This window comes from Rhopilema esculentum, chromosome 3, assembly GCF_057945365.1.
Source record: "Rhopilema esculentum isolate cy_ngs chromosome 3, ASM5794536v1, whole genome shotgun sequence".
NCBI classification, from domain to species: domain Eukaryota; kingdom Metazoa; phylum Cnidaria; class Scyphozoa; order Rhizostomeae; family Rhizostomatidae; genus Rhopilema; species Rhopilema esculentum.
The window spans coordinates 8,364,951-8,493,080 of NC_142817.1; the positions used below are offsets into that span (position 1 = coordinate 8,364,951).

Sequence of the window (128,130 nt, forward strand, 5' to 3'; positions counted from 1 at the left end):
ATACACATTTAGCTAAAAGTTTTTGTTACCGCAATATTTGAAGATGGCACGAAATAGCGGACACATAGCATCCTGAGGCATTTTTCGTCCGACACCCTTCAGGGTATGAACTTCTGATAATGACCGAAAGTAAGCAAAACTTTTATATCCAGGTGTGGATCGAAAACAAAATTGAATTTGGAATAAAGATTTGAGGAATTTGGATAAAAAAAAATTCGGATGGGCCACCCTGTTGCCCGCAAAAGACCAATAGAGGGCCTCGGTAGCCGCTATTAAAGCCTTAAATTATTTTTTCTTGCCCAGACCAATATGACCCTTCCTAGACCGATCTAAGTGACGAGACCGGTTTGATCTTATAATCATATCGGTCCAAAGGATCATACCGGTCAGGAACAAAAATATAACATTGATTTTGCGTGGATGGATGAATTAGAAAATTTGAGATTGTTATTTTCTAGATACCTTAACCTTGATCTGAGTGTTGCCATGTCCTGGCAAATTGAAAGTTAAAAAGTCGTAAAGTTAAGTATGTTGAAATAGTATAAGATTAGAGATGGTCTCAAATATGTATACGAATATCATAATATATGACTTTTCACACTGTTAGCTTAAAACTATAAAACTATTAGCAAAAATGTAAAACTGTTTAATATATATCATACAATCCAAAGCTTTATTTTTTTAATCTATATATCTGATAGAATTCAAAAGAAAGTTTCCATCTTCATTCGTATAACAAAGTGATTCTAAGGCGAGGAGCCTCGATCCTTTGCACTTTCTTCCGAGGCAAACATCAGCGAACCAATGCCAGGGAATCGTCTTGACTGTGGAGGAGCATCGTCAGACCAACATTTGAGCCAATTGCTAATATGGCGTGGGTATCCAGGTTTCACTTTGATCATTCTAAAACAAAGAGTTTAAATGAAAATAATATTACAGAAAGAAGGCCAGCTATTCCATAATGTAAATAAGAAATTACCTAACGATTAGCTCTTCTTTTCCTTAATCGAATTCATAAGATAAAAAGCTTCTTGTGTTCAAGATCTACATAGTAGGTCACAAAACTCCATAGATTGGTTTGAAGTAGAAAAATATTCCTAAACGTGAAAAATTCCTTGTGGAAATTATTTCTACATATTCAACAGAGGGCTTGCAACTTAAATTTCACAATAAACTGAAGTATCAGAGACGTGTATACAAGCTATGCAGAAACAAAAGCATTTAGATTTCAGCTTAATAACAGAATGGCACACATCAGAAGCGAATTCATACGAACAAACGTTACTAATTGTATTTGGTATTTGCATTTCTGCCACATGATGTTTAGTTCCCACAAATTTGCAGCCGCTCCCGGTAGTATTTTTATTAAGGAGTATCAAGTGCCACTTTTCGGCATTTCTGTCTGTGTGCTTTGCTTTTAAATTTGAGCGACGATGTAATATACGTACTCATCATTAAAAACGTAAACTGAATTTCCAGCAGCGAAGTGTGTGTCCCCACGGCCATTTACTTTAAACCAGGTCACGGCACCAGAAATTTTAGAAGGAAGGCCCCTCCACGCATTGCTGATCACTCGAGGATAAAATCTGCGAAATAAAGGGGTGTGACGCATTTTACTACCGTGTCTAATTTGATTAGTTACAAATGTCAGAGTTACAATTTCCGAATAGATTTTAAATTGCTTGATTTTTATATTAAATAATATTGAAAAAACAATTTTTTAAGTAGGCATATGCTACATCTACAGGTGGCCCTGTTCTATATTTCAATTAGTCCTCGGGCAAGCTATTCCAAATATGTCCAAGAGACCTGAAGCTGTTTGAAATTAAAGCTGATTGAAATGATGCTGTTTGGCTGGGTCTAATGCACTGCAACTCATTTGTTCGACGTGAAGGTCGATTTGAGGTTCTTATACAAGCCATAAGCAAATCTCAATGCAGAAATAATCTCAATGCCGATTGACATGCCTGGTGTAATTTTGAGAGTTTAAAAGCAAATCTTCATAAGATTCTAAAGATATTGACATAGTAAAGAAAACGTAGAGCTTCTTCTCTATCTTCAGCATAGATCTAGCGAGGGGAGCTCTATACAAGAGGGAAGAAATTCAAGTTTCAGAAAATAAAACTTTGGACTAGTACCTTTTCTCTGAATAACCTGATGAAAAATTCTAACCTTCTAAGCACATCTAGCTAATGTTTTTCTTGCAAAGTCCAGATGAGTTAGTGACTGATTTTTGTTATGAACTAGAGCTATACCAGGAAATTGTTATCAACGCTTAGAGCTATTCCAAAATTTTTATCAAAGCTTAGAGCTACAACGGGAAATTTTTATTAAAGCTTCAAAACTGATAGATATCCTATCTTTTTTCAAACAGAGCATGACCTATTTTTAAGGGTCGTTTTCCCTCCTTTCCAAAACATTTATCACTATGTCTTTAAATTAAGGTATTTTTAATCGAAAAATGAAGCACTTTTAAGCTGTGCACAAATTAAGGTCTCATAAAAAAACATATTTGGGAAATAACTAATAAAGATGTTGAACAATCATTCATTGCCATGGTTCCATGAAAAGTTGCCATGGCACTGTCAGCTGTAAAAAGGAATATTGTGCTTGCAGGTTGGGAAAAGTGTTCGATAAATAGCTAACATTTGCAATTTGTAATTATGAATTATTTCTATCATTCTTATGAATGCTTTTGAAACAGCAATGAATGGCATTTCTAATGCGAGCATGCATACCTGTCAATTTTCTTTTTGATTTCATTGTATCGGTAATACTTGGTTCCTGTAAAGAGGTACGTTCTCGTGCCTGCAGTCCATGTTACACGGCTGCTGCCTTGCCATTGAAGAGCGGCATCAACTTTTGTCCCATGGGGCAACCCGAAGTCTGTTACTGGTCGCTCACCTTGAACCAGTTGAAAATCTTTGTATATGTAATATCTAAAAGTCAAATAACACGATAAGAAAAATCTTCCCAGTCTACACAGCATGTGATTTACGATGCATGGGATTCAGACACGAGTTTAAAAGAAGGGGAGTTTAAGTAATTTAATTAAAAGTAATAGTACTGCCTCCAGCTTAAGTTAAAGGAGCGATCATTGAAAAGAAGAACAGGCCAAAGTCTTTTATTTATTGAACCATCGTTCTTCTTACACTACATATGCATGCGGAGTGTGGATATGCGCACACATTCGCTTATCCTCTACCTACCGAAATAAAAAATTCCCAAAAGGGGTAAAATACTCAATATACCAAACAATGAACAATATACTTATTCAATAAAAATGTCATTGAACTTCCATAAACCCTTAGCGAAATGTCGAGAGCGTGTTTAACATTTTGTTTGGTGATGTTCAGCGATGTTAAGCAAAGTTCAGCAACTGAACATCTCTGAACTGGGCTCTACAGATATTAAGCCATGTAATCACAGGTAGAAAGCGTTATAACCAGGCTTTACTTACTTATCTCCTGCGAACAGAACGAGTGAAAAATCGTTTTGCCGGATGTAAGCTGCTGTCACTGCCCCTTTCACGGCCCGGAAGTAACTATTTACCCCGATAGGTCCATAACGCAAACCTCTCTTGGAAGCTAAATAGAAGTTCTCCCCTGAAAATACAAAAACCCAGCCAGTCGTAGGATCGTGTACCGCTGCATCAATCTTTGACATACAGTCTTTCATACCGTGCGGCTTTCTTGGCTCTGGTGGTGATTGTGTGGTCGTTGGTGGCTCTGGTGGCGATTGTGTGGTCGTTGGTGGCTCTGGTGGCGATTGTGTGGTCGTTGGTGGATCTGGCACTTGTGTGGTTGTTGGTGGCGCTGGTGGCATTTGTGTAGTCGTTGGCATTTGAGTGGTCGTTGGTTCTTGAGTGGTCGTTGGCTCTTGAGTGGTCGTTGGCTCTTGAGTGGTCGTTGGAGGCTGCGTTGTCGTGGGTTCCTGTGTAGTGGTTGGTGGCGGTGTTGCAGGCGTTTCAGGTCTTTTTCCTGTTAGAATTAAATTATATCTTCACAAAGATTTATTTAAGCATCACCTTATGAAAATCATTTAACAAGTAGGTCAGAACTCCTGGTTCCTGGTACAAGAATGATGCTTGAAGACTTTTAATACATAAATTTAGACCTACTTCCCATCAAAAGTAAATTTAAATACATACCGTACAAATGTTGTATTCCTCTAATATCATCTGGAGTCAGATCAAAATCTCCTTTGTAACCTCCTTGGTACCAAGCGTACATAATGGCACTTTTTTCGTACGAATGTTCCAGTCCAAGGCTGTGACCGGCCTCATGCACAGTTACCCACATGATGTCAGAGCCATAGTTTTTTTTGTAGGTGAAAGTTTCATCGTTGTCGAAGTGCATGTCACCCCCGATGTCTAAGGTTAAACATAAGAGTAAACAAATGGAACTTTTCAAAACAGATTTTGTTGAATGTTAACTCGTTAAAGTTGGTTTCAAATATAAAACCGATGACTTGAAATTATATGAAAGAAACTAGGGATCAGGTTGGCCTCGAGCCTTCGTGGATTATAATGGCTCCCTTAAATTCCCTTCCTTGCTGGAACATTATTATTAATTTTGACTTGGAACTTTAAAAGACTCCTGAAATGGTCAAGGTGACAAAAGTAGACAATACGGCCGAAACAGAGGTTAGTGTCTAAAAAGGATGTTCTCATTCGTTTCATATGATGTACCGTAAGAATTCGAATAAACCACCACCCCTCTCAAATTAGCCTCCTCTCGAAATATTATTTCCTTTTAGCGTCGAGTTTCGAATAGGCTCCCTCTCGAACAGACCCAACCCTATAGGGCCTACTTGAGTTGTTACAATCTGAATATCTTGACATTTTCCACAGCAGAAAACAAAACCACACACCCTTGCATTTCCAATTCGTAGGTTGCATCTCAAAGACCCACCTACCTAAACAGTTATCAATAGGCAGACAAAATGGCGCTATGGAAAATACTCACCATAGCCCGCAAGTGGATAAAAAGCGTGTGCGAGGGTGCCACCAGGACCATCGAAGGGGTAATGATCTCCATGGTGCCCGGACCCGAAGCTGACGAAGATGTCAGCCTTGTCAGACCTTGGGGATTCTTTAAAGTTGATGTTCGCCACTTTCTGCCATTTGCTGAGAGCCTCGTGTACAACAAATCTCATTCTCTGGTAACCAATTGAGCTTCCACTGTTTTTCAAATACCATGTTAGTGTGCGCTGTTTGAGAAAAGAATTATATATGATGCGTAATTCTCCAATACTCGAGACTTGTTGCCAAATGTACATAAAAATGTGTATGGTGGTGGTGGTGGGGGGGGGTGTGGAGTGGGGAGGCATGTGGGGGTGGAGGGCTATTCTCAAAAGCTCAGATTGGGAATATCTGCAAAAACTCATAATTTTTGGCTCCATTGCAAAAATACAAATGAAAAGCTCTAAAAAAAGGGGGGTGTCGTGACAAGATCCGGGTGAGATAAATTTCAAAAAATTGATAGCAAGAGTCTACGTCTATCACTGTAAACAGAATTGTGATGGGGAACTTCAGATTTGATAAAGAGGCTTGTGAAATATAATATAAATATATCTTACGTCTGACCCTTCCGGAAACTCCCATTTTGCTCCCTGCAGATTGTACCGTCTTCTTCTTCCAACCTCAAAAGAGATTTTGGGATCCTTCATTCCACATCTTGGTTTTTGCATCTGGTTGACAGTTGCGTCGTCGAGCTGGCCTGAGAATCAAGATAATTGAAACGAAATACATTTCGCGTTGTCTCTCGCCTTGATAAATTGAAAGCAACTAAAACCCACTTTGTAGGGCCTCCGGGAAAGGGGGTGGGGTGTCGGGTGTTGTGGGGGCAAAATAATAGGACTTTTCCAAAGTCATTCGTTATTGGTGTTAAATTTTTCCTTCCCCCCCCCCACTTTTCAATCTGCGTCGGAGCTCATGCTTTGACTAAATATCAATTTTCAAGAGAGACTAGATAATCCAAAAGGGGTTTAGCTACAATTTCGAAACTTCTTAAAATTTTATAGCATTTTTTTAAAAGAACAATTTTATAAGAAACGATCCTCAAAATTGGTCAATAATTAAGAACAAACGAAGAACAAGCCGAGGCTGAGCTACGGTAACATTAAATTTTGAACAATGGTTTATCTCAAAAACGGGGACTTTTAGCCACGTGTGGGTGCTTTCTCAGTGAATACTCAAACTTGTCGGCAAATGAAGGTTGTCTCACTCACTTTGTTGGCAAATGATGCCTGAACACCTCCCTAGAGTGAAAAAGCTAGAACTCGCACTGCTTACACCCTATTTTATTAAGAGCAAATTATAAACAAACTTGAACTTACTGGTTCTTATAAAAAGAGTGTAATTGTTTAAATAAGGGACAGTATCTTTACAACGAGTTTGAATCAAGCCACGAAGAATGAAAAGCACCTGAGAGAACGGGGTCTCGAAAGGTTCATAGAAAGGACCCATGTCAAGCACATACCAGTTATTGGAATACCAGCATAATACTGAAAGCCTTTCAAGGATTTCTTCATATCTTGTTCGGTGTTAAAATCACCACTCAGATATCCAAAATACCGTAAGTATTTCTAAAATAAAGATAATATCAAATATAAATTATTTTGCACTGAAAATGAAATGTAGTGCTGGGAAAGTAAAATGCGTGTGCCATTTCGAGAGTTTGTGGATATATCTGCATTAGCTTAGGATGATTGCATAAAAGTGTAACTTAAATAGAAAATTAAGAACAATCCAGCCTCAGATTTTATCGAAAAGATACGAAGATTCAGCCTGAACTTAGATTTACTGGTTCTTATAAAAAAGAATGTATTTTATCTTGCTGTAATTTATACTATGCGAAAGATTGACATTATTTACATAAGACAGGAGCTACTTGGGACGATGAAGGGGTAAATATACATTTATCATTTATCTAAATAAACACTCTTCAAAAGAAACTGAGGTTCGTTTGCCAACAAAAACAACGAAACGCGAGGGAAAACACCTATTGCTATAACTGGCGCTACATGTATCTAAATAAACGCTCTTTACAAGAAAACTAGGGTTCGTTTTGCCAACAAAAACAACGAACCGCGTCAGAACATGCCCAACCCCGGTATCTTTTTGTGACTAAACAGCTGGAAATGGGTATTAGAAACAGGAACACTTGATCTCCTTAAGGACTGAAATTGTAGCCATTAATGGGAAGCTTATCAATACAAAACCACAAGTATCAAGTCTCTTCGATATCAAATTTTTGCTAACCAAACTGATTGAAAAGGTTGCCCGAAATCAGATTATATTTTGAGTGTCTTTCACCAGAGCACTTGATAGTAGAAATCGTATAATTTTTTCATTTCAAATTCCATTAAATCTAGCCTGCCGGCAGACTCGACTGGTTTTCCCAGAGATGAATCTAGTTGATTGGAAAATTTAGTTTATTGGAAATTTAGTAGATTGGAAAATTCAGTGTTTCTCTCCCAGTAGAAAATTCAGAGTAGGCTTCATTCGATCGGCCTCTTGCAGTACCCTGTCACCATGACAAAACATCCCCTCAGGGAAACAACAAATTGGTGCCATATTTGTGGAAATACAATAAAACTGCAAAAAGTCAACACAAAAACAGGCTGACAACACTTCAGGGCAAATGCAGAGTTTCATGGGCCTTATTCTATTCACTGAAATTTCAGATTGTTTGTGATTCAGTGGTTTTTCGCTCAGTAAACAGTAAACAGTGCCTCGGAATGGCTAACACAATTTTCTCGGAATGACGTAACATCATTAGAGGTAAGTGAATACAACAAGCTCTATTCATAAAATATGTAAACGGTATATTTCAGATATGCTGAAAAACTCACCTTGGCTTTGTCAGTTTTACCCTTATCTAACGCCTTTTTAACTTTATCTTCTAATTTCAGTAATTTCATTGCCATTATTTCTTGAATAATCAGCTGCGTACTGAGTACCAGTAGAAACTTGAAAATTACTAAATTCATCGTGAAAGTGTAGTTTCTCTGACTTGTGGTGATACTAGAAGCTTACTGACTGCAAACAAGTTTACTGCCGTTTTTATTGAGACACTGTTGACATCCCTTCCTGTGTCTACGTCAATTGCGGGCGGAACCAGAGAGCTGAGGTCACAGTTGGCGCAGTTTGATATCGCTTTTGTCTAGGTGTCGGACAACAAAGTTTCGACAGGAAATATGTTGTAAGATGTTCTTGGTCGTTTTATTATCTTATCAAACAGGAATAACTCAATAAAAATAATGATTGGTATGTTTTTCGTAGTCGGTGATTGTTTGAAAACACGCAGTCACTACTCAAAATAGAATGACGAAAAAACTCATTTAGATTTAATTGTTTAAATATATTTTCTGTCTACAATAATGTGTGAGAAACAATTTCAAGAGCCAATACAACTTGCGGCTGCAGAAAAATTAAGAGAAAAACTCCAAAGAAAACAGAACAGGGTTTGACTCCCCAGTGTATTGTAAATTAGCGCAATTCCTACATGAAGTGCCCTGGACACATTTGAAATTTTTGACGGTTTTAAGCATGGGCTCCGACAAAGGTTGGAAAGTAGATGGGCCAAGGGAAGACGTAACTATCATAGCAAGGATTTTGAAGAAAAAAGGAATATTATTTTGCAAAAAAGGGTGGGGGCATGGCTTTAGAAGCTTTGCTCTAACGCAACTTTTGAAAGTTAACTGTAACGGGTCTTAAGAAGTAATAGTTCTTCTGGATTGGGAAACGTTTCTGTTCATGAATCTAAATCTGAATCTAAGCAAGTATTTCTCCAGCGTTCTAAATGGCGCGGCCGCAAAAAATTTCGGTCACACCCTTCTCAACGCATCCATTTTAGTTAGACTGGTGCACGGTACCTGAACCTACTAAACATATTTGCTAATAACAAGCCGTAAATATTTGCTAATTGGTAGTTTTCGGTTCCGTTTGAAATAGTAGCTATGTGTTCAAATATCGTTTCTAGCTTAGAATAATTTTAAATTCATGTTCCTCATTCTCCCACAAGATTGCACTGACTGGTTTGTAGTACCAAGGAATTCAAAAGTGGTTAGTTTCGCATAAGCGATCTGCGGAATCGGAAAATCATAATATTTTATCTTTGATATAAATGACCAGCCTTCACACAATGAATACAATATTATTTTGATTTTATTTAATTTTCATTTATTCAAACACGGTAGCCCATTCAGCAATGCTGTTTTATACTATGTTACGGGTGAAATTAAATGTTGTTTAACTTTAAGTCTTTAAAATGGACGTAGAAAGCAGGAGGCAGCAGGGGATTGTCACATTTTTCTACTTCACGTTGCCCCTGTAAATTTGAATCCACCCTCCCCCGAATTGCCCCTGTAAAATTGAATCCTCCCTCCCCCCGAATCGTTGAAAGCAAGAGGAAAAAGTCTAAACTATAAATCTATAAAACATTGATGCCCCCAAATAACTGTCAACAAGCTATTTATTTCCTTTATAACAGTATACTTAATCACTGTGACTAAATGGTAAGCAATATGATGGGAACCTCCATCCCAATTTGAATTTCATTCCACCAAGAGACCCAGGAGACTATAGGCCAAATCCTGTCGATCCTTTCATGATGCACAGTAAAGCCCCATAAACAAGAACTCATTGTTGCCACATAAAAACCAGGAATTATGATCCCTATTTTTCCTTTAAAATGACACACACCTTTAACTCTGTACTCTGTTCATTAAGAAATTTCATTTCAAATCCTCTTGAGCTATCGAAAGAACAATTTAAGCTATCAAAAGTTTTTAAAAACGGGAATGGTTATTTTTAGAAAGCTCGTGTTCAAATTAGGGAGAAAGTAAATTGTATCGCAGGAGCAGCGTATCCAGAGTGGTAAGATTTGGGAGCAAAAGCGTGTTGAGCGAGGGAAAAATTGGGGTCCACGCCCTTTGGAAGATTGGGTGGCAAATCGTGTTGAGCGAGGGAAAAATTGGGGTCTACACACTTTTAGGGGGCATCCACCCCCTTTTGCCCCCCCTTCACTACGTAGCTGTACTGTTGTATAATCATCGGACGCTAATAACCGTGTATTCCTAATTTTGGGGGGCGCTTTGTAGCCTATTACTAGGATCAATATTTGAATAGGTAGGCGTTGTGTTATCTTGACCTTTCAAACTAAAACACAACTTTGCAAACACATTTTTTTGTTTTCCTTCCGTGGATGGCATTTGTGAGACATAATTTGTAAGAAAGAAGGATGTTATGAAATGTTGAATTGCCTTATTCTGTGACGTAAGCCCGACAACAGCTCGCCTGTGAATAACTTCGCTGTCCTGGATGAATACGGCTTATGAGGATATTTTATAGCTTTATCACGCTCGCGGTCAGAATCACTTTAGTGCTTTTGTTGTATCGCAGGTTTTAGGAAAGGGAAGTGCTGTTTTTGCCGCAACTATGAATCGAACAACGGAGTAAGCTGCAATTCATGACGTCATCTCATATGACGATCTGCTCTTGATAATTCCTTATTTGAAGTTTTTGGTACTTGTTAAGAAACGTTTTATTTCAGGTAGGGTTTTGGAAGTCACTCTTTTATTCACCTCTCTTAACCAAGAAACAAATCTTGTTGCACTGAGATGTAATCTATGTCATTCAATAAAAGGCAGAACATTGCAATCTGGCAAATGACGCGAAAGACTTGCCCACATGATATAAAGATTAGCAAAATATCCATGGTTGGCTAAATTCTCTTCGCTATTTATTTCTGTCCACTGTTCACTAAGTTTCTGGTTGAGTAATTTCTGGTTTCGAAGACACGCCCCACTAATTCTGTAAAAATACTTAGATCTTTCAGAATCCATCTCTGTATAGAAAATCGTTACTTTTGCTAAATATCATTCTTTAAAAATTTGTTTATAATCCTAACTTTGCAGCTCAAAATGGTCCTAACGGTTTTTTGTATAACATTTCCATGAAAAGTTATCTAGCGAAATATTAATTAAGACGGAGGTCTTACGATATATTTATTATCAGATCTACAGAGTTGTAGAGCTCTTAAATAAGATTCAGGAAATTTCCATTATCATTAACTCTCTCGAATACTGTAGTCAAGCCTCTTTTTGTTCTTTTTATTTTCTAAGGCAAGTGGTACTAGAAAGCCCTAAGACCCAAAAGCCAAAAAAGGAAAACTATTTCTGATTACTGTTTGCTGGAGTATGAACCCAAAGAGAATAGATTCCTTGTAATAATGCTTTATAGCGGAGCTCCATATCGCGGAACTTCATTATACCGTAAATCCTTGAATTAGCCCCCCCCCCCTGGGGAATTATTTATTTTTGATATTTTTGGATGGGGGCTTATTCGAGGAGGGGGGGTTTAAAATCATTGTAGACATTAAGAAGACATTATTAAAAGACCTCGTTTTTTAGTAGGAATTTATTTATGAGCATTTAACTAATTACCACCAAAAGTATGAATTTGTTGTTGTAATTCAATAAAACGCCACAGGCAGCCTCAGATGGCAAAAATCATCAAATGCAGAGATCCAATTCGAGAATTTAAAGAAGCAGTGGGGGCTTATTCGCGGGGGGAGCTTATTGACAATTTGTAGTTCTAGGATGGGGGCTTATTCGAGGGGTTTCGGGGTTTCAGGGGGTCCAATTCGAGGATTTACGGTTATTAAGAAAATAAGTTTGTATTTTGATTTTTGCAATAAGGGATAGTCGAGATTACTTGGAGAAGCTTGGTATATCTGATTAGGACTGTCGCAGGCTAGAAATGATTTGATATGAAAGCTCTTTCAGGAAAAGGCCTTTTTCAGATTCTCTCGACATTCATCCGAAAATTTTTGTTCAGTTGGAAAAAAGAAGAAATGAACGCATATTATTTATAAGATTTGCAGAAGACATGAACATTTTTACATGTTTTGGAAGTTTGCACGCACACCACCGAACAACCAATGAAAGGTCAAAATAGGACAAATTTGAATTTGCGACAAAGTTGCTGTCAGAACATTCGCATCTGGTCACGACTTCTGTCACCTGTAAGTCAATTTCTGACGTCATAAACTCTGAGAGTTGACTCCTTATTGCATCATAAAGAATTAATTTTGTAGAGATCGTTAAAAGTTCTGGGAATTCTTGTGCTAAATGTAACTTTGCTTCGGCTCTGTGATAAAGCAATAAACTTTGGTGCGTCAAAGGCGGTGATATCACAGTGGTAATATTGCAGCTCCGGTTTTATGAGTATGGGGAAATTAATATGCTCGTTTAGGGACTTTTTACAAATAAACACTATAAACAATCAAATTAGCTAGTTTGTTCACACTAATTTCTTTCAAATTTATTATCCAAGATCTTAACTCAATTCTCTACTTCTATTTGTCTTATAATAGGTCCTGTATTTAGTTACATGTTTGTGCAAGGACCGCAGGGCACTTTACAGATTAAGGATACTAAAATGTTTTGGAGGGAGGGGGTTAAGCATGCTGAAAATCAAGAGCAAGGTGATCTTTAGTGTGGTTTTAAGTACTTTTTAGAGGTTATTGAGAAGCTGAAGCCAATGTAGGCCCCCTCCCCCATTTCCGCGTTCCCTGTGTTTGCAAAGTGAGTAACTATATGATGTGGAGTGGAACACAAAATATCGATATATTCAGACTCTTGTTCAGAGTCAGGGGGGGGGGTCTTGCCCCCAAAAATTCTTATCTCATATAAATCACAATTTAAAAATTCTACATGCCTAGTGTATTGACGGCAGGGGTGTTAGGAAGGGGCCCTTGCTGTGGGTAGATTCTAGGAGCCACACTTATACCTCTGTATGTATGCAGTTTCTTATATGATTCTCTGTTGCATCTATAGAATCATTCATGGACAAATAGCAAAATAAATGGTTTATTTTCTTTGCTAAGTAAGGAATTCGCTCAACCAAACAAATACTGGCTAGCTGAGGGGAGGCTTATAAGTTAAAAAGAAAGTTAAAAACAAAGGAACGATAAATGTTAATAATGTAAGAGAAACACCGATTATTTCTATTGTGGAAGTTATGGGACATGTGAAAAAATGTATCTTGATGAAACGTGGGAGCTGGGGACTAAGGTGGCACATTCCCTCAAAAGCCATTCTCGAAGTCTGGGTACTAATACGTTGTTGCTATGGAAGCACCGTGGCCTAGAAACTAAACAGGTACTCTCGCAAGGCAGAAAAACATTTGAGTTAAGTGGAAAATACCGCCTTATAACAACGTCGTTCTTGCGTCTTTATATTGGAGTAAGATCATGGGGACTTCAATGAAATCAAAGGAACTTCGCCAGAAGCTTGTAAGTTGTTTTCTGCTAGATATTAAATGGCTTTCTCCGCATAGAAAATTAGGCCTTTACGCAAGTTTTTCCTTCAACACATTCGTAAAAATAAAAGTTAACTTCTGATGGAAAGATTAGGTCTTGTAATTCCTTTTGTTTTGGTGAATCCATTCCCGTGTAACATTGAAAGTACTTGCTCCATCATTATCCACATATGTTGTGAGGTTCATGTTTGATGTGTGATGATGTCATAATTTGGGTAGTCATATTTTCATAAAAAATAATTTACTTCCAGGATCGTGAATATCAAGAAACACTACCAGGAAAGGGAGCCAAGACATCAGACTTTTATAAAGTAAACAGTATCCCCTCAAGGTTTGACAATCCAGGTAGGAGCAACAATTTCAGTTGTTTGGTTTAGGCCTGAATCCTTTATGCGTGGTCTGAATTTAGAAGGATTTTATAAAATATTTCCCATAAAGTAAAAGTAGCTTGCAAGACCTATCAATACTCTCAGCATACAGATAAATGAGAACAGTCATTATAAAGGATGATGCTTATATTTCAGTTGATTTCAGTTTTGTTGAAAGCAATTTCTGCTTTAGGTTCACTTTTTATAACATCTTTCATTGTCATCCACAAAGTGTCCCTGTAGGTGAGGTTTACATGCAATGCAATTGGTGGATCAAGATAAATTTGTAGGAACTTGGTAGGGGCGAAAAATAGAGCTTTAAGTTTTGAAAGGATTACTAAGTTTCCTGAGTAATGCTATAACTAGTAAATCAACATTTTAAGGATGCAGGGTATTTATGCATTTAACAGACTTGGATGAAAAATCTCAGGATCAAACTCCTAATAACCTTGGAAATCCTGTCTTCACATGTCAGTTAAACTCTGTAGCACCAGTCTTGACTTCTAAAGGTCAGTTTTAACAAACCCTTCCAGTTTTTTTCTTAACTAATTTAGGCACAGTGTTTTCATGTGTTTTTCAAGGCTTTTTACTGTTATCACAGCAAACTATTTTATCTGGAATTCTAGATGAAATGAAATAATATTTTGAAATACTAAATAAACTACTTTGTAGTAGATTGAACATTGTACTGGCATTGTCTTTAATTTCAATTATTTTTTTTCTCAAATCAATTTACATGTTTACTGTAGCTTTGTGAGTGACAAAATGGTCATATACAAAACCCAAAAGTATAGACTTAGCCTTGGTCCTTAGCAAAAAAGTACTATTAATTGTTAGCATTTATAAAGAAAAATAACCAAGCAAGATTTGAGTAATTTTTCTGAACTTAGATAGATACAGCAGATTGAAATTTCTAATTGATTTTTAGATATGTTTGATGGATATAACAGAAAAGAGTCACATCCAATGTATAGAACAAGTGGCAGTGATTATGGGTAAGATCTCAACATTTAATGTGCTGCTATCTATTCCTATACTTATTTTTTCTTGCTTGACAGGTTTTTTATACAAAGTTTTATGTTTTTCCATTTGTGTGTGAAATAATTTTCTTGAAAATAGAGCATGGTATAAATTTCTCCATTTTGGCAGAGAAACTAATAGATTTTTGCTATAGATGATTTCTGTGAAACATGCTATGAATTCAACATCCAACCCATTTGTTTGTGAATTCTGATATTTTCAGTGTTGTTTACAGATGTTTTTCTTCCTGTATTTCAGCGCAGTGAGCCCAACGGTACATACAATGCCTTCATCCTTTCATGCCAAAAGCCAGACTTTCACAGAAAATTTAGGAAAATGTGGAATGTATAGAAACAATTCACTTAATACTGCTGTAGATAAAAGCAGAGCATCAAGTCATCATGATGGTTTATTTTAAATATTCCTTTGTGATGCTCGCATCAAATTTATTTAGATATTAAACTGACTAGTTTGTAATTTTCTTAACAGCTAAACAATTTTCCTATTCTATGTATTTTTCAGTTCATTTAGTCAAGGGTTAAAATATTTAATCATTTTCAAGACCCACAGACAATGTTTTCTCTTTTCTCTCTCTAATTTAATCACATGTTAAAAGTCTATGCACGAGTTAGTTATTCTAAAATTGAGAAGACCAATGAAAGGTGAAAATTAACCTTTTTATGTTAGCTCCATTTTTAATGATGTTATCTTTAATAATGTTTTTATGTAGTGGAATTTCAAATTAAAAACTGACCTGAAATCGTTGAACTGTTTTTAACAGTTGAGTATTTTTTGATATCGAGAGACAAGCAATATCCAAACACAATATGAAGCACAGACATTAATCTGCCTGGCCATTTGAGGAGAGTCATAACTCTTGCTTCCCTCTGTGCTCTCTTCAAATGCTGGAGGGGAGCTACAAATTGCTCTCTTAAATTGTTCTAGAAAGCCAATTGACTCTCCTTAAAATCAATTTTTCCTAATGTTTCTATTCTTATAGCTCAAAATTTCTTAGAATAATAACTATTTTAAATTATAATGAACAATGTTTATTGGTTAGGATTTAGCAGAGGTTTGTGCTGGGTCTCAGAAATTAAAATGCTGACAGTTGCAAAGAAATGTTAATGTTTATTTCAGTGTTTAGCATGTTGAAAGATCTTTTTAATTGACGGTACTTTAATTCCAGTCCAACTATTCAATTGAGCTGTGTAATATGCCAATAAAAAAGCCAAATTTATTGCAAGAGATGGACTTTAAATGATGAGACAGGTTATAGGTTTCTTAATAGATTTTTTAAAGAAGAAAATTGTGTGGCAAATTTAACATGTCTAGGGCCAGCACTGCTAGTTAAAGGGGGTACCAGGTATTTTGGCATGATTGCATGATCAGCCAAATATTTTCAATGCAAGAATTCAGGGAAAGCTTTTTGTTATGCGTGAATGTGTGAATAGACATTTGCGCATGATCTGTGAATTTGGCTTGTTCTGCTGCAAGCATATTCTCATTCCTTGAAAAAGGTTTTATATTTCAATTCTTGAAAGAGCTCTGTTGCTTTATTTATGTATTTGCATTCTAGAAGCTTAAATCCGAATTTCACTTTTCTGCGCATTCCGCTTGTTCTGCGTTTTCCCAGTTTTTGACCTGGCCACTGTTGATCAAAATTTAATTGCTCAAAAAGACAAATTTGGTGAATACTGTTGGTGCTAGAGCACTGGTGTCACGGAGGGGGCTTGATACCACCTGGTACCTCCTACGTTTGGGTATACCCCCTTTTTTATCATGACTCAATGCCTTTAAAAACTGAGAGGCATCATCGATTTCTAATTTGAAAACTAGGCAAATTTAAATCCTTTATATGGAAAAAGTGTGAGAGGTGGTGCTTTTAATTACATCGTTTAGATTGTAGAGCAAAGAAACACACTCTTTACATTTTCATATCTTGATTGATCTGAACGAGTTTAAAAAGATAACTGAACTACGATATATAGAACTTGAGATTATGTAGTGTCTACAATAGGTAATTACACGTGATTAAAATAGGTCATGTGACCTGGGAAGCGTCCTACTACAAAAGTGGGGGGGGGGCTGCTGGCAGACTGAACAAAGGCTATTCTGGGCATCATTATGAGCAGAAGTTCACCTCCACACTCATCAGCCCAAAACCATCAGTGAAATCTTCTCTTCAGAGTTCTCCGTGCGTCCACTATTTGCTTTTCCGTTGACAAGATATTGTGCATTACTCTCGCACTACTTTGTTTCATACCAATGTTCAAACCTGAGTCCTGAAGCGAGGCTCTGAGTCTCGTTCACGATTGATTTTGGCGGCAAAAAGTTGTGTGTGCTGTATTTGTATACCATTCTCTAGTCAAAGAGTAGAGGTAGGAAATGCTTATTAACCATTTAGTTGATGAATTGTTTTATATTTGCCTTAAGGGGACATACACCTAGGGTGGAGCCTTTTATTTTTGCATCTACTCAAGGGTTTAGCGACAACCTAATTAGGCTCAGGGCCTACGCGGGCCCTATCTAGTGTATGTCAGTTGCAACGGAAGTGTAGTTCCGAAATTACATTAGGATCCAGGCTATAAGACGAACTAGATGCTCATTCAGCAGTTCAAACTGTCAGCTACATAACGTAGGAAAAATAAAACTTGTTTTCCAACCTTGAAAGTGCCCCTTCAGTTTATTTCCAGTCAAAGCTCACCGATTTTTTAATCAACAGTGAATTAGAGTTTTGCTCATGATAAAATTTCCTCAAGCTCCCACTTTCCATGCAAATATGGCTAGTATAAAGGGGTATAATCGAAACTGAATGATCATTATCTAGAAAATCCATTATATGTATTGCCTAAGTGTGGATTTTTTTTCTAGTATCATAACAGATAGAAAAAAAGGCATCCTTGGAACTAAAGTGTGCATCCTTGGTTCACAATGTCTTCACAGAGTTCACAAGCAAGCAAAGCTATAGAAACTCTTGGCCCAGCTGAATTCCAGCGCAAAGTATGAATAACCCACGAGCTTTTTCTAAGCATATCAAAATAATATGGCATAATTTCTTATCATTTTGTGCTGCTCAGAACTACTGTTTATAATATTTTATGCAGTAGTAGACACCCGGGGACAGTGGACAATGTTTTCAAAGCCAATTGTCTTTGGTTTCTTAAATTATGGGGACATGTGACATCATTTTATGAAAACAATAGGCTTGCCCCTCATATTTGACCAAGTGTACATCCCTGATTATATGCCTGTTGCTGTTTCTGGCTTTTATGCTTCATTTTAATGAAAAGCCTATTAATGGAAAGGTAGAAGTATAAAAGTGGGGATTATTCTCAATATTTGAAAGATTATTTCTAATGAGAACAAGGAAACAATTTTGGAAGAGGATAAATTTGTAAATCCATCTCTATTTGTAGGTTTCAGAGCTAGTCAGATACATGCTTTGTCAGGACAAGAAAAAACTACCAATAAAAAGGCCAGGTAGATCCTGTTCATGTGTAATCATACTTGTATGCTGATATTTATCTGATAAATACGAAATTAGTTTTCCAGGATGATACATGCCAAAATAATTTTTTCACTTTATATTGACTAAGCATTTCACTTTAACTTTAGCAGTAAGCACTGCATGCACATATTTTGTTTCCATATTTACATCATAGCAAATCATAGCAAAACTGCTTTAATTTTGATTTTAAATTTTTATCAGAATTGTAAAAGTTCAGAGATTAAACATTGTTCAAGCATCTTGGGAATTACCATCATCATGACTCCAATAAATTCACTACACTTCAAATAACATTGGAAAAATCGGACTGGATTTGAAAACAAAGGTTGAGAATTTTGTCTAGGGAAGTTAGAAAAAGCTTATATATTTCTAAAGGGGAGGGTATTTGTGTTTTTGGTGATCTAGTTGGAGTAAACTAAATTAAATGGAATTTATACAAATGTTTTCTTTACTTACAGACATCAACAGGAATGTCCTGAAGGAGCATGTCAGGTGTTTTCAGCCCATATTTGAAAAAGCAAAGGAATTTTTACTTAATGTGAGATTCTTTACACAATTACTTTTAGCAAGATAAAATGCTTTTAAGAAAGATTTGCACAACCCTACAGATTGCCTAATTCTATCAATAAGTTCACTGTTTGTGCAAAGCTTCAGAGGCCTTTAGAGGCTGTGTTGAGTTTATGATACTAAAACCTTTGTATGCTAGCAGCTCTCAAAAACTGTCTATTCTTAAGATTGCTGAAAATTTATAGTTCCTATCTACAAAAACAAACTTTGTTTTCATTAGATAGGAAGCCCACTGAGGCTTTTTTCAAAATTTAAGTGAAAATGTTATCAAAATGAATTAGCTGTATTCATGGGTAAAGAAAGCCATACATTCTCTATTGGTACCTCTGACATAATTTCAAATGGATACCAAGGAAGGGTTGAATCATAATATGTTTAGTTTGCATTGTGCTATGTTTCAGCCTTTCAACAAATGAAGATTAACCTTTGTTCTCATTTTCAAAAAATATTCAAACAAAACTGTGGAATGAAACCTGTTTGATAATTTTCAGATTCTCTAAAAGTCTTCCAGCAGAGCCTGATTGATATCTATTACAAAAAGGGACACAATTGCACGAAAATAAAGATAAAAAACTTTTTATAGATATTTGGAATTGATGTTGTTGAAAGTGAAGTTGGAAAGACAAAATCTTATTTCTTGGTAAATGACCTTGACACAAGAAACGAAGACGTTATACCATGGTTTGTATCTCAAAAAGTAAAATTTCTGCTTAAATGGCTGCAAAGATTTACACTCTATTGCAATCTGTTCTCACCCTATAGTGTATCACACTCTGGTCTATATCTTTGCACTTTTTTGCATTACACACATTCACATATCATTGCACTCTGTCCCAAAACATGTCATACTCAAGCAAGTTTGGTCCAGGTCACCTCTGATCCTGTATAAACAAGAGACTAATTCTTTATAAAGATTAATCTGTGATGGAATTTTGCTGAAACCGCTGAGAGAAAGAAGCACTATTTTTAGGTCAAAAGAAGTGAAGCATTCTGGTTTGCTTATGATTATCATCAGTCTCATCTACATGTCAGATGGAGTTGTCAGTGATGGTGAAGTATCAATTGCTTGATTTCATCAAAAGACTATTACAAAGCCCTGTAATCCCACACTTAATATGACTAGATACTACAGAAAACTGCTAGAAACTCAAAAGTTCTATTCAATACTAGTCAATTTTACTAATATCTCATAAAAATATATTTTTCTGTATGCCACTACAACCCTACCAGAGCTTCCAGAAGCAGGGGGCTGGAGTCCCCCTCTAGAAATTGTCAGACTGTATAATATTTCCTTTATAAAGAAATGCCTTACAAAATACTGTCTACAAAATACTGCCTACAAACTACTGTCAATCATTGTTGAATATAATGTTTCAAGCAGTAATACTTAATTCTAGGACAATTGTATTGAAAAATTTAAATGGAAATTACTCTCTACCAAGTGAGATACTGTTGTACATCTATATAAAAAAATTGAGATACAAAAAGGGAGGTAAATGGAGGGGTTTTAGGTAGACTAGTTCTATCTTTTTCCTTGTATGTTTTATGGAAGCTGTAAACTTGTCCCAGAGAAAGCCCCGCGTTAACATCAACTGGCCTTGAAAGGTTTTGTGCTGAAAACTATACATAAAGTTTGAATTTCCCTTCCACAGATATCTTGAAACGAACTCTTAAACAACTGGGCATCCGTAAAGAGTAAGTATTCGTTTGCTGCGTAAGATCTATCATTTGATTTTCCGAAACTTCATGTTTTGTGGTTAGTGCTAGTTAACTATAAGCACTGAATGCTAGGGGGGGGGGGGCTATGCTACTCGTGGTCAATATTTTTGCAATGTCTGCTGGCCAGTCGTGCAAAATGTGTAATAATCTCGCGGAAATGGCGAAGAAAAATCAGTCTCCTTGTTCTCCAGTGTGTTAAAGCTAAAGGAACATGTGAATGGAGTTTTGAAGGAAGTTTCTTGCAGCCCCTGTGAAGTGGTGCTGTTTATCGATTTCAGTTTGGTTGCCTACTTACAAAACATATTATAGATACAGTATCATTTTTTCACTAAGGTAATTGATTATGTACTTCACATTACGAGGAACTGCAGTATCGTCGCTTCTATTCCGGTTTCCAACCCGTAGATTATCAGTGTTTGCTTTTTTTGCCGCAGCAATATGATGTCCATGTGCAGGTCATATTCCACGCAGCCGGAAGGATAACTTTGCAAATTAATTTACTCGCTGTTATCGCTAGACTTGGCTTTCTACGATTGTATTAACCTAAGATTCTATGTTAAGATTTCTTATCCACCGTGGTTATGGTTTGTGGTTACGAACAGAACATTGCGTAATTTGTCTGCGTCAACCTGCCATATCTCTATTCTGTGCTTTAGCATTTTAAGTTGCTTGTCTGAATGAACAAAGAAGACCACGTCACAATATCCAGTGCTCTTCAGGGCGTAGAAATGCTGAAAGTCAGCTTGAATTTGCTGTAAATAACTGAATTCTGTAAAACCATAGCATCAATCAATTGTATTTAAGAAATTTTTTTTTTATCAATGCTGGTTCATAATCATTTGCATCCATTCACAAATAAACAAGAAATAAAATATATATGAATTCAGCACTGTTTATATACCGACAGGCTGCCGGTTTACAAAATTAAATAAACACACAATTAAGTAACAAACATAATGTTTTTAATTAGTGATGCTAGATAGATTGTTTCTTGTGTAAATTGTTTATTGTATTTTAAAAAATTTTTTTTACGTCAGCGTGAATCATAAAGAGTTTGGAGATATTGAAAAGACGATACAGGAATTCGTGAAACAAACGTGAGTAATTGATATCTTCCAAACAAAAAAGTAAACGCCTTTTTTGTTTTTTGGTTACTTGCCGTCTATGAATATTTGAGCAACTACCAAATCAGGGTTAGGTCAAACGTAAGCGGGAAAACTTAATCGCGCCCGGATTCTAAAAGATTAGGAAATTGCCAGTCAGATGATCCCGAGGAAAAAGCTAGTTCGATAAAAGTGTGTATTTTAAAGTGGATCTTTGGCCAGATGAAGGACAACCATTTACTTCGTTATGGTCTTACCTTTATTTTTCGTTGCTAAATAACAGCCAGTGAAATTTGGATTGAATTTGCCCTTGAATGAATAAGAGCTTACATATTCAAATAAACAATCCTTGGATAGCTTCTCCTGTTACTTTTCTAATTTCTATGCCCCCTCCTGCTGCAATTAATTCCGCAAAGGAAATAAAATTTTTAAAGCACAAAAATCAGGAAACAAATTTTGCATGTCCTTTGCCCCAAAATCTCAATATTACACAGATTTCATAGTTTTTGTTTCTAACTGGTCATTTATTTTGTTAATGCTAAATATCCCTCCTAATAATTTTGCAATATTTTCCAAAAATGGTACCCATAATTCTGCATGTTTTTTTCAAATGGTACCCATAGTTCCGCACATATTTCAAAAACTGTTACCGATAATTCCACACTTTTCAGAAAAAAGGTAGCCCTAAATAGTGGCACGTCCCCCTATCTTCAAACATGTTAAGGAACCCCCCCCCCCCCTCGATCTTCATCTCTATTTATATTTTCTTCTTTGAACCAGAAAATTTAGTGTTGCTGTCAAGTTTGCAGAAAGATTCCATTTCAAATTCAAAATAAAAAATCTGCTTGAGGCTTCCCCATTTTATACTTATAATTCCACACCTCTCTCAGTACGCAAAGCCTTCACATATCCAATTCTTGGTCTTCCTCTTCCTTTCTTTCCTTCTATCTTTCCAGTAACCGCTAGGTGTTCCAAGCCTTCCCTTCTCATCACGTGCCCAAAAAACTCCATCTGCCATTTCCTGATTGATGTTAATAGTCCCCTTTTTTGTACCTGCTCTTCTCAAAACTTCCTCATTGCGTGTGTGTTCAGTCTATGAAATCCTTAACATCCTCCTCAGAAACCACATTTCCGCTGCCTGCATTCGTTCTACCATTGTTTTTGTGATGGTCCAGCATTCACAGCCATAGGCAAGCACAGGATAGATGCAGCATTTCAGAATCCTGATTTTAGTGGTCATTGGCATTTTTCGATCTTTGAGTATGCTTTGCATTTTGTGAAACGTTTCTTTGGCAATACCGATTCTTCTCTTAATCTCTGCATCACATTTACCGTTGTCTGTTATCAAACTTTCTAGGTTGTTTAAACTTCTCTACTTGCGTGATGTTGTTCCTCTCTACCTTTAGATTACATCCTGGGCGTATTTTCCTGATGACCATACTTTGCGTTTTTTGATGTTGATTGAAAGGCCCACTTTCCTACTCTCTTCCACTACCTTGTCCAGTAGTGCTTGTAGCTTCTCTTCTGATATTGCTATGATCGCCGTGTCGTCTGCCTATCTTATATTTGTACTGTTTCTTCCCCCAACAATAAGTCCTTCCAATTAGTGTAGCTCTCTCGTTATTGTTTCACTGTAGATGTTGAAAAGGTCTGGCGAAAAAAAAGCACCCTTGTCTACCTCACCCTTCTCTAATTCCACCTATTCATAAATTTTCACAATACTTTATGCAAAAAACACTAATTAGAAACTGAAAGGTAATTTGAAACAGGTTTTAATAGGATGGGATTTGACCATGTTTAACAAAGGCTGGGGGTTTTATGTCCCTAAAAACCCCCCTTTTCCAAAAAATATACCCCTAGCACATGCTGATATAGTTTGCTATCAAGATATATAAGGTTTTCGCCAATTTAGGAGATGAATATTCTTTGTGTACAAAATATCGGGTATTACTTTGCCTTCACAAGTTATGGATTGAATATAAGAGTCAAATAAAATGCTTTTATGCGCTCGTTCCAGTTATATCATCAAAGAGAAAGTGGTAACCCCAGATCTTGTTACCTTCAACTACAAAATGGGCCCAAGGACAATGGCTGAAACTTCAAAACGTAGAATTCTCGAGTTCATCTCTGAGGTTAGTAAAAGCCTGACCATAGCATTCGCATATCAGAACTTTCCTGCTTTTCCAACTCCAAAACGTGCACAGCTCTATTTATATGACATCCGTCACTATAAAACATACTAGTTAGGGGTGATTTTCATTGATGTCGAGGCTGTCTGTTCTTAATTTTTCGAAAATCTGAGGTTGAATTGTTTTTAGTTTGTTTTTAAGTTATTAGGGTGTAAGCCATTAATTATGTTGATTCTTTATTCCAGATTTATGGGGTTGATATTCAGCAGTGGAAGATGCAATACAAGGAGATTGTTCGCGAGGAAGGCCAACAGCAGTGACAGGGGAAGTTACAGTTTCAAACGCTGGAAGGCAACACTCCGCGTCTTTCTTCCAAATTGCTTAAATCATCATAAACCAGTGTAAATTTTCAATCTTAAACCCACTGGTTGCACATCGATGTCTCCCATAAACTATGTATCTGAAGGTGTGTGATGCTGCCTGTCCATATTGATTCTGAGTTTTCAGGTCACCCCTGAATGAACGATAGCCCTGCATGAAAACTTGTTTTTTAATTCGATGCTACAAACTGTCTTAGAAAAATCTAGTCTTAAAGAAGAGCGTTTGGAAAGGTCATAATCATAAATGAGGTTCAGGACATTGACAAACTGGGTCAGCCTCTACGCATCATTTGTCAGATCATTTAGCCGCCCAATATATTGAGCCATATCCTATATATATATAAACTCTGCTATATAATTCTCCAGTAACTGAAATTCGTGGGTTTGAATTTTTAGTTTGCCAAAAGTAAGGAACACTGTAATGTGCCATAAGCCCTCTGGCTCTATGAATAAGGAAGTTGGAAAGGCAAACTTATTTTTATCAGAATCAGAGATGAATTAATTTGATTAGCAAAAATGTTTTTCTTCTAATACTGGAATATATTTACATTTGTCTCTTTAATTGTTATGTTTGATTATGCGATGTGAACTTATTGGATAAAGATTTATACAAATAACATTGCATGAACAGTATCATAATTATCAGTTTTTTACGCCCAGTAGTTATGAGATTAACTCATTAAATGCACCTGTCAGAAGTTTTGTTTTTCACCAAGTCTCTGTTCAATCAAGAAGTGAGAGAATTAAATTATAACAGCATCTCGATCCCTGGGATATTTTAAAGAATTTTTAATGGTGGGGAAATTAACTTTTTCCTGTGACGTAACTGAGGCTATAAACGAGAAATGGAAATGTGTGTGAATCATTGATGTTAACTAATGTAGCAAATAACTTGAAACATACGCAATACAACAACAAAAATGCTGTGAACATATTTGTCGGTGACCATGGGGTAACTTGTGGGGAGGGAAACTCTAGAGCCTAGTGGATAATTCCAACATCTTTATCATATTTAAAATGATCATCTATTCTAATTGTTTTGTAATTTTTAGAAGTGACGACAAAAGGAATGACACTGTGATTTTGCTGTTTGTTGCAGTAGCTCGGGGGCTTGGGGGCTTGGGGGCTTGGGGGCTTGGGGTTCGGCTCCCCAATCGCGTTGGTTTTCAACGTCCGAGATTTTACAAATCTTTAACATGCCGAAAGCCCGTCAAATATGTTGTCTTGTCGGAAAATCGGAGCCTTAGCCCCCCAAAATGGCCTGAATTTCCGCCACTGGTACGTCGGGTTTTTAGAATTTTGCAATCAAATCTTTTTGTAAAATGGGAAATAGAGCAACACTTAAGTAAGTTATCTTCTTCATGTTGTGTTCCTTCGTTTTATGTGGATTCAGCCATTCTCTATGTGGAATAAATCAAAGCATACATTTGATAAGGAATCGGTTATACAATGATGTGCAAAGCTACCTTTTAACTTTGTAAACTGGCCACTTTTTAGACAGAGTTGTTCCGTTCTCTGGACGACTTAAACACATTCTACACACGGATTCTTTACCAAAGTTTTTAAAGAAGGCCCCGATTGGGGTAGTATGTTTAAAGAGCGACCCAGTTGTAGCATTTTCAAAGGATTAACTCGGATCAACCCATATTCATTAGCTATAGAGAAATTCAAGATGAAACATGCTTCAAAAGTCGAGAAGGAACCATTTACAACACGGAACATGATAGAGAAATTTCAACCACTGAATCATCAGCATTATCCTTTTGAATTAAGCTTTTCGTAATGAAATATATTCTCTTCCGATATCATCACCACAAAATGACACTAAATCTATTTCAGTAGAAAGCATCGATATTCGTATTTTCCTGTTTCCTTGGTTTAATTAGCTGTTTTGGATTTATACGAGAGCTAGATTCTGTAAAGATTCTGAAAAAAGAATATTGATGCAATCTTAGAAAGGGGGAGAAAAAGTTCACCGGGAACCACGTGACACGTGGGCGCCGACTTTGTTGAGGGGGGGGGGGCTTGAGCCCTCCCGGAAATTTTAGAAGGGGGTGTTCAGCCATCCCTTGAAGCTTCATGATGCAGAATAACTCGTCATTAAAAAGAACTGCATATTTTATTGATTTTAAAGACGACAAATATAAAATTTGCTTTTAAAAGTTAAGATTCTCAATTAACAGTACATTTCTTGTGCGTTTGATTGGCGATCGGAATCAGTGGTGGTGCCAAGGGGTGGTATGGGGGGGGGGGTAATTCACCATCCACTTTTCTGAGAATATGGTCTACATATTTCTTCTAAAAATGGATTAAAAAGTGCTGGGTAACTAAGGGTAGATCAAAATCCCTAAGGAAAGTTAACCTGGTACAAATCACCTTATCTTTTTCGAAAATCTGAAGCTGCATTGTTCTTAATTTGTTTTAAAAATGATAATGTAAGCAGTGCGATTGTTACCTTTTTCGCTTTGGGGAGGTGTTAAGGCCCCATTTTTCAACAAAGTGAGTGAGACAACAGTTTGAATATTCACCGAAATGGTACCCTCACATGGCTAAAAATCCTTGTTTTTGAGATAAAACGTTATTCAAAATTGCACTTTACAGTAGCTCAGCATCAGCTTGTTCTTAATTTGTTTTTAACTTTGACCAATTTTGAGGCTCATGTTCTTAAAAAATTGTTCTTTTAAAAAAAGAGCGTATAGCAGATAGATAACTAGTAAAAGTTTTCTAACCACGTGTAAAGAACTTCGCTTTGTTAATAACTTTCAATCGAACAAGTGAAGCAAATTTTCCATTTTTTCAAATTCATATCATCACAACATTTTTACACTTTATCGCATGTTTCAATCAATGATGTTTTAATCAAATATACAATGTTAAAAATTAATAGATATCAGCTGTTAAAAAAATATTCAAAATGTTCTCCAGGACATTGAGGGTTTTCCGAGTAATTTGTTTGATCGGCCTTTCCTCGAAGGAGGTGGTCGTATCGAGGCTCGGCAAAAATCTAGGTATTCTTTCACAGAAGTGTGATTAAAGAAAAATGACAGTAAAGATGCTGCGAGCTGCGAAGTAAAGATGGTAGTTTTTGTACAAACAAGCACAGAAGACTGAGCTCAGTTTTTATTATGTCTCGAAAAGAAAAGAATCAAAGTCTTTGCTTTTGGTTTTAGCAAAGTTATCTCATAGTTAAATTTTTCTCTTTGCATGATGCATGTGACTCCCTCGATCATTCATCTATTACTCAATCCAAAATCCCGAGACCAAATATGGGTCTGTTTGTCAGCTATAAAGCGGAAGTAACTCTCAACTTCGAATGTCCCGCCTCCACACTACACTCATTTCCTCTGGTCGAAGTGTTATGGTCGACAAGGAAACTGGACAGAGCAACACAACACCATGAAGAACTTTTTGGCTCTGTTTTTTATTCACTGCTTCGTAAACGCAGATATTTACATGCATAATCCGAGGTTAGCAAACGTGTTTCATGTAAAGCTTTTTTGTTAATTGCAAAAGATATCGATCTGAAGTAATAACCGATTGTAAGATAGGCCTAGGCTGACCCTACCAAGAGGCCTAAAGAATTATTTAAAGAAAAAAGAAGGAATATATCCAAATGTGATTGGCAAATTTACTTAAGAATAACAGTGAATGATATAATCTTTAATAAAAGTAATGGATGTGATGGAATGTTTAAATTTTGTGTTTGATATTGACATTGTGAAATCAGCACAAATGTGGTATGTTTAAAACATGGACCAGTATTTGTCTGACACTGATATTTAGTTTATGAAACTTTCTTACCTTTCTCTGTTATAAATATCATAAAAAAAATCAGTGTTAAATACTTTCCCCAAAATAAGTGGGAAAGCCCTATCTTAATTCAAATACAAACATTTTATTCAAAAGTTTTTTGGTGGTAGAAATTTCCAAAATGACTTTGAAAAAAGGCGAACATTTTTTAACATGCTTTAGGCTTTGCTGTCTGTTTAAAAGTTTAAGTATCCTTCAATATGTTTGCTTTCTCAAAACTTTTTGATATATCATTAGTAAGGCATTAATTAACTTATATTATAAAAATTAACTTCTTTAATGCCACTGAAATGAGTTCTACATCTATTGAGTTGATAATGATTTAACAGTCGTAAGTTTAACAGAAGACAGCTAATGGAGACATGGAAAAATCTCCTGAAAAGTATCACAGTCACAATTTGAACTCAAAACTCAAACTTTTTCAGCAACATAGTAATTAATTCGAATGTACAAATGAAGTGCCAATAATTGATATGCAACTAACTAGAATAACATTGATTAGTGATATAGTTATGCTAATGGACAAGTTTCGCATGAAACTTAGAGGTGCAACTTAGAATTGTCCAGGTTCTATACAACAAGTTGAATAGCTCTACCACTTCATAGACCAGCATATGACAGATGGGAAAACAGTAATACTCATATGTTCAAAAGTAGATGAATTATTGCATATTTTATCATTTATTTTAGAGGAAGTAATAACAGATTAGATGAAAGAGGAAGAGAAAGAAATAATGGCAATCGGTTTGTACTCATACAATACCTTTGTGTATCGTAAGGTAACATAGGTTCCATTATCGATGTCCGAAAACCAATTAATTGAACTTTAATCTACCTTAAAGCATTTCATTTCACATTCTTAACAAAGATTTGTGCTTTATTGGCCTGTATTTCTTACCCAAACTGTGCTGGTTACATTTATGTATCAACGATCAGTTTCTTATCTGCTGGTTTGAAGAAGGTGATGCCATTTACAAAATTGACAAAGCATTTGTTGTTGCCTAGCCTTTCTGTACTCTATATTATTTGGTGTGACATGATTGTGTGATTGTTATTTGATAGCACTTGGTTTTATTTTGATATAATACACTACTCTAGTTAACTTAATAAGCTACCTTTATAGGAAAATTGACAATTTAAAATGCCAGGAGCATTTTTTTCTGAGTTTCAGGCTTTTAGATTATCTGTCATTTTGTTTGGCTTTCCAGGTTGTTTGATTCACAAAACAACAACAGAGGCGGATATAATGTTGGGAATTTGTACTACTATGCTGGGTCTACATTGCCAATAGAGTGGACAAATCAGCATTCGTGTGATAACCCAAACAGTAATTGTGAGATTATCATTCAGTACATGTGTGGAAGCAGGGTTCGAGATGGAACAACTACAACGTAAGCAATTTTATTCAGTATTTAGGAAACATCTTTGTAGTGTTATTAAAACAGCTCAAATTCTGTTACTTTTTTTGTAAGCAGTAAAACTATGTAATAAGGCATGTGTAAAATTCTACCTTGATGTAACATATTTTTGTCTTACTAAAAATATTTTAAAAATAATTTCTTTTGCGATTACAGAACCATCCCAGAAAATCCAGTCCAATGTCGTGGATATGACTGCAACAATGATTTACGGTATGTAAATTCCATGGTGATTGTTATCTAGTCTATTACATGTTTTGGTACTTAGAATAGAATACAGTAGGAAGCAAGACATCAGTGAGAAATTATCAGCCTTCACATGAACATAAATTTTTTATGGAAAGTATATAAATCATTAAATATATAATTTTACAGATGTAGTAAATTTTGCAGATTTTAACAGGCTTTGATACATAGGCTCCTCACATCAATTGTTGAATCAAGTTGCAGATTCTCTGACCTGAGAGTCTGCCTTTTAACTTAGCAAAACAGATGCTTTAAAAAAGCAAATAAGAGATTCATGAGTTGAGACTGAAAGTTATTTCACCAATGAAATCAGTGTATCCCATTGGATCAATAAATTACATTTTTAACAGGCTTGCGGAGCTTGCAATAAGGGGAAACCCTTTGGTCCTTTTGCACCATCATCCTCATTTTATGCCCTTATTGTTTGGCATTTTTTAAATGTTTAAGCTTTTACCTAATTCTTAATGATGTGTTACATAGGTTTGGCATGCATGAAAATTACAACTATTACATGGATTGTAAATACAGACAGAGAAACCAAGGTCTTTTCACAGCTGATCAGGTAAGAAATTTAATGCTGATTCAGATACTGTCAATTTTGAAAACCAGTTCAAATTTAGGTGTCAGAATTGATGCTAGCTATTGTGCTAAAGGGAATGGGATTCCATATGTGACAATCTGATGAGTGGACTTGTAATAATTTTTTTTATTCACTTTATTTAATGTTGGTTAAAAAAATACTAGCTAATAAACAGCTAATTAACACTAACTTACTAAAAGCATACAACTTGCAAATTACTGACAGGTTGCAAGATTTCCCAAAAAGTACACTTCTAAAGCGATGGCACTGATGGGCATAGCCACAAGGGAGTGATGGGCCTATTGTTAGGATTCACAAATATCTGGCATTTACTTGCAAAGTTGTCTTTTGCTTGAAAACAATACTAGACAATACTAGCTTTTTCATGTTTATTCTGATGGATTCCAAAAGTGCTAGATGGAACAACGATCGAACTCTACCAATAATCTGAATTCCCAATAAACTGTCTTCATTATAATTTTTCACACAGTCTAGGTTTCCCGGTAAATTCCCCTTGATAGTGGAATCGCATGTTTTAGTTGTCTGTTTTGATCTGCAAGACCGAGAAAGCTGTTCTGTTTGAGGGGTAATTTTGTTCCCAATGCTGGAAGGGACCTGCTGTTTTATTCTATCCCCCAATCAACAATTTCTTTGACTTTCCTACCAAGAATATGCCTGTTTTCATAAGAATGAAAGGTTCTAAACTCTGCAAAAGTACCTTTCGCTTCACTATCCTTTTCCAAATAGATTTAAGTTCGTAACTATCATGACCAAAACTGCCCAACAAACAAAAAATTATCCGCAAAAGATGCAATGACGAAAGAAATTGCTGTTGCAAAAATAAACCAATGAACCCTTTTAATTGCTGTTGCAAAAAATAAACCAATGAACAGCAATTAACAGCTCGCCTCAGGTTGTGAGGGGAGCGCGAAGGCTATCGCTTGCCACGGCCAAGCCTGTAGCCTTGAAGATTCTGTAAACGGATCATGAAGCTCTCTCTACTCTTCTCCTAGCAATTGAAAGGAAAAACATCCAAGTACACCAGGCAGAACTCTGGAGGTACCAGAAGGGGCTATGAATGCCCAGAAGAACGAGACTATTATCCATATTGGCATCCCAACCCATGGAAGGTAAGGGTCCATTAAGCTGAAAGGTTTGACGTAAAAAATTATGGAACATTCTTCTTTAAGTTTTTAGTAAGAGTTTCATGGCTTTCAGCATCATCTCTTTGTAACTTTGAAACTTATTAGATCCTCAGTTTGAATTTGTGAGTAATTTTTTCATTTTATGCTCAGCAAGCAGTTTCAAGAGTTTTCATTCAACTTTCAAAAATTATCATTTTTCTTTGCTTCACGAAATATTCTTCTTCCTTCTAAACAGCAGAAGGTGATTATTCTATAACACCAGTCTGACTTAGAATGACTGATGAAATTGGACCTTTATAAAATTGTAAAATTTCATCAAATCTTTAGGATTTTCTCTAAGACCTCAAGGTTTTCAGAAAAATTTAGAAACATCCAACATTCTGCAGTTTAGAGCAAGTAGAAATTCTTGAAGCAGTAACTATTACTTTATATACTCCTTTAGGATATTGTTATCATGACCAATGACGTCACAAGATGCGACTACTACCAGAAGGAGAGCCAAAATGTGAAGGACAAATGGGCCTGTGTGCCACCCGCTGAATACACCAAATTCGCAAGAAGTCGGAGGCTGGCAATTCCCATTGACAAAGAAAATTGTGAGGTAGGGCTAATTTATATTGGTTTTCCGATCATCGATAAGCCTTTATGAACTCTAGTTGCTTAACTCTCCGTGATATTGCTTATTTTTCACTGCCTTTTGTTGACAGAAAATCGTTTGGCCTATTGGTAGTATCAACGGGACACGCGCTGTTTGGACCAAATTTCCATCTCACGGAATAAAGGCCCCAGAATGCAGGGAAACTGTATGGTCTCGGGACAATCACCTTGGTAATGGCAAAGGTGGATTTACAAACAAATATGATTGGATTTTGCCGAAAATCGAAGAGAATAATTGTGTGTTGCGTATAAGGTAGGTCTTCAAATACTTCTAAAAAGTATATCAATTTTCTGATGGTTTTCTTCAGGAACACTTTGTTAAATTTCAATACAAACGCTTTCTTGAAATGAAAACAGTAGTAGAGTATTTAGAAGGGACCCACTATACAGTGATGCCTTACAGTTCACTCTCACAAGTAACTTAGTCGCAAGCATCTAAGAATTTTACAAGAGAACATATAAGAATGTAAGAGATTTTTGCATTTGATAAAAAAAATTATTAGAAGTGATTCGTTCTAGGGTTGTTTTGTGTCTATCAGCAATGTAATAGCTGATGTCGAAAAGATTTGGAAAACAGTGAAACTCTTGGACAATTGTATTGATGCAAATGTTGTCCAATTTGTAAGTGCTTGAGGAGAGCAAAGCAGAATGGTTCTGATACAAAGATATATCTTTACTTTAATGAGAAATGTAATGAACACGAAGGATTTCAACCGGTCTGTCGCACTGATATCGTGTAAACAAGTGTCATTTTGTCACATTATGCTTTCAGTTCAGAAAAGCAATCTTAAACTGCACTGATTTTTACAAAGTTAAAATTTATTAGCTGTTTATTTATAATTCTGATTTTGTGACACAAAACAAAAATATCTTTGGCTGTGAACCGTTTTTCGTAATGCTTATATTTTGTATTTAATTTCGTCAATGAAGGTACAACATTTCAACCAATGATTATGATACTTGGAAGACCAATGCATCTAAAAATGGGAACAAACAAACTGATGTCAATATTGGCAGCATGATTGGACTGGCTTCAGACGAGGCTAAAACAAGAGGCTACGTCTTCAAAAACAACCCAGTTGTACAGCCGTTTGGGAGTTCAAACAAGTTCCAAGTTAGATTGGCAATCAACACAGCCCAGTACGGAAGAACATTTCAAGACAGGTTAGAAAGTTTTGAAATCGCATAACTGATATTTTTGAAATCTTTTTATTCGTAGAACCAACCAGAAGATTTGAGAAACTCTTTAGGGAAAGAAACTATGCAAAAGTTACACTGGTCAAAAGTTTTTTAGATTTTTACTGACAGGCAATGCTTAATGCAAATTCTTCCAAATAAGAAGCTTCATGCTTTCTTTCTATGTGAATGCTGAAAGTTCCTGCAACTTTGTCGCCCAAAAGTTATTTAATACAATGTGATTGACAGCAAATTTTCTTACATTTTTGTCAAGAATAAGAGTAAATGTTAACTATTTCAACAAGTTTTATCTCTTTAAATTTTTTTCGGAATTTTCATGTTATAAAAAGCATCGTAGATCACAATCCACATATTCTGAGCTTTCTTAAGTATTTAATATACATTTTCTGACTTTCAGATCACACCTTTTTGCAATTCGAAAGCGTCCGTCCAATCTTGAAAATGTCAAAATTGTTAATTTGAATGTCCGTGGAAAACGTGGCAATATTGTCCAAGTATACCCTGCCGTGGAATACGATTTTGTCCCAAACAGACTCCAGCTGGGTGAAGGAGATTACATACATTTCCAGTAAGTAGTTTAATTGAAAATTGTTTTTCGTCTTTCCAGCAAGTGCTGCTTGAGGCTGAATTATGACGACCTAATTTGTTCCTAAGGGGTCACGGTGGGCAACTTCCTATCCTGTTATACTCTTTCAGGTATTAGAGAATTTTTTCAGAAAATTTGGTCCTACCCTAAAACATTGGTCCAACTGCGCCCCTGTGCCTGACAACTCGTTCTTGAGCAAAGGCATGCAGCATTCATCTGCTTCTAAAATGTTTATTCATGGTTTTTGAATCGCTTTAGTCGTCGAGTTCTGTTCGTGGACAGAAGAAGCCTGCAATTTTAGCCAGTATATTTTAATGGAGGCACGAATATTTTCAACCATGTAGAATTATTTGTTACTCTAGATAGAAGAAATTTAGCAGTACTTTTTTCTGATTATCGAAATAGGCCATAGCATTAGACGGCATTTTGTAACCATCGTTTAAGAGCCTTCCAAGTCCTTCACCTACTCTTAGAGTATGAGATGCATTAAGAGTAAATCTCACAAAATTTCTTTTAAAAAGTTAGCTGCGGCTCACAAATACGTTCGGGACAAATTTTGTTCTAGAACCTCCAGCATGTTTTCTTATTATGATAACGTTGAACCCATAGGGGAATTCTGGGTATAATTTACTCGAATGGGTGCTCTGTGGCCTTAAGAACTTTCCCAATAATTCCAGCTTCTCTAACTCTCCGGTTATTTGTCAGGTGGACAGGTTCCAACACAAACCCTGGCAATAACGATGGTCAAGGATTGGCTGGCACGGATAGATCCAATGTGATTCTTCTTGAAAAACAGAAATACGCAGAAGGAAATTTCAGAGGTGCTGGCACAAAGTATGGTCATTTTGGAAACAATTATCCACAGAGAGTCGATAAAGTCACGTGGCTTGGGCTAAGCAGGCAGGACCTGAATTCTCTTGCACTTTTACTGCCAGGTAGGTTCACAAGTTTTAGCAAACCTATTCTATAAATTTACACTACTTGTAAACAGGCAAAGAAAAGAAAAACAAAGCAAAACAATTCTTCTTCTTTTCTTCATTTGACCAGAACTTTCATATCTACTCACACAGACTTACTACGTCTTTCAGTTTAACTTTTGTTTTACTTTATAGTGCTTTGAAAGATCTTTGTCGAAGGATAGCCCAAAAATAGTTTATTTCAAGTCAATAAAAATCAATTTGACCATACCTTAAGAATCCACTGTACAATTTAGCAATTTTTTGTGTGGCAACATCCAAAACTGTCGATATTTTCTCACCACATCACACCTTAACTAGAATTGTGGTCATAGTATCAAATCGACATGAAGAAGCAGCCCAGTTTTCTGCTTGATTCTAGATCCTCTTTATTCTTTATCAGCAATTCTTCATTTCTTCTACAGTTTTTGCCATCTTTCAATAGTGCCATTTGCTATCTATTGAATTAAAGTCTCTCTTTTAAAATACGTTTAGGCCAATATGGCGGCGAGATGTCCGAGCTGGATGACGCTGGCACGTACTTTGACCTTGGTCCACGGAAAGTGACTGGTATTGGTACATACTTTTACATGAGCACGCGAAACAACAACTTTTCAAATCGAAGTCAGAAAGGAAAAATCGTTGTTAATGGTAATGCGGTTGTACAGAGGCAGGTTGGATGGGGAGGAGGAAATATACTTTTGAAAGATGGGTGAGTTTTTACTTCAAACCATGCCCCAGTATCGTTCATGCACCAAATTGTGTCATGTTCCAAATTGTTCCATGTTGTGTATATGCAGCACCACATAAATTTTTATGTAAGTTTTTCATTAAGCTTTTTTATAACAAAAAACTATTTGATTTTCTTTCATTACAGTTGTATCTGCTATGTGAAAAATAAAGTAATGAAGATTTTGACAACAATCAATACGAAAATCATTTACCTTTATAGTACTAAGGATCTCAATGGAACTTCTGTAGAACTTGAAACAAAACTCTTGAAACAAAACTCGTTTAAGTGCTTAAGTGGTATTTTCATATGCATTCGTACTCCTAATTAGCATTGCTTAATATAATGAGTGCATTTTTCAAGACTTTACTTAATGTGTATTATGTCTGATTTGCTATTACTGTTAAATAGTTGCCGTCCTAAGGGAAAACGTTTTGAAAACCCACGGATCCGAGAGAATGGTGTTTGTTTGAAAAACATCTAAGATCAACAAAGACTATTTAACGGACTCATAGGTTTGAGAAAATTCTTATAGTTCATCCTTTAAAGAACCTTTTGCAAAGTTAAATTGTTCTGTGTTTGCAGATCGCAAGGTCTTTGGATTGAAAAGGATGTTTTAGATGGTTTGAAGTCCATTCAGTTAGAGGAATGGTCGCCCGACGCAGGCAGTGATCAATTGAAGAAAGGTGGGGGAAGCATAACGGTCGGTGATGACTTTAGCAGCAATTTCTTGGCTGTATATCCAATGCAAAGGCTAACGAAGGACGGGAAGACGTTTACTGTCAAGTTGAAGGTTGAGGAATCAGCAGGCCATAGCACCTATGTATACCATTCGTCTGATATGAAGACTTGGTCGAAAATTTCAGATGCGTCAATCTCTGATGGTACTGCTACATTCAAAGCTAGTGCAGGTAGGATTATTTTAAGGTCTATGGGGTCGTGGAATTTTTATACGCAGGCCTCATTTACATTGCCAATGCTTAATTAGTTGCCGATGCTAACAGAAAACAATGCAAATGGTGCCTAGATTATAATTTTAATGTCAGGCGCTTTTTATTACATTTGCTCACAACAACTAGAGGAGGAGTACGGTTTGTGAGGTTAATAACTGACTGACCCCAGACTAGTTCATTATTATCTTCATTTCCCGTCCAAACATTTTTGATCAAACTGTTGTAACACAATTCTTTTGACATCTGAACGAGTTCACTGGTGGCAACGGGCCCAGAGCATGTGTCCCCTTGCCGCCTTGCTCCTTTGCCCCTATGCCCCTGTCTTCAGTAAGTATGTCTGTTCGTCTCGTTTTTTCAATGCCATTATAGAGCAAATCGATACACAACTTTATTTTCAGCCTCTGAATTTCTCCTTTTTCCATAGGTGGCGTTTATGTGGCCAGAAAACACAGAGATGTTGGCATGATTGCTGGCGTTAGTTTGGCCTGCGCCTTTTTGTTCGTCCTCATCATTGGAACGGTGATTTACTGTAGAAAAAAGCCAGGGACCTGGGACCGAACTAGAGTTCGGTTTCGTAATATCACACGAAGTCTGAAGTCAGAGGTTTGAGGCGATGTCAACATTGCCTTTTGTCTGAATTTGATCTCCCATGATTATATTTAATTTGATTTCATTAGAATGAGGGTAAGGTGTGAGTTTTAGCCCAGTTGAAAGTAAGGTTGATGGGGTGCGTGCATTTTAGATGACCATTTACAGAATTTTTCATGCATGACCCTTCAGCCCAAAAAACCTTAAAGCTGAAACCCTATTTATAAATCATGTCTTGATCCTGTTTCATTTATCCTTAAAAACCCTTTGTTTTTAATTCATAACTGAGATTTTTGCCTTAGACCTATTTTGAACTTGGTTTTTTGATTTATTTTGGAAACTCCTCTCAATTTGAAAGCTGAATCGAATGCTGGCTATATCTAGTCATTAAATACTTCAAAAAGTGCTCATTAGTTTTATTAGCTTCCTGTTGCCATTTCTATCAGTGTGAGTTTTCAGTATCACGATTTGTAATGTTTTTCAGTTTTTGTAATCTCCGGTTGTTTGGAGGTTTTGTAAAATTTTGTTTGTGACGAGTTTCTTTTTTATTTCCAATTGCTAATTAGAACGTGAGGCTGGCCTCACTTTGATGTAATTGTACAGTCAGACTTGTATTGTAACGATTTATGTTAATGGTAAATTTTTCAATTCAAAAATCGATATACAAACACTGCTAACCAAATTGACTATATATCTTGAAGTAGGCAACATTTTCGATGTCAACATTGGTCTTCTTCACAAATTTCGCATTCGGATTATGTTAATTGCCATACCGTCGCTATAATAAACACAATCAAATTATACATTATCAATGACGTTGTATTATCACATGATATTTAACGATACAATTTTTACCCGGTGTTTCTCTGCATCATTATCATTCATATTTTAACACTTAAAAACCTTTTTCTATTACTTTTTTGCCTTCATCTGCAAATTTACTATTAAAACTGACCGACTTTCATCACTGACTTATCCTTACAGAAATTTCAGCACGTTTTCTTTTTGGCTCTTTGAAAAACGAATATATTAAGAAGGTCCTTTTTTTTACATAAGCATGACTAGGTTGGCTGGAGACAGCAGTTACGTTGAGCTGTGTCTTTCATAATACTTCGTGTTGACAACCCACACCAACGATCCACCTTGACAAACCCCAACAACAACAAATGATGATTATGTGCCGCGCCACCCTTCCTATTTTGGATGACCTTTTCGCAGATTTGGATGGGCAGGGCCCACGCCACCAAGGGGGCGGAGGGGCCATGGTCTCCCCCACTTTTTTGCGTAGCAAGCAGTTTCAAAGCTGCAGTAAAAGGGGAAAAGCCTTTGCCTCCTACTTTTGCTAGCCTTGCCCCCCTCCCCCCACTTCCAAATTCGTGGCGTAGGCCCTGATGGGAGACAAGTTAAGCATAGCTAAGCTATTGATTTTTCATTTTCATCAAGATTAATGCACTTGGCCCTTTCAGCTAAATTAAAAAAATTTAGTATTGCATTGAAATAAATTGTCTATTGAATAGAGACCAGATTATCTATGTTACAACCGAAATTTGAAATTTTATGGTGCTGCTCTACCAAGACATTGTGTTTGGGTTCCTTAGGTTTAAGCAAAAGGAATTTAGCAACTTAGTGATTTCATAGTTGTAATGGACTTGTTTTTTCTGTTACAAACTGTTGCTGTCACTTGCTTGGATATGTTTATTCTTTCATTGTAGGGCTAATTCCGACATTCTTGTTATTTGACAATAAAAAGAGCCTTTGCGTTATTAGATTTGAGAAATACATCATATTTCAGAATTTAAAAGAAAATTGTAAATCTTTATAATTTATTAGGTAATTTACTGAATTTGGTGTGTTATGGTCCGGAAGAACTGAATACGCCTAAGTTTGACCAAGAGGATTCAAAACTTTCTTTTCAGTCAATAAAATTCATGTTCCGAGGCTGCATATGATATCTGTAAGTATCAACCTGTAAGTCGCAATTTAAATAAAGCTGTAAGAATAATGAACTTCGACAAAAATACAGCAAGCTCTAAACCAAATTTTCATAAATTTGGAATATTAAACTTTGATGATAGTTATGCTTTGCAACGTACGTTATAAATGCAGGATCTCAAATGGCATATTTTTGTGATCTGTTCCAAAAAACTACCTCAAGACATAATAACTATAATACGAGACAGGCTGCAAATAAAAAGTTTGCCGACCCCTAAGCCAAAACAAACCTCAAAAAGCGATCCATCATGTTCAACGGAGTTAAAATATGGAATGAGATTCCACTAGAACTTCGCACGATGTCAAACAAAACTACATTTCAAAAGCATCTTCGCAACTGGTTTCTACAAAAATATTCTCAAATATAAACATAAGGTCAATAGTTATTCATCTTCCCTTACTCTTTGATTCCTTCTTTACAAATCAAACGAGACTTATGTGTCTCCCCCTCCCACCTACTTTCTCTCTTCACCCAATTTTGCCCTTTCTTTTCTTTTGTTTATCTTAATTCATATTGTGATTGTTCTGTTCCTGTTCTTAAACTCGGAATTTGATTCATATCATTTTCAATAGTTTTCACTGTCATAAAATTTGATTTTCATTGTTACCATTTTTATATTTTCAGCTCAGTATTTAGGTTGTTGGGCTCGAAAACCGTCCCAGCATCCTAGGGAACCATATTGTTAAATTTTTTATGCTATTGTAATTTGCTAATTATACTTTAATATTAATCGCTTTATTGACATCTAATTTTGTCATTTGTTGCTGAATATGAAATGAATTTGAATTTGAATTTCAATATATCTACTGTATTTCCACGTGTTGGAGGAAGGATCCTCAAACAAAAAAAATGTGGGCGGAGCGGAGTAGTGCCCATTCCTTGTACTTAAAAGGAAGCGCGTTGTATTGTGACGTAACGAATTTGTCCGTGCCGTGTGGACGTGTTGGCGAACAACATGGAGGGGAGGAAGGTGCACAAGAGAATATTTTAACGGAAAAATCTTTGAACGTGGTTAGATCTTTGTTCAAAATTTGCAATGAATAACCTTGGATGGAACTGATAATCTTTGCATGATCAATCCAGTTTAAAAATGGCTCACACAATTGCACGTAAGTCTTCTATTTTAGTGCTTATGACAGTCTATTGATAACTTTCATGCCGAAATTACCTTGAATTCCTGGCACCTAGGACATTTTACAAATTACAAGGTACATTTTCTGTAAGAGTTTCCAGAGCAAAATGTATCTGCTAGTCATGCTTGGGCTTGTTTTGAATGGTTTAAGGCTTTCTCCGATTCAAATAAACCTTGATTAGCATTCGGGTAGGCCTTGATTTGTTAGGCCTATTATGCCGATCTTTTGTTGTTATTACGGTAACTACGGCTGTTGTCGTATCGCATTCATTTCAACCCAAAAGCGTCCATTCTCAATCGTGAATGATAGCTAAAAAGCAGGCAGGTTTTTTATAATACGCGTAAAGTAATTTAAAATTCAGTTACAATCCAATTCAGAGATAAGCGAATGGACTGACTTTGTTGTTGGTCAAAACCAAGGTCGCAGACAACCAATGACATTTCTTGATTTTTTTAATTTTTCCGAGTAAAATCCCGTGCCCGGGTGTGCGCATGTGAGGTGAATGTCAGATGGTCAAAATACACTGTTAAAGTTTCTAGATAATTTCCTCCAACTTTTTGCTGATGAGATCAGATTTAGTTGAGAGCAGTTATAAAGCAAGCCTGCCGCTGATAAACAGGTTGACAAGTCAAGTTTGCCGAAATAGACGCTTCAAACTTAACAGGTTATCGAATCGAACATCCAGCTAGGAAACCGGATGCCTAGGCAAACACGTTCTTGATTAGATCAGAGAGAGACTTTTAAGATCCAAAGGGCCTCGTAATTTCATAAACTCTACGCATTACTTGTTGACATTAGGCCCGTTCTCAATGTGTGATTTTATTGAACCTATACCAGACCGGAATTTATATCCTTCTACTATTCCTAACTTAGCAAATGTCCCAACATGTTTCGTGATGGTTGGATTGCCTGCCAGAGGCAAGACTTATATTTCAAAGAAGTTAACAAGATACTTGAACTGGATTGGAGTTACAACCAAAGGTATTATTTTCTTTCATTTCTATGTTCTAAATAACGTTATTATGTAGGTATATATTTTTGTTTAGTTTTTGGACATGGGCTCAGTTTGCCTAATAACTTTTAAAAATTTGTGTGATTCCATTGTTTGAATACTTCTAAAAATTTCCTACTTCTGCCAAATACCATAAACAAACCTACTAAAAGGGGGGTTAGAGGGGCAATTGTCCACTATAGTGCTCCTCAATTCTCCTAAGTGCCATGAAATGAATATTAGGCAGGTGAACATTTGACTGCCAAATACTGGCAGGTATTAATAACAATAGATGAAAACTGCTAGCCTAAACTATCTTTACAATCCTTGCCACCATGTACAAATTCATAATTCATCATTTACATTAAAGTTTGCAGTTAAATGTTGTATCCATTTTGTTGGGCATTTTGTTAACAGAAATTAGACCATTTTCTAAGGTCTAATTTCTGTTAAACATTGTTTGTATTTTTAGTTTTTAATGTTGGTGAATTCAGAAGGAAGTTGTATGGAACTGTCAACTGTAAACATGACTTTTTTGATTCAAGAAATGAAAGTGGACAAAAAGCACGAGAGTGAGTGCTCAGACCAATTTATTTATTTGTTCAGTTTTTGCCATGTTTCTATCTGTTTTTTTGTGTAACAAGTTTCCGCATGTATAAAAACCCTTTGCTTATAAGAAGATTATCCTATGGCTACATTAATTGTTAGAATTTTTATACAAATATGTCATGCACATCAAAATATAAATTAGAATTGTAAGCTAAGATTTCTATGGATATAGAGATGAGTTCAATCAATTGACAAATATTTAGTTCAAAATTTGTTAGCTTTGTATTGTAGGGATGTCTTTGGCTTTTTAGATGGATGCTCAGATATGAAAATGAAAAGATGAGAGTTTGGTCAGAAAGATTTTTAAAACTTCATACTAAGGCATAAATTTAGAATGAATGATATCTCACTCTTAGAAAGTTAAAGGTTATTTGTTGCAGATTTTTGCAGCATAAGGAATGCTAGGGTATATGACCTTGAGGGTTTTCAACTTCTTTAGAGTATATTTATGTTGTTTTTTTTGCAGCAAATGTGCACAGTTAGCCCTTGATGAAGTGATCAGGTATCTAAAAGAGGAAGGACAAGTATCTGTGAGTGAAGATCATTTACCATGTGTATTTTCATGAAAAGTCAACTGTTTCTTTCACATGTTGGTTGTTCTTTTCTGTGAATGTTTATAGGTAATAGAGCAACAGCTGAAATGGAACAGCACTTGAGAAAAAAGCAAAATTTTATAAAATAATAAGGAAATATTTGGTCAATCTTTATAAAATGAATAGACTGGCCTCAATTGCCATCAACATTACTTCAGTGATATTAATGTTGACTATAATTCATGAGCTTTTTTAATCCTAAAATGGTTTTAACTTGAGATTGCTGCAAAGATACATGTCAGCTAAAACAACAAGTAAATTTAAATCCATGGTTAGCAGCTTCTTGTTTTAGATGTTAAGAGATGAATAATTTAGAGGATGTTTGATATTTTCAAGACTCTTCAAGTTTTACTTAGTTTTTCTAATATTAAGAGGTGACATAGCAGATTCAGACTGCAAAAACTGGATCATTAATTATTTGTCTCTCTAATTCCATTATTGCATTTTCTAAATTGAGAATAATGTTATTCAATCTGTTGTTTAGCAATATGGTTTGTGTCATTGTGTCATTTTCCTTTAGTTGCTATTCAAAATAATGATTTACCTCTGCCTAAAAATATTTTGTTTATGTTAAGAAGAATCAGGTGGACCTTATTTCGGCATGTACATAGTACCAAAGTTTACAGGCAGGCTACAACTTTCCATCTAGTAGTGTATTGATACAGGCTCTTCCTATGGTGTCAATTTTTGAATCGAACCAATGGGCTAGGCCAAAGGGCCTAAGCCCCAAATAGATAGCACATAAGAGATACTCCTTTGTTGATGTTATCTCTATTGTCAAAACAGTAAGACTAAATTATTCTAACTTGGATTACATGATATTAAAACATAAACAAGGCAACACTGTGAAACATCACAGAACGAGATGATAATGACGCACATTTCCTGGAAAATGAGTTACTAACACAAAAGTGCGACAAACATGTGACATGAACACGCAACAGAATGAAAGAATCTAGATGAACATAATAATAATAATTACTAAAGTAAATATATCCTAAAACGTTACAGTAGGACTTTATGTGTAATGTCATGTCTTAAATTATTTTTTTATTTCAATGACATACTCCTCTGTGATTGACTGAAAACCTTTGTTTCCTCCCATTAAATGGTTAAGCATTAGATGATGTTTGTGCAGTTAAAACCTTATATCATTTTCCCTAAGGCTCCTTGTCTAAAGCCCTTTATGTTAACAAACAAATTACTTTGTGTGTAGATTCATTCTTTCATTACAACCAAATTTTGAAGAACACCACTAGTAGTATTTGAGGAAGTTTCTTAATCTTGATTTCAAATTCAGATATTTGACGCAACGAATACAACCAGAGAAAGAAGAGAGTATGTTTATTCAGAGTGTAAAAAGAATGGAATTAAGGTTTGTTATTTGAATGTGTTTTCCAGTTTTGATGTTTTTTCATCTTTTTTGCTGTTGAGGTGCTATCTTGACAAAATAATGTCTGTTTTTCATATGGTAGTTGCATTTAGCGACGACAGAGCTTCATCTTAAAATATTGTTAAATAAAATAATTAATAATGTTAACATGTGTAACCCAAAACTTGTGTGATCAAAATGAGGAATGCAATTGAAATTTATTTGATAACATAAGATGATGAAATTTTTTAACTGAAACACTGAGCAATATAGAAAGGTTTCAGTGACTTTAGACTATTGGCCGGGTTGAATTCAGTTTAACTTAGTAAGAGAAAGAACAGGCAGAAACAGCTTTAGCAAATGGAACGAACCAACATCCTGGGTGACCAACAAATAGCAAAAGAGAACTAAACATGTATCCCTGCATTGAAAATCAATGTCACAGTTTCTTCCAATAGGAAAATGAATTTCTCAAGTGGATTGGGCTATTTAAGGAATGAATAATGAAAATTATCAGCAAATTGCTAGCCTGAAGATGAATTTGAATTGAACTTATTGAGTTTGGAGAGTTACATTAACATTTTCTCTGTTTGTTTTAGACCTTTTTTATTGAATCAATTTGTGATGATCCTGAAGTTGTTCAACAGAACATTGTAGTAAGTAAATAGCTGCTTGTATGAATATCCATTATGTCTATTGTTGTTTCTATCTTGTCAACCACTTGGAGGTGACCAGTGGCAGAACTACAGGAGACAGAAGGATATTTTCGACAGAAGGATACTTTTATCATATTTTCCAACTCATTGTGTTTTCTTTGGTATGAGCATCATCTGCCAGAATGCAGACTTAACTGTGTGCTTTATCATGCAAAAAATATTAAATTTTTAATGATCAAGAATCAGTAGCATTGGAAATGGTCACAGAAAAAAATGATTTTTCAGATCCATATCACCATGCATTTTTTTGCTGTTTTGCTGGGGAAGATTATCAGAATGTTGGGTTATTGGTCTAAGAAATGTTATAGCCTTTTCTGGACTGTGCTGGTGACTCTTCAAAGCAGACTTTCTGATTACAATGCATTTGCAATGCTAGGCCTCTCAAGACCAATACTGGCAATGAAAACAAGTCCAAAACCTTTTGGTCATGTGTCTTTCCCACTAATATAAAATGAAGCTTTCTTGTTTTCTCCAAATGAAGTCTGTTTCTAAGCAGTAATATCAAAGCTGTTTTCTAGATAGTAAACTGTTTTCTGTCACAGTTCTACCAATTGGTTAATGTCACTCATATCATATAGTTGAATTAACTTTCATCTTCCTTTGTTTTCATAGGAAGTGAAAATCAGTAGTCCAGATTATAAAGATATACCTTCTGAAGAAGCTTATCAGGATTTCAATGCTCGTATCAAGCATTATCAAGATTTTTATGTTGCAATTAATTTGGAAAATGAATGGTAATTCTGTTTAAATTTATTGATTTTGTTTATTTTAAAATCTTCTCTATTCTATTCCATCAATGCTTTATTGAAATATTTTACCATCACTTCAATCCAGCAACTCCTTGATAATATTAGCATCTATTTTTCTTTCAGTGAACTTTCTTTTATCAAGATAATTAATGTTGGCCAGAAATTTCTTGTAAATCGTATAGAAGGTGAGGAATTCTAGAAACATTTGTTTCTATAATTATCATTTGGAGCATCCAAAATATATATTAAGCTGCTGAAGCTTAAACAAGGAAGAAACAAGGAAGACTTTTGCTAACACAAATCAGCAATGGAATAGTGAGATTTTTTTCACTAAACTATCACCCTTATGAATTTAGCTTTTGTGGCAGGATTGGTCAAGCTGTCTTCCTTGTTTCTTAAATTGAACCGATTTTGATGACATTATTTAACAAGAGCAGTTCAAAGTATAACTCATTTGTTTGGAATTTGGGTGGTCACTGTAATTAATGGGAAATTAAAAGCAATGAATCTCTTTGAAAGCAAATAATACTGCTGGAGTTCCACTCTGACATGTTACTCAGATACTTAAGTAATCTTGAAACTGTAACATTGTTAGAATGTTCAGATTGATATTAAACTGCAAATTCTTCAATGTGAATAATTCATGTTATTGTGTTTTATGGTTTTATAACTGTCCTTTTTGTATAAATTTGATAACCACAATCCTTATCTTTCCCAGGCTATTTGCAAAGTAGAGCTGTGTATTTTCTCATGAATATTCATATCACACCAAGAGCTATTTATTTAACCAGAGTAAGTAAATTTTAGTTGCAAATTGCTTAACTTTGCTCTGCTTCCCTATATGAATAACTCATGCCATTTAGTTAGTTTCTGTTTCTAACTATCATTACTTACTTTATTCTTGAAATGATGTTGTGAATAATATATGTTATATCACTTCCTACAAAGACAAGTATTTGTTATTTTTGCATTTAAAAGCTGTAATGGACTGGAATCATTCAAATTTTATAAGCTTGTTTTTACATGAGAATCCTAAAAAATGTTTAAGAAAGTAAAAGAGTTTTTAAAGCCTGACTGTGCTGCTTTCTCTGTTCAATTCTTGTCAGTCTTTAATCCTAAATTTGTCACAAGTAAGGTTGTCACTTTATTTAATTGTGACTACAACTTTGTTTCAGCATGGTGAGAGTTTGTTCAATTTAAAAGGACGCATTGGAGGTGATGCAGATCTTTCACCTAGGGGGAGAAATGTAAGTCATCATTTAACTTTTTTCATACAAGATGTATATATTTCATAAAGCAAAATAATCATGGCTCAATCGATATCTTTCCTATTGAAATTTTATATGCTATATATCAAACAATACTTTTATCACTTGCTTCTTTGAAGCAACGTTTGTCTTTGCCATCTGCTTCTCTGAATTCCTTTACAAGTGACTAGCGAACACTACTGCTCAATAAAGTTGTCCATCTTTTAGGGGGTGTACCACCCCAACTAACTCCACTACAAATTTTGTTATTATCATTTCCAGTCCGTCTTGTCTTGATATTTTATCACTCCCATTAGTCAGATGACAAAATACAAATTCAGTTTGGCCAATGCTTTTCATGAAATACATTAATGATTTTTTTAAGAAATTGTTGATAATTTGTTTCTTAAGACTTAGTTATATACAACAAATCATGTTTACAAACTATTTACTTTAATATATACTCCTGCACTTCAGGAATATGATATTCATGCATCTTTTTTCTTTTTTTCTAGTACAGTAAAAAATTAGCAGAGTTCATCTCTAATCAAAATATCAAAGACTTGAGGGTATGGCTTGTTTCTGTTTATTTCTTTTGCTTTTAATACACATTTCGTTTGTCATTGTTCTGTCAACATGGAGTTTGGAAGGCATTAAGACTTTAAAAAAGCTCATCCAAGTTACTTTTGTCAATGGAATCATCCATAGAAGTAATTTTGTTGCAGGTTTGGAATAATGTATGGAAGTAATTTTGTTGCAGGTTTGGACTAGTCAACTGAAGAGAACCATACAGACAGCACAGAATATTGATGCTGTGTCTCTGGAGCAATGGAAGGCTTTGGATGAACTGGATGCTGTGAGTTTACTGATGTTCATTGAGTTCTTCTTTTGATTTGAACCCAGAATCATGTGGTCGATCAATTTAGGATTTAGGGCCGACCAACAAATGATTTTGTCTCCAATGGCATCTGAAAGAATTTTAGTTCAAAATTCGTTTTAATGCGTAGGAAATGAACAATGAGCAAATTTTGTATTATGTGGATTTCATGCATATGTATTGATGTATAGAACAGGACGTCTCAAAGTTGCTATTTCACGCCGAACACATTCATTAGGCAACTATCAAAAACAGAATATTTTCGAGCTGTTAGGAGCACTCTATAGCACTTAGGTATAACAGTTATTATAGTTATATTCCATTCTGTCTGTTTTTTCTTTTTATTTACTAATTTAAAGGTTGAAGACGTTTGTATGTGCTGGGTTTTATTCAGTTTTATGATTGTTTTTTAGGGTGTCTGTGATGGAATGATGTATGAGGAAATAGAAGAAAAATGTGCTGGGTTTTATTCAGTTTTATGATTGTTTTTTAGGGTGTCTGTGATGGAATGATGTATGAGGAAATAGAAGAAAAATGTGCTGGGTTTTATTCAGTTTTACGATTGTTTTTTAGGGTGTCTGTGATGGAATGATGTATGAGGAAATAGAAGAAAAATGTGCTGGGTTTTATTCAGTTTTACGATTGTTTTTTAGGGTGTCTGTGATGGAATGATGTATGAGGAAATAGAAGAAAAATGTGCTGGGTTTTATTCAGTTTTACGATTGTTTTTTAGGGTGTCTGTGATGGAATGATGTATGAGGAAATAGAAGAAAAATGTGCTGGGTTTTATTCAGTTTTATGATTGTTTTTTAGGGTGTCTGTGATGGAATGATGTATGAGGAAATAGAAGAAAAATGTGCTGGGTTTTATTCAGTTTTACGATTGTTTTTTAGGGTGTCTGTGATGGAATGATGTATGAGGAAATAGAAGAAAAGTTCCCAGAAGACTTTGCAAGACGTGACCAAGACAAGTACCATTATAGATACCCAAGGGGCGAGGTACGGTCACCACCTCTGTCATTGTTCTCTCAATATTGGTTCTTGAATGATCTTCATCATTCTTATTCAGTTACAATTCCTATTAAAACTGATTTTCTTTTTCACCTTCGCTGTTCCTCAAAACCCGTATCTATTTTCACAATTTATCTCCACATTGCGATTATAATATATTGATTTTACAATGATCAATTTCAGAAGTCGTGTCCACCATTTTTTTCCTGCCTGTTGGGCGATTCTCCTTTTGAAATTGTTTTCCAAGTATGTTTCAATTTCTGAGCCCATATTTTGACCGTTGCCATCTAATTTTTCAGAGTTTCAGCCCCTGCAAAATCTCTTTGGCGTGAAATTTTCTAGACTCACTTTTCTTATAAAGACGCCTTATTTGCTTTCAGTCGTACGAAGATCTGGTTGCTCGTCTAGAGCCAGTCATAATGGAACTGGAACGTCAGCAGAATATTTTGGTCATTTGTCATCAGGTAACCTTCTATCTTCTTGTCGTCTATGCTAGGTTCGAAGGAAATTCTTCTTATTTGATCAAAACTGCCAAAGTCGTACTAGAAGCTATTGCTAGTTGAACAAATTGTGACTACATTTGCATTCATTTGTGGATCGAGACAGGACAGTACGATTGATACCAATTCGGCTTGTGTTGCTACAAAATGCATCAGAATCATCAAAGCTGATTAAAAAACCTCCACCCTTCTTTGATGTAAACATCTGTTAGTCCATGCATTCTGTATGCTTGGATTTTTTGAGCTTATATAAAAGCAACAAGGATACCTTGTCATGAAGCTAAGAAAAAATGGTTCGGAACATACTTCAACTGATAGCACTAAGCGTCTATTTGTAGTTTTAAGTTATGGTCATGGTCAGGTTAAGCGCCACCCAATATATAATTCGCAATTGAATAGTTTACAATTAAGAATGTATCCTTTACTGAATCGTCAGGTGATTACCCGAAGGCAGGATATTTGAAGCTTGCGATCAGTGTACACTCGTATACCTAGTTATCCACTCGGTCCTTACCTCATGATGATCAATTTGGGAAAGGAACATTTTTTTATTTGCTTCAGACATCGTATGATTTAAGAAAGCTGTTATGAGGCGCTATTCTTCAAAGTATTTTACTTGTCTCACTTGAGAAGCCCATCAAAGTTTACACCAAGTTATAAGGGTTGGTCCTACATGCACGCCTGATTTTGTCCTGTAACTTAATCTTATTGTCTGTTCCTACAAGTCATCATTATGTTTTTTCAAATTTTTTGCACAGGCGGTCATGCGATGTCTCCTTGCCTATTTCTTGGATCACAATTCTGGTCATCTGCCCTACTTAAAAGTCCCGCTGCATTCCGTTTATAAACTAACCCCGATTGCATATGGTAAGTATTTGATGGACAATATATGTTTAAAACTATTTGCTTATGGGGAGGCTTGATAGCCTAACAGAAGTACCGTACTGCATGTTTTCAATTATCCTAAAATACCGATTCCACCACCTTCTTAGACTGGTATCTGATAAGACTTCCCGTTTCCCTCTGTAATTTACCACTTTCGGGACCTGATCGTAACACATTTTTCATGCATGAGGCTACGTGAAAGAAGCTCAGATCTCAAGATTTTACATTGGTTGGCTTGAGGCTCGTGATTTTTATTCTTTCTGTTGTAGCCTGGTTCATTTTCGTCTTTAATCTTTTTTTGTTTTCAGTATGACCAGGTTTTTGCCTAATACTGATGTCTGCCCGAATCAATTGATTTAAGCAAGGCTCTATCCAGGTGCCATTTCGTGATTTTGTCAATCTGTTTTGCAGGCTGCAGGGTGGAAACTTTCGAATTAGATGTGCCATCTGTGGACACCTATCGAAAGCAGCCAGAGGTACGGTCATCTAGGCAGTTTAAGAAATTCTGTGATTTTATGTGTGAAAAATTTTCATTAGTTCGACAAGAATTCTATGATTTTATGTGTGAAAAATTTTCAATAGTTTGTAAAGAGGTTATCGCTCATGGTCAACGGGGGGGTCAAAAATATTACAGAAACCATTGGTCGTTTAATTAATTTGAAAGAAAGAATTTTTTATGTGTACCCCCAGCGTTTGCAGTTAGAGGAGTCAATTCTAAATTGGTCAAATCTGACAAGATTTACCTTAGTTAGTAATTCTTAGTTGTAATTCCTATCCGTACACATTCGGGGTATAAACCCAAAGATGACTCCTTGATGTCGGTACATTATAAAGAAACCTTTGATACGTATCTGATCTACCACGTCACCTATGTCTGGTGTTGATAAATTGTACTGTAATGACGGTAGGTACCTTGTATAGAGATATGTGTTCCTCTCGATCCAAATGCGATGATTTATCTTCAAGCATGTTCAGGTTCCTGTTTCATTTCTGCTTATAGAGCAATCCATCATTTTAAGCTGATGTCATGAGAGTCATCAGGGGCGAAGCCAGAAATATTTTTTGGAGGGGTAAAGAAGTAATTTTTGTCGACAAAAAGGGCGTGTCTCACTCTATAAAGGGTGTGGTCAAAAGATAAATACTCTTATATGCTGCTTTCATGCGTTTCTGTTTCAAATTTCATACTTTAGTGCCACACTTTGAAAGTTTAACTACTACAGAAATGTTTATACGTTGCAAAAAGGTTACAGGAAGAGTACAAAAATTGCTTCTTTTGCCCGGCAAAAATCCTTAATGTGCCGACGCACAAAGTGTTGGGGGGTACCACGCCCTTCCAAACCCCTTCTTTGGTGATGGCCCTGAGAGTCATACATGTCCTTCCAAGAGATACTATTTGCTGGCTTCTATAAGCGGCGTTTAGAACGATCCTGTTTTACCTTTGTGTCGCAAATCCCTTTTTCTTCGAACCATTTTGTTCTTTTAAGGAACTTTTAAAGAAGTGAGCTAATGATTGCTGCATGTTCCTCTTTGTGTCGTTCAAGTTGTTTCAAATCAATAAAAATTGGAGGCTTAGCGCTCAGTATCACTTGAGATTTGAGAAATTTCGCAGTAATGGCCCACAAGCCATGTCTCTCCCTGTTTTTAGGCATTAGAGCATATTTTCAGTTTCTAGGCAAGGACAGTGCCAAAACGGATATCTAAGCTCTACGTTCAGAGTGCGAGGATGGCCCTGACTAAAGCCGTCTGCGGTCCTAAACAAGAATTTCGCTACACGGTGCTAGCAAAGAGCGCACCTTTTTTACCTATGCACATTTTTATGAGAACTTCTAAATGCTGAAAAGTTTATAAAGATTGAAAGATCGTAGTTTCCCAAATTTTTACAGGTTTGCTAAGGCGGAAATTTGGAATAGTGCAGCATGACTTTACTGAATTATGTGTACTGTAATGTTACTGTATAGCGACGGCCTAAAAATGGCAGGCATCAAGAAAACTGCATCATTCCCCTCCTTGAAACAGAAAGAGCTTCTAAACGATTCTTTCCTTTTTTCAGTCTACCCTTATATTTTTGCTCTGCAGTATAAGTACTTAGTTTCTTATAGAATGTTCTTTGCCAAATATCGTGTTTATGTTTTACTAAAACAAACATCAGCCCTCTCTCCGAGACTAGCCTGCATCTGTACGACTATATTTTCACTGCAAGGCTATCCTCGCTCTTACCTTAAACGTGTATTCGAAGACTGGACTGGTTTAGGGTTTAAGCTGGCTCGAATATAAACAAGAGCCAGAGTTAAAGAACAGTTTTTGAAGTGAAGAGACTTTTCTTACTCTATATTTGATGAGAAAAAGCTACTAAAGCTAAGTGTACTTTGTTGCCAAGCGGCTAATCATGGCTAAATTGCTTTCAAATGGAAAAGAGAAAATTTCAAAGTTTTGGAGGAAGAAAACTGTTGAGCCTTAGGTAAATGGCGGGTTTCTTTTTGGCTCCAATTCGATTTGTTGTCTGTGTTTCAGTTTCAGTTGTTACAATAAGCCATTTTGTCGAAGGATTTGAAATTTTAAATCCTCTCCTTGACATGTTTGCTCATAATACCCTGAGTTTTGTCTCGAATTAAGAACAGCTTGACATAGAATTAATACAAAAAACAACATAGTGCAATGCTTTTGTTTTTTCGTCCATTCATTAAATACGATTGCACGGTAACATATCCAATAACACGCACACGCACACACGCACGCACGCACTAACGCCTCTAAAGGGTTTTTGATGGTACCAGAGTTGTTTTCTTTAACTTTAGCTGGAGCAAATGCAATGATGTGGAAAATAGAAGAAAAGAATAAAATATAAAGTTAGTGAAATGTATTATTATAAGAGGCTTAAAAAGATTGAAATTTCCCAAATGCAAATAGGGTCTAACTTATAAAACGATAAATCTCTAAATAGGAGATGGGGATACTGACTCATGCATCATTGTCAAATTTTTTCTTGTCTCGCAATAAAGCATTCCAGGATAAGGAAAAATTATTCTTCCTAATGAAGGTCCAAATTGCCAATAGGTTCAGATGTGGATCAAAATGCTTAATTTTACTGCACTTTTTCTACATCTCTGCACCAAACTTTTTCTGTACGTAACTTTATGAACCTGTATTGCTCTCAACCATTTATAATAACAAATAATAATCCTGCACAGTTTAAAGGATCAAACGTCTTGAAAGATAGAAGCTAGAGTTTTAAACTGCGTGAGTTTAGTGTGTTGTTCCCATACAGTTTGGTTGATCAGGTTTTCTGCGTAATTCAGTGAGATAAAGAATTTTCATAGACACGCTGATGACATTCCTGTTTCATACTCGACTGCTAAAATTGGTCAGATGGTTTCTGTGTTACATTCAAAATATTATTTATGCGGTTTTTAGAGTGCTCGTCCCATGCAGTTAGTTTTTTGTGTGGCCCTGTGACTTCGCTTTTCCTTATAAACACAGAAAGTCGTATTCTTCTTCAATAAGCCAAGGTATTGAAAATATGATCAGCTTAAGATATGCGATTTTAAGTTTGTTCCCAGGGAGATTTCTGATATTATTGAGCAGCAGTTGAAAAGTGTTATTTGGATTGTGAAATGCAGAACGTGTCGTCTTCAGTATTGGGCATTCAGTATGTGTATAGGGATGTGCTGCACGAAGAAGGGTTGTTACGCAGTACCAAGAAATCGGAAACCAATTTACTTAAGAAATCAGTGCTCATTTGGTGCATTAGTTGGCCACCCAAATCTCGATCTAATTTCAGATGGTCCACAAGGGGTCCGTCCACACAACCTTTACCGGAAACAATATGTACATTGGTTGGCTTTTCTCGAGTTTTCAGGCATACAGACATCAGTTTTTTGTTGATCTTTTTTGTATAACAAAATATCCAGTATTTGAGGAATGGTAAAGACATTAATGATTGTCTGATTAAATTAAATGTGTATAGATTTGTATAATATGACAGCAAATGTCATTTTGCTACGGTATCCTTCAAATTTTAATTTCCGTGTTCAATTATCTCAGTAAAGAATCTGAATTGCACTTTCAGGTAGTCAATGTAGGACGATCAAGAAGCGAGGCTTTAGGAACAGTTCCCGTGCACGAACCATGAGAGCCATGACATATGGACGCTGTAGATCCATTTTTTGATCTCTGGACCGTGGTTTATTTGAATGCTTTAGAATTTTTTTCCAATTATGGGAATGGGCCTTTCCCCTTTAAACAACTGATTGACTGTTGGTGGGGGTATTTTAGTTAGTGTTTACAGGGGAGTCAGTCCAACGTATTTTGAAATGGAACAAGGGCCATTTTGAAGTTTACTGTTGATCGGTAAGACGAGCCATTCGTTTATAACACCAATATTATGTGACTCCAATATAATGTGACTCCAATATTTTGTGACTAAAATGTTTACAATAGATACAGGAACATGAGTTATTACAAAATAAGGATCAGTTTAAAAAAGAGCCTACGCAGTATGCCGAGGCGTGGTTTTAAAAGTTTGCACGGAATTCAAATTTTCTAGGCTTTTTGCTTGATGAGTAACACTCTTAACGTTATTCAAAAGCATTTTTCGTTAGGGTCATGTTGGTTAGTATATACTGAAGCATGATATTGTCAAATTTTATATTGTTAAATTATTTGACTCTTTTTAACATATAATTACATATTAATCATACTTTTCCTGTAAATACCTTAGATGGTAAATGCTTAAATTTCTTTTGTGAACGAAAGCACGTAATATAACAGATGTAATTTCCCTTATGGCTTGATTCTGGACAGCTACTTACCTTAAAGAGTTTTTCGTAATTTTTATCAATGATTTTGGATTAAAAACTATTTAAGATGTGTTACTCAGTAATAACTTGTAATTTCAGTTCTGCGTTAGATGGCAATATTTAATTGTCACAAACTCTGTCTCTCGCCTCCATCTTCTTGTTTACAAGCAGCTGTTGTTATGTCACTACTGGCTTTGAGACAAATATGAAATAGTCTCCTAATACATTGCACATTGCTATCTTTGTTAGCTAGCTAGATCAGTGTTTTTCAAATGTTGTTAATGACAATGATTAGTTGTAACATAGTTGTAACATAGTTTCAAACGTTTAAAAGGTTTGTAATGATTATGTTGATGAGAACTTAATGAAATACTTGTGTAGTCGAAAATGGCAAATTTAATTTCCCCAAAACTAGTTGAAATTGAATGGATAGTATTTAAATTTCTATTGCCAGTAATCTGCAACAAATTCGTATCTTGATGATCAGTATTTTGTAAAGCATAAATCTTCAGGTTGCGAATAGATAAAGCACCACCTTTATTTCCACGTTTATTGAACACTAATAATTTAAGAATAATACATTTCTCTACAATAAATAGCAACGGCCTTTTAAACATTTCTCCTATATTACAAAATATGCTACATAAAATTTACAACAAATTGAAAATTTTACAATAAGCTAGTAAAAGTCATGCAGTTTGTCATTCATTCCGTAAACGGCATTGCAAGTCCTGTCTCCAACTGCATGGTCTCAACAACTTTACTCAGGGCTTTTACAAAGCTTACGGTTCTCACGGTTTTCATTTGGTTCTCGGTGACATGCAGCTGTGGGAAATTGTTTGCCTGCAATGGTAAAATACAATTCGGTTATTTAGGCATATACTGTGTTATGAAAAGCAGGCTGAAGGCTTGGCTTAAATTGCATGTTCCCTGATCGCTAATAGAAAGCAGTGGCGTAGCGGTAGTGGAAATACGGGGCCTGTTTCCCAAAAAACATTCGAAAATATTCCAAAAAAACATTCGAAAATAGGTACTTTCCAAGAAACTTTGAACTTTCCAAGAAATTGGGTAATTTTTCTCGAGCCTGTCCCATTGTATTGAGACAGCACCACAAGTAGATTACACTGCACATGCCCAGAGCTTTTTAAGAAGACCAAATAAGTTTCTTCTGTGACGGAGAGAATTCCGCAAGCTCTTACTGCATGTTAATACAAATTACCAACACAACAAAAAGGAAATTCGTAGCCACAACCCAATTTTATTCTATTTTCCTTGAAAGGCCTACTTTTAAATGTAATTTCCACTAGATAATAGACAATTTTGCCAATCAAAAGTAGAAAAGCAATGTTTGGTTGACCAAAGAATCGTTAATCACTATATGTTTATGCAACTTCGAACTTTGATTAACTACCCTTTGTTTCTGCAAAGTTTGTGTTTCGTTGTGACTTGTCCCAGTGACCTTTGTGTGACAAAATTTGGCCTTGGCATTAAAGGATTTTACTGGTAATTTGGTTTTACTTACCAAGTAGGATCTTGTGGCAGTTTCCAGTTGCAAGACTGACGGAGATAATGAGCTCTTAACTTCATCAGCCTCAAAGCTTTCCAACTGAAACGTAACTTTTGCAGTTAGAACCAAGTTTTGAACCAACAAACATAATTGTTATAAGCTCGTGTACTTTTTTGCAATCGAAGAAAAACTAAGAGATGTATGGCTCCAATTTCTAACAGGGGCCTAAAGAAGGTTTTCCATCAAGAGGGAAGTTCGTTTAGGTCTGCTTCAACACTGGATTTGGACTAGATTGTAAATGTTTACTACTTTTTTAGTGAAGCAGTTCGTAGATTGCTCGTCGATTGTAGGATTCTCGTGTAAATGATGTAGGAGGCATAAATGATTATTATTATTACCATTTTGATTTGATATACGTTGAGCCAAATCAATGAGTTGCTCAGTTTTAAAAGCATTCTTCGTTGTGTTGGGCTCCATTGAGCTTCCTTCATCATGGTGTTTAACGGGTTTGTGAACTGGATCAAGGCATGCCTGTATGTTCGCATACGGTCAACGATCTGTCGAAAAAGCAACACGATAAATATTCTGATTAAAAATTTTATAACCCTTGTTTATAAAACTTTCTTCTTCTACAAAACTTTCTTTATATTCGTGAAAACGTTCTAGATCACAAATTATTTTCACACATTCAATAAAAATATAGCAATTAAAAAAAATAAATGTTGTTATCCTTGAAGCAAATATTAAATACAGTACATATTCTCGTTGAGTTTGAAATATTCAACAATTGATTTTTACTACGAAATAGTCCTTATAATGCTATGAACTGTTAAAGATGGCCTCACCTGAAATGGTTGGCATGAAATTGAATCAAGCTTGAGCTGGTTGAATGGTGCTGATGCTGTTTCCAAGTTTTGTGGAAGGCTTGACGCCTGCAGTCAGAAAAGGTAGCAATCAGTAATTTTAGGTATGTAATCATTTCGATATAATTGACAATTTATGTTATTTTCAACCTTCGATGATATCCATGCTTTTATAACTCTGCATTTCTTACTTCTATTTGTTTATTTACAAGACTCAAAAGATCGCAGAACCCGCTGCCACATCAATCGGTTTCAAAGATAAAATTTTTGTGATTATTGCTTTTTTGCATCTACCAAGTGACAAAATTGGGATCTTAGAAAACGCTACTGTAGAAAAACCAATCATATTTAGCAGCGGAGATAATTTTGAAGCATTCAATAAAAAGCGTTAAACTTCGGCATCAAATTTAGAACAAAGTAGACTTACGAAATTTTGCTCCACTATTAGGCAGTCTTTTATTAGATTGAATATGCTGTCCCTCATTGATTTAGCAATTTCATTGATTGTCATGCTATGAAAACTCTGCCTAATACTTTCTACTGTTTGAGTGGCGTTGGCTTGATGGTTTGTCGTATTGTTAGGATGACCAACTGGAAAAGCATCTGAATTGGCCATTATTGTTGCAAGAAGCACCAAGAAGATACCTTGAAAAGAAAGAACGTGCAAATATAGATAAAAATGACTGCAGTATACAAGGAATGCGAATACAAGAGAATTTGTAAATATTGAGAACAGTTTTATGGCGGTACAAAACTTGAAAATGGCTTTGAAAAAAGCAAACATTTTATAACATATTGGCTATCGTGTTAAGGCACTCATTCTTACCTTTATGTGAATCCATATTCGCCTGTACAATAACTGTTTGTGTAGTCTGCTTTGCCAACTTTTCAATTGCTTCTTTTCTAATGTTCTGAGGGCCATTCTGGCAATTATTTATAGTCCCTGGATGCTGCTCGATATGGGTGCACCCCTTACCTCATTCTTCGTTCATGCGGATCTGATGGTTGGCTCATGAAAGTACCGGCAAGGTGAGTTGCTCCCTCTCAGATCAGAACACCCCGCTCTCTTTTCAGCTCGAAGCGGTTGGAGCTGCTAATGTTCGGCAGCATGATGTCATATGCATTGTAAAATTTACTTTCGTGTTAAAAAACACGATTCCAAGAAAAACGCTTTCGTTCGAATTCCAGAGTATGAAATTTCCAGGAAACTTTGAATTCCAGAGTATGAAACCAACATTTTCAATCCCATAATTAGGTGCAATGCGAAAGAGGGAAAGCAGAGATCCGCCAAGCAGTAATTTACTTTGACGGAAAATAACACAAATCACTAGGCAATTCATCTTTAGAAAAATGTTTCGATATCATCTATATCAAGTTTACATTCGTAATCTTTCAAGAATATGAGCTTTGAAGCACGCGGGGCAGTTTCAAGGCCCGCGGGCCACTTCCGGTTCATGATTTGTGAAATAATTATGTGTTGTGTGTTAGCCCCCTCAGTGTACTAAGCTTACACTACTTATATTACGAATGCCTATCTTATTAGTTATTATGTACTCAGTTCGTTATTTCTTCCAAATCTTGCTGTCAGATTCAGTTGAGTGCCAGTTATCAGGCTGTTCAAATTGAAATTATGTTCGTAAATGCAGGGCCCACATCACGAATTTCAAGATGGAAGGGCCAAGTTTCGTTTCATACATAGAACATGAATTTAGTGCTTCAAAGCAGGGCCTCTATGGAAATATTTTGCTTACCAAAAAAGTGGTGGTGCCATGGTCCCTACAGTAAATTTACCCGGTTGAAAAATTTTGGCCTGAAATTCTTTAGTTGCTGTCACAAACCTCTGCAATGCATTTTGTTAATCTAACGCTGTATATAATTCGCAACTTTCATTTTAATTTGATAATAACGGAATTTTCCTAATAGTTTTGTCAAATCTCTAAATCGGAACGGGCAAAGGATATAGTTACTACCCGAGGCGGCACCATGGTTGCCGCCGAAGGAGCAGGAAATTTTCGAATTTTGATGCTTTTAGTTCTCTGGAAAATGCACTCTTTCAAGCACATTTCACTAAAGAAATCCTCCTAATCCTATTGAAAATAATTTTTTTTGCAAACAAATTGAACAGCAGATAAAAACAACTGGTACAATTTCGCCGTGGTCTTGAGAAATACCATGTTGTCAGTTACTTCTGAAGATAGGTAACAAGCAGCGCTGGTTGTCAATTTCGATCCCTCTTTCCATCTAAGCATACCTTTTCAATGTTAAACAAATTTTGAGCTCATAGTGAATTACATACAGTTGACGCTTCTACCGAGAAACTTAAAGGCAAATGGACACAGGACACAATTTTACCTAAAGAGGGCCTGGATTTTTCGATTTAGTGCCAACAAGAAATCTTCAAATATTCGAATCGTTAGTTTGTTTACTTTCATTCATATCAAGGAACATCATATTTAACCAACAGAGCAACTACCTTTGCTTGATCCTTTATTGATTTTATGACATGAAGGTCTTTAAAATAACTAAAGCGTTTCTTCCACCCAGCGGATTTTACCTGAAAAGGTGTGACACCCCCCTCCCCCACACCCCCGGTCGCGACGCCCCTGCTGGCGACCATGACTGGCTTACTTACAATTTCATAATCATCTTCTATGTGAATTATTTTAATTTGGATCACATAGCCCGAATGAAAATCATGAAATACCTCTCAAGTTGGGAAATAAGTAAAATGTGTTATGTGTTACAAATTGACTGTTATACGGCCACATGAGTCTAGGCTCTTTCTCGTCCAATCATATAATTTTGTCTTGGCCCTTTGATCTATAAACCAGACCATAAAGCAGTTCAGCAGCAAAACTCTTATTAACCATTTCAACCGTTCATTCTTTCTAATTTTGGAAGATAGCTAATAAAGATAGCTCTTTATGACGTCACGTTATAAGTGCTATTACATTTTATTCAACATCCCTGGTCTTGAAAATGCTACCTCAGGGTTCGATAACAAAATGGCGTGAATTTCTAAAAATGAAGTAAGTTCTAACAAAACAACCTTGCTATACGCGTGACTGACGACACCTGGGTGATGAAGGCTCTTGTACACGCACTGCTGCAGCAAGCGGCGCTGAATGGCTTTTTCGCTGACCATTTTGTCATCTAGATACAATGTGTTAGCCAACTATTCATAAAATCGTGTCGAAAATGGAAAACATAGCAGTCAAATAGACCTGGCTTTATTGCCCTTTCTCGTGCAATTTTTAGGTAAAAACCGGGTTGTTCTTTTCTGAGGATTTTTTTCACATGGTCGTGTCTTCATCAGTGAAAACACAGATCTTTAAAATCCTTTTCCCACCAATTTTAGCTCTCATGAAGTCCTGTGATGGAAGTCATGAAGTCTTGAAATTTGTAAAGCTAAACGAAAAAATTTAACTACAAAATTCTACAGTAAGTGACAATAATTTTGTCCATGGTCGGCGTTGTATAAAAGAGTTCACGTGATCTTAGAGAGGGTCTCACGAGAGCATTCTGATCACATGACAGAGCCCTGCATTTGAGGAGGCCTACTGCAAAGTGCCAAGATGTTGGTGGGTGTATCCTTGGTACTGTTTCCGCTCGTTTTACAAGCTGTCTTTGGCTTTCAATGTGGAAAAGATGAAGGGAAATTGCAAGTTCACCTAGTTCCTCACACACATGATGATGTTGGTTGGCTGAAAACAGTAGATGAATACTATTATGGCGCCAACAACTCGATACAACATGCAGGAGTGCAATACATCTTGGACTCTGTTGTCGCTTCGCTGTTGCAGAACAAGGAAAGGACATTTATATACGTCGAAATGGCTTTCTTCACGAGATGGTGGAATCAGCAAAACGACCATATGAAGCAAATTGTAAAGGGTTTAGTCAAAAGTAGACAACTGGAGTTCATTAATGGGGGCTGGTGTATGAACGACGAGGCTGCAACTCATTATAACGCCATAATTGATCAAATGTCTCTTGGACTAAGGTTCATTAACGAAACATTTGGTGCAGAGGCTAGGCCCACAGTTGCCTGGCATATTGACCCGTTTGGGCACTCAGCAGAACAGGCTTCTTTGTTTTCAATGATGTCGTTTGATGGATTCTTTTTTGGCAGGATAGATGAAGAAGACAAGCAGACAAGACTAAAGGAACAAAGAATGGAGTTGGTCTGGAGAGGTAGTAGAACATTTGAAAAATTAACACAAATATTTACTGGTGAGCTATATAATGGATATGGTCCACCTGGAGGATTTTGTTTTGATGAGTTTTGTGGAGATCCCCCAATAATGGATGACAAGAGGATGTTTGATTTCAATGTAAAAGAAAGGGTTGATACTTTTGTGAAAGAAGTGTGTGACCAAGCAATACATTACAAAACAAATAATGTCATATTGACAATGGGAGAAGATTTTATGTATGAAAATGCAAATCTATGGTACAAGAACTTGGACAAATTGATAAAGTATGTGAATGAGGTAAGTTAGTCTGCAAGTGATTCTCAAATGCTACAAAATGGTAGCAAGCTCTTGCTGATTTGTAATTGTGCTACTATTTTGATTTTTGCTTTCCCAGCCCTTTGCATTGACCTAGCAAGGAAGAAATGTAAGTGTATGCAGCACCAGGGTACAAGGATGGGAAACATATATATATAAATATATATAATAAAATAGAATATAGACTAGAAACGAGACATGTTCTCTGTTACTCCGAGTTTCGTGCTTGCGCACTCATCAGACAGACAGACTATAATCTATGTATATATAATATAATATATATATTTGATTTTGCCTATGTGTAGTTGCATGCAACACCACCATACCAGCTGCAACTTGGGAGCAACATCATTTGGGCTGTGAGCAACACTGCTTATATATACACCTCTAAGTATTATATCATAGATTGAAGAAAGTAAAACTACATGGTTTATCTCTACAAGCCTGTTTCATGAGTAACTCACTCTTCAGGAGATGTTGATATACTGGAATATTCCTCGAATAAATAGATAATACGGTACAGAAGGTGTTACATAATGTGTGAGGTTATACAAAAGGTAAATTAGGGGCGGTACATAAAGGGATTTAGGTGTTACATAATAGTGTTTTGTTTCTATGGTGGCAAGAAGATACGAGTTCGTTTCGTTTGTTGAGTGTTGATAATTCGGGGTGGCAGATAATGAGGGTCTTTTCTTTAAGACAGAGGCTGCATCTTTTGTTTGAGCTGCTGTAGGATGGCTTTTTTGAGAGGATGTGCCAGGAAATGGAGTGGTCGATGTTATTGTCTCTAAGTATTATATATATGTCTTGATTGATATTTTCGTATATCTGCAAGTGCAAGAAAACCTGTGTATCTACCACATGCAAGTTTTCTAGTCTGGTCAGGGTGGGATCATTGTTTCTTCTAAGCTGAAGACCTGCCAGTAGATTAGAGATTTTACACCAGGGTTTTTTTAGTTTTTTTTTGAGTGTCAGAAAAACATGTAGATTTTCTTCAGGGGCCACTGAGTTTTTAACATATATATTGAAGCATAAATCAGTGATCTCGAAACACAACCCTTTTATCCAACCACAATCATAATTCATACTCAAGCACACAAAAGCAAGAACAACAACATAACACCCCCCCCCCCCGGAATAAGAGAGTACAGTAGTGTCAAAAATTTGTTTCAGTTAATGTCAACTATCTAGTCCCTCAAATATCGAGGAGATCATTGAGCTCTTTTTGATCGTTGTTTTTTCACATAGTTTGTCTGTGTCTTCACTTGCAATGTCCTTATCTTCTTCTAATCTGTCATCCGGAAACCACGGTATTGATATTGATTCATTCTTTTTACTGTGCCCTTTTCCAAAATATGGCAAAATATGCCATTTTATCCCTTTCTTGTTCCCATGTTAGATGTTGGATCATAACCCTCAGTCATCTTGAAACACAAATCTTTTTATCCAACCACGATCATAACTCATACTCAAGCACACAACAGCAACATAACAATATCTTGTGTCAAAAAGCTGCTCAAAATGAAGATAAGCTTTCAGGCTCACCAGGCTAAAGTAGAGATTAGAAAGACCGGCCTATTGCTTCAAATTTTGGAAAGGTGGATGATATGAAAGGGGGAGACCAATGATGACATGGAAAGATATGATACTGGGTGAATGCTGGAAGGATTCCTCAACGTGCAATATTTGTCATGTCAATATTTGTCATGTCAACTAGATGCACTTGAAGTAAAATACAGTGTCAACAGAACTTATTTTAGAGAGGGACAAACATGTAATTATTGTGTTTATGTTAAATCAAGGGTGCCACCATGGAGGGCCAGAAACTGCATCTAAAATAAATTTAACAGGTGAAAATCCAAGGCAATATTCTTTAAGGGTCTCTTCAGCCAAAATTTGCAATAGCTTCATTTTATTTACATTTTGATAATTGAATTTCTGAGCAAGAAATTTTTGGTTTGGTGACACTGTGGCGCTATTTTGATGTCACAATGTGTTTCAGATAGTCTCGCCTCAAACTGCCATCAACATAGCATGGACACAGTCATCAAAATAATTAAGACTTGGAATCATGGTATGTATTTAATATATTTCGATTTTAAAAAGCTCCTGCTGGAGATTTAGATGCAGTTATTTCTTCTAAGTCTCCAAACATGCTAGTAAATAAACATTATACCTTTTATCCACCTGTGACAAAGATCCTTGCCTCTCCTGCTGGATGATTTAGAAAGAAATTGTATTTGGGGTTTTTAGTTATGTCATCCTCTTCATTATGAGATATTTTGTGGCTGATTTCATTTGAAATGTAGAAATGCTTGAGTATTGGATCAAACATATATTTTACAGCCATTACAGCCATATATTTCAAAATTTCCATGACATATCTAAAGTATTACATGATAAGAAGTAATATGTTCAGCCTGCCCCCTACCCCTATGCCCTTTAACAAGCATCTCAATGTATCACACCTTAAATAGGACTCATAGATTCTAAGATATATTTTTCTAGTATGCTTTTTCACTTGTTATAAAGCTTCTGAAAATGTTATTAAGAGTAAATGAAAAGGTAAAAAGCTAAAAATGGAGATATTTTACAAATTACACAAGGAAATATTTTATTTCACATTTGATTTTGGAGAAGAGAGTTGGGGCTTATTTCAAAATTGGTAACTCAATAGAGTTTAACACTAATATGCTTGTTTTATTGCAAAATGGAGCCAAACAGAGAAACAATCAAATTAACTCAAGAAGTCAAATTTTCTTTTCTGTTGGATAAAAGTTAGTTTATTGTCAGAGTTAATTCATGCATGAAGCATAATCCCACCTGACGATTTTGAACAAAAATTTCATACTTTTGACTTGTTTTTTATTTTATGATTTCAGGTTCACGTATGGAAATTGTCAGACAATATCCATTGTACAACAACATGTATGCTGTAATGAAGATCCAGCAGTAAATGCCAAAACAGGGGAGATTGACAAGATGAGACAGCCTACCTTTCTCTTGCAGGCGATACATGCTTTTGCCATGGCGATCAATAGCCCGCATTAATAATTTGACGAGAGTGGGGGTGAGGGCCATTGCCCGCGTGAAACGAAGAGGCCTGGCTATGCAATGTGCATTTGGAAGTTCTTCTTTGCATTTGGAAGACTCAAGTACTATTGGTGTCACTGGTGTCACAGAATTTTCTTGAGTGCTGTATAATCTCTAGAAAATAAAGTAATTATTCAATTTGTTCAGTAGAATTGGCAGAACTTTTTCCTGGGATACACAAAACCCCCGATGGTGACGAAATCCAACATGTTCATGCTTTTGCATTAAAGCTGAAACCATCGATTTCAAGGGATTTGATGGCAAGAGATTTCAGATTTTCCTCCTTGACCGCCCTGATTGAAGCAGCAAAACGATTTGAGACCTCGATGAGCGAATCCTGTGACAGAGCTGCCCATGTTTCCCTCTATGCCGATGATGCGCGAAAACGATTTGATTTGCCAGCAGTCCAAGAATGCACCAAGCATACAGACAATTTCGCACCATAAAACCAAATCTGCACCGCAGGCAACGCCATTTCTACGATATGGCTTCGTGCGATTTACACGTGCCAGATGACAAAATCGTTTACATGCACAAGGACTCCGCTTCATGCAAAAGTAGTCAAAAACTCAAATTCTGCGCAATTTTGATGGCCCCATCCTCGTCACAGGCCAGTCACACTCACACTCTGCATGGTCGACAAGATCTTCTAAATTGGCGCCATGCTATCTCGGAACATGACTGGCCGCACCCTGTCAACATAGAAAAGATATTTGTACTTCCAGAGCCCGACCCATCTGACATCTCTAAGTTAGACAAAACACATTCTTAAATCGAGTCCGATGAGAACCCTAGCGTATCTCCTATGCACTTGTATGCCTCTAACAAGGATGTCCCTCAAAAAGAACAGCCTCCTCGATCTTGTAGGTCTAGAAACACTGTTAAAATAAGTGATTCTGCCATCGGTCAACATCTTTTAGACAACCCAGATTGTGCAAAACTCTATAATGACGACATGTTTCGGATATTTGGTAGAGCCCAGTCGTCCTTCCATCTAGCATTTTTGGAGTCGATCTACATACAAACGAAAAAGCCGCCATTGTGTAGACAGAAGGAGTTCGTTTTCTCTCTTGGACTCCAGTGGTAATTTTTGTTCAGGCTCGCGGCACTGATTGGTCAACTATACCGGTCTTTTGCTTGCGTTTTTCTGATCCACAACTGGGAATATATTTTTTATCGTGTTCTTTCGGACCATTATTCTGACGTTTTATGCTCTGAGGAGTGTCAGACGAAAAAGCTTTTAGTATGTTGTATAACGTTTACTTTTTCAAAGGCAGGTTTCTATATGAGTCGTACCCTCCAAGCAGAGAAATCATAGCTCGACATGGTAGACTCCGCGGTATAGTTTAATCGCGCACTTTCCTCCATATGGAACGTGGTTTGCGATTGCGATTACAATACATACCTTGAACGAGAATATTGCAGTCAAATGCCTGGCGTAGTCTTTAACGAGCATCTGTCGCGGGATGACCACATAGTCAAAGTAATGTCCTCATGCTTCTATAACATGTCCATACTACGAAAATTCAAAAATCTTATGCCATATAAATTGAAGCGACAAGTTGGCGAGCTCCTCGTTTTATCAAAGATGGACTATGCAGACGCTGTTATTCGTCCTCTTCCGTTACGACTTTTAAAACGATTGCAAAAGGTTGGAAACGCTGCTGCAAGTTTTGTATTAGGCCACTACGCCAAGGAGACAGATGTGATGACACTTGGTTGGCTACCAAAGAAAGAGAGCCGAGATTGGCATCTATTAAATCTTTCTCATAAGTACGTTCATGATGACAGGAAGCTAAAATATATTGACACATCATTGGAGGAAAATGCCAGAAACTTAAGATCTAGTTCTGTGCCTTTTATTGCGTCATCACGTGCTTCCAACACATTCAGGAACGATGCAGCAGATCTCTTAAATAGACTGCCAGCAGAAATCAAGACAGCTAAGACTACAAGCAAATTTCCGAAGAAAACGCGCAATATTTTATATTTAGATGCAAGGAAAAGACAACTAGTACAACCTTAGTTTGAAATGAATTTTTTTATTCGTTTTCTTAATTAATTACCTTTTATATTGTAAATAATTCTAATTTTTAAAACAAATAATGTAGTTTTAGCGACCAGGTGAAGAACTACTCTGTGGAGAAACTGGCCTTGATTTCATTATTATTATTATTATTTATTATTATTATTATTTATTATTTCTATTGTTTGCGCGATGGAATTTATGCTCTGTCTTTAGACATTTTTTCACGTTTACGTTGTTAATTATGTTCATAAATCATTTTATAGCCAATTTACATTATAACGAACATTCATAATTCGCACATGACATTAATATATTCATTATACATCGCTATATAAACATATGGAAGGGGAGGATGTAACAGGTTCACTCTCCTGTCACATGTCACGCATGCGCCGTTAATTAATAGTAACATGACATTTAACTATATATATTGTAAATAGAAATTTAATCGCGTGTTGAGTAGCCTGTGCTCCAGACCCCTAACTTGAAAGTAAGAGGTCTGGGACACAGGCTAGTGTTGAGTTGATTCGATTCATGAAAGATGATTACGGTAGAGTGCGTTGTTATTTGCCTCTCGCACTACCATTCTGTGTTATGAAACGCCTCTGTGTTGGCAACACTTTATCATATTATAGATTCCTCATGAATGAGCAATTTCTTATCAGTCATCGAAAAGTTTGAATGATTTTTATACCCAACAGAGAGTCTTTAACACAAATTCAAGTATATTGGGTGTGGTCATGGGTTTTGCCTCTTGAATTTGCCTACCGCACAGCCCCCTTTTCTAACATTTAGGACGGCGCCCCTGCATAGGCCCCTACAGTAGCCCAGAGGTATTCCATTGCTGCTCTAATTAAAGCTTCATCAGCTTCATCCTCCATCTCGTTTGGTAGAAAAGCACTGCTGCCAATGTTGCCTGACACCACGGCCAGCAGAAACATTCCAAACAAAGCTGAATTTATAATTTGTTGAAAAAGAATACAGCGAGCCAAGGCATGGCAGACAAACACCGGATTTTCGGGAGCTGAGTACTTATAACCAACAAAGCTGTCCTTCACGCTACGTTGGAAGATACGTTTAAGAAATTCACGGCGAACAGGAGCAGCACATTGTGACGTCAGAAAATCACCAAATTGATTAAGCTTTTCTCGTTCATCTTCTGATGCAACTTCTAAATGTCTTATAACTTTTAAACTAATTTAACTTTTGCATAAACAATTACCTTGCCATATTGCATGCACCAAATACTATGTTTTTGATCAATAATTTTTTTTGACTGGAGAGACCTTTTAAGCAGAAACGGCGCCACGGGGGGGGGGGGGGGGGGGCACGTACCCGCCAAGTTCTCGGCAGGATCGATTTCGTACTTCGACTAAATTCGATGAGAAAATGTTGAGGGAGGGGTAATATTTTGGCAACGTACTTTTTGTGATGTAATCTTATGATTTTCAAACTGCCTTTACATAGCCGAAAGTGAGTGATGGGCGTTCCCTTCAGGTAAAAATTGCGTTCCTTGTTAGTAAAAGGGGGTTTTCTGGTGCTAAAAGGGGCGTGGTCCAAAATATTGTGTTTTGTCCCCCCCCCCCCCCCAGAGCGTAGTGGCTGGCGTTATATAATAGAGTTCACGTGATCTTAGAGAGGGTCTCACGAGAGCACTCTGATCACATGACAGAGCCCTGCATTTGAGCAGGCCTACTGTACAGTGCAAAGATGTTGGTGGGGGTATCGTTGGTAGTGTTTCCGCTCGTTTTACAAGCTGTCTTTGGCTTTCAATGTGGAAAAGATGAAGGGAAATTGCAAGTTCACCTAGTTCCCCACACACATGATGATGTTGGTTGGCTGAAAACAGTGGATGAATACTATTATGGCGCCAACAACTCGATACAACATGCAGGAGTGCAATACATCTTGGACTCTGTTGTCGCTTCGCTGTTGCAGAACAAGGAAAGGACATTTATATACGTCGAAATGGCTTTCTTCACGAGATGGTGGAATCAGCAAAACGACCAGATGAAGCAAATTGTAAAGGGTTTAGTCAAAAGTAGACAACTGGAGTTCATTAATGGGGGCTGGTGTATGAACGACGAGGCTGCAACTCATTATAACGCCATAATTGATCAAATGTCTCTTGGACTAAGGTTCATAAACGAAACATTTGGTGCAGAGGCTAGGCCCACAGTTGCCTGGCATATTGACCCGTTTGGGCACTCAGCAGAGCAGGCTTCTTTGTTTTCAATGATGTCGTTTGATGGATTCTTTTTTGGCAGGATAGATGAAGAAGACAAGCAGACAAGACTAAAGGAACAAAGAATGGAGCTAGTCTGGAGAGGGAGTAGAACATTTGAAAAATTAACACAAATATTTACTGGTGAGCTATATAATGGATATAACCCACCTGGAGGATTTTGTTTTGATGAGTTTTGTGGAGATCCCCCAATAATGGATGACAAGAGGATGTTTGATTTCAATGTAAAAGAAAGGGTTGATACTTTTGTGAAAGAAGTGTGTGACCAAGCGACACATTACAAAACAAATAATGTCATATTGACAATGGGATCAGATTTTATGTATGAAAATGCAAATCTGTGGTATAAGAACTTGGACAAATTGATAAAGTATGTGAATGAGGTAAGTTTGTCGGCAAGTGATTCTCAAATGCTAGAAAAGAGTAGCATGCTTTTGCTGATTTGTAATTGTGTAATGCTGCTATTTTGGATTTTTGATTTCCCAGCCCTGGCATTGTTTTTGTATGAAGATAGGTAGGTGCATGTGTGCAAGGCTGGAAACATGTATGATTCTGAATGCCTGTAGCTGCATGCAAAAGCACCCGATCACCCTATCAGCTGAAACTTTAAAGCAAAATCACTTAACATGAAAGCAACAGCACTCAACTGACTAAAGTACATAATATAAATGACTTGATTGATATTTGGGGTCAGGTGGGGACACAAGAAATCCAGTGTATCTGCTAGCATGGTAAGTTTTCCAGCCTGGCCAGGGAGGAATTAGCATTTCTTCTAAGCCAGGGGCTTTCCAGTGGATAAGAGATTCTACACCATAAAAATAAAGATGTTATATATATTTATAGTTGCGAAAGATAAACATGTTATTATGGGAAAGAAACAAAAAAGGCTTAGGTTCATGCCAGAATTCCATCCATGAGGATACATCAACATCAGAAATCTCTGACAGAGAGAACAGACAGAAGATTCCACCCCTGGTGCATGTTTGGAGTTGGTATAGTGCTGCATGCCAAAGTTTGGAATTTCAATCCAAATTTGCAATTGCTCTATTATGGAAAACTTATGTATGCATGCCATACATAAAGAATGTTTGCATGCATAAAACATCCCTAAAACACCTTTGCCTGCCAGAATTCTTTTCAAAAATTGCCATACTCTGCAGACAGGGCTTAATCTTTCTCCCTTTTCTTCAAACCATTTTCAAAGGAAAAACTATTTTTGGAAAATTTAGAGCATCCTTGTTTAAGGGAAGTTAAATTGCTGAATGCCAAGGGGACAGAACTGGGTAAAATTTTGCAAGGCTGCTGCCTTCAAAAGATTTAAATGGAGCATAAAAAGCTAGGCCTTTCAAGAATTAACTCACAAATTATGATGATAGTTGCCTTACCAAATAGGCAATTTTAATGTAGTTACATTGCAGAGTTAAAATCCACTGCAGTTACAGACCTGATTTCTAATGGTTATAGTTCAAATTATGAGAACCTTTTCGAGAAAGTAGTTTTATTGGAAAGTCAAGTTAATTACTCACAACATACAGGTCTTCATAGTAAAAATAAAAAGTTTTTTGTTTGAGCCATCATCTTTCCATGCATCCGTGTCTGTGGGTCTGGCGACAGAATAGGAATTAGGCAGAAGGGGAACTCCTGCCTATCAGGTGAAGCCTGAAAAACCTGCGCATGCGTTAACTTATATGAGGCTTAGCTGTCGGGGAAATTTAAAAGAGAATGAAAGTAGACAACTTTATTTGAGACGAAATACCCCATGATAGTAAACAAATTCAATTATGTATCATAATTCTTTTATATCTGATTAATGAATGATAATTTGTCATGGCTAAGTTCCTCTAATGAAATCGAGGTTAAAGGGGAATTAAGGAATTCTATTGTTGACTCAGGCTTCAAAAACAACAAAGGAACCGACAAGAGTTACCCTTCTGCCTATTTCCTATTCTGTGGGTCTGGCTGTAGTAACTTGTCTCCATGATCACAAAGTCAATTCCAATATTTATCAAAACAGCAAAAAAGGAACAAGCAGATGATTTGTTCTTTGTCAAAAATTTACCAACATAATTTCAATTGTTGTACGTAATTTAAATCTTAATTGCAATTCATCCAAAAATTGGAAATGCTAATTGACAGAGCTCCTTTGTTATTCCAAAATTACTCACAGGCTATTGCTTGATAAATCTATTATTTGTGCTTTTGATGAGAAGTAAGATACTAAGATACTTTCATCTCAGAATAAACTCGAATTCCTTGTTACTAAAGGTCCAAAACCTCACACAAAAGTCAGAAATCTGTCAGTGTCTATGTTTATTATTTGAGGGCTCAAAACATTTTTGTGGAAAGCTGTGATTAACATGCATTAATTTGAAAAGGAATCACCAAGAAATATCGTTGATGAAACTTTGACCAATAGAGCATTTTTCTTGTGCAAACCTTCTTTTCTATTCATATGGCATGCAAAAAAAAAGTTTTTAATAGTGCTATAATAGTAAGCTCAGTGTTTAGTCTCAAATTTCAGCATGCAGCACTACGCTCACATGGCACATGCATCTGCTGTATTCTTCTCACTGGTTTCTACGAATTTCCTTCCTCTTCAAAAGGATGCTCAAATAACCTTTTTCTTTGCATACTTCATTTCTAGATGACATTTTATTCCAATCTTAAATGCTGCATTACTTCCTTTTTGTGTATGAAGAATGAGTCCGCATAGGAGTGTTGAGAGAGGCTGTAGGCAAGTAACTGTTTTCTGTGGAAGTAACACTGTCCTGTAGTTTGCCTCTGGCTTTCCATTGCTTACCACAACAAAATGATGTTGACTCAACGTCATCAGCAAGATAATTTTTGCAAATTTCTATTCTGGATGTGGCATATATTCAAAGGAAGTCGTAGCAACAACAATTAAGCAATTGTGTCCTTTGACAATGGAATAAATGGCTATTGTGGTAACTTTTTTCACATCATTGGTTGAATTGCAGTTAGCTGTTTTGTCAATGGAACAGTAGCTAGATGGATGTTCAAAACCCACCAATTTTTATAAAATCCCCGGGGACAAGCCCCAGACTCCACATTTCCTCTCCTTTTAGCAAACACTTGTCTCTCTTTCAAAAGTGTCATCAGAAAAATAAAGTCTGTTTTTACAAAATACTCACCCAAAAAGAATGAACAGGGACCTTTATAAACACCTTTCTTGGCTTTTTATTTCAGGATGGCAGAGTTAATGTCTTCTATTCAAGTCCTTCACGTTATTTGAAAGCTTTGCATAATGCCGGAAAAACCTGGGGTGTCAAGACTGATGATTTCTTTCCATATGCGCATTGTCCTCATTGCTATTGGACTGGATACTTTACAAGCCGCCCAGCTCTTAAAGGCTACATTAGAAAGAACAACAACTTGTTACAGGTGAGACTTAACTTATGTTAGTATGTTATCAACAGGAGACAGTATTAGCATATTGCTGTTGCCAGTCTAGGAAAAATAGGGCAGCTATAAATAGGTAGATGGTTCTGATGAAGCCCCATATGCCGGGGAGGAATATTAGCCTTTACTGCTTTACGTGTATTTATTGTTGTTTATTCTCAGCGTATTGCCGTGTTTCATATTTGCTATATCAGACGGTAGGACAATAGTGTTTGGCTGGTTGGCACTACACCTGTTGTTTAGATTAATCATAGAAGGGGCAGCATTGATATGGGTAGAGGGTAGGGGACAAATGACTACCCTTGAATCATTCTGTTGAAATTTTGCATTTTGTTTGTTTAATACCAGACGATACTCTGGTTTTTTTAAATGTCTATTTCCAAAATGTCAAAAAGTAGATTTCACTGCTGCTTCAATGCTATAACACAATCTTATGACAAATATGTAGATTTTTAAACATTAAATAGGACTTTATTATTGTCTTTTCTGAAACTTAGGTGAGCTGCACCTGAATAGGGAACAGTTCTTTCTCATGAAACCATAACTGAATTTGCTTTCTCTCCAAAAATGGAGCCCCAACACCATTCCATTATATAGCATTGACACCTTGATTTGAGTGACTCAACTTTCCTGTGCTGAGTAGCTTTTAGGAATTACCAAACTTCTTTATGGTTATTTGGATAACTGCTATGAAACCCTACACCCCCATTTGATATTTGCCATGTCTCCTGCATGAGTCTTTACTATTTAAGAATAAAGAAAAAATGAAAAATAATAGAAAAAAGGAATCATCAAGATTACAATAACAAGTCTTGTTTTTTAGGTATGTAAGCAAATGGAAACAATCAAGGGTCCAACAGGAGAATATCCAAGCTCAGAGAGCCTGAGAAAGGCAATGGCAGTGAACCAGCATCATGATGCCGTGACCGGGACAGAAAAGCAGCACGTAACCTTTGACTATGCCAAAAGGTTGTCCATCGGTGAAGAAGAATGCCATGTTAGTATTATTTCTGCTCTATTTATTTTTTAAGGTATTCAAGGCAAAGTAAGTTGGAACTTCAACGTCTATCCAAGTTATTGCTACGATTCAATTTAATCAAGCAAAATTCAAAAATTGATAAAGAAAGTTCCTAGCAATATAAGTATTTGTTCTAGAAAGTTCTTAGGGCATGACTGAGTATAGAAAATAGGTCTAACGTCTGGCAAGAGTTTACTTCAAACATTTCTGCTACTTGGATTTAGGATCAAGTTAGATGTGACACACACGCAGCAATGTTCGAAGTCCTTTAGGAGAGATCCACGAAAAACAAGGCCGGTTTGATCTCGGCTTCACAACTGTATCGCTAATTCGGTTACAACGAGATATAAATGTTTCTTATCGGTCTAAGAAAACCTTAACTTATCTCTTGTTTTCTCCCCACTCCTTTTTACAATAATTCACTCCTCTCTCTCGCATATCTCTGGGTCTAGCCCCTTTATTGTCCTGTCTTCCTATAAAAATTTACCGGCGGTAAACCAGGTTGTGCCCAGAGCCCTCACATAGAGTCCAGTTATCTTTAATGGAAACATCCCCTTTTTAAGGTTTGTGTTTTATTTTCAAATTCCTCGATCATGGAATAAGCTTAAAAATTCTTATTGTTATTCAGAAAATTCCAAAAACATTATTGAGATTGGTGAGGTACAGTAGACATACTTGATATGGCAAAATAATGAGCCACTTTTATTATCGTCTGTTGATGCGTTGCAGAGAAAAAGGGGCGATTTGTGCTCCTCTTCGTTTTCTGTACAATTGTCTAGAAGTGGTTTCGTGTGAAACCAAAGAATGCAATCTAGATAATCTGAGTCCAATTTTGGCATCCTTTTTTCAGCTTTTGGTTTCAAACTTTATTGGTGAGAAGTCGGCACACGAAGAAGAAAAGACAGAAGCGCCGAGGTTTACGTTTTGCAATTTTCTTAATATAAGCATGTGTGCTGTTACTGAAAAGAGCTCATCTCTTGCTGTCAATATGTTCAATGGCATTGCAAGGCCAGTTAGTAGATATATAAGGTTCCCTGTATCAGAAATGAATCTCGCTGTTTATGGAGAGAACGGGGGACTGTTAGACTCGCAGGTTTTACCTGTTTCTAAAGAAACCGCAGCAATTCGCGGGAGCCGAGGTTCTGCGCCGTATGAAATCGTTTATCAGAGCAGTGCGCAAGGGCTTGGTTTTAACACTACCTTTGTGCAAAAGCACAATTCTGTTAAGTCGTTTTTCTCACAGCTCACTCCAGTCATAGACTTCAAAGAAGCTGGAGGAAGTATAGAAAACGATAAATTGCAGTTAGACTTTGATCCTGGTACTGGAAGGCTGGTCAGAATTTCAAGGAAAGACATAAGTCTATCAATTGATGTTGATCAGCAGTTTTTCTGGTACAATGGCAGCTCTGGGAATGCAGAAAGCCGGCAAACGTCAGGAGCCTACATTTTTAGGCCCAACAAGACCGAGCCGTATACTATTTGTGAAGGCAACATTGCAAAAACAGTGTTTGTAAAAGGCAAGCTTGTCCAGGAAGCTAGGCAGAACTTTGGGCCTATTGTGAGTCAGGTTATCAGGCTGTACGAGGGCGAACCCTATGCTGAGTTTGAATATACGGTTGGGCCTATACCAGTGAACGATGGACTTGGGAAGGAGATCATTTCGAGATTTGACAGCAAGATTAAGTCAAATAAGCTGTTTTACACAGATGCAAACGGAAGAGAGATTAAAGAACGAAAGAGAGACTACCGGGCAACATGGGATTACAAAGTAACAGAGCCGGTTTCTGGGAATTACTACCCGGTAAACAGCCGAATCTACATCAATGATTCAGCAGCACAGCTGACAGTTATGACTGACAGGTCACATGGGGGATCGAGCATTAAAGACGGTTCTCTGGAGATAATGCTCCACCGCAGACTGTTGCATGATGACTTCTTGGGTGTTGGTGAAGCCTTGAATGAGCCTGGTCTGGATGGTAATGGTTTGATTGTGAGGGGAATACACAGGGTTTTACTTACGAGACCGGAAGAAGGATCAAGCGCGCATCGAGATCTTGGCGAAAAAATTATGATTAGTCCGTTAGTCAGGTAGGCTAATTTATTTTCTATTATTTTCGTTTTGTTGATTATTAACCTGGAAACATTTTGTTTTCTATCTTTTGACGCGCCCACTGTACATTAACATTCATAGAATTTTAAGTAAGAAAGTGTTTGAAGGCTGGCTTTCAGGTATTGTTTTTCGTCGTATCTCGTCCCATATGAAAACGATAGAAAATGGTTTTGTGTTTCCAGTGATTAGCCGATGAAAGGGGATGAAATGCAATGATATACGACGCCCACTTTTATCAAGAGCTTGGTGGTATTCATAATTTTGACACTGTCAAAGACCTAGAAAAGCGATGGAATGTAACTAAATAGGAAAAAACACGGCATATAACCAGTTTAAGTTACTACAAGAACTTTCTGTTGATTCAGGCGTTAGCGTGGCTCTGTTTTTATTTACCCAGTTCTTCAGACAAGGCCTTTTGATATAGACAGGAAAAACCAAAATAATGGGAACAAACCAGGTCCATTGATATCCAGCTTGGGCCCGGAAGTGATTCACAAAACTAGGTACCACCTAAAATATTTTCTGCGACCATGGCCTTCAGTCTCTTGGAGAACAAGGGAAACACCCTCTTTAGGTAAATTTGTTAAAAACTTTTAAGGATTTTTAACAAGATTGTGCAAAAACATTGTGTTCATGAATCATATGGACGTGGTTTTTCTCTTTGATAAAAGTAACTGAAGTGATATGTTTTCTATCTTGTAAATAGATCTTGTAACGTAAAATGCAAGATTATTACGGGCCCCAACGGAGCACGGACCCCGGTACTTATGCCCCTTCCTAACCCCCCTCTTTCGACGCTTCGGGAGTAAAATGCCTAGCCTTAGCTCTCATTCTTAACTTAGGTACTTCAAATTTTGCTGAGCATTTCAAACTTTGGATGCACTTTTTAAAGCAATAGAAATCACGAGATTGCCCCTTTTTGCCTATATGTGCACCTAACTTTTGAACTGCTTCCTACGTGTGATCTGGATAGTATTTGTTAGATTGTTTATGGATGACGTAGGGTAGAAAGAAAGGTGGTATGCATAAGATATGTTAGTCTGAGTGGCACTGTATTGTATTTAAGTCCCAGTATCACTTATTTGCTTGCAAGATGAAGTATCAAACATTTGGGCGAGTAGTGTTGTTGTACATTGTGCAATGTAGATTTTCAATACATTTTTGAAATTTAGAAGCAAAAGTTTCAGTGTAACAGTTCCCAAATCTTTTCTCCTTAGTTTTGCAGCAAGGGATCAATCAATACCGGATTGGTTGAAGACTCACAAACCAACATATTCTGCTCTGCAAAAGTCTCTTCCTGAAAACATTCACTTGTTGACACTTGAAGCAACGAGCCCAAACAAAGCGATTATAAGATTTGAAAACATTTATGCGAAAGGAGAGGACCCGAGGTTTGCTAAAGTTACTTCATTTGCACTGGACGGGCTCTTTTCCGAGTTTGATGTTGTTAATTCGGTGGAGCTGAACTTAGCAGCCAATCAATTTGCTTCTGACAAGAAGCAGCTGAACTGGAAAACAGAGTCGGGCACAGGGGCACAAGATGCACAAGGTTGCCTCGGAGAACAAGGGGGTAAAAAGATAATCACGGTTGGGCCAATGGAAATCTGTACCATTGAATGTGAAATCAAAAGGAAGTAACCCCCGGTGAAAGAAAACTCACTTTCATTGCTGATGATTTGCTTTTGAATTATGCTTAATATTGACTTATTAATCGATACAGGGAATGAGTATCGAAAATTTTGTATGAAAATAATATGCAGATAGATCTATAAGATGAATGCTTGTAGTTAATTTCAGTGCTTTATGTGAGTAAATATTGAGATTTAAAATACGGTCACTGCTCAGTAATCATTCAGAATGGATTAAAAGCTCGATCAGAATTAAGTGTTTCTGATGTCTCGTGTAAATTTTGGTAATTTATCGATGCATTTTTGAAGAATAGAAGAATAAATATTCAATGCATGGTTTCTTTTCAGTGATTTCTGTAGATGGAATTTTTAGATTTTTTCTTGTACTGTACTGTAATGTACGCTAACTATGCTGGTGACATTTCCGTGTTGTCAATAAAACTTGCTTTTGAAAAAATATGGTGCAGAAGTCCATAGATAAAAAAGTTTTGAAAGGGTTGTGAAAACTACAAGTAGACAACAAAACTGTTTCCATACATAACTTCTCTCTGCTGTGAGCTGTGTTTTTAAATACTGTGTAACCAATTGTTTAAAGGTGCTGCTTAAGCGTAAACTCGGCTCCATAAAGTCTCCGAGGTAGATGGGCCCCCAAAAACCTCTTAACCGACAACTTCCTTCAAAATTTTAAAGCTTCAATGTTTGTATCCTCAAAACCGCTTCCTAGTCGCGATGTCAAAGCGTCTTTGTTCTAGCAGAGTCGAAGGAATTTATTCGATACTCCTATATTCGATACTCCGTGATTATCCTATATTCATGTTGCCAGGCAGCCACTAATTCGAGTAATGCGCAGGCTCACTTCTTCTCTTTCTTTTCCGCCAAAAGCATGTTTTTCACTGGTATGCAAATGAGCATGAGAATGAGCACTGCCCAAATTATAACGCCCATCAGCATCATTTTCTCGGTCAGTGAAGATACAGCGTCCTTTACGATTCCTGGTTTTGTGTAATAACCATAGTTCAACACCATCCAACCTGGGGTCATCATCAGCATTGTAAATATGCTGGCAAAGAACACCCCAGTACAGCATCGCAGACATTTACAGTAACATTCGCACTCCATCGGATTACTCCAGACGTAATAAGTGTAAAATCCTTTGTAGAAAGTGAGAAATACAACAGAGGGGTACAAAATGGTAATCGCCAGCTGACTAGGGTTTAGAAGTTTGTCAAAAGCTGCCTTGTTTTTGCAAGTCTCTGTTATTTGGCACTCCCAGCATCCAATACCTGTTTTGCCCCTTAATTGTCCATATATAGCAACTGCTATAGCAATTGCTGGTAAGTCCCCAAGCAGGGTTGATGCCCGGTAGCACAGATCCTTTAACTTCACCCATTTGCTTATCACTGTGTTCCCCTTTTTATCCACCATTGGAGCTATCGGAAACAAAATCAAACGAATAAAAACGACATTTTTTATTAGGAAGAATACAGCAACTGCACCCATGAAACCCATTAGCATCATCAAGTTGAACTTGTGTGTCCCGAACAGGAGCTCAAGGTCCTTTGTGCCCCATTTCTTGTTAAAATCACAATACAGGTCTTTGCTATTTGTCTTTTTCGTTACATTTCCAAATGCACCAGCTTTATATTTCTTGAAATGATCAGGATAGACCATGAACGCCGAAGTAAAAGCGTCCATAAACATAAGGTAGTAGCCGAAAACAGATAGGCCTCTCAAAATAAACAGCCGGATGAAATGCTTGCAAAGGTCTTTGTCTATTTCAATATCAAAGGCCATTTTGTATTTGTCGTCTTATATTGTAGATAGCATTCCACATCTATACTCTTTTTGCAGTTAACATCTACTTTGAGTTTCAGGCCAGCAAATGATTTGCAGAAATGCCGTCAGTTTTGCAAGCTGACAAGTAGTTGCCTTGCTTCGATGTTCTATCAAGTTTGTTCCGACAGTCTGTTAGGACACCAGTAGCGTCTGAATTTAGCGATTTCATTGCCAAAAGAGTCATTCAAAATCATTTTGATATTGCTGGTACCAAACTGAATTGAATGAATAGACTGCAATCATTTATTCTGCAAAGATAAGGCTTCCAAAACCAATTATGCAAGGCATGATCATGCCAAATCCCCCCCCCCCCCAGAGTGGGTCATGCTGTAGTTTTATGTAGTTTTTTGACGTCACACTTTAGAATTCTATATCAGTTAAAAGAAGAGACAGCACTTCATGAAAATCATGTGCACCTTTGACAAAAATCATTTTGTTTTCGAGAAAAATCTTCGAGAAATCCTATTGTTCTAGAAAGTCTCGTACGCTATTTGGAAAGAATGATGCGTCCCTCGGGTTAAACAGGTATAAGAAGACAGCTTTACCTTTAATTTATTTTGAAATTCGATTTGACAACATTGGGGATTCTCGTCGTCGTTTTGCTCTGTTCATCCTTATTAGCCTTTAGCGAAAGACAGTCTTCTGCGAGGCGATCAGAAGTCTTTTGGAAGGATGTAAGGTCGGAGGAGCCTTAATGACCTACACGCGCGCGTGGAGGGATGGCGTATTCAATTGTAATCGGAATCAGTCTACTTGAAAAGAGGCATGGAATGCCTATCGTAATTTATACACACGCGACTGATGCGCTATTCATTTTGAGCTTCTGCATCAATAAACCACATATTACGATATCTAATTCCAGATTTGCTAGAATTAAATGAAAGTCGGTAATTTGAAAAGAGGTCACGTTCCAACTCAGTGGGGTCTCTTACCTGGTCCACGAAGAATCTCGAAGTCGGCTAACACCCGCAGCAGATGTGGTGCTAGCGGCAGCAGCGTTCCATATCCGCCCTCTATTAGAATGGTGAAGGTCTTTGTGCCTTGGCTCAAACCCTTTTATGGCGGTTCAAAGAGTTAACTAAAACTGACAGAGAGTATCTAGAACTATGTTCTAGAACAAAGAGGCTTTCATTCTCTCAACATAAATTTTTCACGTCACTTTAGTAATATCACGCATGTTATTTCACTCCAGGACGGAGGGTTACCTCACTCATTTGAAACCTTATCTTGTTTGCCGCCCCGAAAAAGTCACGAAACTTCATAATGCAAAGAAATTGCCTGGTAGACAAAGGAGTCCTCAGCGAGATCCAGTGGAGTTGAGTTGCTCGCTAAGCTCAAGATCAGTTTGGTTTGCGTAAGAGTCTATTGACATCTTGTTATAGATTGTAGACTGGTCATGAAATATTAAATGGAAAATTGTGCTTGAATCAAATAAAATTACAAAGGAGTAAGCTACAACGGATAAAATACAGCTTTTTCAAATGCCAAGACATCTGGGGATGAGACCTTAAAATGTAATGCGTAGAGACCAAGGCAACCCAGGTTAATATTGAATAAACGGTTCAACAGCCTCAATTTGTGCATCTTGATAAAAATGACAATGTCGCAAAATATATTTGAAGAAAATTTTTTTATAACATTTTCAGAAAGAGCATCAAAAAATGTCTATTGTTATGCAGAATCAGTTAAATTGGTTCGAAATTGGCCGAGATATGGTCATAAATGCACAGGTTCCTTCCCTGTCAAATGTCTGTAATTTGGTCTCTGTTCATAATTTGTGAGCCAGGCCAAGGTAACAGTAATCCGTTAGCAAATTTCCAATCTTTTATTCATCATAACTCGCCAATTTTGTACATATTTTGCTTGTTTTCCATATTTGAATATATTTCATGGTGTTGCTTCAGGAAATGTGGTCTGAAAAAAAGATGTTCTGTGACGTCACGCTTGAAAACCTGACTGGGAATTGGAATCCTTTCTTAGACCCCGTTTACACTGTGCCGGATAAAATTTATCCGCATAAAACTTGTTCGGATTGATTTGCGTTTACACTGTACCGCACAAATTTTATCCACTTTGCCCTCCCGTTTACACTGTGCCGGATAACTGCAGTCACGACCTAAATCATGCACAGAACGCCCAAAATGAAGTCTTCTCTGGGCAACAAAATAATAACAAAATTCCCGCAGACGTAAAAAGACTTCATTCTCTCTTCAGAATCATATGCTTCCCTTTTAGACCAAATCCAAAGATATTGTCAATACAAATTAGGCCTAGTTTGTTTTAATGGTTTGTTCTTGAAATAAAATGACACTGAACTAGCAACGAAAGTAGGGAAGGCTGACAAGGATGCCAATTTTACGTGGACTGGCAAGATACTGCACTTTTAACACGAGTATTTATCGACAACAAGGCAGCTAAGATGGCGAAAGGTCTTGATTGGGAGACAGTGAAATCTAAATTAGATGAAATAGCCAATCGCTTTCGAACAGGATACGATGTGGATAAAATTTATCCGGATAAAAGCGTTTACACTGTACCACATAGCTATCCGAACTAATTTAATCCACTTTTCTAGGTGAACTAATTTTGTTCGGATAGCCGCTCTCAAATTCGTGCGGATAGCGTGGGTCTAGTGTAAACGCGACGCCTATCTGAACTAATTTTGATGCGGATAAAATTTATCCGGCACAGCGTAAACGGAGTCTTAAAGGCTCTTGTGCGACCGGCATGCTTTGCGACCATAATTTAAAAGACCGACCTAAAAATCGTACTGCATGAAAATGCAAAACAGTCAATTTCTCATGACATCTGCCGCTAAGCATGCCGGTTGCGCAAGAGCTTTTATTACGTCCCAAAGGCCATACCGTTATCTTGTGCCTTATCGTTATCTTGTGTACAAACCATGGGCGAATATTTGATCAGGTTTGACGGGACTTTGGCCCTCAGCTGTTGCTTTTGTCACCCTCATTTACATCAATCTCGTATTGTGTATCTTTGTATATCCCTCCCAGTCATCCTGGTTGCTCCTGTCGATGTTTTTAGCTTACTGTTAACCAAAATCTTCACATCAACATTCCATGCATTAATTATAGTTTCGCAAGAGAGATGGGATTCACATAATGAATAGGCCCTAATTGAATGCTGTCTCCACTTTTAACTTACGGCCTCGTTTTGGAAATTTTCCCTAATTTCATTTTACGACTTTTTTAAGCGCAGATTTTGTTTTATCGCCATGATTTTAAGCAGGATGCAATAAAGTTTGCATTTTTATATGGTTTGTGCTTGTATTTTAGATTTTGCGGAGAAATGAAGTTTGGAAACTGGTAAGAGATTTGACCGCAAAAATCGTTCTGGGTGAAACTTTATCCCCTTAGTCGCCAATCACAGTAAATTCACTTATTTTTATCTCTATGTCTTCATAAAATCAATATCGTGAGCAATACCATAAAGAAAACTTTCCAAGTAGACAAAATTTTGACCTCAATCCGTATCTGAGGTCTAAAATTTTGTATAAAAGAATTTGAAAAATTTTTCAAAATAAGTGGCTGTGAGTTGTAATCGCGCCATTTACACAGTTTTCTTTCTCCTCATCCTGGAACCCCCCTCTCTTTCTCTCCAATATGGGATTACCTTGTAGGGGTTTGAAAAGTTTTTGGATCGTCCAGGCCCGCATCGTGCACGGCACTCTAGAAGAAGTAGAATTCCAATGGTAGATTTATCAACAAGGATAAAAATTGATAGTGGCAAACACCATTGTTTCTAACACAAGGGTCGCCTGCCTCTGTTTGACGACAAGCCACAGTACACCAGCTGGCATACAGCCACCATAATACTCTTCCATCGTGAAGCAGTGTCCGCAGTTTCATTTGAGAACAAGCGAGTAAGGGTCGTATTTCAAAAACCAAATGTATATACTCTTGTCAAACTTCGGGTTAATCCGCACAGCATCCATTATAGAAGTTGTTTGCTTTCGCTAAATTGGCTTGTAATATTTTGAGCTATCTTCTGTGATACACATGATTCTAAAGTTTCACTGGCCTATCATAGCATTTGTTCCCATGGGTTGTTTGCACTTTGAGGTGTTGAGTTTTCCAAACGTGTCCTCCACAATACCTCCTCCCCCAAAATCTTGTGGTTCGTCAAAGCTTCGCGATTACGTAGTTTGGATCTATCTGTCACAGTTCTGTGTTTTGAATCTTTCTTTGTTTACACTATTCGTTCCTTTCTTTACAAATATTGTTCTTAAGATGTTTTGAGTTTTATTACCATATTCCTTTCTTCTTATTCAGTGGCCACGCGAGAAATGTTTATATACCATAGCAAGATAAAATAAGTTCCTTATTTTATCTTGACCATAGTAAACCACTGCTATGTTTGTGACTACGGACGGTAAACTTGGATGATATTTCTACCCTCTTCTTCATCATCAAATTCATCCTTGTCATGGTTGACTCTTGCACTTTTTTGCTGGAAGCTCTCCCCAAAGTTCCAGAACAATTTTGCCTGTCTCCTATCGATTTCTATGGTTAAAAAGACTTCGAAATATTAATTCGAAATCCGCTGAAAAAGAGTTTATTTCATCTCATTGTTCCTTTGCACTAGCATAGTCCGTCTCTATTTTTGACGTTTCCCATGTCTGAGGACCTTGGAAAGCCAAGATAAAATTCTGTACCCTGGGCATGAGAATACCGGCTGACAGAAAATACCGGCTGACAGAGAATACCGGCTGACAGACAATACCGGCTGACAGAAAATACCGGCTGACTGAGAATACCGGCTGACTGAAAATACCAGCTGACAGAAAATACCGGCTGACAGAGAATACCGGCTGACAGAGAGTAACCGGCTGACTGAGAATACCGGCTGACTGAAAATACCGGCTGAGTTTCTGCAACTCGGTATGTAAGCTAAAAGTACTTGTCCATTTTCACATTCCTCGCACCTCAGCCCACTCATTCGTTAGCGGTCCGCCCCGCACCCTCTGCCTGTTACTATATTTAGATAGTAAGTCACTGAAACAACTGATATCAATGTCTAGAGCTAGAAATAAGATCGGTTAGATGAATCAGCAGGACAGAGTTTTTATCAATGGCTTAGAATCAAATTTCAAAGCGATTGATATTTGTTTTGTGTGAAGTTTTTACACTCAATATTTTCCTGAAAGCAGAGAGTTCAAACACAGGTGAGAATCGTTTAGATTTCTGCGGTTCACTCCCATGCCCGGTTCAAATTTTTTCCTTTGAATAACAATTAGTTTTTCAGTGATACTGACCATCCCCGAAACTGACGATAAGTGATCGTTCGAAAGCGTGGGTCCGGAAAAACAACGCCTTTCTCGGTTGCTCGTCTCCGCTCTCTTATAAATGCAACCGCTTTCTGATATTAAAACCCATGATGTCACTCAAGAGGATCCATCGTTAGGAAAGGGTGAGTCGTGACATTCAATGTTTTCTTATTATATTTACATATTCGTGTTTTTTAAATGAATGCAGTGTCAATAGAAAGATGGCTCTCTGGAGTTTCGGTATTAGCAAGTTTATGAGGGACATTGTAGTGGTTTTTACCGGGAGTTTAGTGCTCGGGGGGCTCAGGAAGGCTGTGCCCCCTTGTTAGTGCTGAAAAGTAGCCAATTTCTACATTTGCTGAGAATACCGGCTGATTGTTTTTGTAATATTTTGTGCCCCCTTGTTATTTTGATAGCACTGCGCCTTTAGATTTTCTGTGCTCTCAAATCATGACGGATCTGCCTTGACAATTTTTTTATGCTCAATTTTTTATATTATCGCGTTTATATCTTTTATTGGTCTAGTTTTTCACATGTCGTGTCATATTTGAATTTGCATGTTTGAACTTGCAAATATTTACTCATAACTGCAATTGTAAAAGGAATAAATGACCAACGCATTGGGTGACGTTAAACATATATATGTATATATATATGTGTGTGTTTATTCAGTGTACATGAAAACTAAAGTTCTTTCGAGAAGGATATTAATTAGAAAAACTTGCTTTGAAGCGAAAACGATGTTAACGATTTTGATATAGAGAAAGATGTTGGTTTACACAGTGTTGCTATTGGCAACAACATCTGTTTTAAATATATTTATTTAGATATATATGTTGTCCACATTTAGGGATACACTCATTTTTTTTAATAAACAAAGGTCGATTTTGAGAACTCCAGTTTCTTAATGTTCTTGAAATTTGAATACTCGTTGTTTTTTAAGAGTTTCTTAATTATGATGTCATGAGTGATGTTATGAAATGTTCGCGACCTTTTTTATGACATCAAGAGATTCGCTTCCGTTCTGATGCTATATTAAGATGTGGGAAGTATGTTTTTATCCCTTGTGTCTTTAGTTATAGGCCAACAGGGTAAGCATGTTTTTGGATTTTGCAAAATTTCGTTGTTATCAGTTTTATCACGATGTAATAGTTTTTTAATTTTTTTGCTTCGATTACTGAAGTCTCTTAATTTTTTCTGACTGTCCAGTGCTCGTTTTTTATAGCCAGTCTCTTACAAGAAAATGAGTGTATATCCGGAAAACAGGCTTGACAATACCCTGGGTACCAGACTCACTATATAATATAGTGAGTCTGGTACCCAGGGTAGCTTGACAAGTGCATTTCCTCAGGGGCCATGGGAGCGATAGCTTAGGGGGTTACCCCCAAAGTAATCGCCAAATGTATACTTAAACTTAACCGTGGATCATAATGCTCTTGAATTTTACATACTGTGCCTCGTAGAATTTTTTGCCCCCGATTCGTGATATGCCCCCTTCACAGATAGGATTTGTTTTAAGATTCAGGTTTCAGCTGGGTATTGTTAAGGGGTTTAGGTTGCAAGGCTGCTTAAGTGTAAGAAGGTGGCAGAACTGGCATGAATAATGGTTTCTTGCTTCGGGGATGCAAGGCTGCATAAAAAGCTGTTTGTTTCTTGTTTAGGGACGTACTTACATTGGTCCAAGAGGCAAGGAAGTAAATACCAAAGAGAACTTGGGGCTGACCACGTTGGCCGCCCTACTGCTCTTGGTCATACAGCGTTACAGCCCTTGAAAAACACCTTCTTACTCAAATTTGGCTGTTTTAGCAGTTGCTTGTCTTGTCGTCATTTTTGGTTGGTATAAATTAGCATGGTGTATTGATGACTTGTGAGATACGATGTCTTTTCGAAGAATGGGGTTGTGGCCCAAAAACTAATTTCCATCTCAGTAAAGATTGGCGCTGGCTTCCATTATAACAAAGGAAACCACAAAATTTAATCAATTTTCCAGACTGTTTCATACTCATTGGGGCAAAGTATCCAACAAACACAAACAGATATCTGGACGGTGGTATTCTCGTTACAATCTGCACGATTAAGACTCCTGGATCGCCCAAGGGCAGTGGATTGACCTCAATGGAAAGGTGCCATGCAGCTTGTTACTCAGTCTATGAATCATTTGGTTTGGTGTTACGCAAGCTACTTTCAAAGACAAGACAACATTTGTGATTAAAGACAATTACAACATAATTACAAATGTTCCAGTTTTGTGGAAAGCTCTTTACCCCCTCTTGTCATCTTACTTAGCCATCCACATTATGGTACTCTGTACCATTTGTCTCAGTCTATGATATAGTAATAAGAGACTATTCTGTGACAAAGTACAGTCCAATGAAATAGACAGTTAATATGGTGGTTTCTCTTACTAGAGTTCCCTAATATTACGTATGACAACCAAGATAACTACTGACAGTATTCGGAATGATTCATAATCCCGGGGGTTAATGTAATATCCTTACTGGGGAATTTCCAAAGGAAGTTTTTACAGTCAAGGCAACTATATCTCCACTGGTAACTGCTGAACTGGAAATCATAAAAAAATTCAAAAAATGAATACATGCGGGGTGGGGTAAGTGCGCAATGGCCTTTCAGAGATTTTGCAGGCCGGTTTATTGAACTGTTTTATAATCTGCATGTAAACTGTAGGGGCCGTGCACCAGATGTAATTACAACAAACGGATTTTTGAAACCACGTTTTTCGTCACGTGATACTGTGAGCATGCGCAATCTTACCGTGTAAAAACTTGAAAAAATTGATATGGACATTTTCATGTTATAACAACCGACATAGTACTCTAACCTCACAAAAGAAGAGAGGAATGTTCTGCACGATTTAAAAGCATCTATCAAGCAATGTGAAATTCGCAAATGGCTTTGCCAGAAACCTTATACAGTATACAACCCCTAACACTTCCACTTGTTGTATGCAAGGAATTGCAAGAACAGAGAGAACAACCACGCCCTCCTGCTAAACAAATATATATAAAAATGGTCAATACAAGGTTACAAGCATTAAAACCTTGAAATAGCTGTTCGCCTTTGGATCCTTCATTCAAAGAGAAGGTTGCATTAAAGAGGAGGGTTGTATTAAAGAGAAGGATTGTGAAAAATTGCTTCCAATTTGCATTTTCCAGCAAACTGGAGGCATCCAAATTTGACAATTTTCCCACCCTTTCGCGGCAACCTGGGGTAGTAAGAAAATCCAGACGTTTTGTTTAGATTAAAGAAACAGTCTTATCTATAAATCAATTGAGCAATAAAGTCTATTTTTCATATAAATAGATATGCAATATTTTCCACTCATTAACCAATGTTTTTGCAGCTTTAAAAGAAAAGGTTTCAGCATTCAAGCTATTATTCAATTCTTTATGAAGCTGCGTTTATCTCAGTTTCTGCAAGAAAAATGTTCAGACTTTCCCATCTACGTTTGGGCCCCGGGGCCCGGAAAATGTAAGTGCCGCTCTGTTTAAGGCCTGTTTCCCTCAACCTTTTTCGCATTATTAAAAATATTTCTAATCTATTCTAATAATTTCTTAAAGAGTTGATGGAATAAGGCCTTGATGACTTGACAAATGGAAGCGGGTAACACGAGTATTACACCCACGTATTGCCAAGATTTAATTTTCTCTGACAGAACATGATTATCGTAATGTGAATAGATTAACTTGCAGTAAAGGCGTCTATAAGTATGTGTAAGAAGAGGGAGGAGTTTGTAAAAGCATCTTATGTACGTGAAAGAGTTGGGGATGGATGATTTTGCCCTACAGATACCCACGTGCATAGCGGCGTTGTCGGAACGAGGTTCAGTTTGTGTGTGTGTGTGGGGGGGGGGGGGAGATATTGGCTGCCAATTCGACTGCTAAATTCGGCAATTACCGGGGGCCGTAACCCTCCTCCTGCCCTGCTTCTGATGACCCTGGAATGCAGAAGCTTGTCAGTGACACCCTTGTTTTCTTTTAAGTAAAACTTTATAAAGGAAACTTGTTTATAGCGAGGGGTGTATTGCTCCAAAAATCCTCGAACACCCTGCCAAAGATCCGCAGAAATTCACTAAAATCCTTTCAAAAATCCAGAGATCCACAAAGAAAACAAAATTCCGAAAATCCAATCAGACTCAGAAATGTGCAAGAAATGTCCGGTACCAAGTCAAAGAAATAAGGCCAACTCTGGCAACATCAGCGTTGAATCACATAACGGACTTACATTTTGGACGAAAATCCTTTGGATCAATCAAAAACATCATCGAAAGATACGGTGGATGATCTGGACGATGATCTGGATGATTTGGAACAGTGAATACAGATACTTCCCGTTGTTGTTGCTGTTACCGTTCTCGTCATAGTTCCTCGCTGGCTGACAGTCATCTTTGGTAACACGAGTTCTTGTTCCAGTCGCCCCATTATTTTTGTGCACCAACAATCCCTTCCTTGACAAAAAGAAACGTGTAAAAGCCACCAACCCTTGATTTCGCAAAACCTATCTTGCAGATGCGCAACGTAACGAGAACGTAACAATGGAAACCCTGGAGACTAGTGCCTCTTTAGGAGAGAAGATGATCCTTCCAAGTCATTGTTAGGGAGAATACTATCATTTTCGTGCTTAAAGGGCCATAAAAGGCCAAGAGCTACCTTGGAAAATGTAGCCAAACCATAGTTGAAAATTTTCCAGCATGATGAAATGACAAAACGATATATGCTCTAAGAACTTTAACGCAACTCAATCGAGCCATTGTATAAAAAGATGACTCGATCAAGACTAAGCTGAATAGTCTATTAAGTAATACATGATTTAATGAAAGTGCCAAAACTTGATATCGTTGGAATGAAGATAGAATGTATTTTAAAATGGTATGCGTCAAATGAATTCAAATGTCATCATTTTTGAAGAATTTTGAGGTGGGCGGAGTGTTTCTGATACCCTGTCCACCCTGCATTATCGTTATGCTTTTGCTTGAGTTGCTTCGTTGAGTTATGTTTTAAGTTAAAAGGACATGGCTTAATAACTTGTTTTGATAATGTTTTGATCTTTTCACAGTTCTTTTCACAGAACTGCATGAATAAATAAAATGTGCCAACTAACATTTCGCGATAATCGATATTGTCAAGCAAAGAGGCATAATGAAGCTAAATGACTTTTCTTTAAGATTTTCGGAGGAAAAATCCGAAAAATTTGCTCAAAATCTGAAAAAATCCGCAAATCCGGACCGGAAATTGACGGGTTTTTAAATCCAAAAAATCTCGTACGCCTTTTTATGGAGTGATACATCTCTCGGTTTATAGCATACCATTAAAAGCATTCGTTAGGGATATGGAGGTAGGGGGTGCTTATCTAATCTTAAGAAAGGAAATTTGAAGTAACATTTTTTGCCAACTAAATATCATTCCACTTAAAGTATTGCATGAACGGAATACATTTATTTACATTGAATAAAACAAGGGTTATGGGCCTTTCGTTCAAGTAAAATTGGCGTTCCTTCCGGTTGAAAGGACGTTTTCTGATGGTAAAAGGGCGTTGCCTAAAAAGTTTCGCTTTGTCCACCCCCCCCCCCAAAAAAAAAGCCTATTGACTGGCGCCGCCATTGTTCGAACGGTTCACCTATTTGGCTCAACCCACAACAACAACCACCGTTTCCAGCAACTTGGCTCTCGCGCCAGCGCTTGTGGTCACTGGAGTTCCAGCAGTTTTAGAAACATTTAAGTTGCTACCCATGATTTAAAGCTATTTAATATAGATTTTCAAGGTTTCCGCTGTTTGTCATGTCTGGAAGGTCTATGTTTTAGACAGATACTTCATATGACGGGGCAGTCTTGGATGTCTGCCTTCCCTAGCCTCCGCTTTGAAATACTGGCCAAGTGGCCGCACGGGTTGCCGGAGGCCCCACATGTATTTTCTGATCGTTTATTAACGACTCTCTTGGGGGAAAGTCTGGATGTGCTTTTTCAGTTGCTGCATCTTTACTTGCTTTTGTTTCCTTTGAAACAAATGAGCAACGGTATTCTGATGTTCCTTTTAAAAACTGGAACTCTGCAACGTTCTTTGAGTTACTGAGTTGTTTTACGATAACTTGGATCGTCTTCCTCATTTTAGCAGTGGCCCCTCCTTGAAGTAGCTGTTACCAAGGTTATGATGCTTTTTATTGGGGGTCTGACGTACCCCCTATTTTGTGATTTAAGCGCCTTCTTTTTTAGTGATGTTTGTCGGTTCTTAAAGCCAAACGATAGTTTATTCAAAATAAACCGAAACTAAGGTACTCAGTTTCTTAAAATAGTATCCACTTATTCCTTTAATAAATCCAAATGTGCAACTTCCTATCACTGTTTGGGTTTGTCATTGTAAAATGGTTCAACTCTTAAAAACTGCCTTCAAAAAGCCAAACCGCTCTTGCGGCCGGCGGCTGCAGTAGTGAGGGCCTGATTTGAATGGCCAAGTATTTCAACGGTTCTAAGAGTCCACACCTGTACTGACATGAGCAAACAAAGGAAAAAATAATGCCCTATTGTTTTGTGAATGATAATATGGAATTGGAGATAATGGACCTCGTGTTTTATTGTTCAAGGCTACCTGAGTTTTGATCAAACCACGGCTCTTGGTGTTAGAGAGGCAGCGATTTGACAAGAGAAAGACATATGAACTCATCAAAAAACATGTCTGAAGAGAACAAATTAGAGAAGAGGGCTTACCGTGGAAATCTAAGATTGGTAAGTCATTACAAATTTTGTCAAGTTTACACTTATATTTGTTCATCCGCTGACCCATGTTTTAGCTGTCATTATAAATGGTAAGATGCAGTTTTTCAATTTGTTTTTGGCGGGAAGCCTTTTAATGATGCCTGAATTTACGAGTGTGGTCAGCGGAAAAAAACAGTTTAGTGCACTTAGCTAGGGCATTTACTGTTCTGGGTAAAAAGGTCTTTGATCGTGACTCTTTGCCACAATTTCCTGTTCCGATTTCCTTTTTATTAGATTCAAAAGTTTGAATTTCTCTTCTTTTAATTCTTTTGGTAGAGAACTCTCCCCAAGCAGGTCTTTTACGCATATTTGAGTAAAACTCTCAACGAAGCGCAGACCTGTGCAGAAGGCAGAATGAAGCCGCCTTTGTCCGGTCAGCTTTTTAGGGTAATTGTGTCAGAAAAAGGCAACCCTCGGAAAAGTTGTTGGAATTTTCTAATGCGTCTTGGATCTTTTTACCAGTAGTGGATGCAAAACAAGTAGTTTTATGTTCTGCTCACAAATAAGATTCTAAAATGGTATCATATTCCAGTCCACAGGAGTTTTTCCTAAATCTTTCTTGTCCTTTCACACACAAGATTTGCTGCAGATAAAACAGTAAGATTTAGCAGAGTTTACGCTAGCTCGAATGCGCTTGTTTCTTGAATCAGCCTTGGTTTTCAACGTAACAATTGTACAAACACTCGATCCCTTTTTCACGCAGAAGAGAGACGTGATCTTGTCAATATGGATTGAAACTCATGACCTCTTGTGTGTTCTTAAGCCTTTCTTCAACTGAAATCCAAAACCGAATCCTACTGATTCTGAAGGCTACCAAATATTTAAATGGTTGCTATGTGCTGCGATATGCTTATGTAAAGTAGAGATCGAAAGGATAAGTGCAAGAATTTGACCATCCTGTCTCAACACAGTCGGCCCGTTGACGAATTCTTGCCGCATTCTTTCAAGGCATTCTCACGTTTTGTAGTAGTGTAGGTTTCATTGAGAGGGTACTCAGGTAAAGTATACAACCTTACATGTCGTTTCCGTGATTGCCATTTGCGCGTTTCATTGGCACCAATGCCGGTGCCTGTATAGACCTTTTCTATAAGCATGGCCAATACCTTGGGGGACTGAGGTAGGAGGAACAAAATTAGCTTTTTCTGAAGCTCTATTAGCGTTGGGGAACTAACTGGGTTACACGAAACCAAGATGATTTCATTCATACTCTGGCTGGTTTGTTATTGCATGCTACTCACAATAAACGTGAGTACGTTTGCTTTCGTGCACACTAAGCTAAGTAGAACGCTCACGATAATTCTGTCATTACAAAGCGAAAAGAAAAGAACACAAACGCGCGTTGCATATCATTGAATGCGCCCCGTGTCAGAGCGAGTCGTTCCTTTTGCCAGGATTTGAGTATTATTGTTGAAATTGTTCTTGTGTATGACTCCTGATTTCCTGCACAAGAGCTATAATTACCCCCCTTTAGAACTCACAGGACCTCTCGTTGCTTGTTCTTATAAACTTTGTGTTCAAGAGAAAACACCGAAGAAGTCATTTGAACTTTCCCATGGCATCTATCAATATATTAGCTAGGTTCACTAAACCACCCCCACGTAATTATTGTAAACCAAATAGTTCAAAATGAACTGTCAGAGACGAGGCTGCATTCTATTTGCGCCAACTGGCTCCAGCTACAATGTAATTATTACAATAGAGGCCCGAATTAGAAAAAATGTAAGCTGAAAAGCCGAGTCAGTAAGTCAAAAGATGCTGTTAATCCCTAAATTGCGTTTTTCCAATATTTTAATTCGACAACGCAGATAAAAGCGTACGTGAAGACCTGGACATGCCTCTCCATTTCAACTGCTTGAAAATGAAGGAATGCGTCACCTTTAGCAGTTATTTACAGTTATTTAGTATCTGAACGATTCTTGCGTTTTCAGAAACCAGAACATGGGCAGTAAGATGATTTTTTCTCAAAACAGAACATGAAAATGAAAAATTGCTTCTTAGAAGGCTCTATTCTCTATTACTTGTAGCTTCGTATTTATATACTTGAACTGATGCCAGTACGCTTCAATTGTCGTCTCATGTCGTCTATTATGTCGTCTCAAAAACTGATTCAAATAGCACCAAGTCTTTGTTAGAAGTAACGAATAGGTCATGTAGTTAGTTCTTTTTGGAAATTAGAAGTCTCGGGTAGAAATAAGAGAAACTGCACTTTCTCTCCCAGAAACAGTGTTGGTTATACAGTGAACTATCACAACTATCTGGAAGGGCTGTGTAAAAATTGCTGGTAGGCCTATGTGCAGTGAGGTCCAGCCGGTCGGCCGAGCTAACGGGCCATAAATTTCTGCTATTTGAGAGTATTTGATATGATCTGATTAAACACGGGGATGAAGTCAATCTAGCTCGTGCTGTCGTTGTTTGCCCGTCTATAGCTCACCTGGCTACACCCACTCATTCATGGACTGGTTGGTCGCGTGTCCTCAATGGCACCACTAATGATCACACTTCTAGACACAACTAGTACTTTCCATTTTTGTCACCAAATCATATCCGAACACAAATGTTGTCTCATAGCTTTCGACTTAGGGTTGACTTGCGCTAATGGGCATGGCACGTGCTGTGGTATTGTGAGATAAGTCAGTTAAAGGAACACGTAATATATCTATGAAGGACTCATCTTGTTCGTTTTCAGGGGCAGAAAATATAGGAATTAATAGGCAATTTTTCTTTAGAGGAAGAATTCCAAAATGTAGTGCAAGTGAGTGAAAGAATAATTATCGTAATTTGCCTAATGATATTGTGTAACCACATCTGTTAAACGATTTTCCAGGCCTTGAAAAGACGGCGTTTGTTTTCTTGTTCGTGTATTTGTGTTTGGCTCGAACAGCATCACAAATTGTACTGAGTTTAGTGTCTACCAGAACACTCGACAATGATATAGTTTTCCGATCCCAATTTTTCATGAATTGCAATGCCATAAAACGGTGATCAGTGTTTCCTTCAATGTTTGCGGAACGAGAAATTAAACTCCATTCCGAACAAAACGTTCGTTTTCGGACCGAATTTAAGCGAAATAGCACTTGATACAAGCTCTCCTAACGATTCTGCAATCTACTTGGAGTCAACTTGGGTGGTTGTTGCAGAGTAGAAATTTCGAAACCGTTTTCCTATTGCTAAGGCAATTTGAGCCACTTTATTAGAGTAGCCACTTTATTGGAGTAGCCTTCTCTATGCAGGAGGTTAAATGATGTTGCCAAAATGGGGTTGTCAAAAATGAGTTCTTACCATTTATTCACTTTTTAGTAAACATATATGGGTCAACATTGCTTATTATTCTAACAATTAATAGTTATTCATAGTATAGAATATATAATATCAATAACAAGGAAAATTTAAATCTAAAGGCAGGGAAACAGCTGAAATAAGCAGATAAGAGACGAGCTGCCACACGGTAAATATTGAGCTCCGATTACGTTGCATATTCCTCAAATTGCAATATGGTCCGCATTTTCAGTCTGTTTTGTATTTGTGACGCACAAAAGTTGACACAAAATCGGCTGATTGAAAAATCATTCACTGAACGGACAAATAAAGCTTTGCCGCAGCAAACATGCGTCTTCCTGAAACCTAACGTCCCACGTACCCATTTTTTAAAGACCTCTAATTGCAATGAAAAGAGCCCGGATATAGCTCTTGCCTATCTGATGCCGAAATTTTCTCGCTGTCATATTGGTGTAAGTACACCTGAAGATGTAAAATGTTGGTATTTTGGCAGCTTATTATGGAACAGTACCAGCAAGATAAAATACCATATCTGCTGAATTGTTGTGCAGCTCATTTGTTAATGTGATCTGTATCGTACCTTTTGCATACTCTTGGCCGCTTCCCCGTTAATACTACCTCTGTGAGTCAGTTTAAGATACTTGCAAAATTCATGTTAAAGGCAAAGAAGGAACAGAAACCCTAATCGAAACTAGTCAGAAGACAGACCCCGACAACCACAGTCTATTTCGACGTAAATCTATTTTACTTTATAAATATTGTCTTGATTTCGCCTGCAGTTTGCCCTCCCATCCACGTGTCTCACAATTCATCTGTTGTTATAAGGGATTATAGCTCTCTTGTTTCGAAAGATTAAATTTTCTATTACAGATTGTGGATTCCCAACGACACGAGCCTCCAATTATTTAATTTCAGTGAATGTTCAAATAATCCTTAAGCATGTTACTACACCATTCAACCATTCAGTCGTGAGACTTCAAAACAACCAAGGAATTGGTCGCCTTTCACCCATCATCGCTTTTTCCTTAGTTTTTTGTCCAAACAAATCGCTGTCTTTAACATCTTTTCTACTATGTTTTCCGTTTGAGCTTCGCCAGAAAATCGTCCTACACAAACCATCCTGCTCTCTCTCGACAAACAGTCGTGGGTGGTGCAAATGGCCTTTTCAACCCATAAAGGAAAAATAGTTCTAGAATCTAGATGAAATAACGACAATAATCATGCAGGCTGCACAATGGTTGTGGTGCGTTGCTGATATCGTATCAAGTGAAATCGAGGACAAAGTGAAATCGAGGACAAATTACCACCTTCCACAAATCCAGACGATTTACCTTCAGGGGAAAAAACTTTGTACTATATGATTCATCTACACGATAAACAAAGAGAAGTAAATTGGATTGAGCTTTTTAAATGCTCAAATACATTTGAGCCAGCCCCTTCTTAGCCAAGGAGCACTTCAATGTTTTAGCTGCACGAGTTGCAGTGAGGTGCCTCCACAAGCCTCCACAATTATTGAATCGCATCCAAAACTTAAAACAAGGCCGCTAAGCCACAATGCACCCAGACTGGGGCGATTCCTTTGTCTCGACACCTGGCCCACAAATCTTTGCTTTGTGCCACCTTAAACCTTTTGTTCCCATTCAGATCCTTTTGAACGACACTCGTCTTCTGTCTCTTATTCGTTTTGTTACGAGATTAATTAGAAACAAAGCGTAAGCAAATCTTTTTATCTTTGATAAATTTCCAAATGTTTACTAAACTGTCTTTATTGTTATTCCACCTCTTGTTTACAGTTTTATCCTCTTCCTTTGATTTGTTTATCTTCCAACGTCTGCTACAGCTGCTAATTTTACAACTGACAACCAATTTAGCGTAGATTCTGGCACATTTGATCTAGATTACTACGTCAAACGACAGCCGGCCTCGTATTATTCCATACTTCCACCAGCCTCGTAACGAAGCTGACTTTTTCTACAGGGCATGTGACCAAATGTCGTCATAATCATTATAATCACACACCATTGTCATTATTAATCACACACCTTATCTGCATCACAGACATAATCATAATCATTTTTATCGATCATTAACTATCATCAATATCGTAACCATCGTTATAATTTCAATCGCTTCAATCACCAATCACCATTATAATCTTCGTGGGTTACAATGAGTCATCTTCACCCTCTTTGTCACTATCAATAGTTTTTTTTCTTGTCAAGTTTTTTTCAATAATTAAGAAATTTTTATGTTTTAGTCGAGAAAGCAAAAAACAGAGCGAGTGCGGCGTGAAAGAATCAATTCTGCTCTAGATGAGCTCAAAGGCATGGTTTGTAAAGATGAGGAAAGGGTAAGTTTCAGAATCTATTATTTTTGTTCTTAATTTTTGATGAGCATGCTTCGGGAGACCTTCGCCATATTGCTCATGCTTCAGAGTGAAAGCAAAACAGAATGAAAGAAAGAGTTAGTGCATGCCATCCACGGTGAAGGCGATCGACTTTCGTTTTCATTCTGGTAGCGTGGTCTTTAGTAGCCTTTAGTAGCTCGCGCAAGTCATACTGAAAAGCGATTTTACACAGCTTCCAGTTCTTCATAACACTGAAAGTTTGGAAGGTTTTCTCGCTACCCGCCTACTTTGCGACTAAATCTACTTTTACTACCCATCAAACCTATTTAATTTTCAAGATTTCTGCAAACGTTGTATAAGAAAATAGTTCTAATGTAGAGCTGAGTTTCTGCCAACCTGACTGAAAGGGTATTATCAAGAAATTTTATATTTCTCACAGTTTATTCATTGTCGTTGTAATTTACGACAAATCATGGCTCTAAATCAGTAAAACAGCATGCAAATTTTGACTATACTTTCTTTCAATCAGTTTTTTGTATCACTACTTTTTTTATTAATCGAACAGAGAATAAAACTTTGCATTAATGATAATATGCATCAAAAGATGATTTCTTGTAAATGTGTATCCCAGAAATTTTAGCAATTCAAACAGTTGAAAAAGCTTAAGAATATCTGTTTGATGTGCAGTACTTTTTACCAAATAATTTGTACTGCAGCTGCCAATAGTAGCCTAAAAATATGTCCCTTACGAGCAAGATAAATTTCAAAACAAATTTATTTCAAATTCTGGTTATGGGCTGACAGCTGTTTTTTGTAGTTAGGGAAACTTTGCCCAGCCAAATTAGAATATACGCTTTAAAATTTCTTGATTTTAAATTCAATTTAGCTGACGCGATGTTTAAATAAAGAAAATCCAATGTTAAAACCGTGACTCGATTCGTTATAGATCTATAACCAACGAGATGTAGAATTTCAAAGGGATTTATTGTTTGGAAGGTCAAACGTTATGTAAATAAGGACTGAGAAAAGTGAGACTAGTCACACGATAAAGACAAGCATTATTTTCCTTGTTGTTATTATTCATCAAGCTTTATAACGAACATACGGATAGCCAAGTTAGTTTTCTTCTGAAATGCTTAAATATGCTAAATATATTTAATTATTCTGCGCACTGCCTTCCTTAGGCCATCTTCATTATCATAACGTGGTTTAGCCCTGGCTCACACTTAAATGCACTGTTCGCGTATCTGTGTTTGTTTCTACTATTACTATAACCGTTATCCAGCTTAATTTTTCATCGCTAATGCTGTTTTGCTGAACTTATTTATAACAACCAACATTTCTAACAGCAAGCGTTGTTTCATAGAGTGACAAGGTCGACAAAGCAGACATACTCGAAGCGACCGTCAGCTATGTTCGTCAGTCAAGAACGAAAGGTAATATATTTTAATTTACCTAACTGGACAGGAATACCCTAAGAAATGATTATGGATGAATTAAGTAAGTGTGAAGTATATAATGTATTTATTTGAACTTTAATGAGACTTTTTCAATTTTTACCCATGAATAAGAAATTAGAAGAAATTCAGGCCGCCTACTTTCTTATGAAAGAGAAGCTATTCTCCATGCTGGCAGGCTGCAGTTTCTCTTTTGTCAAATTCTTTTAAGCGGGAACTTGCAGTATACCAGCATACAGTCATGGGCTTGTTTCTTTTAGTTACATCTATTCAAATTTTTTGATTCAGGTATCAAAAGGGTTCACTTAGTAATTTTTACTGTGAGTTTAACAGTAACGTTTTTTTGTAGAATATCAACAAAATCCCAATTACCGATCTGGTTACAATCAATGTGTGAGCGAATTCGTCCAGTTCCTCATTACGCTGGACAGCATTCAAGCTGAAGACAAAGCTAAGTTGCTGGCTGGCATGGCAACAATTTTATGTGGTGTCAAAAAACAGGACGAGAACACTACAGAAGAGCTAACGACACCTCAACTAGAACAACAGCAACAACACGTTCAGAATGTTTATAGTGGGCCGCCATGTGGGAAGATGCCACTTCCAAAACTTCACAGGCAGCCTTTGCAGCAAGTTAATATGAATTCCATGACCCTAGGGACTTCTGCCCAAAGTCCCAGCCCCAACAACAGATCCTCCTTGTCAGTTCGAGTCTCTCTTTCAAGTGTAGGCTCTGTGACAAGCCCTTCCAGCACTTGCTCAGAAAGCAGCAGTTTTGGTGTTTCAATGCAGCCTCTTTCTGACTCAAGCTTCGACATGCTTGATTCAGTATTCTGCGAGACAAGTGGCCTCGAAACGGGTTTTGGAAAAGCAGTCAGTGCAAGCATTAATCTAGAAGTTAACGAGCTTTCCTCAAGGGACAACGAAGAGATTGAGGAAATGGCCGGCACCTTACCACCCATGTGCTCATTTTTAGATATCTAATTCCAAACGAATGAAGAAGCAGCGAAAAAGAACTTTGGCAAGATTTTTCCCATAGCAGTTTGCTTTATGTTTCAGAAGGGTCTTTATATTTAGGACTTTGTTTGTATCGCAGAAGAAGCTCATTCGAGAGGCCTAGTTCTTATGCCAGTTTAGTATGTGAATATTTTTAGTTAGTTAAAATTTTTAGATGTAGAATATGATTTGACAATAATGGGAAGCTTTATGCTTTGGTATGCTTTTATCATCCTTGTAGATAAAAGCAATCTTTTATGATGAACGACACCTTAAATGACGAGGACTACCTTAAATAATAAGCACAACCTTAAACGAATGGCTCTTCCAGTAATTGATAAACTTAACTTAACTAGTTGCCGTACAAACTATTTTAAGCCCCCTGTCTATTAAACCTCCTTCTCTATTAAGCCCTCCTCTCTATTAAACCCTTTTACCAAGTCAAAATTTGAAATAAGCCATTGATATCAATTAAAGATGATATTCACGTTGACTGGGTCTCTTAACGGGCGCGATGATGATATTATCATATGCATCGCATTTTTATAATTTGTTTTATTTTGAATAATTAATAAGCCCCACTCTCTTCTATAAACCCCTCTCTCTTTTCAAACCTCCCTCTAGGACTGAAAAAAAACTAAATAAGCCACCCCCCCCCCCTCCATGGCTTAATAGAGCCTTTACGGCGAGTAACTGCCATCATATTACTAGAAATTCAGTCAACTTCCACACTTTCGTAAAACACCATGATAGATTTTTGGTAAAATTCTTTATTTAGGAAGTTTATCAATTATGTAGCCACTCACTCTGATATAACTATTCGTCTGTTGTTTCATCGCTAAGCGAAAATGATACTAAGCTTTCCAGTTTTATGTAAAGTTGTTGTCTTCTTAAGCCATTCAGCATCTGATGTAGAATACCGTTTTTGGTATATGTAATGCTAAACCAGTTCAAAATTGTAAATAGAACATTTGATGTATGGAAAAAGAAAGTCACAGAAACACAAGCCTAGCTGCATCCTTTGCTTCTAATCTTTCAAAACCAACGAGGTGATTGTTCAGAATAGGTCACTACTTCCCAGTCTCTTTCGCAAACCGGTATTTGATGATCCCACGATGGTGGGGGGGGGGGGGGGGGGGTTTGAAGAGCAAGGAAAGTTCGTTGTTAAAGCATCTGTGTAGTTTTTTGTTTCCTTGTTGCATATCAACACATCATAATTTTATAGCTGTATACTATGCTGTAGAATTTCATTACTGATTTCATCTGGATTTTATGACGAACCTATTTTTAAAAGCAGATCGTCCACCTTTCTTTTTAACTCAACAATTACGAAACCCGAAAACCTCTACTGAACCAACAGATCTGAATACCGCAGTTAATTTTCTTGTGATCGTACTTTTTTGAGTTTGATCGTACTTCTTAATCTTTCTTCTGGGGAAAACTTGTATCACCCTGATTTGCTACAGAGGGTTGCAGTATTTTGTGAAGAAGAAAGAAAGTTGCTTGATTGCCCCCATTTGATGGTTGTACAATCCTTATAGGTATATTGACAGGGGCAGAAATGCTGTGGCTTTCTAATGTTGATTAACATCAACAAAGAAAATTCTTTCGCCTGAATCATCCTTGAATCTCTTCTTTGCTTTGGTCAACATGAAACGTTCTGACGGGCTCAACATGGGGTTTGACGCAGGGTTGACGCGGGGTTTGACGCGGGGTTTGACGCGGGGTTTGACGTGGGGTTTGACGCGCGTTTACTGCCGTGGTCTCTTGTATCAAATACGTATCAATTGAAGCATTAGTCCCTTTCAAAACAGTGCCCAAGTTTCATAGAGCTTCCAAAAAAGATTGCAATTGTATTAAAAAATTGTTATGTTGCTCATTTCTGTGGTTAGACTTGTCGTTGAATTGTCCATCAAATCTTGCTCTGGTTAGTTTCATTGCAAGTTTTTTTGGGGACGTTTACCAGATGTCATGGAACAAAAATGGAGAAGTTTGTGTGCATTTTGTTCCAAGGCTTCGAAAGGTTAAGGTGTGAGGTCTAATGATTACCCCCTGATTTGACTACTCTTGGTTCCATCGCATTGTCAACATGGAACCAGAGAGTGCCATTCTTTGTACTTTGTACCATTCTGCCATTCACGACAAAGAGAAGTTAGTTCGGTAGAAAGAAAACGCTCTTTAAACCGTTTATGGTCGCAATTTTTGCCACATGCAAGGTTCCTCAAGAATACCTTATGGGCACTATACTATTCAAAATGCTTTCTAATTTCTAATGTTTCTGGAAATCCCACAGTGGTATCCTGTCACTTTCGTTTATCTTCTATCTAAGAAGACCTCTCCACTTTTGCTACTGTTGAATCTAGCCTTTTTGCTTTTCGTATTGATGTAAAATAGCAACATGTGAATGAGTATAAAATCATTAAAAATACTATCTGTCCAAAAGCGTCACCATAGCGCAAGCGCAGTAAGGAAAAGCCCGCCAAAATTGATTTGTTTTGCTTTGCTCAGGAAGCAGTGATAACGAAAGATGGAAACTGAACACAAAGAGAAAAGCCGCCTTTGTGAATGAGCCAGCTTGCGTCAGACGAAGACAAAAAATGAAAATTGTTTTTATCTCGTTCTATGATACTCACAATGTGATGGAGGGGAATTTGACGACAATAAAAAAGGGGGCCCCAATAAGTAAAAGAGAAACCCGCAGGGCAGATATCAAAGGATCCAAAGAGAAAAAAATTCACTTTGACGATACTTATCAACCACTGATAAGAAATTAAGCTGGGGATATGAAGTTTCAAATAGACCTAAAAACATTATTGCTCCTGCTTGTCACTTTTAGTTGACCGATTCGCCATGTTCAGTTTCCTGCAGAGGCCTAAACGAATGAAATTGAAGTTAGGCCCTGTGGTTGTTGCTGCTGATCCCCTATATCCAGAAATATCCCATAATGCCCAACAAGACGTCCAACAATGTTGGGATTTGTTGAACGAAATATTGTTCTGGGTTTGCCGAGGTTTTACTTCTATTAAGACTAACTAACATTCAGCAACACCAGAGATTGCATAAAGATTGATGCAGAATGGAGGTGGCAGTTGTTTGCAAAATGCCAAGTCGTTAGGATCGCCGACTACAGATCCAAGATTATGTGCTTCGAACGCCCTACCCTGGGTACCAGACTCACTAAGGGTACGAGCGCCCCGGACTTTAACAATTTTTCTCTCAGGGTTAGGAGATTCACCAAATCTCTGTATTTCTAAGCGTAGGAATCATGACGTGTGGTCACGTCGAGAGGAACGATGCTTGATAAGCACAGCTTTTCAGTGTCCTAAAACTACCTTAGGATGCTATGTAGCAAATAAAAATACAATTCTTAATCAAATTTGGACTGTTTTATGTTTTGGGTTGTTTTCATTTCAGGGGAATGGGAACTCAAAATTTTGGCACATCGGAAGCTTAGTAATTTGGCCCTCAACATCTTGATTTGGGTCATACAACATATAACCTGCTATCGAAAAAGAACCTGCCAAAAAAATGAAGTTATTGCAGTTTTGACTTTGATGTCTTATTTATCATTATGCAATGTAATGTCATGAAAAATAGTAAAATTTTATTGCGTTAGAAATTTTGAAATGGGGCCTTTGCTAGAATGCTGAATCTATTGCCTGGCAATGTCTAGTAGAAGCTATCTCAATTTTGTATCAATGGGAGCAGAAGGGGGGAAGATGGAGAGAAGTATGGACTATGGACTCGTTAAAAGTTTTGGCTGTTGCTGATTTTATTCACTTGATACCTAAGTAGGTACAGTGAATTGGATTTTGTGATCTCCTTGTACCCTAGAGGAAGTTTATGCCCTGCGCCCCCTACCACCGGTTGTAAGCACATTCCGATATTAGAGTAAAATGCAGCTTGTTAGGGTAGGTGCATTTTGGGAGAAGCTTTTACTGAGAAATAGTTTGTGCATCCTCAGATTTAGTTTGAAAAAGGAGTGTTATCATAAAATCAGGAACTTGTCATGGTGGTTATTTCGATATTTCTGCTTTGCCTTGTGACACACTCATACGTGTCTATGCATGATTTCCTTGACAACGAAGTGTTAAGCTGCCTGGGCATAGGTTTCCAAACATTTTTTCAGTCCAAAGCTGCTAAAATTGATAATCATTTTAATGATCAGTTAAAGATGTCCAATGATTGTCAGCTTTCAGAGATAAAGGGGGTGTAATATTAAAATGAATTTCAGGGAGATGGGGTTAATTTCAGTCCTTTGGTTGAGCACCCGCCAGGCATCTTTTACCCTGGGTACCAGAACCTCATTAAAAGAGTGGATCGGCGAAAGAGTCTCAAATCCCTCTAAAAAGATACTCGTTGCCTCTTCAAATTATTCAAATTTGATCAGATCATTAATTTGCCATAGCTACTGGCTTTGGCAACAGTTTGCAGTACAGTAGATATACAAAGAGATACAGGAATGTGTTTAAAGATAATGCTAGAACATGTTTAACAATGATATGATGCTAATTCTTCTAAACTTTTATCAGCATCAAATAACAGAACTAATAATTGTTATATTATTTTATCTTGCGTTTATTCAATTCCTTTTTGAAATTACTTTGACTAATTTCAAACCCCCAGCTATCCCCCTCCCCCGGCTCCACCTTGCCTTCATTTAGCAAAAGCGACTGGAGCAACCACTCGTCATTGGACAGCATCAATGACATTGAGTGTCTTATTATGTTCCAAGGTACAAACCTGGCACACGTCACGCACAGTGGCGGAAATTATGGGGTTGGGGGGGTTTGGGGGGTTTGGGGGGTTTGGGGGGCTCGGGCCGCCCAATCAGCGATGTGGTCGGAAAATTTGGGTTTTCGTCGGATAATTGACAACCGTTAAACGTGTCGAAATTACTCCAAGAAATCGTTCTGAAAAGGAATTTTAAGCTAATCTAAGGGGCGTAATTGCCAAATTTTCTGCTCGCTTCGCTTGCAGGTGATCCACGTTTCAATTTTTACCCCAGGGGCCTTTATAACCTCTCTGTGCCCTTTTCGCAAAATTTGAACATAGCATAGCTGATAAAATATTAGCCACTACTAAATAATCAACCAAACAATATATGACCAAAATCAAAACTGCTTGTGAATTGTGTATTTAATTTCAATTCCGTAAAGATCACCCAAAATTTCTATCGGATTCTTCTGAACAAAAGTTATTTTCAAACGTATTTCTCACTGACGAAAATAAGATAAAGTGCATAAAATGAACGTACGACTTGTCAAAAGTGCTAACGGTCTACCTCTTGTATTTTCAATTGTCTTAGATGAGATATGAATCTTGATATCAAAAATCATAAATGGATTGTTCTTCTTGCTACTTAATTATGGAGTAGTCAGCAAAGATTTCTAAAAAGTCCCGTCAAAAAATCAACTATTTTTATCAAAATGTGTAGTTTCTTTGAAATTATACATGGTCCGTGATGTTATCTTGTCGGAAAATCGTAGGCCTGGGCCCCCCAAAATGAAAGCTTGAATTTCCGCCACTGGCACGCACAAGTAAGGAACGAGAGGTGATTTCCGGTGACCAGTTTATGATTCTTAGTAGCTTTAGAAAAAATTTTAGGTTCTGATGAAAAATATGTGAACGAAAGCAAGTAGTGCTTTGTTAATTGCAAGCGATCATTCTAAATCCAAAGGACTTTTTTCTGATTCCTTGCAGTTTTTAAAGATCTGCCCCAAAATCAATATTGCTGAAATATGAATGAAAGGCCTAATGTTATGATATTTTCACACCAGCTAGCATAAGAATTGTTTTTGGCCTCTTTGTCCCCTGCTAAAGTTTTTGTTTAGTTACATATTTGATGCTTTGATGTGAATTGTAAACTCACAAGATTCTTTGGCTATCATGACTTTAACTGACGTTACTACTGACGTTAAATGATCACATACCACTCAGTGTTCCATACATGTGAAGTCCCAGAAAATGTTTTAATTGCCAGGAAAAAATTTTAATTACGAATTTTCTTTCATTTAGATTTTAATTTAATAGTCTGAACCTCCATCAGGGCAGTGGCATGCTCCGACAGGACATGAGTGGGGAACTAAAGCGTCCCTTCCCTCCACTAGCTAATAGGTCCAGTATGACCCGACTGGTACCACCTGGCAGGGTTCCCTAGCTCAGGGCTACGAGCGATGGCCAACGGCTAACTAGGTTACCAGAAATACGCCAAAAATTGTCCCAGAAAAACCGCACCCCAAAAACCTCTCGCTCGGTGGTAATACACCTCATTTACTTTCTGGGCTAAAAAATATATTCAGGCCTAGATTGAAAATTTCTGAAGAATATTGAGGCTGGACAAAATTTATAGCGCTCTTTAAGAAAAGGATATATCATCTCTCTAGATGCCTATTACAGCAGATGAGACATCAAAGAGCATTTTGGTCCAGAATTTCAATTCAAGGAGCTTGTATCGAGCGAGTGACCTAATTTCAATACTGAATGAGTGCAATGAGGTTAGATTCTAAAATATGCTGAGCTTTGCTTGTCTTTCCTTGTTGAATTTGAATTTTTAGGAGTTGGTGCATAAATTGAATTAATTAAACTTTTGGTAAAAGAGTATTATTCTATCTGTGTCTCGTGGTTGTTCATCTCGTGTTCTATCAGTGACAGTATTTAGGGACAAATTTCTGAGGATGACATTATTTTAAGGGTAATAGATTTGCCTCCATGTTATTGTTTAATTTCAAGAAAATGTTTTTCCTAAACACAATAGCATAACATACTGCTTCGATTCCCTGTTTGCAAGCAGGTATTTGACATGCAGTCTTAGCAGAAAGTGAAAGCTCAAATATGTATATCAGTTTACAAAGGACAATGAATCTGAACCCCCACTCCCTGTTAGCGCTGGGGTTGAAGTCGTGCGTGACAACACACGAATCTCTATTTAGCAAAAGTGACTGGAGCTACTACTCGTCATGCGACAGCCTTAACAAATGACATTGTGTGTCTTATTATGTTCCAAGGTACAAACCTGGCACACGTCACGCACAAGCAAGAAACGAGAAGTGATTTCCGGTGTCCGTCATTTCCAGCATTTTTTTTCATGGAATATTTGACAGTTCCCTGGTTTAGAACTTTTGCATCATTTTTACAAAAGAAGCAAAATAACTTAGAAAGTGTGCTTGCTACATCTACACTTAATGTACCTGCTACAAAAATTCCCAATTTTGAGCGTTTCTGCAAGATCTTACCCTTATCTTTGTTACCTTAAATGCTAAGTTCTTTACCCTTGAATCAAAGGTGGGCCCCAAACCCCCATGGTACCTGTACATGTCTTCCTTTGAAGACATATCTTTGTATTTAAAGTCTTCAGCTTGGTCATTCTAAGCCTTTCAAGCAAGTGCCATCCTCTTAGCTTATGTTGCAAAGGCTCTCGGTCAAAACACCATTATGGAAGATTCTGGTGACGTTTCTGGTTTCTGCAACGTTTCATGCCTGGTCATGTCATGTCGTACTGTCATGCCTTTTTTGCGACAGCAAATTACAGACTTGTTTAACTTAACAAGTTTGCCCGCTGGCAAAGCAACAATATGTGGAATGTTTCTGCTACTGGTGTTTCTTAAGATCAAAATTTGACATGACTGTGTTGCAGTGCCGTTTTAAAACCGAACATGAAGGAAAGAGCAAATAGACAGACAATGAAAGAGCACTGGTTGATCTTTGTATTTCCCGTATCAAAGGTGCCAGGGACTTTGACAAATTTCTAAGAATTCAAACACATGCCGGTCTCTGCCTTTGTGACTATTCTTGCAAGCTGCGAACTGATTTCGGTGGATTTTCTGATAAGGAAAACGAAACTGGCATGTCTTCTTGAGCCATCTATTTCTGTGACATGAAGGGATTTATTTCCCAGTGGGTCAAAGTACGTCTTGTCCTTCATTATATAAGAGGTTATACCTGAACAAAAAGTCAAAATCATCGAGAGAACACAGGCTCAACATAAAAGTCTCAACTCATCAAACCTGAACCAACAATGGGTAAGTCTGCAGCTTCATTTCTGATCAACAACAAATTTTTATTGGAGAAGCTTTGGAGATCTTTTCTCGTTTAGATTATACAAGTTTATTTGCAAGGTATGAACAAATGGCTTATGTACCTTTAACAGGAATTCAAATTTCAAAGGTTTTGATTAAACAAATTACTGTGTATAGGGACGATCCTAATGATGGGTTCAAATATAGGAAATACCTTTAACCAAGTCAGTTTTCATACTGACAACTCCTCTTTTTATCGATTAAAAGCAAAATGTAAGCAGTTAGCTATAAAAGGTATTCACCGATCTTTACTTGATAAAATGTATCAGTTCTTCAGCTATTAACATGTCTCTCGTTTGAATTACAGCTATACATTAGTACAATCCTCAGACTCCCCTAATGTTGCATACAAAAAGTCTTTTGCGTGCATGCCTGTACCCAGAAATTTTCATTTCATTCGCATGTCATAGAATCAGCTCTGCATCTCCGTGTCTTCTAGGTTACTTGAGCTTCATTTCACTGTCACTCGTGATTGCAATGGCTACAGTACAAGGGTCGGATGGACAACAGTCTAAAGCTCTGAGTTACACGTTGTTGAAGCTGCACACGTTCAAAACAGAAACGGAACTCTGTAAAAAGAAGTTCAAGGTAACCCGCCAGCATCAGAGTACATCGTATTTGTAACGTGTGTGCTTCGTTTTTGCCTATTTTTGTCCTAGGTCCTGAAATTTTCAATATGAAATCGTGTTTTCGGTATTTTTTCAGTCTGAATTTGTTTCAGCACGTCGTTTTGTAAAATATAGAATTCAAACCGACTAAATTAGCCACTTGGAGCGACATACAGAGAGCGTAATAAGTGTTCACACACGAACAATGCTTAAACTCGCTGAAGCAAGTGGAGGGCTTGTTATTCATTTCAACCGATATCAGTCTCTCTTTCTGTGCAGTTTCAATTTATCTCGTACAATTCTGACGGAAAAATGTGACACTCCATTTTTGGAGGTGATGCCCTTAAGAACCAGGGTGTACTAGACTTTCTTAGGCGTCGTATGGACAGTAAGTTGAAATAGAAAGAATATGTAACTATGTTTTTTGCCAATCAGATGTATGGTTTTTTGTAGGATGCTGGCAGATATCCTCAAAGACAAAATGCCTCATTGAGTTTTGGATTAGTTCCTAACTGCTCAAACTGTGAAAAACTTACAGTAAGTACAACTCTTTTTTTATGAAACTCCAAAGTTTTTGCTAAAACTCATATTGACGACAAACAATGCAGTAAAATTAATAGTTTAATTTATAAAGATTTCTATGATTTTGGGTGGAAGATCTTGTGCGTTTGGAAATGCTTTTCCCCAAATCAGTAAGCCCCAACGATTGTCTAGTCTGGACATTACAGAAGAAACACCGTCCAGTACCCTCCTGTGGCTAGTTATAGAAGCTTAGCTTATATGCTGAGAAAGATAGGAACTATCTTTAGAAAACAAAGAATTTGTGGGTGATGGCAAAAGTGATGAGAGTAATCTAGACTACAAATGCTCGATTGTAGCTGGTAAAAAAACAAAATATTGAAACTGAAGCTCAGTACTTTGATGTATTTGTGCAAATTTATTATTTATTCTTACCCTGCATACCTGATCATAAGAGGGGGCCCTTTAATAAGTAAAATGGATGGGCAGGCACCGCGGAGCAGGGGGGCTGGGGAGGGCTTCAGCCCCCCCACTTTTTGCAAAAAATGCCAAATATTAAGTATCAAACTACCAGAAAAGCCTCTTTTTATACGGTTTTGGCCCCCCCCCACTTTTTTAGACCCCCACTTTTCTCAACGCTCCACGGTGCCTGATGGGGAAATTCTTAAGAATTCAGAATTCATCCCTGCTTCCTTTAACTATACACTGGAAAGTAACAAAATGGCTAAGCTAGAGATTTAGAATTCCTTTATAATTCTAAGTTCTTACAGAAAATCTTTCACTGTAAACGTGCTATGAGAATGCCGGAGAAAGAATAGCATTTGAAAAGGTGGCAATCTAATTGAAAGACTACAGTTTTAGACTACAAAAGAATAGCATTGAAACACCAGGCCCGTCGGAACCGGGGGGCTGAGGGGGGGGGGGCTCCAGCCAAAATGTAGTCTGTTTCCTTGATGAAAGTGCACTGAATGAGAAGGAAAACAATGGGCAGCCCCCCCTCCCCCCAATATGAACTTCGTTCCTACGGCACTGAACATAACAATCTAAGTCATTTATAATCAAAACTAACTAGTTCTCGTGGAAGGTACGTGCCATAATTCTTGATAAAAAAATTTCCCTTTAGTCCTTTGCAAGACCGGTGAACTGAACTTAGAGATTTTTCGATACCAAACTATGCAATCATAACTAGAAAAGTATAATACTTCATTACTACTGTTAGGAAATTAGATTTCTTGTTCATGAGAGAGCTACAACTGCAGCAACGATGAATCAATCTTTCAATATCCACGTGTTTATTTTCAGGTACAGCAGCATTTGATACGTATTCATAAGGTAGCCAAGAGGTTTGCTAAGCCGCTGGGTTTTATCTATGCCTTTGAGATCAAGAGGCAAGAAACCGAAATAACGAACTGTGTGGAAAGCGTTCAACTAGAGCTACTAACACTTATCGGAGTGACAGAAATGCAGGTAACCTGTACCCTTTTGATGTAAAGATATCTAATTGATGCAAGAAAATAGCCATGTACAATGTTTATCATGCGTTTGTTGTGAAATTTTAGCATCAGGAACATTATATACCAAGCTTTGCCTTCATTTCATCAAAACGTGTCTCTTGTACGCAGAGCAGGGGGAGGCTGAGGGGCTATAGCCCCCCACATTTTGCAAAAAATGCCCAATATTTAGTACTAAACTACGAGTAAAGCTTCTTTTTATAAGATTTTAGCCCCCCCACTTTTTCTAGACCCCCCTCCATTTTTCCCAACGCTCCGCGGTGCCTGCCTTATTGGCAAAATCATGTCACAACACCGCATCACATCTTTCGTCCTATTGCAATGATTCAGAGACTTGATTAGCGTAGCTTTGATAATACTTTGTTCGTTTGATAAAAAAGATCAGATTGAGTATTTAAGTTTACGAAATAGTGACCAAATATGTTATAGTGGCCTAATTTATGAACAAGTTAACAGCATCGAAGTTTCTTTTAAGCTTCATCATTTTTTTGAAATACACAAGTCATCAACACCATTCGTCCTCAGATTCTTTACATAAATATAATTTTCCAGAGAATAAATGACAAGTAAAATGCTGGCTTTCGTTTCATCGTGACACATTTATAACATGGTGCACAATAACTATCCTAAATTATCCTAATTTATGCAACCAAAAAATTGCATGAATTCAGCAATTCACTATGGGACAAATCTCAAAATTGGAGACAAATCTCAAAATTGGAGACAAATCTCTCTTTCGTTATTATTCGATGAAAAGCGAAGAAATATTTTTTCCCTTTTTTGAAAATACGAAAAAAGACCGTACTTGCTGGTCCTTTTTAATGATAATTTTTTATATACTTTTTGTAATTGAATCGTCCCTGAAAAAACGCTGGGGATGGAGGGAACCTTACATAAAAGTAATTTTTTTTAAATTAGATTATTTGTTTTGTTCAATTAGATTCCAAGAGACAGTATAAGTCAGCATTCATCTGCCTCTATGGAAGCACTAAAAGTGAAAGCCAGGAAATATTTGGTAAGTTCCCTCTCTCGTCATAGTTTACGCCTTTCAGCATCTATTTGTGATGTCATTTGCGTAGGATGACTTGCAAGTTTAGAGGTTACCAATATATATCAGTATTTAGAATTGATTGGTAAATACTTTTCAATTAAACCTTTGCCTATCATGCACCGTATTACCTGGAGTTTAACTAGCCTCAGTTAATTTATTTGGCAACCTTAAATACCCTAAAAATACATCGTTTATTAGTTGGCTAATTACTTAACGCCATGATGTTTCACAACTCAAACAGGGCTCCTTGTAGTGTATTAAAGAAGTGTTTCTCTTTTCTGAAATGCGCCCTCCTAAATCAAGCCTTCTACGTGAAAAATTTTATAGGAAATCCAAAAATGATCTTGCCTTTCAATGTATACGTTTGTTGATTCACGGGTCCTTCAACCTGGTATATGCTATTCTTTAAGCAAATACCAGCCCTTAGGCATTCACTCAAAACTTGGATCTAACATATTTTTTCACAAAATAACTTTCCATTTCAAAGGAAAAGCTTGCAGGGAACTCAGGAACTCAAGTACTCGAGGAAGATGTCATGAAAACAGTAGGAGCAACTTTGATGAAAGAAATGTTTCTTGCTGCTGTTGTCATGCAGAAAAGTAGATTGGAAATTCAGAATATGGTCACTTCAAACAATGTGTTTTGAAAATGCTGGCAAATAGACAGCATGCAGATAGCTTGGGATTTGTTCAGCAAATATAATAACTAGATATTAGCAAATTACTTGTTTTGTCAAATAAATGTACTTTATTATTATTTAAACAAATATTTATTACTTTCAAAGAAAAACAAGGTTAGAATTATAGCATTTTCTCTTCATTAAAGATCGACAGCGTCCTTTTTTACACTTTTGAAAAAGCAAGTTCACAAGAGCGTTATCAAATATTTTCGCTGATATAGAGATTAAATTAATCAAGTTCGATGAGTTCCAGTTTGAAATGACCCAGCAAAGGCTTTGAAGTTGGTATTCAGCAATAAACTCCATATTAAAGGTTGTAAAATTTTACAGAAAATTTGGTACATTCCCAGCTTAAGATCGTAAGTCGTGGAGAAATCCCTTCCGAGCACAACTGCCAGATTCTACAGGTAGAAAAGAACCTTGATCCCGGTACCCCCTGATGCCGCTTTTAGTATATCCAGTACATTTTGAAGTTGCTCGACAAGAAGAGTGTATTTTATCAACCATGAAGATCTAATAAAGATTTTGTACCTGCTTTTCTTTAAGGAAAAATTGATAAATTATTATTCAACATAAGAAAATTCATAGTTAACAGAGATAAACACAAGACAAGCAGATGTAAAGTGAAATTTTTTTCCGAAAATGAGTTTTCAACTTCGAGGTCCGCAGGCCACATCTGGTCACAAGGTCTGCGCTATAATTACATATATCTATTCCAAATAGCCCTCTCTTGGCCTATTGTGCCACTGGTTTTACAAAATCAATTTTATCTAAAAGTCTACTGCTCTCTAATTTTGTTCTCTTTTGACTTTTACACTTGTCTGTCTACAACAAAATCGGTAAAGACAAAGCACATTCTAGTTGGCTTATGACTCGAACCTTGCTTCACGTCGCTTACCCTTTTTGCATTTGAGAGCTACCCCCTTTTCAGAATCATCCCTGTTATTTAGGCCAGTTTTTTGAATGTTTATGCCTGACATTATACAAACATTTTCCAAAGCACATACTGGTAGCTGAACTAAAATTAAGAAGCATTATTCAAAAACCTTACAAAAATGTGAAGGTCGCTGGTATTACAAAAGCTACAAAGACTCTTTATTGCTCTACAATTCTATTCATTACCCACCAAAAGGATGGATCATAAAAATGGTCTACCCTGATTTTCAAAAATTGTTAGTGGGCTGATGCAAGCGTCAAAATTGCAATAATAGAGCACAATTTCTATTCTTTTACAATTAGTAAACAGGCCGAGATTTTTCTTAGTTTCCTCTTTCAATTTTATTAACATAAGACAGCTACAGAATAAATATAAGTAGATAATATCGAACTGGTGATATTAAAGAAATATATAACTGTCCTCTAAGTACATAGGATAACACGTTGTGTGGTAACAATAAAAAGCAGAATTGATAAGAGATTTTAAACGCTAACATTTGCATTAATAAAGAAACAGCTCTTTCCCTTTTACGCTTATAACATATTTTCTGTAATAAATACCAGTTAAGATGAACAAAATCGTACGCGCCTGCCAAGGAAACGTCTTAAGTATTATGTCACAGAAAGACGCTCGATCCAGATCCCGTGTACTGGAACCAAATGCGCTAAGGTCAAATCTTGATGACGGAAATATGCTAACCCAGAGCAATTTTTATCAGTGACATCCAATCAGCTAGATTTCGAGAGAATATTTTTTCATTTACATTACTTTTGGGATGCTTTCAGTTGGGAAAATTGTCTTCAACAAAATGCAGCAATGCGCTCTTTTCTCCCGCTTTTAAGTTCCATATCATCAAGAAATGGAAACCATCTTCGACATGAACTTTGGAGTTCGATTTACAAAAGCCACATATTCTATCTTCTTTGGCTTTTGGATATTTTCGATATCTCCCTGCTTCAATATATAGGTTGTGTAAGGCCATCAAACTGTACAATGTGTTTGGATTTCTAGTATACGACACCCAGTTCAAAGCTCCCAGAATCTGTTACACAGGACAACATGAAAAAACTCTATTAGAATAACGTTACCCTGGGTGCCAGATTCAGTCTCAGATATAGTTCAAATCTAGTCACAGTCTGTTGTAAAGTCTAGGTCGGAGCATAGAGAAATCCATTTGTGAGATTATGTACGTGATTTTTCGTAACAAAATTGTGCTAACTACACACTCAGCCACAATAGCCAACTAACTAACCTTGAGGTCATGTGCCGAAGCGATTTATCACGAAAGACATGTCAACGCAGTGGTCGACGGGAAAAAGACTGGGCACCACCCTATTCCCAGGACTCGATCGCTCCAACACAGTCACTTCCGCATCCATTCATTCTTTGCCATTGCTTCGGTCTACAATACCTTATCCTCTGTTTCTTGAGGCCCTGGTACACAACGTTCGGAATCTAATCTACTCAGATGCTCATTAATTTTGTTAAGCTAATATGTCTCTAATAGAGTTCTTGAATGATGACGTCACAAAGATATATTTTTTAGAATTTTTGAATTTGTTGTGACTTGGGCGGGACATAGGTGTGTACCACAGAGAGACACATGTTTTCTAACAAGAAGATGTATATTTATATACGATGATTATACGTAATTATTTATACTCAAGAGAGAGAACCTCTCTCCATGCCTCGTGCATCAACTCTAATCAACACTGACCATGAGCGGGCGTAATGCAAAGAGATGCCGGAAATGCCAAATATGGTAAGACCTTCTCACCATGTGTCCCGAAGCCCTAGACCCAAATGGAATAGAATTTGGATCTTATAACGCAGAGATTCCTGAAGCACCTCTGTTACATTTGTGTTAAATGTGATATTTATACAATTAAGTGATTTCAGCATTTTACCTTAAGCATTTAACACACGTGCACGACTAACAATGTTTTGTACAAACAATCATTCAAATTTTGTTAATGTTCTCTTCTATCTAAAATTTGCAAGCCAACGCCTGTAAACTTTCAGCAGAGTTAAAAGTGATAACAAAATAATTGACATGAATATTTTGAGCAGTAAAGTTACAAGGAACACATACAAAATGAATTTAGAATCACTAGCAAACAAGAATTGCTGTCTTTCATGGATCTTTGTGCTTTGTGTCAAATGCCTGTTAAAAGCAAAAGCTTTTGTATCTGTCGATTAGATCTTCTTGCATCAGGATGATATTTTTCCGGGTCAGCCTTTTTCGATCTCATTCAGGACGCCTTAACGCCTACGTTCACGATTTCACTTTCACGATTTCACGGTTTTCACGTTCAATGAGAAGCACATACTTTTATGCACACTTTGTTTTCTATCCGAATGACAGATCCATTGGCTTGATTCTTTAACCTCTAGGGAAACCTTCTGTAAGTAGCCTCTTGTCTTGTCAGAAGAGCTGTTTGCTGGCGTAACGCAGGATTTAGGCCTGTTTTCTGTCACGCAAATCAAGCAATTTTAATATACCCAAGCATTTTGCACCAGAAGAAGGAGAAGCAATCACTTAGATGCATTGAGGTTGTTGTCAGTTGTCAGGCGAACGATCCTTGTAAGTAATAAGTTGAATGCATTTAGCTTTTTAAAGATTATAATTGTGCTGCTGTCTCTTTAACTGCAACGAACTTCAAGATGGCCGGAATAGCATCAATTTGATAGCTTTGTGTAAGAGAACCGTGACTAGTCGGTTTTTAGGTGACTGTTTTCCAACTGCCAGTGTCGACAGCTCTAAAAACCCTCAGGGTTGCATGCTCTTAGGCCTTATATAACATCTGTAGTTTTTTACAATTTCGACAACCCAGAACCGATTTTCAGATACCATTTCTACCTGTCAAGACTTTCATCATATCTACCATATCTACATGCGAGAAAATTGACAAATTTAATGGAAATTTAGCGAGATACCGCCAAAGAATTTGACTGAGCATTAGGAAAATCACTGTAAATTGGACTTGGTTCCAAACTGCAGGTTCCTGATCAGATGAAACAAAAGTAAAGGATTTAGTAAAGGTTTACTAGGAAAAGTAAAGGTTTAAGAAAAAATGGGAAGAATGTTGAGTGTGAAAATGTTTTACCAAGATGTTTAACTGAACTTTAAAGGTAAACGGAATTTAGTAACGTGAGCGTTTTTTAGACTGTGCCAAATTGCTTGTTTGACACTATCAGCTTTTAATTGGCTGCCATAAATTTAGCAATAATTTTTACGTAAATCCAGTAAATTTTGTCTACAGGCCAAAGATGAAATAATCCATATGTTTTGGTCCCATCATAAATTGATAATCGTTTAACTCGTAAAATGTTGGGAGCTTTTCAGGATCAAAATATTCCAACAACCAATGGGAAAAAATATTCCATGACTTATTAGGAGCTTTTTAACAAGCATATCTTCCTAATAATTTACAGACTGGTAAACTAAGCTTCATATTTATTATTTAAATAGAAAAACATTCGAGTAGGAGTACTTGCGGAAGAAAAATTCCATTTCAAGCAGAAAATCTTTCATTTGTTCAGTGGAGTAATACTTCCAGCAGACAACATTTTTTTCATTATCAGAGTATGGACTTTGCTGCCAATATTCCAAAGTACTTAAAATTTCCCAAAAGTTTGAAAACAGGAGCTGGCCAGCATGAAAAAATCCTGCCGATATTTATAAGAATTCAAAATCTGTTTAATCTCATTATAAATCAATTTAGGCCCATAAAAAGACACCCAGGAGAAAGTTTTACCTGGAACTTGATATTTATGATTTAATTATGCCCTTTTTTAATAAAAAGTTTGAAAAATTCAATAGCAGCATTTCAGGAAGAATTATTCCATTTCAAAAGCAAAATCTTTCATATATTAAGCGGAGCAGTTCTTCCAGTAGCGCTCATTCCTAAATAGATGTGAATCGAAATACATGTTTATTCGTTTGACTTAATGAGCCCCCATGGAGGAAATAATCCAACTGTTTTTCATTCATAATTTGGAGTGATGTTTAGGTGTCTAAGAATGAGGCGAAATATTTATTGATATCTGAATATTTGTAAATGTTGCTATTGGTATATATTCCCCATGATTTAATTAAAGATTTTAAAAATGTCACTAAAAGCACCTTTGGAAGACTTATTCCGACTTCAAAATCTACAAGAAGCCATTGCATTGCAAAACCAGAATGAAGAAGATCAGGTTCTTAACCCGAAATTGACACGTGCTCGCCATGCGTTAGTAGAATCTTCTCAGATGCTTTGCTGAACATTAAAATTAGCCGAAAATGGTTTTTCCTTGCCGCAGTGAGCATTGTTTAGTAATAAGTCAAATCGCAACAAGCACGAAAAAGCCAAGGAACACCGGCCGACTGGCGAAAGAAGAAGAGAAATTCCCTTGACAACGAGACCAAGGTGTACCTTTGTCAAAATACAAGCATAATATTTTGAAACATATAAAATCTTGCGTTGACCTTCAAAAGAAAAAAAGAGACGCTGCTAGCAAGAAGATCTGCCCTGTTTGTTCGAAACAATTTGTAAAAAAGTACAATCGCGATCGCCATGTTCAACAGTTCCACTCTGCTGAAAATGATAGAGAGGATGAAGATCCCCAGCTAGAAGTTGGTGATGCATTGTCAGACGAGGAAGAATCCAGACCAACAAGGGTATATTCTGTGGTTCAAGAGGAGATTTATTTTGATGCCTGTAAGCCAGCAGATGAGATGGAGATTTCTCAACCAACAAATCAGCGCAGTCATCAAGTGATCTTCTGAAACGGTTTCGGCTGGAAACGACTATTGAAGAGACCAAGAAAAATTTAGACTTCTCATCCAAATTTAATCAATGTTGGATTCAAATGCTAAAGAAAGATCTGCGAGAAAATCGGAAAGAAGCAGAAAAATTCATCCATGATTTTGAATCTATGTTGAACGATGATGATTTGGTTAGATGGCTCGCTAAAGCCACTGACTTTAAAACTGCACGTCTGAAACAGATATTAACAGAAAACAAACCGAACAAGAGGAATAGCAACATCGCTCCGGACAGATTTCAAGAGATTCACGATTTCTGGTTGCGTCAATGTGTTAATTCCAATGAATCTGCATACAACATAAAGAGAATCACAAAGTGATCGTTTATGGAAAAATTTAAGAATATAAGTGATTCAAATTGAATGGAATAAGAAGTTCCGTTGAAAATGGAACTAGGATAGTCTTCACCGCACCCAGGATGATTTACACAGAATCAGTTCTGAAATTGCACGGGAATTTCAATGAAACCCAAACTCCTGTACCGCTTTCAGTCTTCTTCAAATGCAAACCATTTTATTGCGTAAGGCCTACTGAAAAAGAAAAGCAAAGTTGCTTGTGTATCAGTTGTCTAAATCCTCATATTCTACTGCAATCCATCAGCATATACCGAAAATCAAAACGCCTGCCAATTCATTAACTGCCTACATCAACAATCTCAAAGGTGCAGCAAATTTCAAAGAGCTTGAAGATGACAAACAGCGCAAGTTCTATACGTACTAAAAAGTTACTGAGAGTTACATTGGAAAAGAAGGGAAGCCGGTTTAATACAATAGAACAACCCGTGTTGATGATTGTAAACCTTTTCGAGAGCTTGTAGAACTCATCAAGGAGAAGAGTGATAGATACCTGAAACACAGATCATACGTAGATAACTATGCAACTGTCTTTCCCTTGATGAAGGAACCATATGGAGGGAAGTATATCGAATTGGACTTTTCACAGAGCCTAGCCCTGAGACCAAAACATGAAGTCCAATCAGCCCATTTTTTTGGAAAACAATTCACATTTCACTGTGCAATTGCAGAGCCATTTGATAGGCGATATCACTTTCATTTAAGCAATGATACAAAACACGATAGTGTTTTTGTTGATCAAGTGTTAAGATACCTTATAACAGGTTATGGAATCTCAAATGAAGATCTGTGGATTCAGAGTGACAACGCTTCTTTTCAGTATAAGAACAAAAACTCTTTTGGCTAATACATAAATTGGCTAATGAATTTAATATCCGCATAATACGTACTTATGGTGCTGCAGGACATGGAAAGGGAGCAATCGATGCTATGTCTAGCTTTGGCGTTAAAAATATATTAAGGAGGGACATTGTTACTCATGATCAGTCTTCTTTAACAATAGTGATACCATTGCTGATTATCTGGCAAAGAAAAATCCTCAGTTTTTCTACGGTCATATTCCGGCCGCAAATCTTTTCATGCAGCGTCAGCTGGACAACGATGCAATCGAGATTCAAAGCTGCATGAAACAGCACTTGATAATCTTTAGTACATATAAGGAAATCCTTTGTAAAGAATATCTCTGCGATTGCACTCACTGCCTTCAGTTCGATTTTGAAACTTATTTACAGGAAGAATTTGAGAACGGAGATGAAGACGACTTTGGCAATCTGCTTCATGATGGCGAGGATGATGGAGATGTTTGCAAAAACGAACAAATTTTTCGATTTTGTTACTCTCCCATCATTTGTGTCATTATTTTCAGGAAATACAGTAGAACCACTCTTTTTCATGAAAGTTACAGAGAGAGATGTTGCAGATAAAGATCTTTCTGATCCCTACGGACACTCTTTTTCAAAAGGAGAGCGTTATTTTGAAGGTTTTTATCTTAAGCATGTTCGATCAAAAAATATCAACTTTAAAAAGTTTAAAGTTCTCCCGACTGTAGTTGTAATCGCATCCGATGAAATCTACCATACCTATGTTGCAATAGAAGAGAATTTACAATTGGACACTCATCTTTATATGATGTGTTAATTAGAAAAGGAAGTTGTTGAAAAGTTGCTGCATCGTGTTCATTTGTTGAGATTTTTAGAAAAATTCACTTCGTTTTAAGGGCAGTATGATCCTTATTTTTTTCGTTGCCTTTGCGATAGTCTTAGTTGATTTCCAGTATTTATAAGCTGTTTTACTTCATTTTTTAATCCTACTTTTCTCATGCAAATCAATCTTTCCAACGTGCTTTATATTGGGATCATAGCATATTTATTGTAACATTCACTATTTCAACCGAATTGGAATCTAAAAGCCCTGGGTTGCTCATGAAATTTACTTTTAACCTTTTTAATATTGTTTCTGTTAATTCTGAAGTACTCTTTGCAAATGCTTACGTAAGAACAGGCCACCCACTTCATATTATCCAAATAGAAATTTCATGTTTAAAGATTGCCTAAGACCCCCCTTGATTGCAAGTTTTAGTCCTGACTTAAGGAATTACTTTATATGTTCTTTGGCTTAACGTCCTTATGAATGGTTGCATCCTGCGGTGCTCCTGAGTCAGGATTTATGAAAACTAGCTACTATCAACTAATTACAACAATGAAAAAGTGAAGATATTCATGTATGGGTTCCAGAAATAACCAAAATCAGTAATAAATAGTTCTGGAAGATCTATTCCTGGTAAGCTCTTATGATTCTAATATTTTTAGTCAAAATTTATAATTGTTACCAATAAAGGCGCAAAATTTTAAAATTATAACCAAAAATAAAAACTTTTGTGATTTTCGATTTGCTGATTTGGTACAGTCTAAAAAACACTCACCAACACTTTAACTGATTTAGATTCCTACAAAGCTCTTTCAGATTCTATCATATAAAATCGATATCATAAAATGATGACGTCATATTCCAATAATAATAATAATAATAATAATAATAATAATAATACCTTTTTTACTGTTAGTTTGACAATAGTGTGGACACTAATATACACTAACATGAAGCAATTTAAGAGATTGCATTATGGAAGTCATTGACTGCAAGCGTCACAGGCGCATTGATTTTCGAAGTACCAATCTTTTCTAAGAACTTTGAATTGACTTGCATTTTTGGATGATTTTATTTCATTTGGAAGATAATTCCAAATCTTTGGACCCAAAAAGCTAATAGATTTTATACCATAACTTGTCGTTTTAACCTTTGGAACAGATAGCGTATCCATTTTTCGAAGACTATAGCTATTGGGTTTTGTGAGAAAGTAGTCTTTCATAAAGGCTGGATTCAAGTTGTGCAAGATTTTGTAAAGTTCTAGTGCTAGCAGCCGAATGGAGTGAATATGAATTGTAGTAGATTTAGCCTAGAAGTTTAGAATACGATGAAGTGTAGTCTGAGAGGGTAATCGTAGGGCCCTCTCGTTTACTTTCTCGAGCTTCTTTTGGCGTTTACTTTTCTCGAGAATAACCAGATGAGGGGGCAGTAATTGAAGTGACAGAGAATAAATGAATTCACAATCACCATTTTTTCTTTGCTGCCCATGAATCGAGCTAGTCTTTTGATTGCGTTTAGCTGAATGGCAGCTTTTTTGCAGACTTTATCAAAATGCGAGTCAAATTTTAGTTGTTCGTCGATTTGAATTCCAAGTAGAGTTACTTCGCTACTTATATTTATTTTGAAGCTATCATTTATAGAAAATTCTGTAATGTGATTGTCATTATTACCCACAATTAGTGATTGAAATTTAGATGGATTGGCTGTCATATGATTTGAATTAAACCAGTCAATGCATTTATTGGTGTTATGCTGTACTAATCTATGGAGTTCATCAGCATTTACAGCAGAAATGGAGATCGTATTATCATCTGCAAGGTTACAAAGGGAGCCCTCCTGGATGAAGAGAAATATGCCATTTATAAAGAGGTTGAAGAGCAATGGTCCAAGTATTGAGCCCTGAGGCACTCCTTGATTTAGTGGCCTCCATGAACTAAAATATCCACTGACTTTCACCATTTGTTTTCTGTCAGTGAGAAAACTCTGTAAAAGTTTGAGTGAATTTATACCGACTCCATAAGCAGCTAGTTTTGCAATTAGTAGATTTATGGGGAGGCTATCAAAGGCTTTGGATAAATCCATAAGTACAGCTGCAGTGTGTTTCTTAGCTTCTATGCTAGTTTTCCACTGCTCTATTAATCTTATTAGAGCATGCTCAGATGTAAAATGTTTTCTGTAGGCACATAAAAAGCCAGAGAAGTTCATATTGAGAAATGGAGACAGTTGAAGCTCTATAACTTTTTCAAAGACTTTTGAAAGAGCTGTTAGAACACTAATTGGTCGATAATTCTCTTTGTTGAATGGATCTTTCTTTTTGTATACAGGAGAAACAACTGCCATTTTCATCAGACTAGAAAATGTTCCTTGTAGTATGCATTTGTTTAAAATATTTGCCAAAGGCCCTGCAATGATGTTAACAGAGAGATTCAAGAATTTAGCACTTATCATATCATGACCACAGGCTTTTTTTGGTCAAGTTTAAGAATAATTTCTTTCAGTACTTTCTTAGTAGTAGGTTGGAATTCAAAAGGACCCTTACGTTTCAAATTTTTTATTATATTGATTATGCTCTTATGGTTTTCAAATCTTTTTGCAATCCGATTGGAATGGTTAAATGACAAACCATTCTTTTTAATAACATATGACCAATCATACTTTTTCCATGACCTGCAGGCAAAAAACGTCATGTGTACAGCATTACATTGGCTTTCACCTTGTCTAGTTTTTTAAAACCTTGATCTGTGTATGAAAAATTGAAATATTTCAAATTCGCTAAGGTAATAGTAAGAAAACGTAAGCTGCAAGCCGGAAAACTCCAATATCATTAAAGTCAAGAAATAACTGCTAAGCTCATAAAACTCAATAAATTCAGGCTTAGCTCATAAAAATGCAGGAAATAAGGAACGCCGCAACGCGCCGAGAACAAACAACAATAAACACAGGTCCATTAGCTCATACAACTTCCAGATAAAATGGGAACATATGAAAAGCTCCTATTCCATTATTTATTTGTCCCCCTTTACGAAATAAAGTAATATTTTCCTGCTATTTGTTGAAGAAAGACATCTATATCGAGGTAAGTAAATTGAATACAAAACACCAATTCATTTGATAGACGAGTCAAGATGTTGCTTTTGAAGAGCTCCTTGCTAAACAGATCAATCTTTTATGCCATAAACGTGAAAAATCAATTGAATTGAATTTGTTAAAAAAATCGTTGGTTATAGAATTTCTCGCAATTCCGTTTTCTTTGCATTTATTTATGTTTTGGCGGGAAATATCACTGCGCATATCGTTTGCCCGTAGACCTTATATAGAAGCAAAAAAAATTCAGACCTTATATATCTTAAATTTTCGACAACAATTTATAAATGTCAAGTGGACTCGCTTTAAGTAAGGGAAAATAGCGTCGATATGAATTGTACAACAGATCTATGCTAGATTTAAACAGTATATTTACAATCATATCATATATTTTGTATAATAGACTTTTGTCCTATATGGCAAGGGCATAGTAGTTAGTGAATCTGGTTAACTTTTTCTGGTAAACTAGTAAAACTTGTAAGCCTCTTTTAGTTTGAATTTAACATGTTGTTGCTTTTCAAATTGAGCTGCAGAACGAAATGCCAAAATATGATCAATTCTTGTCGTAGATACAAAATTCTGAATTTGGTTAAAATTTGGAAATACAGGTTACATTCTTTTTTTGGTATGAAAGCTTTTCTCTAGTGTCAGTAAACATTTTTTAATACTAACTAGAATTTAATAAAAAAGCTCTTTCATTTTCAATCTATGTTTGTGACAAAATCTATAGCATCATCAAACGACAACGCAAGTTTTTTTTAAATTCCCTGCCTTACAGAAGATTCAAGGGAGACATAGAATTAATCAGTTAAGAACAAAGAAACCAGTTCTATTCAGGGACACTCTCCCCACCGTCTAGAGAACAAGCAAAATTCCCTAGCCGTCTTTTTCATTATGGCATTTTCATTTGAGTAATTACTGTTTCATATTAACAGAGAAAGGGTGAAGGAGCCTCAAAATTTCTGTTTGAGAAGAACAGAAATGACAATATAAATAAACGACTTTTTATGTAGTGTCGTAACTGTTTCATAATAATTGTTTTCCCTTCCAATGGATTAAACATATGAATATCGAACCAGCTAATAATGATCTGGCTATTTCAAACCCTGGAATGGCCAATCAATCTAAATTTCAATTACTAAATGGGAACTAGATGTTGATTGTTACAGCAATCACATAAAAGAACTTCACATAGACGATTGCTACAAAATAAATGCAAGTATTGAAGTCAAATCAACGAATATATAAAATTTGATCCACATACTGATAAGATATGCAAAAAGGCTGGCACACAGTTAAACGCAATCGAAAGATTAGCTCGGTTCTCAAAAAAAAGTGGGTAGCAAATAAAAAGTGGTTATGGTAAACCCATTCATTTGTTGTCACTTCAAATACTGCCACCTTATCTAGGTTTTTTGCAGTAATGCAAGCCAAAAGAAGCTTGAGAAAGCCAACGAGAGGGTCCTACGATTAGCGCTCATAGATTACACTTCATCGTATTCTGAGTTTCCGGATGAGCTGGATCTACTATAATTCGTATTCAATATATTAGCCTGCTAGCACTTCATGCCTTTATGAAAGATTATTTTCTCCCAAAATCCACTAGCTGAAATCTTTGAAGAAATAATTTTCTATCTGTTCCAGGCACCACGGAGCGTTGAGAAAAGTAGGGAGTCTAAAAAAGTGGGGGGGGGGGGCTAAAACCATATAAAAAGAGGCTTTACTGGTAGTTTAAGGGCTGAAGCCCCCAGCCCCCCCTGGACTGAGGTGCTTGTGTTCCCAAAGTTGAAACTACAAATTATGGTACAAAATCTATTAGCTTTGTAGGTAAAACGATACACACTATTTGATTCATAAGTTGTCAAACATCATCACTAGATCCATCAACTACATCTTTTGCCGGCTCAACAAAAGAATGTCTTTTTAATGAATGACTTTTAATACTGTATCGTCAGTATACCTTATTTGGTTGTAATTGCATCTAACACTTATCAAACAAATGTAGCAGGCAAACCATTTACATAGTACCATATCTCTTGCGAGCTTTGTTACTGTAGCGTTTTAGAATATGGAATGAAAATGTTTCAATTATTGTCAGTAGAATTCAGATATGTTGAACATTTCATACTGATGTTATATCTTCTAGCTTATAGTTTGTACACTTAACATAGATAAGATCTCAGCATTAAAGCTTTTATCTTCGTATATATTCTTTCACATCTTCTTATATGTGTAGCAAACCTTTGTTTATAAATTGTATGCTTTCATGTTATCTCTTTGACATATACAAAGATAACACAACACATATCATACCTTTAGAAAGACAACAGAAAATCTTTCACACGAATGTAAGTGGCGCTTACACCTATAGGTACTGTCAAAGGCCTTTTTAAGGATATAAAACTTTGGCAGAGCATTCATACCAGTGTAACGCAGTATCTGGAAACCTTAACTCTTTGATCTAGAAATCTCAACTAATACGAGAGTGTGTATTGACTGGTACAAACTATGACTGGGAAGCAGCTATTTTGGTGATCCTGCAAGGATCAGTGCGCGGTCCGTCTTCTTTTTGCTTGTATCAGGGTTTGCATTGATGCTCTGGACAAAAACACATTTGAGTGAAACGTGACTTAAAGGCAAATATTAGCAAATAAATTGTTCAAGCAAGAAGGGCATTAGAGGGGCACTTACAAAATTCTTTGCTTTTTTAGAAAAATTCGAGAATTTTGATACTATAGAAACATTTATCTCATCCCTGATTTTGATAGCTAAATTGATGGAAAATACAAATATTTTTCAGTTTTAGCACACAGTTCTCTTTTTATAGCAGATTTAGAAGCTGAGTATGAAAATAATCATTTCTCAAATTTTTTCCAATCGAATTTATTTCATACAATTCTGCACCTATGTTATAACTGAGAATCCTGGTTACTTTCAACTGTCCATTTGTTTTCGAGAAAAATGTTTTGTCACATACGGACAGTCTCATTTCCCTCCGGACTGACTGTCCGTCACGAAATTGATCAAAAAAGTTTCATCCCGCACATGAAAAAAATTAATCCTAACAGCCTTTGCTTTTTAACTAACTCGTTTCAGTATAACAAGCATGATTATTTCATTTAATCACTGCTAAATGAAGTAGTTGGTCTATAATTTCACGATTTCTCCTTGTACGTCCGTCACAAAAGTTTACAATCACACTGGGATGGTATATGTAAGCTTCAGTTTTTCCAAACCGCTGCCAACGATGAGCTTTTCCACGAACAGTGATATAAAAAGGATGGCGATCAAGATGTGTATAGCCATGTCATTTTGCCTCTTTCGTATGACCCAAATTCACCCTTGTGGTCCTCCCATGCACAGGAGGCAAATCCGACGATTTGACTGGCTGATAGCAAGCAATTCAATTCAACGCGAAAGCTTACTTGCCATGCGCAGTATCGACAACTTTTTTGCTCGTCGGTGATAGGCCAAGATTCTTTTGTTTCAAGATAAAGGTTTTCAGACTTCATCTCCCCAACAAGGGTAAGTATGGCAAGAATGCCCTCTATGTGATCAGTGGTTTCATTAGAAATGCTTCTTGGAGTGATTGAAACTTTTAAAATTAGGAATTCAAGGGACAGAATTAGCCCAAAATAGACACTTTAAAATGTGTTTATTATCGTTTCAACCTTATTCATTATGTTTTTTTATTATTTTGATAAACATTTTCACCGAAATTTTGTGACGGACGGTCATAAGTTCCCTGAAAACGAAAAAATCGGCATTTCTGCTTGTATTATCGACATAAATAGTAATATAGAGGTACCGTATCATCATAGATAGAGCAAAAGAACGATTCTTTGTCGCTATTTGTAGGGAGGAAAACAGTTCTGAAAATGTTGCGGCGGACGGACAATTCGAAACTTGTCAAATAACTGCGCACACGGTGATTGACTTATCAAATAAACGATTGACATCAAATATTATTCACCTCTACTAAATGTTGATGACAAATAACGTGTTTTTTAACCATTTTAAAATGCTCTTGTGCAACCGGCACGCTTTGCGACTATAATACAGAAGACTGGCCTAATATCATACTGCATGAAAATACAAAACACAGTCAATTTCTCAAGAAAAATTCTGGAATTATCCGTTAATTTTTGAGATCTTATAAAATCATCGTTTGTCCGTCCGTCACGGATAATGAATTTCGTAATAGCCTCTAAACCTCTTTCGTAAAAAACTAAAGTTATACTTGTTTGAAGTTAAATACACATTTTAATCACCATTTAGAAATAAAGATTGAAAGCATGTGAACTTATACCCTGGGTGCCAGCGCCTCAGAGAGTCAAAGGATGAAGAACGGGAGAAGGAATTGCGAAGGAGAATGGAATAGTAACCCCTTTCCTCTTCCATTCTCCTTCGCATTTCCTTTCTCCTTCGCATTTCCTTTCCCCCGTTCTTCATCCTTTGACTCTCTGAGGCTCTGGCACCCAGGGTAGTGAACTTAAAACGCTCCCATTTCCGTCATAACAATGAATATCTATTACATTCTTAATTTGAATTGTGAAAGTAGAGGGGAATTTAAAAATAATTAACCTGCCCATGAACCTGAACCTGGTTTTGGCGAATATAACTGTTACGTGTCACTACTTCAAAATATAGAAAGCTGTCAACCCAAGTATCTTTATGCTGAAATTCTAAGCTTTCATTAATTGGTCATTGTTCGAAATTGCTATATACGCTGGTGGCTCACGTTCGGTACTACAGATGGTAGATAAAGGATAAGAAAGACAACGATATATGGTTTTGGCTCAAATTCTAATTCCAATAGAGGACTGTATAATTCCGTAAATTCTAAATTCGATCCATTCTAATTCTGTCTTCTCTAATCAACTTCAACTCAAATCTCATTTCTAACGCATACTTCACGTGTACATTAAATGACAACAACAGCAACAACTACTGTACTACGTCGTACCATTCAATTTCTTACAGTCATTTCCAACTGACAAGTTAATATGAATTTGGACTTTGAAGCTATTCTCATTTACCCTTCCGCAACATCTCCAGGTACAATCTTTTGTATTAGAATGGGTGGTTATGGTATATTTTTACAATTTCCTCCAACTGAGGTGAACCGAAGGCAATCCCTTATTTTGAAATCCCAAGGTCACATTCTAAAATTCCAGCACAATGCGTGTAGAATTTTGGGCTTTTTGCTAAAAACCGAGATTATGGTCTTTGCTTGTCGGTCACTGTATACTAAGTATCGTTAATTAAGGATGTCATATCAAAAAAAATTTGGGAGAGTTTGAGGAGATCAGCTATACTCAAATGCATTTTGCTGGTTAAAAGGCTCCCGTCTTTAGCCACAAATGTTCGTTTGAAATAGAAATCTTCGCAGCGACTTGAAAGATGTTGATTGTTTTGGTTGTTCTTCAATCCTTTTTTCTTTTCTTCTTCTTTCGCCCGGCTTTATCCAGTCCAGGTGGTCCCTCTTTCCCATCGTAATGTCAAAATCAAAGCAAATTCAGCTATGAGACATAATAATAAAATAAAGATCTTGCCTAGGATCTTCCTTTGGTCAAAATCGATAATGTAAATATTTTCATGGACGGCGCCAAGCGAGGGGCTGGGGTGCTTCATTGTATTATATTGTACTTATTATATTTATTTTAACTTTAATGGTTTTTAAATGCATTGTCCCTTGTAAATTAGCTTTTATCCAACCGAGGGGCTACCATGTCTAAAAAAATTGAAATTGAAATGAAATGAAAAATGAAATTAAAAAACTCGAGCCCTCCCCCCACTCTTTGAATTTCTTGGCACCGCCCCTGAATTTAGATTGATTTTTCAGCCGTCCCTATAATGTCGTATTCCCAAAATCCCTCTTGCCAACAACCATGGTGGTGGCCTTCACTAATTTCCTAAACAATCTAAACATGACCCCCGAAGTTTCAATAACATTTTGCCAGCCCTGCCCTATTGTAAAGGTCTTACGCTGTATAAAACTAAAC

The 128,130-nt window shown here is 36.9% G+C and overlaps 10 protein-coding genes across 18 annotated transcripts; 7 read left to right on the forward strand and 3 right to left on the reverse strand.

Annotated features, from left to right (window-relative positions):
* Positions 1–564: 564 nt before the first annotated feature.
* On the reverse strand, positions 565–8,054 carry LOC135692750 (matrix metalloproteinase-25). Its single transcript, XM_065211036.2, has 9 exons — positions 7,858–8,054; positions 6,483–6,588; positions 5,581–5,720; positions 4,968–5,211; positions 4,151–4,372; positions 3,461–3,980; positions 2,739–2,939; positions 1,449–1,586; positions 565–903 (listed from the first exon to the last, which is right to left on the reverse strand). Exons 1-9 carry the CDS (start codon positions 7,993–7,995, stop codon positions 747–749), a joined length of 1,866 nt encoding a protein of 621 aa, XP_065067108.2. The 5' UTR covers positions 7,996–8,054; the 3' UTR covers positions 565–746.
* Positions 8,055–13,114: 5,060 nt separating this feature from the next.
* On the forward strand, positions 13,115–15,281 carry LOC135692756 (piercer of microtubule wall 1 protein). Of its 2 annotated transcripts, XM_065211047.2 has the most exons (5): positions 13,115–13,304; positions 13,582–13,675; positions 14,109–14,207; positions 14,627–14,693; positions 14,977–15,281. In XM_065211047.2, exons 1-5 carry the CDS (start codon positions 13,263–13,265, stop codon positions 15,134–15,136), a joined length of 462 nt encoding a protein of 153 aa, XP_065067119.1. In that variant the 5' UTR covers positions 13,115–13,262; the 3' UTR covers positions 15,137–15,281. The 2 variants fall into 2 exon arrangements, with proteins under 2 accessions (XP_065067119.1, XP_065067120.1); XM_065211048.2 differs by lacking the exon at positions 14,109–14,207 and having other exon boundaries at positions 13,133–13,304.
* Positions 15,282–16,225: 944 nt separating this feature from the next.
* On the forward strand, positions 16,226–24,812 carry LOC135692755 (non-structural maintenance of chromosomes element 3 homolog). Of its 2 annotated transcripts, XM_065211045.2 has the most exons (10): positions 16,289–17,096; positions 17,590–17,718; positions 18,135–18,198; positions 18,685–18,764; positions 19,377–19,474; positions 19,764–19,843; positions 20,446–20,488; positions 21,550–21,609; positions 23,633–23,747; positions 23,990–24,812. In XM_065211045.2, exons 2-10 carry the CDS (start codon positions 17,650–17,652, stop codon positions 24,062–24,064), a joined length of 684 nt encoding a protein of 227 aa, XP_065067117.2. In that variant the 5' UTR covers positions 16,289–17,096; positions 17,590–17,649; the 3' UTR covers positions 24,065–24,812. The 2 variants fall into 2 exon arrangements, with proteins under 2 accessions (XP_065067118.2, XP_065067117.2); XM_065211046.2 differs by lacking the exon at positions 23,633–23,747 and having other exon boundaries at positions 16,226–17,096.
* A 2,619-nt stretch (positions 24,813–27,431) lies between these two features.
* On the forward strand, positions 27,432–37,844 carry LOC135692748 (protein DD3-3). Its single transcript, XM_065211032.2, has 14 exons — positions 27,432–27,591; positions 28,625–28,678; positions 29,143–29,325; positions 29,509–29,565; positions 30,079–30,160; positions 31,192–31,308; positions 31,766–31,924; positions 32,031–32,233; positions 32,911–33,144; positions 33,575–33,745; positions 34,469–34,698; positions 35,215–35,431; positions 36,035–36,360; positions 36,827–37,844. Exons 1-14 carry the CDS (start codon positions 27,521–27,523, stop codon positions 37,009–37,011), a joined length of 2,289 nt encoding a protein of 762 aa, XP_065067104.2. The 5' UTR covers positions 27,432–27,520; the 3' UTR covers positions 37,012–37,844.
* Positions 37,845–39,898: 2,054 nt separating this feature from the next.
* On the forward strand, positions 39,899–54,941 carry LOC135692751 (6-phosphofructo-2-kinase/fructose-2,6-bisphosphatase 4). 3 transcript variants are annotated; one of them, XM_089112169.1, is made up of 17 exons: positions 39,899–40,092; positions 40,990–41,097; positions 41,580–41,679; positions 42,183–42,246; positions 43,610–43,684; positions 44,281–44,337; positions 45,010–45,131; positions 45,270–45,331; positions 45,865–45,938; positions 46,322–46,393; positions 46,909–46,962; positions 47,154–47,249; positions 48,164–48,268; positions 48,661–48,744; positions 49,539–49,647; positions 50,077–50,141; positions 53,732–54,941. In XM_089112169.1, exons 1-17 carry the CDS (start codon positions 40,074–40,076, stop codon positions 53,792–53,794), a joined length of 1,329 nt encoding a protein of 442 aa, XP_088968295.1. In that variant the 5' UTR covers positions 39,899–40,073; the 3' UTR covers positions 53,795–54,941. The 3 variants fall into 3 exon arrangements, with proteins under 3 accessions (XP_088968295.1, XP_088968297.1, XP_088968293.1); XM_089112171.1 differs by lacking the exon at positions 39,899–40,092 and adding an exon at positions 52,461–52,511 and having other exon boundaries at positions 40,113–41,097; XM_089112167.1 differs by lacking the exon at positions 39,899–40,092 and having other exon boundaries at positions 40,115–41,097.
* LOC135692754 (uncharacterized) lies at positions 53,573–60,225 on the reverse strand. 3 transcript variants are annotated; one of them, XM_089112181.1, is made up of 5 exons: positions 57,259–60,225; positions 56,814–56,900; positions 56,367–56,525; positions 55,984–56,067; positions 53,573–55,304 (listed from the first exon to the last, which is right to left on the reverse strand). In XM_089112181.1, exons 1-5 carry the CDS (start codon positions 57,613–57,615, stop codon positions 55,167–55,169), a joined length of 825 nt encoding a protein of 274 aa, XP_088968307.1. In that variant the 5' UTR covers positions 57,616–60,225; the 3' UTR covers positions 53,573–55,166. The 3 variants fall into 3 exon arrangements, with proteins under 3 accessions (XP_088968307.1, XP_088968309.1, XP_088968305.1); XM_089112183.1 differs by having other exon boundaries at positions 55,163–56,067; positions 57,259–57,476; positions 57,658–60,225; XM_089112179.1 differs by having other exon boundaries at positions 55,163–56,067.
* A 133-nt stretch (positions 60,226–60,358) lies between these two features.
* On the forward strand, positions 60,359–77,215 carry LOC135692747 (lysosomal alpha-mannosidase-like). Of its 2 annotated transcripts, none has more exons than XM_089112142.1 (5): positions 60,359–61,324; positions 71,917–72,111; positions 72,953–73,126; positions 73,998–75,235; positions 76,475–77,215. In XM_089112142.1, exons 1-5 carry the CDS (start codon positions 60,407–60,409, stop codon positions 76,893–76,895), a joined length of 2,946 nt encoding a protein of 981 aa, XP_088968268.1. In that variant the 5' UTR covers positions 60,359–60,406; the 3' UTR covers positions 76,896–77,215. The 2 variants fall into 2 exon arrangements, with proteins under 2 accessions (XP_088968268.1, XP_065067103.2); XM_065211031.2 differs by lacking the exon at positions 60,359–61,324 and adding an exon at positions 68,123–69,092.
* Positions 77,216–77,222: 7 nt separating this feature from the next.
* Positions 77,223–79,857, reverse strand: LOC135692753 (uncharacterized). The gene is made up of 2 exons (XM_065211043.2): positions 79,654–79,857; positions 77,223–78,936 (listed from the first exon to the last, which is right to left on the reverse strand). Exon 2 carries the CDS (start codon positions 78,677–78,679, stop codon positions 77,738–77,740), a length of 942 nt encoding a protein of 313 aa, XP_065067115.2. The 5' UTR covers positions 78,680–78,936; positions 79,654–79,857; the 3' UTR covers positions 77,223–77,737.
* A 4,147-nt stretch (positions 79,858–84,004) lies between these two features.
* Positions 84,005–99,854, forward strand: LOC135692672 (uncharacterized). 2 transcript variants are annotated; one of them, XM_065210917.2, is made up of 5 exons: positions 84,005–84,148; positions 90,601–90,742; positions 96,306–96,398; positions 97,762–97,831; positions 98,202–99,854. In XM_065210917.2, the coding sequence occupies exons 2-5, from the start codon at positions 90,671–90,673 to the stop codon at positions 98,834–98,836; spliced, it is 870 nt and encodes a 289-aa protein (XP_065066989.1). In that variant the 5' UTR covers positions 84,005–84,148; positions 90,601–90,670; the 3' UTR covers positions 98,837–99,854. The 2 variants fall into 2 exon arrangements, with proteins under 2 accessions (XP_065066989.1, XP_065066986.1); XM_065210914.2 differs by lacking the exon at positions 84,005–84,148 and having other exon boundaries at positions 87,009–90,742.
* A 5,230-nt stretch (positions 99,855–105,084) lies between these two features.
* Positions 105,085–111,415, forward strand: LOC135692953 (uncharacterized). The gene is made up of 6 exons (XM_065211317.2): positions 105,085–106,869; positions 107,366–107,514; positions 107,988–108,071; positions 109,356–109,520; positions 110,505–110,579; positions 111,103–111,415. Exons 1-6 carry the CDS (start codon positions 106,866–106,868, stop codon positions 111,259–111,261), a joined length of 636 nt encoding a protein of 211 aa, XP_065067389.1. The 5' UTR covers positions 105,085–106,865; the 3' UTR covers positions 111,262–111,415.
* The last annotated feature ends 16,715 nt before the right edge of the window (positions 111,416–128,130 follow it).

What these genes read in the sequence shown, in the direction of transcription:
- LOC135692747 (XM_089112142.1), top strand. Translation starts at nt 60,407, where the DNA reads ATGTTGGTGGGTGTATCCTTGGTACTGTTTCCGCTCGTTTTACAAGCT. An exon ending in TGATAAAGTATGTGAATGAG is followed by an intron (nt 61,325 to 71,916) that starts GTAAGTTAGTCT and finishes TTTTTATTTCAG; the next exon opens with GATGGCAGAGTTAATGTCTT. An exon ending in TCGGTGAAGAAGAATGCCAT is followed by an intron (nt 73,127 to 73,997) that starts GTTAGTATTATT and finishes TCCTTTTTTCAG; the next exon opens with CTTTTGGTTTCAAACTTTAT.
- LOC135692754 (XM_089112179.1), bottom strand. Translation starts at nt 57,615, where the DNA reads ATGTTTGCTTTTTTCAAAGCCATTTTCAAGTTTTGTACCGCCATAAAA. An exon ending in TTTCATGCCAACCATTTCAG is followed by an intron (nt 56,526 to 56,813) that starts GTGAGGCCATCT and finishes CTTTTTCGACAG; the next exon opens with ATCGTTGACCGTATGCGAAC. An exon ending in ACGTATATCAAATCAAAATG is followed by an intron (nt 56,068 to 56,366) that starts GTAATAATAATA and finishes GTTACGTTTCAG; the next exon opens with TTGGAAAGCTTTGAGGCTGA.
- LOC135692751 (XM_089112167.1), top strand. Translation starts at nt 40,926, where the DNA reads ATGTGTGATTTTATTGAACCTATACCAGACCGGAATTTATATCCTTCT. An exon ending in GATTGGAGTTACAACCAAAG is followed by an intron (nt 41,098 to 41,579) that starts GTATTATTTTCT and finishes TTGTATTTTTAG; the next exon opens with TTTTTAATGTTGGTGAATTC. An exon ending in TTTTGGTCATTTGTCATCAG is followed by an intron (nt 48,745 to 49,538) that starts GTAACCTTCTAT and finishes TTTTTTGCACAG; the next exon opens with GCGGTCATGCGATGTCTCCT.
- LOC135692953 (XM_065211317.2), top strand. An exon ending in TCTGTAAAAAGAAGTTCAAG is followed by an intron (nt 107,515 to 107,987) that starts GTAACCCGCCAG and finishes GGTTTTTTGTAG; the next exon opens with GATGCTGGCAGATATCCTCA. An exon ending in TGAAAGCCAGGAAATATTTG is followed by an intron (nt 110,580 to 111,102) that starts GTAAGTTCCCTC and finishes TCCATTTCAAAG; the next exon opens with GAAAAGCTTGCAGGGAACTC.
- LOC135692748 (XM_065211032.2), top strand. Translation starts at nt 27,521, where the DNA reads ATGAAGAACTTTTTGGCTCTGTTTTTTATTCACTGCTTCGTAAACGCA. An exon ending in GGCATCCCAACCCATGGAAG is followed by an intron (nt 31,309 to 31,765) that starts GTAAGGGTCCAT and finishes ATACTCCTTTAG; the next exon opens with GATATTGTTATCATGACCAA. An exon ending in AATTGTGTGTTGCGTATAAG is followed by an intron (nt 32,234 to 32,910) that starts GTAGGTCTTCAA and finishes TCGTCAATGAAG; the next exon opens with GTACAACATTTCAACCAATG.
- LOC135692756 (XM_065211047.2), top strand. Translation starts at nt 13,263, where the DNA reads ATGGGGACTTCAATGAAATCAAAGGAACTTCGCCAGAAGCTT. An exon ending in AGGAACTTCGCCAGAAGCTT is followed by an intron (nt 13,305 to 13,581) that starts GTAAGTTGTTTT and finishes ATTTACTTCCAG; the next exon opens with GATCGTGAATATCAAGAAAC. An exon ending in CTCAAGGTTTGACAATCCAG is followed by an intron (nt 13,676 to 14,108) that starts GTAGGAGCAACA and finishes TGCATTTAACAG; the next exon opens with ACTTGGATGAAAAATCTCAG.
- LOC135692672 (XM_065210917.2), top strand. Translation starts at nt 90,671, where the DNA reads ATGAACTCATCAAAAAACATGTCTGAAGAGAACAAATTAGAGAAGAGG. An exon ending in ACCGTGGAAATCTAAGATTG is followed by an intron (nt 90,743 to 96,305) that starts GTAAGTCATTAC and finishes TTTATGTTTTAG; the next exon opens with TCGAGAAAGCAAAAAACAGA. An exon ending in TTTGTAAAGATGAGGAAAGG is followed by an intron (nt 96,399 to 97,761) that starts GTAAGTTTCAGA and finishes GTTGTTTCATAG; the next exon opens with AGTGACAAGGTCGACAAAGC.
- LOC135692753 (XM_065211043.2), bottom strand. Translation starts at nt 78,679, where the DNA reads ATGGCCTTTGATATTGAAATAGACAAAGACCTTTGCAAGCATTTCATC.
- LOC135692755 (XM_065211045.2), top strand. Translation starts at nt 17,650, where the DNA reads ATGTCTTCACAGAGTTCACAAGCAAGCAAAGCTATAGAAACTCTTGGC. An exon ending in ACTACCAATAAAAAGGCCAG is followed by an intron (nt 18,199 to 18,684) that starts GTAGATCCTGTT and finishes CTTTACTTACAG; the next exon opens with ACATCAACAGGAATGTCCTG. An exon ending in AACGAAGACGTTATACCATG is followed by an intron (nt 19,475 to 19,763) that starts GTTTGTATCTCA and finishes CACTATTTTTAG; the next exon opens with GTCAAAAGAAGTGAAGCATT.
- LOC135692750 (XM_065211036.2), bottom strand. Translation starts at nt 7,995, where the DNA reads ATGAATTTAGTAATTTTCAAGTTTCTACTGGTACTCAGTACGCAGCTG. An exon ending in AGGAATACAACATTTGTACG is followed by an intron (nt 3,981 to 4,150) that starts GTATGTATTTAA and finishes TAATTCTAACAG; the next exon opens with GAAAAAGACCTGAAACGCCT. An exon ending in GTTCTGTTCGCAGGAGATAA is followed by an intron (nt 2,940 to 3,460) that starts GTAAGTAAAGCC and finishes TTTGACTTTTAG; the next exon opens with ATATTACATATACAAAGATT.